The 142,785-nt window shown below is 35.4% G+C and overlaps 11 protein-coding genes across 21 annotated transcripts; 8 read left to right on the top strand and 3 right to left on the bottom strand.

Annotated features, from left to right (window-relative positions):
• Positions 1–6,396: 6,396 nt before the first annotated feature.
• On the top strand, positions 6,397–34,737 carry LOC114368363 (chaperone protein dnaJ 10). Of its 2 annotated transcripts, none has more exons than XM_028325671.1 (11): positions 6,397–6,579; positions 6,676–6,783; positions 7,286–7,345; positions 7,489–7,571; positions 7,725–7,884; positions 14,641–14,770; positions 15,095–15,253; positions 33,477–33,655; positions 33,752–33,832; positions 33,922–34,059; positions 34,246–34,737. In XM_028325671.1, the coding sequence occupies exons 2-11, from the start codon at positions 6,697–6,699 to the stop codon at positions 34,354–34,356; spliced, it is 1,188 nt and encodes a 395-aa protein (XP_028181472.1). In that variant the 5' UTR covers positions 6,397–6,579; positions 6,676–6,696; the 3' UTR covers positions 34,357–34,737. The 2 variants fall into 2 exon arrangements, with proteins under 2 accessions (XP_028181472.1, XP_028181476.1); XM_028325675.1 differs by having other exon boundaries at positions 6,658–6,783.
• An 8,427-nt stretch (positions 34,738–43,164) lies between these two features.
• LOC114368355 (UDP-rhamnose/UDP-galactose transporter 2-like) lies at positions 43,165–46,902 on the top strand. The gene is made up of 5 exons (XM_028325662.1): positions 43,165–43,621; positions 43,875–44,059; positions 45,339–45,539; positions 45,878–46,039; positions 46,152–46,902. Exons 1-5 carry the CDS (start codon positions 43,492–43,494, stop codon positions 46,509–46,511), a joined length of 1,038 nt encoding a protein of 345 aa, XP_028181463.1. The 5' UTR covers positions 43,165–43,491; the 3' UTR covers positions 46,512–46,902.
• Positions 46,903–49,897: 2,995 nt separating this feature from the next.
• Positions 49,898–54,148, top strand: LOC114368352. Its single transcript, XM_028325659.1, has 3 exons — positions 49,898–50,909; positions 52,184–52,870; positions 53,166–54,148. The coding sequence occupies exons 1-3, from the start codon at positions 49,989–49,991 to the stop codon at positions 53,748–53,750; spliced, it is 2,193 nt and encodes a 730-aa protein (XP_028181460.1). The 5' UTR covers positions 49,898–49,988; the 3' UTR covers positions 53,751–54,148.
• Positions 54,149–58,206: 4,058 nt separating this feature from the next.
• LOC114399525 (pentatricopeptide repeat-containing protein At2g13600-like) lies at positions 58,207–59,748 on the top strand. Its single transcript, XM_028361755.1, has one exon. It carries the CDS (start codon positions 58,207–58,209, stop codon positions 59,746–59,748), a length of 1,542 nt encoding a protein of 513 aa, XP_028217556.1.
• Positions 59,749–61,691: 1,943 nt separating this feature from the next.
• LOC114368305 (tetratricopeptide repeat protein SKI3) lies at positions 61,692–76,457 on the bottom strand. Of its 6 annotated transcripts, none has more exons than XM_028325619.1 (22): positions 76,345–76,457; positions 76,184–76,258; positions 75,897–76,100; positions 75,650–75,772; positions 75,287–75,370; positions 75,157–75,207; positions 74,974–75,066; positions 73,443–73,583; positions 73,254–73,334; positions 72,837–73,084; positions 72,588–72,762; positions 68,648–68,763; positions 68,473–68,533; positions 68,185–68,250; positions 67,871–68,083; positions 67,741–67,792; positions 67,015–67,388; positions 66,814–66,908; positions 64,149–64,391; positions 63,259–63,902; positions 62,585–62,788; positions 61,692–62,226 (listed from the first exon to the last, which is right to left on the bottom strand). In XM_028325619.1, exons 1-22 carry the CDS (start codon positions 76,363–76,365, stop codon positions 62,045–62,047), a joined length of 3,546 nt encoding a protein of 1,181 aa, XP_028181420.1. In that variant the 5' UTR covers positions 76,366–76,457; the 3' UTR covers positions 61,692–62,044. The 6 variants fall into 6 exon arrangements, with proteins under 6 accessions (XP_028181420.1, XP_028181428.1, XP_028181424.1 ...); XM_028325627.1 differs by having other exon boundaries at positions 61,851–62,226; positions 68,473–68,530; XM_028325623.1 differs by having other exon boundaries at positions 61,851–62,226; positions 72,588–72,759.
• Positions 76,458–83,876: 7,419 nt separating this feature from the next.
• On the top strand, positions 83,877–91,490 carry LOC114368341 (histone deacetylase 19-like). Of its 2 annotated transcripts, XM_028325653.1 has the most exons (8): positions 83,877–84,026; positions 84,798–85,333; positions 88,278–88,718; positions 89,233–89,463; positions 90,118–90,188; positions 90,259–90,316; positions 90,907–90,978; positions 91,058–91,490. In XM_028325653.1, exons 2-8 carry the CDS (start codon positions 84,806–84,808, stop codon positions 91,148–91,150), a joined length of 1,494 nt encoding a protein of 497 aa, XP_028181454.1. In that variant the 5' UTR covers positions 83,877–84,026; positions 84,798–84,805; the 3' UTR covers positions 91,151–91,490. The 2 variants fall into 2 exon arrangements, with proteins under 2 accessions (XP_028181454.1, XP_028181458.1); XM_028325657.1 differs by lacking the exon at positions 90,907–90,978.
• Positions 91,491–94,637: 3,147 nt separating this feature from the next.
• LOC114368333 (presequence protease 2, chloroplastic/mitochondrial-like) lies at positions 94,638–104,210 on the top strand. Its single transcript, XM_028325645.1, has 19 exons — positions 94,638–95,030; positions 95,118–95,301; positions 95,393–95,567; positions 95,656–95,788; positions 95,900–95,970; positions 96,407–96,490; positions 96,762–96,852; positions 97,623–98,143; positions 98,230–98,394; positions 98,497–98,715; positions 98,801–98,928; positions 100,186–100,375; positions 100,477–100,560; positions 100,662–100,759; positions 102,085–102,349; positions 102,501–102,663; positions 102,913–103,093; positions 103,292–103,363; positions 103,874–104,210. Exons 1-19 carry the CDS (start codon positions 94,760–94,762, stop codon positions 104,013–104,015), a joined length of 3,237 nt encoding a protein of 1,078 aa, XP_028181446.1. The 5' UTR covers positions 94,638–94,759; the 3' UTR covers positions 104,016–104,210.
• Positions 104,211–106,205: 1,995 nt separating this feature from the next.
• LOC114406000 (B3 domain-containing protein Os01g0234100-like) lies at positions 106,206–108,172 on the top strand. 3 transcript variants are annotated; one of them, XM_028368542.1, is made up of 5 exons: positions 106,206–106,416; positions 106,481–106,643; positions 106,729–106,935; positions 107,103–107,190; positions 107,348–108,172. In XM_028368542.1, exons 1-5 carry the CDS (start codon positions 106,247–106,249, stop codon positions 107,938–107,940), a joined length of 1,221 nt encoding a protein of 406 aa, XP_028224343.1. In that variant the 5' UTR covers positions 106,206–106,246; the 3' UTR covers positions 107,941–108,172. The 3 variants fall into 3 exon arrangements, with proteins under 3 accessions (XP_028224343.1, XP_028224334.1, XP_028224351.1); XM_028368533.1 differs by having other exon boundaries at positions 107,291–108,172; XM_028368550.1 differs by having other exon boundaries at positions 106,243–106,334; positions 107,291–108,172.
• Positions 108,173–110,588: 2,416 nt separating this feature from the next.
• LOC114368297 (protein CHROMATIN REMODELING 25) lies at positions 110,589–130,674 on the bottom strand. Its single transcript, XM_028325613.1, has 21 exons — positions 130,537–130,674; positions 130,055–130,462; positions 129,888–129,974; positions 129,553–129,793; positions 129,343–129,468; positions 129,213–129,269; positions 129,022–129,108; positions 128,632–128,727; positions 128,362–128,412; positions 127,550–127,624; positions 127,344–127,430; positions 126,970–127,061; positions 126,757–126,889; positions 114,450–114,569; positions 114,242–114,355; positions 114,053–114,136; positions 113,437–113,514; positions 113,290–113,348; positions 112,536–112,710; positions 111,500–111,598; positions 110,589–110,910 (listed from the first exon to the last, which is right to left on the bottom strand). The coding sequence occupies exons 1-21, from the start codon at positions 130,644–130,646 to the stop codon at positions 110,617–110,619; spliced, it is 2,673 nt and encodes an 890-aa protein (XP_028181414.1). The 5' UTR covers positions 130,647–130,674; the 3' UTR covers positions 110,589–110,616.
• Positions 130,675–136,927: 6,253 nt separating this feature from the next.
• Positions 136,928–138,736, bottom strand: LOC114368288 (uncharacterized protein At4g06744-like). The gene has a single exon (XM_028325608.1). The coding sequence runs from the start codon at positions 138,605–138,607 to the stop codon at positions 137,216–137,218; it is 1,392 nt and encodes a 463-aa protein (XP_028181409.1). The 5' UTR covers positions 138,608–138,736; the 3' UTR covers positions 136,928–137,215.
• A 1,744-nt stretch (positions 138,737–140,480) lies between these two features.
• On the top strand, positions 140,481–142,230 carry LOC114368282 (protein SRC2 homolog). Of its 2 annotated transcripts, XR_003657328.1 has the most exons (8): positions 140,481–140,639; positions 140,719–140,823; positions 140,901–141,027; positions 141,100–141,171; positions 141,238–141,292; positions 141,369–141,720; positions 141,797–141,876; positions 142,014–142,230. XR_003657328.1 is itself a non-coding variant. In XM_028325599.1 (7 exons), exons 1-7 carry the CDS (start codon positions 140,594–140,596, stop codon positions 141,820–141,822), a joined length of 783 nt encoding a protein of 260 aa, XP_028181400.1. In that variant the 5' UTR covers positions 140,481–140,593; the 3' UTR covers positions 141,823–142,230. The 2 variants fall into 2 exon arrangements, 1 of the variants encoding a protein (XP_028181400.1); XM_028325599.1 differs by having other exon boundaries at positions 141,797–142,230.
• The last annotated feature ends 555 nt before the right edge of the window (positions 142,231–142,785 follow it).

Raw genomic sequence — 142,785 nt, 5'->3', positions numbered from 1 at the left:
CTTAGGGATACTTCACTAATTAGGGTTTAGGGTGTATTTGACAAATTAGTGTTTAGTGTTACTTGACCAATTAGGGTTTAGGGTTATTTGACAGTATTGTTTTTAGTTATTTGACTAGTTAGGGTTTAGTTTTAGTTTATCAATTAGGGTTTAGGATTATTTGACAAATTAGTGTTTAGGGTTACTTGACTAGTTAGGGTTTAGGGGTATTTAACAAATTAGGTTTTATGTGTATTTGACAAATTAGGGATTATGAGTAATTGACTAATTATGGTTTAGTGTAACTTGACCTATTAGGGTTGATGGTTATTTGGAAAATTAGGGTTTATTGTTACTTGACTTATTAGGGTTTATGGGTACTTGACAAATTAGGGTTTATGATTACTTGACCAATTTGGGTTTAGTGTTATTGGACAAATTAGGGTTTTGTGTACATGTCTAATTAGGGTTTATTTGTATTTGACAAATTAGTGTTTAGTGTTACTTAACATATTAGAGTTTACATGCATTTGACTAATTAGGATTTATGTATACTTGAGTAATTAGAGTTTAATGTTACTTGACCAATTAGGGTTTATGATTATTTGACAAATTAGGGTTTATGATTACTTGACTAATTAGGATGTAGTGGTGTTTGACAAATTAGGTTTTATGGTTACTTGACAAATTAAGGTTTATCAGTACTCGACTATTAGGTTTTAGTGTTATTTGACGAATTAGACTTTAGGGTTATTTGACAAATTAGGGATGACTTGGACTAAGTCAACACTGACGAAGTCCTGACATGGTCGGCCTAGTCATTTTCCTAAGTGGCAAAAGTGTGTATATATAGTAGGGGTATAAGCATTGGTTTTATTTTATTTTGGACTTCAAAAAATTAGGTTAGGCCCAACAATTTTGCAACATAAAATAGAAACAACTATTTGCAACATTTAATTCACACATGCATCTTCTTTCGTGTTGGGCCTTGTTCATTTTTGCGATTTCTAAAAATAATAGAAACCACTATTTACACTCATTTTTAAGGGATGCACCCTTTTCTAGTTTTCGACCTTGATTTTTGTGAAGTCTAAAATGCTATGAAAACAACTATTTGAATCTCTTTTTTTAAGACATGCACCATCCATCATTGTGAGCCTAGCCTGTTTGTGAAGTTGAAATAGGATGCAAACCACTATTTGAACCTGTTTTTTAAACAAATGCACCTTCATTCATTTTGGACTTAGCCCGTTTTTGTGATGTCTAAAATATAAAGAAAATCACTATTTGCACCAGTCTTTTAGTACATGCACCCTCTTTCATGATGGACCTAGCTCGTTTTTTGAGAAATATGAAATAAAATGACAACCCCTATTTACAACCCTTGCTTTAACACTTGCACCTTCTTTCATTTTGGGCCTTTTTCATTCTAGGTCATATCTAAAAGAAATAAAAACACTTCTTACACTTAGTAATTAATTAGTAATTAATTACGCGGGATTGAAACGTGGGGAAAATTAAATGAATAACGAGATATTCACAATACATTATTAATTAAACTATCTAACTACACAATAATAAAAGAAAATCATATTGAAGAATAAAATAAGCAATAAAGACAATAAAGAAATAAAATAAAATAAAGAACTATCTACTAATATTTATGAATATTTTTATTTTCTTTTTTTTGTTTTTTCTTTTTTGTGGTCAAATTCAAAGAGCTAACTTTGACTTAGTCAACACTAACAAAATGCTAACATGGTCAACCTAGTCATCATCCTAAGTAGCAGGGGTGCATATATAAATAAGGGATGTAACCATCAGTTTTATTTTATTTCACACATCACAAAAAAACGGGTTAGGCCCAAAACAAAAAAGTACATGTGTTGAAAAAGATGTCTAAATTGTAATTTTTATTTTATTTCAGACTTCATAAAAATGGACTAGGCCCAAAATGGAAAAAAGATGCATGTGCAAAAAAATGGGAGTGTAAATAGTTGTGTTGATTTTATTTCAGACTTTGCTAAACGGGCTAGGCCCAAAATTGAAAAAAAGAGGTACATGTGTTTAAAAAATGGTGCAAATAGCAAAATGGTGTAAATAGCATGGCTTTTTTTAAATAAACAAATGGGCTAGACCTACGCATTTCTTGTAGTGGTTGGATTAGATTTTTTTTTTTGCTTGTAATAAGAATAAAATTGAGAACTGATAAATAAAATTTTTTATGCATTAATTAATTTGGTTGAAGTAATTGAGATGTGTGTAGAGGAACATACATTGTAACAATCTGTCCAGATTTTACTAATTATCATTCATATAAACAACTATACATATACAATTAACAATAATAATTAATAATTAAAATGTTATGCTTTATAGTTCATGATTAAAATAAATAGAATTCCACCCAAAAATAAAACATAATTTAATGATAAATTCTTCTTAACATAAATTTTTTAAAAATAATTATTTATTTAAAATACTTTATAAAAATATTCACCAACAATATTTGACCACACGGGTTAGACACTCTAGTTATTTATATGCAAAGATAATAGCTTCGAAAAAGGGAAAAATAGAATGAATTGATCGCAAATTATTATAAGATTTTACGATTTCAAATTTTCTTACAGTCTGTTTGGATGGAGAAATTTAATAGGATAATTCAATTTTTTAAAGGATTTTAATTATTTTTCAGTTAAATAAGGGGTTTGGATAAAAAATTTGAAAAGAAATTGAAATTTTAGTATTTTGTTCAGGTATTTAATTAACTTAAATATTAGGATTTCAAATTCTTTCAAAAATGAAAGAATTTGAAATTCTTTTGTGAATACGATAGGTTCTCTCTCGCTCCTTCATTCTCTCACTCTTCTCTCTCTTGTAATAGTTTCTCCCTCCGCACTATTCCGAGAACCTCCGTACTTGTTCAGCTGCCAGCGACGATTTGTGGTGACTACGTCGGAAACAAAGAAGAAAAAGAAGGTGATTGTGTTAGGATACGACAGGTTCTCTCTCGCTCCTTCATTCTTGCAACAGTTTCTCACTCTTCTCTCTCTCTCTCTCTCTTGCAACAGTTTCTCCATCCGCACTATTCTGAGAATCTTCGCACTTGTTCAGCTGTCGCTGGCGATTTCTGGTGACTGTGTTGGAAACGAAAAAGAAAAAGAAGGTGATTGTGATTTCTGGACCTATTGGTTTCAGCAAGAGCCGCCTCACATTGGAACTCGCAAAGCGCTTCAACGGCGAAATCGCCTGTGCCAACTCCATCCAGGTAATATGCACATTCAAACAAACATTTTATTCAACTTATTCTTGTGCTATTGCATTACGTATGAGGTGGCAGTGGTACTCGTAGGGTTTTAGGATTTTAATTTTAGGTTCCATTGTCCTAACTTTCGACTAAAATTATTGTTGAACTAAATTGTAAATAATTAAATTTGTTTAGCTGTTGATAAATTATTATAGTTGATAAATTATTATTGTTGTTGTTGCTGATAATTTTTTATGCAACTTTTATTAATTAATGATGTGAGCAAAGGTAAATTCACACAATAATAATAATGTTTATTGAAAAGTATATTAAAATAAAACAATGTATTGATAAAAAATTTTGTCCAACCAAATCAACAAATATGCACAGACAGGCCGAAAAGAAAAATAGAAAAAGAAAAGGAAATGGGGTTGATGGCATAGGACCCGGTAGAGCTAAAACCTACCTTTTATCGTTGAAATACCATATGTCCTATATATGACTTAGAAATTTTATTGGCTTTTACAGAAACAACTAATGATGACACAACATTTACACAATTCTTGTATTCATAAATCTTCCCAAATGGTATAGGTAGCTGTAGTGGCTTAGGTGTGTTGTAGACAAGAACAACCTTTCACTTGGACATGAATGCAAGACTACTTCCTCGGCATAATTAAGTTTTATCTATAGAAAATAAGTTTTATCTATAGACTTCTAAATAACATTCTAAGGTGAAATGGTACTAAATATTTTTTATGTTGTGAGTTTTGTAGTGAGCCGTAAATGGAATAATGATTTAAATAGTTAAATTAATATATTTTTAATTGAAATAGATTAAAATATTACATATTTATTGGAATACCACACTCGACAAATAGTATATAGAATTTATAAATGAAAAAAATAATTATTTTATTAAAAAATTGTTTTATTCAAATATAAAATTTAAAAAAAGAATGCATTTGATTATTTTATCAAAATAAGAAATTTTGAAAATGAAGAAATTCAATTGCTTTATCCAAACACAAAATTTTGAAAATGAAGAAATCAATTTATTTATCCAAACACAAAATTTTGAAAATGAATAAATTTAATTTTTTATCCAAACACGAAATTTTAAAAATTAAGGAATTTAAATTGAAGCATTTAAAATTCTCAAAATTTAACATTCTTTAAAATTTTAAATTGTCTCATCCAAACACACTCTTAAGAAAGATATACAAAATTGTAGGGAAAATAGAATCTCCATGACGACAACAAAACCTTCTAATATTATTTGAGAATAAAAATGATTGTTATAACCCCTAGAAGAATTTTTGTTACGGGTTAGACACTCTAGTTATTTATATGAAAAGATAATTCTATTAGCAATGAAATTGAATTACACGATGCTCAAAGAATTTATTTAAAGTTATTATATAAATAATTGTGTTTAATTTTATATTCAAAGAATGTGAGAAATTTATTAAGGGAATAACAAGTTTTTAATTAAATTGTATAGTAATCGCACGAATATTCAAATAAAATTTAAATACACAAAAAAGATAAATTCTCACATTCACATTTTATTTATATTTTTTTTAACTTTGATCATTTATATTTCATTTTAATAGATTATTATCTCATTCATATTTTTGAGCCATTGTGATATTAATGCAAAAATATCTTAATTTTATAAAAAATCTATCTGTCACTTGTAGTAAAATCTTATTTCCCTAAACCCCGAACCCCGAATTCTAAATCCTAAATCCTAAACCTCAAACCCTAAACCCTAAATTACAAACCTCAAATCTCAAACCCTGCACCATAAACCCTAGACCCTAGACCCTAACCCCAAACCCTCAACCCTCAACCATAAACCAAAAACACTTAGCCCCAAAAACTACCAAAAATCCATAGAAAAATCATAAAAAATAGTTTATTGATATTTCCACTCCTCTTTATAGTTTTGTGCTATCTACTTTGATTGAGATCTAGGGAATGATTTTAATTTTAATTTTATTTCCCCTCCCTCTTCTTGATAGAAAAAGCAATCAAATGATTTGCACTTATTTATTATAATGTTTTTGCTTACATTGCATTGTTTATGTTGATTAAAATAAGGTTTACATGATTATTCCTAGTGCCAAGCCCGACAAATTTTGTAAGAGTTATGCCTGACCCAATGAGCAAATGTCTTTCTCGTCCTCTTTGTTCTTCTTAAAAGAATACAAAGTCAATTAGCCAACAGATATGCATCAGTTAAGGGAGTTTAGGAATGTAATGGAAATTATAATTGATCATATTTTCTCATGCTTGAATGTAACTTTATTCTTTTGTTAGTTTGTATAAAAAGTGCATAATGTACAATATGAAGCATGTATAATGATGGAGTTTGAATTTCTAGAATGCAACTTAGAGATGCAGACAGGGAATAATTTATGAAATGCAAGACTTATGTGTCCGCAAAGGGGAGTGTATTTTTTGGGTATTTTAGGAAGAAAATAAAAATCAAAAGGAGATTGTATTAGTAATAAGGAAAAGTGCAAATAGAAAAAGCCGAAAAATTTATGGATTATTTAAAACTCCTAAAACCCACCATAGATTCACTAAAAAAGCCTAAAACTACCAGAAAAACTCATTAAAAATCATAAAACTCTACTAAAAATATTTAAAACCCTTAAAAATCACCAAAATTCTACTAAAAATGCCTATGAATTGTCCAAAACTATAAAAAAACATTGAAAATCATAACAACTACAAAAAAACCCATTAAAATTTATTAAAAACCAACAAAAAAAATATTGATACACCTAAAAAACACAAAAAAAATTCACTAAAAAGGCCTAGATAGACCTAAAACTACTAAAATACAATAGATCATAAAAAAACCACCACAAATTAATTGATATATCTAAAAGTCACCAAAAAGGCCAAAAATTACCAAAACCATTAAAATTCATTAAAAAAATAATATGTATTATTTAAAACTTCTAAAACCCACCAAAATTTCACTAAAAAGATTAAAACATAAAAAATTCTAATAATCTCACGTCCTAAGAATGGTCTGGTCCGATTTTGAAAAGCATGGTTTATCCACGAATCCAGTTTTAATTTCGTTTTTTTTTTATATTATTTTTAATATAATGAAGTTTTTATTTTTCAAGAATTCCTATTTTGATTAGAAGCGTGAGGGCAAAAAGTCGGAACCACCGGAGAGGAGGGCTTCACACAGAGAATTACGCGGTTGCAGCAGTCAACGCCCGGGATTCCCACGTCCATACCAACCACAACAGGCGGAGAGAGAGTTTAGGCCTTAGTGAGAAGGATAACGCCATTTGGTTTTGGCTTGGAATACGTCATCCACTGTGAGTACTTATATTTTATCGCCTTACTGTTTCCCCCTCTTCCTGTCGTCGCAGTTTAGCGAAATCTAATAATTCTAGGGTTTTTCTCCTTCGAAGATCAATCAACTGGGCTTTGAAATGGTGAAGGAGACCGAATACTATGACGTGCTGGGTGTCAGCCCTACGGCATCCGAAGCCGAGATTAAGAAAGCTTATTACATTAAGGTAATAATCTAATTATCAATCCTTTTTTCTTGTTTGCGTTATTTGTTCTCTCTTCATATCTAACGATGGAATTATTAAATTGATTATTTGAGCCGATGATACGGTATTACGCAGAACTACGTAACTATTTTGCTTTGCAAGCTATCCTAAACCTCAATAGATCCGTCTAATCTCATTTACCCGTTTAAATGGACAGAAAATAGCAGATACGTATGTCCTATGGCTGGATCTGTCCTTTTTGTTGATTTCAAATGAGATGTCTACTCGCCTTGATTGCTTGCTCTATCTAATACTAGCTAGCTTACAATTACATACGATGAAATTGAAATGCTTCTACAGCCAATGGCAGTCTAACTTTGGAAATCTAAAATATATCTTCATAGTGTCTTCTTTTGTACTTTATTTACTGTTTCGGTGGTTATCATCTTTTACCAAATTTTAAAATATGATCAAGTAGTTTGATCATGTTATTTATTAATTTTCTTCTATACCATATGTGCAGGCACGGCAAGTGCATCCAGATAAAAACCCAAATGACCCTCTTGCTGCACAAAATTTTCAGGCAAGAATGTTATGTTTCAGTTTAGGACTAATTAAAGGCACAGAATGCCATCTGACCTGGATTGTCTAGTTATTTGATGAAAAGAATTTTCCTCTCTGGTTCACCACTAGTTATTCCCGATATGTTTGATACTCTGGTTTTAGGTTTTAGGTGAGGCTTACCAAGTTCTGAGTGACCCAGCTCAAAGACAAGCTTATGATGCTCATGGAAAATCAGGAATTTCAACGTTAGTTTCCGTTCTTTTCAATAATATATTACGTAATAGTCAAATATTAAGTGTGATAGGATTTGGAAATTTGTAATCTTGTTAAGGGATCTTGTAGCATTTTAGTGTAGAAACATTTCTCTTGTGCTTATGTCTTCTTTTCGTTCTTTTCAGTGAAGCAATTATTGATCCTGCAGCAATCTTTGCCATGCTTTTTGGTAGTGAGCTTTTTGAGGAATATATAGGTCAGTTAGCCATGGCATCAATGGCTTCAATGGACATCTTTACTGAAGGAGAACAATTTGATAGTAAAAAGTTGCAAGAGAAAATGAGGGTATAACTATAATCTTTCTAACAACTGCATTCTCTTCTGGCTACTTTTATATATTTTATGTATGTATCTAATAACTGCATTCGTTTGTGACTTTTGTACATGTACATATCACCTCTTGCTAATTATTATAGAATTCTGATGTGACTATGCATGTTGCAACTAGTTATCACACCCATTAATAATCCAGTACTTTCCTAATTGGCTTTTGTTTGGTCAATGGTTCTTATAAGGATTATTACTAATCAGTTGCTACTGATATGCAAGCCTCATAAAGCAATTTCTCCCAATTTTTCCATGTTTAACACTTTTTGTTTCAACAGCAGTGCTTGGTGGAATTTACACTATTGTACATAATTAAGAATGGGAATGACTAAGTCTATACTGTTAGTCTTCGTTCATCTATATTTATAATGAGAGATAAGGACTTATATAAGAAAGACAGGCACAATCTAATAACATATAATAATCTAATAAATATTTTCTAACATGTCCCTTCAAGCTAGAAAATTGATGTTAATGATGCTCGTGTTGCAAGTATAATATAATTTATTCAATTTTTTTTTAATTCTTTGGTGAAGATGTGTGCAAGTTGTTCTCTGTTTTGCATATATCCAGTAACCAGAGGACAGTGTTGAATCTTCTTGTGTCCAAAATGACAATCAGTCTCCATATGCTTCTTTGGTGAAAATTAGGATCAAAGGCAATAAGAATAGCAGCTTGGTTGTTGCTTTGTACTACAACCAAGCTGCTATTCTTGACTTTAGACTTGTTCAATTGAATCGCTTTTATACTTTCGAGTTTTTTTTTTTTTTTGGTACATACTCAAGAGTTTGTGACTTTGCAAGAGTTTACCATGTTTATTGAATTTATTAAAAAAAAAAGGGTTTGACAAGTGATTTTTCTACCTAGAAGCATAAACTCTTACGAGTTGACTTGAGAGTTTGACAATAATGTTTTAATTTGAATATTGCACAAGATAAATGTTTCTTTTTATATAATTAAAAATTATACTACATATTGTTGAATATTATATTATAATTAAAATTCATAATAAATAAATATCTCTGAACATATACATTATATTTTAGATTTACAATGAACAATTTAAATTGTTATATGAGGCTCTATTTTTAATTATTGATCTAATTCTTTAAACAATTTGTTGAAATTAAATTTAGAGATAGAGATAAAAGATGGTAGATTGAAATGTATAAGCAATTAAGAAGAACAAGTATACAAATAAGGATGAAAGGCTGATAGTCTGAGATGGTTAAGAGAAATTTTGGTTAGTTGACTAGTTGTGAGGGTAGTGTGTGAAATGCACATCTAAATGAGAGAAAAGAGTATATTGTTATATTGAAAATTAAAATAACAATTAAATTGTTTAATATATTAATTAAAAATAAAATAATAATATTTAACTATTACCAATTCAGTTACAGTTCAACCATAGTTAAACCATTGAATCATGACCTAGTGCCATTACCAGTTCAATGCTCGGTCTGCTTTTAAAAACCTTGATATAAACAAGATCTTGGGACTTGTTTAATGCCATACTAGTTTTTCTCCATTCTGTTCACATTACCACTCTCCTTTTGAGCAACAAACTAAGGCGGGCACTCTATACACTTCTTGCAAGTCACCATTGAGAAAGGCTAATAATGCCATACATAGCAGCCAAACAGGCTTGAGTGGACCATTAAGTGTGTGTTTGGAAATCCGTTAGAATGGTGTTGAATGGAAGTTTAACACCTTCCAATGCACAAATGGAAAAATAATGTGAGTGATGGATTGAGATTAGCATGGGTTCAGTCGGATGTAACTGTAATTCAAACACATTTTAAATTATCAAGGTTGAACTTCATAGTTTAAAACTATTTACTGTTTACCTTGAAGAAGAGAAACCAAATCCTAAGTCTGATTGTGTTCAAGGGCATGGACATTAGACAAGGCCTCAAAGACTATGGTAGGAATAGTGAAAGTATCAAAGAAGCTACAAAGGAATTAGTAGAACTAGATAAACCATCCTAAGAGACAAAACACAGAAATAGCATACGTATGAGTAAACTTACTTTTCCAAAGGGAAATTGAGAGATCAAGATAGAAACTGGATCAGATTGTAGATAGCAATTTATTGATGGAAAAAGTGTTATACTCCAGGTATTCGAGAGTCCTGGTTCTCTCCCAAAGACAATTCCTCTCCCTCTCAACCCCTATTAATAGGCTATTCCTAGCTAACTAATGGGTAAACTAATCTATCACAACTAACCACTACTTAACAGTACCCCCCCCCCCAGCAAACATTCACCTTGTCCTCAAGGTGAATAGCGGTGACAGGTGCAAACAATGTTCCACAAACAGTTGAATACCTCTATTCTTCTCCTATACCCTATTTTCTGTAATAAAAAGTGTTGACAAAGGGAATGGGTGCTTTAGAACTTGTTTTTGCCACTCAACTAGTTGAACTAGGCTTATTTACTAGCCAGAGGGTCAAATGAAGCATTTTCTTTAAGGCCCATTCTTAAGTCCCACTCTTATTACTAGTTGCCTTGTTGGCAGACCTTCCTGTGTCAAGTTCTATTTTTTCTCTTCGAAGAACCTGAAGCCATTCCATGTTCACAAACGTGAGTTGCACCTTTGCCAATGGTTTCGTCTGCTGCTGGTCAAAGAATTGCTCTGCCCAAGCAATCCACTCTAATGGGTAACTGCAATTGAAGCTTATCAATTCATGCTTTCTTGCCCATGTCCAGCTTTCCTCCACAATGGCCTCCAAATCACCATCCAGCTGCATTTTTGTACTCTTAGATATCAGACATTAAGTCCTCTTTTCTTGAACTGGTTGTTCATCATCCAATTTAGTAGCTGAATACCCTCAATTTCATCCATTTTATTTTGTATATCTGCTACATTTCTGGAAAATGTAACCTCAGTCCTGAGGCCATTATCACAAGTTGTCTTCTTTAGAAGCTCCACCAAGCTTTCTAGCTCCTCTACTATTGTTTCCATTTCACAAGATCCAGCATGTTGCACAACCAAGAAATCTGATAAATACAGAGAGAGATAAAGAGAACAAATCTATAAAGGTTTGTTGAATCTCAACAGAAAAAAGGTTTCTTTTTCAACAAAGGGTTTCCCTTTTACAACTGAGCCACTGCTTTGTTTCTCAAACTAACGAATCTGGATTCCCCTCTTTTACCTACAGCCTACTCTATTTAAACTAAGGACCTACTCGTAACAATTTTAATCACCCATTATTGGCTAATCCTATGCTTTGAGTTGATAAACAAATTCTGGAGAATTTTTTTTTTTTGCTCAGCAAAAATAGATAATTATATTATATGCAGAGTACCAGGGGTACTGAAAATACATATGTTGAAGGTATACACAGCTGGTCCCTAATACTTTCCTAAGGTTCTTATTAAGGACCAGCTAAGCCCAATCCTAGGATTACACCAGACATGCGTCTACTACAGAGAATCCTAGCAACTACCCTCCTTTCCTATTTACCCAAAGGTTTCTCTCAGCTGAGAGGACCGCTGATTGTAGTGCAGTGTAAAATCTTTCTCCATGGCCCTCAGCCATGACCATAGTAGGAGAAGTGCATCATCCAACACTTTACTTGTGATGAAGGTCTGGTTGTCAAATACTGTCTTATTTCTGTGATGCCATATGGTCCATGTGAGGGCTACCCACCAGCGCTTCCATCTTGCAGCCTTGGTACCACCAGCGTTCCCAATGGTGTGCTGCAGAAAGTGTTCCTTCGGGTTCTATGGGAAAGCAACCTTTGTTTTCACCAAGGATAATGATTCCCACCAGAGGGGGATTGTTTTGCTGCAGTTGAAGAAAAGGTGTGCTGCATTCTCCTCCATATTATTGCACAGTGGGCACCTCGAGTCTGTTAATTCCACTTGTCTCCTTCTCAGGTTAGCCTTTGTTGGTAACCTGTCTCTAATGAGCCTCCATGCAAACAACAAATTCTGGAGAATAATGCTTGAGTGTCTCAACCCACACTCAGCTAAAGCTGAGTTTATATATATATATATATATATGGGGTTTAATACAAGCTGTCTATCTATGACAGATGGTTACAGTAGAGAGAGAATAATATAACTATATAAATCTAACACTTTGTATGGGATGGAGTCAACACATGATCTATGATATTGTGTCTCGATTTGCTCAAAGCATTACTTTCTTTGGGAGTACCCTTGCGTGATGTGTTATTTTCTTTTTCTATCTTATTTATTAGAAAAGAAATTATTAGGGATAATATTTGGGCATTTACATCAATCTTGTCCTTTCGAAAAGAGGAATTCATGGCTTCAGATTTACCATACACAATTTTGGAAATTATCATAGGAAGGGAGAGAGAGAACAGAAAGAAAATTTTGATTGACTTGTGTTGTAAGTTTTTTTTAATAATGCTTAACTAGTGGAGTAATTTTCCGACACCAAACAATAGGAGATTGACTTGTATCTACTAAAGGAGTGAATATGGCAATATTTTTATTTCATCTCATTCTTTATTTTACGGATACAAAACAAATGTGTCCCTAGACTTTCAGAGGAAGAGTGAATTTTTGTTGTAAATTTGATGAGAAATAGCAGTAAATGTTACATTTATTTATTTGGTTTTGGAGCATCAGTTTTATGTAAGCAGTAGCTAGTCCATCTCTGTTTATTTGGCACGGTCATCTTGAAGAAATTATATATTTATCTGTCTTAGGTGCATGTGTTTGTTTTTTATTATTTTTTTAGCAAAAAAGGGAAGGCAAGATCAATAGAAGTAGACATCCCAACGAGGTTGGCACCCCTACTTCTACCAATTGAAACAGCCAGCCCAAATATCATATATATAAAAAAGAAAGAAGATAACAAGAGGCATGAGAGGACATAAAACCAATCTCATGCAAAACAAGAGTCATCTGAACCTATAGTTAGGAAGACCTGATCTATTCCAAAAGAGGCAATTTTATCTGCATAAACATTACCTTCTCTGAGAATGTGAGAAACTCCAAACTTAATATTTGTAACCAGTTGAAGACATTTGTTCCATCTGTTAACTAAAGTCCAAGGAATACGAATACGAGAGGAGAAAGCCTGGACTACTATGGCTGAATCACATTCTAACCACAAATGATTCCAACCTTTATCAACAACAATCTCAACAGCCAATACAACGCCCAACAGCTCAGCAATAAAGCTTTAGAAATTCCCAGATTCTTGGCAAAGCAACCCATGGAAGCATTAGAGGACTCCCGGAAAATGCCACCGTAAGCAGCAAACACTGGACAACTTCTAGCAGCCATATCAGTATTGACTTTGAGGGAGACACCATAACGTAGGCTTCAAAGAACCTCCGGAGTTAACCACAAAAGGTTTAAGATGGAGCCTAGACCAAAAGGACTGAGGGAAACCCTCAAGATCCATCCAAGGCTCTGATAAAAAACAAATTCCGGCTTGTAAAGATCACTAAGCTTACTCCATCAATCTAGTTTCAGAATTTTCCAAGCCTCTAGCATTCCAGTAAAATAACTTCATTAGGCAATATTAGCGAGACCAACCCCGAAAAGGGGTTTGTGCTAAACAACATTCTTGCATTGCTTAGCACTCTTCTTTGACTTTTTCCTTTGAGCCTTGGAGATGACAGTAGTGAAACCCATATTGTCAAATGAAAGACGATGTTGGTCGGACTCCTCCAATCTTTATCAACTTAATCTGCACATAGGTTGGATAAAACTCGCATATCACTATTAACAATATCATCAAGTGACTTTTAGTTGATGAACTGGAGACATGGGTAGGAGTCTCTAGATGCAACAAACTATTAAACACCTTGTCTATAGTCAAGTGACTTTGGTTGTTTGGAGAGACTAGAAGGTCTTCTTGAGGCTCTGACAAATGGACTAGATCTTTTGAAGCGTGGTCTTCGTTCTGTATCTTTGGGACCTTCTCCATTCCTCCTTCTTTCCTCCATCTTTCTCGTAGAAGCTATCAGAGACATGACTAGAGGTTGAAGAAGCTGAGTCCTTAACTTACTTTTCATTTTGATTGATTGGCTCCTTGTTTTTGCCTTCATTTTTGTTTCTCTTCTATTGCAACTGTCAACTGAATGACCAATTACCTGGCAAAAACAGCTAAAAAGGGTAATTTTTCACAAACCCCTCCAACAAAAAAAAGAAGCAAAGTTTTCCCTTTCTACAAGAATCTCATTGTGCAGCTTTCCTGTTAGGTCAATGTCCACCAAAATGCGAGCATAGTGTCCATATACACGTTTCTTGGTAGCTTCATTGACGACAATCGGCATACCAATGCTAGCAAGTGTTTGGGGTCTCCAATACTCTTGTGGAAGATCATGGAGCCTAATCCAACACTGAGTGTGAATTTGTTTGATGCTGTTGGGATTAAAATCCGGCATCCACTGCGAGGGTCCCTAGATGTAGGCTCCAAGCCCCTATTGACCAAACACTTCTTAGATCTTCCTGGGATGAGAAACAGAACTCATAGTACCCTTTTCCCAGTGGAATCAATCTCCAGTTGCCTATAGGGTTCCATAGTTTGTCAAAATTCTCCTTCAGATCCTTCAAAGTCAGCAGCTTGTCTTCCTTAGCAAAGATCAATCTTCCATGAAGATTTTTTTTGCAACCACTTACCCTTTCTGATATTCTTCTTTCAAGATTTTTATTGAGACTGAATCTCCCTTTAAGCTAGGTGTTTATTGTCATTGTTGTCTTGACAGATTTATTCTTGATACAGGTTGTTCAGAAGGAGAGAGAAGAAAAGCTTGCAGAGATACTGAAAAATAGACTCAACCAATATGTTCAAGGAAACAAAGAGGGTTTTGTTAATGATGCAGAAGCTGAAGTAGCCCGGCTATCTAATGCAGGTACTGTTCCCTAAGAATAATTCCAGACATGTGAGGAACATGTAGGACAAATGTGTTATGTAGCTGCAAAATTACATTATCAGAATACATAGTTACATCTCATTTTGATGCTTTTTTGGTTACAAATCAATCTGTGGTTGTAAAAAGTCCTTCAAATTAATATTTCTTGTTTATAAAATCATGATATGTTTAAAAAGATTGACTTTACATGACATGGAAAAAACATTTGCCTAATATTTGAATATCAACCTAACTCTCCTTAGCAGGATTGTAACTGAGGTACTTTTGCTGAATTAAGTTGTTGTCATACTTGTCATTATACAGCTTATGGGGTTGATATGTTGAATACCATTGGCTACATATACGCAAGGCAGGCAGCAAAAGAGCTAGGGAAGAAAGCAATTTATTTGGGTGTGCCTTTTATTGCTGAGTGGTTTAGAAACAAAGGGCACTCTATTAAATCTCAAGTTACAGCAGCAACAGGTGAGCAAACTTTGTACTTTTTAGCCTTTCCTGGCTGTCATATGATTTCTTGATGCCAATCATGTGATTAACTTCATATCATGTCTTAATATACTATTTTACTTTCATTTTCCACCTTGGGTGTTTCTTGAGGCTTGGTTGGATTGAATTGACCTTGCCCATAAAGGCTTTGGTAAAACAGTGAACCAGACTTTTGTGGCAAAGTACAGTTCATGTGAAAAAAAAGAAAAACAGTTTTTCTGAATGTGCTTGAGTGAGTTTTACCACTCAGCTGAATGATCTATTTATATTTATGAGGATTACAATTTACAAAGATAATCAATGCCAACTACAATTTAAAAGGAGCAATTAAGTTATCACAACTTCCTAAGATACGTTGAGCCTAGCTATACAAAGTACCTAGGCTACTTGGAAAGTAGAAGAACCATTGTAGTTGAAATCAAGATCTTACTCTGGAACAGGATGGGGAATTAGGATCGTAAATCGAAAGATCTAACACGGATTCTCTAGGTTTAGAGAAAATATTTTATTTCTCAATGGATCCAGAATAATGGTACAATCAATATTTATGCGGAGTGAATCTGCTATAAATAAGGAAAATAAATCTCCTGTAAACAGGAAACAAATCTCCCATAAATATATAGAGAGAGAGAGAGAGAAGGAAATACAATAACCAAGATTAAAACTTCCGAAAATATATTTGATCTAATTTTATTCAGATTTATTTCCTATAGGAGTATACTTACCTTGTGTAACTCTTTCTTTTCTTTTAGTCATGTTGTGAATCTAACTATAGTTGGTAGTTAGACAGTTAGTTAGGACAGCTGTTTGACAGCTGTCACTAACTCAAGTTAGTTGACACCTACATAACTGTAACTGTTATATAAACTGTATTGTTCTCAGTTTCTGTTTGGGTTGAATACAATATTCTTTCACCTCAATTTAGTTCTCTCTCAATTTTACTTTTAAGATTCGTATATGGTATCACAAAGCTAGTTTTTCAATTCTAGGCTTTTTTCATTGCTTCCGCAAATCCTCCTCCTCCTCCGCCACCGGAGCACATTGCGACACCTCTTTCCAATGTGATTCCGGTGAACACTGCGAGTCAAACTCTATGATGGTATCAGAGCTTGAGGTCTATCCATGGCGACTAATCAGAATTTCGCTTCTGCTACTTCTTTTCATCCGATTTCTCAGAAGTTGGATGATTCTAACTTCCTGCTATGGAGGCAACAGGTAGAACCTGTCATCAAGGCTCATAAACTTCAGCATTTCGTGGCAAGTCCTCAGATCCCAATGCACTTTCTCACAGATGCAGATTGTGAAGCTAGAAATGAAAATCCAGCATACACCGATCGGGAACAACAAGATCAGATTCTCGTATCGTGGCTCCAATCGACTCATTCAGTTTTCATCCTATCTCGAATTATCGGATGTGTTCATTCATATCAGCTTTGGGAGCATATCCATGAGTATTTTCAAAAGCAAACACGTGTGAAAGCTAGGATTCTTCGAACAGAACTCAGAACTACAATGCTTGAGCAAAAACCAATGTGTGAGTTTCTTTTGCGCATCAAATGCATAGTTGATGCGCTTGGATCGTGTGGAGATCATGTTCTTCCGTGTGTGAACACCTTGACGCGATTCTTGAAGGCTTACCAGGGGAGTACGGTCCAGTGATCGAAAGTAAGTTTGAACCACTTCCGATTGGAGAAGTAGAGGCACTGCTGCTCGCACATGAGGCACGCATGAAAAAGTTTCAGAAGCGCTTCGCTGATTCACCATTGATTAATGTTGCTCAAGGTTACAATTCATCCTCAAATAATTTCAGTTCACAAATCAATCCAATTATTCTGGAAATCGTGGTGACTTCAATCGTGGCAATGGCTACAGTTGTGGAGGCAGTGATTCTGACTATGGCGGTGGCTACAGTGGCGGAGGCAATGGCTTTGGCCGTGTTGGAGGTCGTCGTGGGGGCGGTAGAGGTCGTAGTCGTTATGCAAATTTCCAGTGCCAAGTTTGCTTCAAATTTGGTCACACAGCAGCGGTGTGTCATTTTCGTTATGATTCTGATTTTCAGCCAAACGCATCTCTCACGCTGATGGAACCAGAACTCTTCAAACACCTTCGGTTCAGAACAAAACCAGGGAACTAATTCTCACAAAGACTCCCAACCTAGTGCAATGCTGGTTAATTCTGAAAATCAAGATCCTAACTCTACTACTTGGATAGGTTCGGATGCATCATAACTGGAGAGTCTCAAAACATCCAGCAGCTTGGTCCATTTGAGGGACCAGATCAAATATACATAGGTAATGGCCAAGGCCTTTCTATTAAGTCTTCTGGTTACACAAAGTTTGTTTCCCCTATTAATCCTAGAGTCAGTCTGCCCTTAAAACAATTATTACATGTACCTGCCATCACTGAAAACTTAATCAGTGTCAGCAAATTTTCTAAGGATAACAATGTTTTCTTTGAATTTTATCCTAATCATTGTGCTGTGAAATCACAGGGAACCAATGAATCCTACTTCAAGGTTCTGATGGCCTCTACATATTTCCGCATCTTGCAGTCAAAGATTTTGTCTCAGCCACCTGCTTACTTTCAAATTCCAATGTTGATTCTGTTGTTACTTCTGTTTCTAGTGGTTCTAATACACAAATTTCTGATTCCTTTGTAAATATTGTTTCTGATGTTAAAACAACACCTAGCACTAGCTCTCAAACTATATGGCACCTTAGATTGGGCCATCCTAATGCTAATGTACTAAGGCTTGTGCTTAATCATTGTAATATACTCATAGTTTTTTTTTTATCAGCAAATTTATAAATTGTATTAATAACTGTGAGTACCAGAGGTACTAAATATACAAGGTAGAAACCAGCAGACTAGCAAAACCATAGGTCCTACGAATCATGTGCCAATCTAAAGAGAATACAATAACCCTGCACTGCTACCCTAATCAAAAAATGTTGTTGATAAATTACTAGACCAATAGTTGTAGGGCTGGGCAAAGCCTTTCTCCAGCTGTCTAAACCAAGACCAAACTAGGAAAATAGCATCATCCATTAGCTTGGATCCATTAAAAGCCTCATTTAGGAAAACAATCCGGTTTCGATGCTGCCAGATTGACCAGGTCAATGCCACCCACCAACACTTCCACCTAACCTGCAGATTCTTTCCTTTTGAGATAAGCGTGTGCTGCATGTAATTCTGCCTAGGAATGGGGGAGAATACTCCCACACTTTTGGTCTAAGCTAGGGATTCCCACCATAAGGGGAGAATTCTTGGACAATTAAAAAACAGGTGGGAGGCTTCCTTCTCCTGTCTACTGCAGAAGGGGCACATCAAATCGTTCAGCTGAACCTGTCTTCTCCGCAAATTCCCTTTAGTTGGGATTCTATCTTTGATCAATCGCCAAGCAAATGTTGTTGCTTTTAAAGGGATTTTGAGCTGCCATAGGTCCTCTAAAGCCTCATCCACAGTCTAGGCTGCTGGTCCTTCTAGTAGCATACGGTATGCGCTCCTTGTAGAAAATTGGCCATTAGGTTCTGGTTTCCAAACCCAGCAGTCTGATGTCCAACGATCAATATGACCCCGCGAGATATCATCCAAGAAACTGGCTGCCGCTTGCACCTCATTGTCAAAAAGGTGTCTTCTCCATTCAAGCTTCCATTCCCAAACATTTGCAGAGTGACATCCCATATCCTGGATAAGCTTCTGCTGTTGACAGGATATATTATACAATCTGGGATATTTCGCCCTTAAAGGTTCCTGTTCCATGAGCCAGCAGTCCTCCCAAAACCTGATTTTGTCCCCACACCCCACTTTCCAATTTATTGCAGATTGAAACAGACCATGCACAGCTTGTTCATGGATGACTGACCTTAAATCCTGCCACCATATGGATTCATTGGTGACTGATGTTCACAACTATGTTTGAATTTTGTGCTGCTTGTTGTGTTGGAAAGTCACATAGACTATCATCTTTTCTATCTGAAACTGTATATTCTGCTCCTCTTGAACTTATATACAGTGATTTATGGGGACCATCTCATATTTCATCCTGAAATGGTTTCTCTTATTATATCATCTTTGTTGATGCCTATTCTAAGTTCACTTGGATCTGTTTTCTTAAAAATAAATCAGAAAAATTTTCTGTTTTTCAGCAATTTAAAACCATGAATGAACTCCAATTTGATACCAAAATTAAGAGTGTTCAAATAGATTGGGGAGGTGAATTTAGACCTCTTACCTCATTTCTTCAAAACCCATGGGATCATTCACAGGCTAATTTGCCCTCACACATCATCAAAATGGTGTTGTGGAAAGAAAACACAGGCATATTGTTGAGTTAGGCCTCGCTCTTCTCAAACAAGCTTTTCTCCCTTTAAAATTTTGGGATTTTGCCCTCCAAACTGATGTTTATTTGATAAACTGACTTCCCACTGCTTCTCTTTTTTTTTTGCTCAGCAAAGATAATATTATATATATATAACTTGGAGTACCAGAGGTACTAAATACAAAATAGAAGCCACCATACAAAAGGTTCCACGATCAGACCTATACATTCTGGGAGAGAACCTTTTTATGCGTGGAAAATGAAATGACATTTAATATCCCACAATGATCTATCCCCTACTGAAAATAAAACCCTTGTCTAATGCTATTGGACCATTGGTTAAAGTGAATAGAGAAATCCTTCTCAAAGTTTCTAAGCCAAGTCCAGAGAATGAATGTTGCATCTTCAAACAATTTATTAGCATTGAAAGCTGCATTAGAAAAGACTATGGAATTCCTTAGCTTCCAAATAGACCACATTAGTGCCATCCACCAGCATTGCCATCTCTTGAGCCGAGCACCATCCACTTGAATATCGATAAACTGCTGGAAGTGTTGTTTAGGGGTGAGGGGGATAGCACCTTTTAAATTCAGCCAAGACATAGTTTCCCACCAAAGAGGCTGGATTTTGCTACAGTGTAGGAATAGGTGAGTTGCATCCTCCTCTTTGATTCTGCAAAAAGGGCATGAGATGTCAGTGAGCTGCACTTGTCTCCGCTGTAAATTTAGCCTTGTAGGTAATCTATCCCTGAGTAGCCTCCACACAAAGACAGTTACTTTGCTTGGGACCTTTATGCTCCATAATTTTGAATAACACTCATCCAGTGTTCCAGCTTCTAATCCTTCCCCAAGCATACTATAGGCAGTATGAGCTGAATATTGACCAGTTGGATCTCCAAGCCACTCCCATCCATCAAAATCTTGTTGCTGAATAACCTTGTGTTGGACCTCAGTTAGGAAGCTGACTGCCCTATCAATTTCACTATCAAACAACGGTCTTCTCCATGTAAAGTTCCATTCCCAGCCACTATCCTTGTGGCTTCCCATCTGTTGTATGAGCTGTTGCTGCTGAAGGGAAATTGAGTATAGTCTGGGAAATTTTTCAGTCAATGATTCCTCTCCACAAATCCACCTATCCTCCCAGAATTTAAATTTATCACCGCTGCCAACCTTCCACTTCATGCCTTTCTGAAGAATCTGACCCTGTTGAGATTGAATTAGAGCCCTTTTTAGATCTCCCCACCAAACTGATTCAGCCCCCACTCTGTCTACTTCGAATAAACCCCTCCATCCTCCATATTTGGATTCAAGAACTCTAGCCCATAATTCTCCTTTATTCTGCATGAGATTCCACAACCATTTTCCAAGTAATGCGAAATTAAACTGATTAATATCCTTAATGCCCAAGCCGCCCTTCTCTTTTGGTAAACAAATTGACTTCCACGACACCCATGCAATCTTATTTTGATCTAAACCTCCTCCCCACAGGAACCTACGCTGCACCCGCACCAATTTCTCCGCCACTACTTTAGTTACCCTGAAAAAAGAAAAGAAATAAATCGGGATCGACGTTAGCACTGATTTTATTAATGTCACTCTCCCCCCAAGGATATATGTTTCTGCTTCCACTTTGTTAACTTCCCCTCACATTTATGAATGATAGGGTCCCACAGCTGTCGCCGCCTTGGATTTGCCCCTATTGGTATACCCAGATAAAGTAAAGGAAGTGCCAGCAATCTGCAGTTCAAGTAATTCGCTGCCTAATGTTCCCATTGTTGCGACTGACCAAAAACTCCGAAACAACTCTTTGCAAAGTTGATCTTTAAACCAGAAGCTAGCTCAAACACCCTTAGGATAGTCTTGATTGCAACAACATTCTCCATACTAGCCTCCCCAAAAAAAATTGTGTCGTCTGCATACTGAAGGATGCTAATGTTCACCTTGTGTCTGCCTACTTGGAAGCCCTTGTACAGATTTTCTTGCTTAGCTTTCTTTAATAAGCCATTCAGACCTTCCACCACCACATTAAACAAGAAAGGGGCCAAAGGATCCCCTTGTCTAATACCCCTACTAGGAATGAACTCAGCTGATGGACTGCCATTTACCAGGATTGAAATGGAGGCTGATTTCAAACACCCTTCTATCCATTTAACCCATTTAGGGCAGAAACCTGTTCTTTGCAGCATGTATAGTAAAAAATCCCAAGACACCGAGTCGTATGCCTTCTCGACATCGACTTTGAATACAAGGCACGATTTGCTGTCCCTTTTTGCCTCTTCGATGACTTCATTCGCAATGAGCATGCTGTGTAAAAGGTGTCTTCCCTCAATAAAAGCAGATTGAGACTCATCAATGATGAAGGGCATCACCTTCTTCATTCTATTTGCCAACAGCTTTGATACTATTTTGTACATACAGCCTACTCAGGAAATAGGTCTGTAATCACACAAAAATAGTGGATCAGCCACCTTGGGGATGAGAGTTATGAAGGATGCATTGCAGCCTCTAGGGAAGACACCATTAACATGGAATTCGTCTATGAAGCGAAGGATATCAGGTTTCAGAAGCTGCCAAAACTGTTTTATAAACTTGAAGTTCAATCCCTCGGGTCCTGGACTCTTGTCGCTTCCACAATCCCAAACAGCTTGTTTTACCTCCTCTTCTAGGAAGCGGGCAACCAACATGTCGTTGTGGTGCTGAGATAAAGACTGAAAACAGATTCCGTCAAGCCTGATTCGGTGGGCATATGGTTCCTGAAATTTCTATGCAAAAAAGGATCTCACTTCCTCCTTCACCTTAATTGGGTCAGCAATCCATGTTTCACCCTTCATGAGTCCCTTAAGTAAGTTATTTCTGCGAGTAGCGTTCATCGTCAAGTGAAAATACCGGGAGTTACAATCTCCTTGCTTGATCCACCTTATTCTTGCCTTTTGTCTCAATACCAATTCATGAGCTTGGGCAGCTACCCATAGAGCTTCCTGCAAATCTCTCCTTTGGGTCTCCTCTTGGGTAGTTAGCTGTCTATGAATTGTGTCCACCTCTAGTTTATTTAATTCCTCTTCTATCTTCTTAACCTTCTTCAAAGTGTTTTCGAACTTCTCCCTATTCCAAGTCTTCAGCCCTTGTTTGAGTCTCTTAATTTTTTGTTTGAGAGCAAAGCCACCCCAACCTATTTGCTGGATAGAAGACCAGCAATTATGAACTGTTTCTTTGAATGAAGCATCTGAGGACCAACAATCTAGAATTCTGAATGGTTTCGGGCCCCAATCTATAGATGAGGATCTAAGCATTACTGGACAGTGGTCCGAAAATTTTTTAGGAAGAGTGTTTTGGGTAGTTGCTCGCCATCTGTCAAGCCACTCCGGAGACATCAAGAATCTATCAAGCTTGCTCCGAGATGCCCCATTTGGTCTAAACCAAGTGAAACTGCGACCCACCCATGGTGCTTCCACAACCTCCAGTTCATCTATCCAATCATTGAATTCTTTGATGCTATTAATCCCTGACTCTCTTTGGCATGTACCAAATCTTTCCGCTGGATCCCTGATGTTATTAAAGTCACCTAAGATGCACCATATACCTCCACTCTATGTTATTTTCAGCTGCTTGATCTGCTCCCACAGTGCCCTTTTATTTTGGATATCGCAAGGTGAATATATTGTGACTATGTTGATTGGCAGTGCTTCTTTGATCCATTCCCCACTTAGCAAAATGAAACCATGGCCGATGATCTTATTCTGTAGCTTAAAGGTTCTTTCACTCCATAAACAAAGAATACCTCCAGCTGTATTAGTAGCTGGTTGCATCTCCCAACAGACCTCACCATCTCCCCACAATGATTGGCACATAGTTTTATCAATCAATTCCTTCTTTGTCTCCTGTAAACAGAACATATCGACATTCTCCGTCTTGATCATTCTTCGAATACTTGCCCATTTCACCCCCCTCCCTAGTCCCCTTACATTATACGATATAATATTCATGGGCAATTATCCCTGGCTCCCCTCCTTTCTGCTTCGTTTTTGTCTCTAACCTCCATTTCTTTTAATTTATTGATGATTGATTGCTGACCATCCCCACCTGTAATCCCTAGACAAGTAGCCATCTTCCATATATTGGTAGCCTCTTGAATTTGTTGTGTCTCCTGATTTCCTTCTGTAGCTTCTTCTTGTGTTGCTGGCCTATTTATGCCGTCGCAGGTTATTTTGTAATTGCCCTCCAGCTGCATCAGACCTTGAGATTGATGGGTATTCAAGCTATTAGATCCTCTTTCAACTTCTGTACTAGGTGGAATGGGGCCCGAGTTGTGTTTCTTTTTGAACCACCTCTGTCTAGAGTAAACCTTGCATGTACAGTCCGCTGCACCATTATTATTTTGTGAAGGAAAGCCCAACATATGTGTGTTCTTTGTTGGGGTAGTATTAGTAAAGCCCAAACTTCTATTGGGCCCAATTTCCTTCCCGTAGCTGCACTCACCCACTTCATACCTTGCATCTGAAAGTGTTAACACGTGATGGCTTTGTTGGTTTGAATTTTCGTTTCCAGCTGGCGCACCCAACACTGGCCAGGTTTTAGTTTCCGCCACGTCACCATATTCTTTTGTTTTTTCACATATCTCCACTGTATTTAAGTAAGGAGCTTTATCTTTGTCACAGTTACACCCCACCTCACACTTTCCTTTTTCATGTCTTATCTTCCTCCCTTCTTCAAGAGCGGCGCTCCCAATGCACTGAACATCACCTTCATCCGGTTGCAACTCCTGAGGGGAGGTGACCGTTGGTTGCCGCACTGCACACGCTATCTGTTCAAACATGGTATCCTGACCTGGTGTGGTCCTTACCCGCGGGTCGCAAGCTTTATCCAACGTGGAATGGCAATGTCGATGTCCGTCGGGTAAAAGGTTTGTTCCGTGTCCATCTTCTCCGTCAATGGATGGGTGCGCTGCTCTGTGGGGGTCTGTTGTCTCCGGCGTCGTTATGAGGTGATTGTCGTCTTCCTTCCCCAAAAAGTTAGCTGACCTCGGAGTGGAAATTCCAGAGTAGGTTTCGTCGGAGTCTCTCTCCTCCGACGAAACACATGCGCCACTGCGACATCTGCAACATTCGTTTTTTCCGCCACCGCATTCCTCCACTGCAGACACCCTAAAGCACTCTTTCCCTATGTGTACATCAACCGTGTGCCTTATCATCGGAGCCCAGGGGGTCTTTATAAGCACCCAAGCCCTGTCCAGTCTCCTTTTATCCTCCGCGTCATCATCTATATCCACCAAATCCCCCATAGCCGCTACTATCTGCTGCATGTACTTCATGGCCCATGCCTGAAGCGGGATGCCCCATAGCTGGACCCAAGTTATTCTGAAACCAGTACGCAGGTTTGGACTCCATTTCTCCATTGAATAAAACGGCGATGCACTTCCTTGTCGACCTCCGTTCATGAGCTTCTCAGCTCCATCGTCGTTGAGCCCTAATAACAAAACTAGGTCGCCCCCGATATGCTTAGGAGAAATATCCTATCCTATCTCCCATAGTAGTTCCTCCTCCAATCTGTCTACCATAGCTGGGTTTTTTAATCTTCCTACCCATGCATCCTTTACCCAGTTATAATCTGCAGGCCCTATATTAAGAATAACAGAGGATTTTGTAGAATCTTGCCGCTGGGTGTGGTTGATAAACGTCAACCTTTGTCTCGGGGGTCCTAGGTTTCTTTTTAGAGCTGCGACATATGAACCCGGGTCTGTGGGACGCTGTTTTGGTGCTCGATCACCCATGTATTGATTCCTAGCAACCTGGGTCTGTCCTTTGGTTTCTAACTCCTCTTTTCTAAGCTTCTCCCGGCCATAACGGGGTATATTGACGTAAAGCTTCATCCCTCCCAAGACAGTCCCGTCCAACTGTTTTACCAGAAGGGGGATGTCTTTGACACCTTTGAACCGGACAAAACCATATCTTCTTCCACTACGGCTTCTTCTAGCTGGTATGAATACTTCCCTCACGTCTCCCCACTTCTTGAAATGGAACCATAAATCCTTCTCTGTGACTTCGTTCGAGAATCGAGTGAAGTAAAAAGATGAAATTTCCTTGTGGTCGCGCTAGTTTGAAATGCCGGAGTGCTGGTATCTTCCTTCTTTCCCTGGATATACCCGTCGGGGGTCCTCCCCGGGGCTCGCTCTGTGGCTACCACCTAATGGACCTCTGTATCTCTCTCTCACCCACCCATAATGTCTCGCTCTACCTCTCTCTCTCATCTCTGTTCACTGCTTCTCTTAAATTTCAAGTTCCTTATACTGTTTTGTTCAACAAGTCACCTAATTACAATTTTTTGAGGAACTTTGGATGTTCTTGCTATCCTTTTCTTAGACCCTATAATAAACACAAACTTGATTTCAGGTCACATGATGTTTGTTCCTTGGTTATCCACCTCTCACAAAGGCTACAAGTGTCTCTCTCCTAATGGCAAATTATATGTTTCCAAAGATGTTATCTTCAATGAGCTTAAATATCCTTTCAATGATCTTTTTCCACCTTTATCCAACTCTGTCACTTCTTCTAAGAGTGATTTTTTACCCACTGCTCATATTCCTCTTGTTTCATCTTCCCTTAATGAACTCAGTCATTCTTCTCAACATGCTGAAACTAATTCTACTTCTGTAAGTGTCGATCCCTCGAGATCTCTTAATATTGAATTTCCTAATTCTCAAAATGTCACATCATCTTCTCTTTCAAATGCTGAACCAAATTCTGTTACTGATGAACACTCTAACACTGTTTCTGACTTACATAGAAATCCAAGTGAATTGTCCAGTACCTCTTCTTCTCAGTCTCACACTGTCAGTTCTCCTTATAATCTTGTTCTTCCCTCACAAAATGTCCATCCTATGCAAACCAGATCCAAGTCTGGAATTCATCAATCTAGGCTACATCCTTTACTGTTTTTGGCACATTGTGAACCTAAGACTGTTAAACAGGCTCTTGCTGACCCTCAATGGTTTGCTGCTATGAAACAAGAGTATGAGGCTCTTAACAATAAAACATGGGATCTTGTTCCTCTTCCCAAAGACAGACAAGCTGTGGGTTGTAAGTGGGTCTTCAGAAAATAGTAGCTATTCAAAGAAATTTCCTTTGGGGTGGTGGCAATGACATATATAAGATCCCTTGGGTTAAATGGGATACAGTCTGTTTACCTAAAGTTAGAGGTGGATTGGGTATTAAAGATTTGAACAAGTTCAATGAAGCCTTGTTAGGCAAATGGGGGTGGCAGTTGGCAAACAATCCTCAGCAGCTGTGGGCTAGAATTTTAGTGTCTTTATATGGGGGATGGCATGCCTTATTACATGGTAGAGGTAGTGGTGACAGTTCTCCTTGGTGGAAGGATTTAAAACTTATCTTCCAGCAGCAACACCAGTGTAGTTTGACTACTCACTTGAGGTGGAAGGTGGGTAATGGGGCTAGAATCCAGTTCTGGAAAGACAAATGGAGGGAAGAGGATATAACCCTTAAAGACAAATACCCTGCTTTATATCAGGTGAGTCAGCAACAGGACCTGACTATTAATTTGATGGGTCAGAATGCTGAAAATGGGTGGGATTGGAAGTTCCAATGGAGGAGAAACTTTTTCGATCATGAAATTGATATGGTGGCAGCTTTCATGGATGAGATTGACGGGGTTCAGATTCACTCCTCTAGAATGGATCACCTCATTTGGAGGGCTGACCCTAGTGGATCCTATTCCACAAAATCAGCATACAGTTTTCTCATGGAAGATGGCAGTTCAGAATATGAAGATAATGCTTCCAGGTTTATGTGGAATCTGAAAATTCCTCCAAGAGCAGCTGCATTCTCTTGGAGAATTTTTAAAGATAGGTTGCCTACTAAGGCTAATTTAAGAAGGAGGCAGGTGTGCCTTTCATCGTATTCATGTCCTTTATGTGAAGGAGAGGAGGAAACTATTGGTCATGTCATGTTCGATTGCACTAGAACTAGATGCCTTTGGTGGGAGGCTTTGAGATGGGCTGACAGAGTGGGTCCTTTCAACATTGATCCAAAAAATCACTTTATCCAATTTTCAAACTGGAGCAGCAAAAGATGTATAGACAATAGATGGGCAGTGCTTTGGATAGCTTTATCTATGACTATTTGGAAGCATAGAAATTCAATGGTTTTTAATAACCAGAATTTCAACTCCGAAAAAGTCATGGATGAAGCTTTATTTCTTTCCTGGGCCTGGTTAAAATGTATGGACAAAGATTTCCATATTCATTTTAACCAATGGTCCACTAGTTTGAGGGAGGAGTTGTCTTAGGGGTGGTTTCTTTTTGGATCCAGCTATTGTTATTTTGTAATTTTCAGATGGGTTAGGCATATGTGCCTTGTACTATCTATTCTGTATGCAGCACACCTAGTACTGCATTATATATAAAATTATATATCGATTTTTGCTGTGCAAAAAAAAAAAGTGGGTCTTCAGAATTAAGGAGAATGTAGATGGGACTGTTAACAAGTTCAAGACTAGGTTAGTGGCTAAAGGATTTCATCATATTGCTGGTTGTGACTTTAATGAAACCTTTTCTCCTATGATAAAACCTATTACAATCAGGCTGATTATTACTCTTGCTCTAACTAAGAAATGGGATTTGTTCCAGCTAGATGTCAACAATGCCTTTTTAAATGGCCATCTTGAAGAGACTATCTACATGCCACAATCACAAGGCTTCAAAAGTTTAGATAGAACCTTGGTTTGCAAGCTACAAAAGGCTTTGTATGGCCTTAAACAGGCCCCAAGACAGTGGTTTGATAGGCTCAAAGGAATTCTTTTACAGCTTGGGTTTGTGGCCAGCAAGTGCGATCCTTCGTTGTTTGTTTATTAAAACAAAGGACACATTATCTACATTCTTGTTTATGTAGATGATATTATTATCACTGGTACCTCCAATGTTGTAATTCAGCAACTCACCACTAAGCTGCATTCCAATTTTTCTCTTAAACTATTGGGTAAACTTGACTATTTTCTTGGTATTGAAATCAAATCAGTGGCTGATGGGACTATTCTACTGACTCAAAGCAAATATATCAGAGATTTGCTTCAGAAAACCAAAATGGCCGAAGCACAACCTATTTCTTCCCCGATGACTGCTAATTGCAAGTTAACCAAAGCTGGGTCAGATTTATTCCGTGATCCATCTCTCTATAGGTATGTTGTTGGTGCTCTTCAATACACAACCATTACAAGACCTGAGTTAAGCTATGCTGTGAACAAGGTCTGTCAGTTCATGGCTAACCCTATGGACTCTCACTGGACAGCTGTTAAACGCATTCTAAGGTACCTTAAAGGCTCTATTCATCGTGGTCTGGACTTCAAGGCTGCTCCTTCCTCTCAGCCTTTCACTATCAAAGCCCTTTGTGATGCTGATTGGGCCTCGGATCCAGATGATAGAAGGTCTACCTCTGGTGCAGTGATTTATTTTGGTCTCGTGGTGGTCCAAGAAACAACAAATTGTGGCTAGATCTTCCACTGAAACTGAATACAGGAGCTTGGCTCAAGCCACGACTGAAGTTACATAGATTCAAACTCTTTTAATAGAGTTATCTATTCCGTTTTAGACCCCAAAGATTTACTGTGACAACCAAAGTGCAGTAGCTATCAGTCATAATCTAGTTCTTCATTCCCAGACTAAGCACATGGTAGTTGACATCTTTTTTGTCACGGAGAAAGTCTTAGCTAAAGAGCTCAAATTGTATCACATTCCTGCTATAGATCAATGGGCTGATGCCCTCACTAAGCCTTTATCACCAACTCGATTTCTCTTTCTTAGGTCCAAACTCAATGTGGGGGTGGGGGGGGGGGGGGGGGGGGGGGGGGGGGAGTATTAGTGTATTAAGTAAGTTAGGACAGCTGTAACAGTTATGGTTTGTTATTTCTGTTAGTTTGTTAGAAGCTGTTATTTCTGCTGGAGCAGTAACTAACTTTGGTTAGTTAACTGCCTTAGTTAGGTTATATGTAATCATATTTGTTCTCTCTATAAATATAGAAACATAATCAGTTTGTAACTAACCTTTCAATTTTGAATCAACAATAATATCTTTCAGCTTTCTTCTTTTCTCTCTCAAACTTTATGAGTCAGCCTCTGTATATTCTCCCATTGTAATTTGTTTTTAGTTAAGAAATTCAAAGCTCCTTTTTTCTCTCTAATATTCTTTCTCTCAGTTTGTCTAAGTTGGTATCTAGAGCCATATAGATTTTTTTTAAAGGCCTTTGTTCCTCTTTTTCTCATGGCTTGTTCGAATCCCATCCCTTCCGCAACCTAAACTTTTCCTAATTCTATAGCTGAGAAACTCGATGATTTCAATTATCTTCACTGGAGGCAGCAAATCGAACCAGTGATCAAGTCGCACAAGCTTCAGTGATTTGTTGTTAATCCATCGATTTCTCATTGATGAAAATCGTGATGCTGAAAATATCAATCCTGATTATGAAGCTTGGGAAGTTCAGGATCAGATGTTGCTTGTTTGGCTTCAATCGATGATGTCGAAATTTTTTGTTTTGATTCACTCTTATCTGGTTTGGGATAAGATTCATGATCATTACCACATGCAAACAAAGGCTCGTGCTAGGCAGATGTTGCTTGTTTGGCTTCAATTGATGCTGTCGAAATTTGTTCTTTCGCGTGTTATTGTTTTGATTCACTCTTATCAGGTTTGGGATAAGATTCATGATCATTACCACATGCAAACAAAGGCTTGTGCTAGGTAGTTACGCAAAGATCTTCGTGCCACCTCTCTTGAAGGCAAAACAATGCGTGAGTTCTTGAGTCAGATCAAGAACATTGCTGATGAACTCGTCGATGTTGGAAGTCCAATGCAACATGAAGAGCATGTTGATGTGATACTTGAAGGTTTACCACAAGATTATACTCTGGTGGTTTCTATGATTGAGAGCAAATTTGTGACCCCTCCGGAGCAAATTTGATTACCACAAGATTATACGCTGAAGTTGAGGCTTTGTTACCACAAGATTATCAATCAGATTTGACACTAGTTATCAGCCACATGAGTCTTTGGTTCTATATGATCCAGCTACTCTGCAACCAGTGCAAGTTAATTTTGTTCAATCTAACACCAAGTTCAATAATTCTTGGGTGAATCTCAACTCCAAAGTTACCTCTCAAGGTGCTGCAGCTCATCAAGCTCCACCGAGTGCTATGTTGGCTAATGCTTCTTCTCAAGGCTCTGCAAATTCGACTTGGATTCCTGATTTTGGTGCATCATTCCATGTCACTGGTGAACCACAAAACATCAGCAGGTAGGTCATTTTGATGGTCCAAATCAAATCTACATAGGCAATGGCCAAGGTTTGACCATAACCAGTTCTGGTTCTTCCTCCTTTTTATCTCCTATTAACTCAAATTTTCATTTAAACTTAACAATTTACTGCATGTTCCCTCCATCACCAAAAACTTGTTAAGTGTAAGTCAGTTTGTGAAAGACAATTCTGTCTTCTCTGAATTTCATCCTCATCTTTGTCTTGTCAAATTCAGGGAACCAATGAAGTCCTTCTTCAAGGCATTGTTGGTGTTGATGGTCTCTACTCCTTTCCAAATTTAAAGCTTCAAGATCATTCTGTGTTGCTGTCCTCCTCAGCTGAATCAACTTCAGCTTCTGTTGCTTGTTCATCCACTTCAAGTTCTATTTTCAATTCTAGTTTTGTTTCTGATGTAAATAAATGTTTAGATGTGTCTTTGGCTCCTAGCTCCACCACCATGTGGCATGCTAGGCTTGCCCACCCTAATTCTCATGTTCTTGGGTTTGTTCTAAATCATTGTAAAATTGCTCCATTCAATAAAAATGTTCCTGATTTTTGTTCTTGTTGTGTGGGCAAATCACATAGATTACCTTCCTCCATATCTGAATCAGTTTACTCTAAACCTTTGGAACATATTTTTACTGATCTATGGGGTCTATCACATGTGACCTCTCATTCTGGTTATGTGTATTGTGTGTCCTTTATTGATGCATATTCCAAGTTTACTTGGTTTTATCCATTAAAATCTAAATCTGAAACATTTACTGTTTTTCAACATTTCAAGACCATGGTTGAAAATCAATTTAATTCCAAAATAAAGGGCATTCAATCTGATTGGGGTGGTGAGTACAGGTCATTTACCTCTTTCCTAGCCACTCATTGTATTTCTCATAGGCTTATTTGTCCCCACACACATCATCAAAATGGTGTGGTGGAGAGAAAACAGTGCCATATTGTTGAACTTGATCTCACCTTACTGCATTATGCTTCCTTACCTCTAACATTTTGGGACTATGCTTTCACCACTTCAGTTTACCTCATTAATCACATACCTACTGCTTCCTTAAATTTTGCAGTTCCTTACTCTGTTTTGTTTAACAAATCTCCTGATTACAGCTTCTCAAAAACTTTTGGCTGTGCATGTTTCACTTTTTTAAGACCCTATACCACTCAAACTTGATTTCAGATCCCAAGAGTGTCTTTTTCTGGGATATCCTACCTCCCACAAGGGCTACAAGTGTCTTTCTGCTTCAGGCAGAATTTACATCTCCAAAGATGTTATTTTCAATGAAAATAGGTTTCCCTATTCTGATCTGTTTCCCACAAATTCACCTACTGCTTCCCTCAACTCCAACTACTTTACTCTAAATCCAGATTTGTCTCCCCCAAGTACTACCCATCCTCCTTGGTCACCTCAAGTTTCTGCACCATTGAATAATTTTCCTGTTCATTCTACTACACCTGCTGTTGTTTCTGTACAACAACCTCTTCCCTCAAGTTTCTGCACCATTGAACAAGGACAGAAATAAAAATGTAAACCAGGGAATGAATTGTATTATTTGCAGACAAAAAGGAAAATACAGAAGGAATGAATCCAACTGCCACAAAGCTAGGCTCCTACAAAGAGGCTATTGCCCTCTGCTCATAACAGAATTTCTGATCCCAAAAAGATCCCCCTCTCTCTTCTAATCATTCCCTATATATCCCCATACCTTTCTCACGCACTTGGCAAAACAGTTACGCCACTTGCCACCTCACCTCCACTTTTCACACCCTGGTTCCTTCTAACATATACTCTCCAAATCTTGGGTCTTCCCTCTAAGTCTAAGCCCACACTCCCAGTCCTATCAGAATGTGAGTTTAAGCCTAACTTATAGCATGACGGTTGTCCCTCACTTATATACTCTATCTTAGCACTATCTCTAGCCAATGTGGGGCTTAGGTTTTTCCCAAAAATATGTTTTCCTTTTGTTGGTTAAAGGAAATTAGTTTCTGGAAAGAGAAAGTATGTCTCAATTGAATTTTAAGCAGCAAACCTTTTCGGTGGTCTGGTAATATTTGTCTCTTTCCAAAAAAGAAAACTCTCTAGTAGTAGGATTAAAAGATTATGAGGGACATTTTATGATAAAAAATTGAGACTTTTGAGAAAGATCATATGGTGTCTTGCAAGCCTAGGAACTAGGAAGTATTAGGCTTTGAAATGATGTCTAAACTCTAAACTATCGATCTGCATCCACTCTGGCATATTTCTCTTTTCCTTCTTAGCAAAGTGGGAAATGATTTACCTTTTTGTTTCTGGGAAGATAACTGATTTGAGAATGCTAACCCTAGATCTTTTATTCTGACTTTATCATCTCTGTACCTTGCTTGGTGTCCTTGTTTGTCAACCTTGTAATTTTGTTACTCAGGGCTCCATACCTCTTGGAATTTTCACTTGCAGAACATCAATGATCAGATAGCCTCTGATTTTGTATCCATGTTAGGAATTATTAATCTCATTCATAACTCTTTCTTCTAATCCTGGTAGATGATCTTCAGATTCTTCAACTTTTAACTAGAGTTTCTTTTACCTTTGTGGTGGTTCTAGGGGCAATTGCTTTAATCCAATTGCAGGAGGATATGAAAAAGCAACTCAGTTCAGAAGGGGACTATACTGAAGAAGAGCTTGAAGAATACATGCAAAATCACAAGAAATTAATGATTGACTCATTGTGGAAGCTTAATGTGGCAGACATTGAAGCCACTCTTTCCCGCGTTTGTCAAATGGTTATTATTTCTGTGCCAACGTCACTTTAATTATATAGCATAAAGTAAATTAAGGGCTAGCTATATTTAATTTAGGTTGTGTGTGCTTCACTTTAGGTTCTTCAAGACAACGGTGCCAAGAAAGAAGAACTCCGCGCTCGAGCTAAAGGGTTAAAAACTCTTGGTAAAATCTTCCAGGTGGTATTTCTTTCCCTACGCTTCATAGAATTTTTAGCAATATTGTATACTGATTATGAAATGATTTTGAATTCACGATTCCAATTTAGAGGGTTAAATCAGCCAATGGAAACGAGAATGAAAGTGTACCAAATAAGGCAGTACACAAGTTGAATGGAAGTGAAACTGGCAATGATACTTCTCCTAGTACATCACCCAAATCTTCAAGTCCTGATTTTTCGTCTCAGGTATACTTACATCCCAGGTGCAATTTTTCCCACTGATCCTTTAATTCTTTCTTTTCATTTGACTAGATTCAGGTCAGTTTATTTAAATTCTTATACAATTCAGGCTATTTTTTTTTCTATTTCATTTACATTAATGTAAATATTTATAGTGACATTTTATATTTGTTTTGATACAAATGGATGTAGAGCCCCTATGTGGAGGCCCCGCGCTTTGCTGGCATGCAATTTGATTATAATTTCCCTAGGCCAACCGCCCCCCCGGGTGCCCAGAGACCTACTTCAACCAGCAAGGATTGAGTTTGATATCCGGTTTGTAGTTTATTTGATTGTTTGTTGGTTTTTGAGGGGGTGTATTGTATGTATCGCTCGTGTGGAATGTGCCTGTATGTGCTGGAGATCGCATCTTGTCGGCGGGGACCGCATTGTGCAGTGTTGTTTTGCTTGTCTAATAATTCTACGCATAGATGAGGGAATGATAATTTAAGGTAGTGCTATCACTGCCAGCTGGTCGTGATTGGCTGCCATGTATTTTGAATTGTGTATTTTGTTGGGGTGCTTGCACTAAGGTTACTCTTTTTTCGTAAGAGGTAGTGCGATGTCCATTTTAGTAGGGATTCCTGTATAATAACTCAATTTAACAGATAACATGATATATATTTGGGTTGATACTTTATTCCATGCTCGGTCACGTACCCCTCCAATGCATGAGTCCGCAAGTTATGTTATTGGTTTAGATCAAATATTAACTGTATTAGAATTTAGATCTTGAATATTAAACTTGCCTAAATTTTTTTGAAATTGTAGTCACTGAATCTCAAAATCCTAGCTAAGATAAATCTAGGTTTTCTGTAACATCTCCAACAGGAGGAATATTAGTTAGGGAAGGTAAAATTAATAATTCAATTGAGAATTGAAATTGTAATTTTCTAAAATGTAGACACTAAAATGACGGGGAAAAATAAGGGATTAAAATTATAAATCAATAATTAAAGAGGAATTTAAATTATAACTTAGCTTCTTCTTTTTTCCCTTTGACTACAATACCAATTTTGTGGCTTCCTATGTTACCGTTGACTAAGGTATTGCTACCATGGCAACAAAGTTTGTGGCTTTGTGCATTCCGGAACTGGAAGGGAAGAACATAAGGAAATAGTGTGTAAAAGAGGATTTGAAGGAGAAACACAATCAGGGGATGTAGAGACAGGGTTAAAAGGGTATACTTGATAATGACAAATTTAATGAGAAGAAGGGGGTTAACTTAGCAAACATGGAGGAGTATTTACCAAGACCCCAAATAGCAATGGGCCAAGGGTAATAAAAGGGGGTGCAAGCTCAATTTCTTCTACACCCAGCAATTGAAGCAAAATTCTCAAATTGTTCTTCGGTTAAAACTCAAATACACTTGTTCCTTGTCACACACCATTGTGACTGTCACTGTTGATCTTCCTCCCTGCTGCGCCACGAGTTTCTCCCCTTCGTTCATCTTCACCGTTATGTGGTTGCTTAATCTGTGGTTCATTGCATCAAATCATCTTTTTGGTGGTCTCGCCTTTCGTTGTAGACGTGAGTACCCCTATCTCCCCAACTGCGAGGTTTTTTTTATTTACTAGTTAGCTCGGGAGGCTAGAAAGAAGATTCCCTTAGTCCCAGTGAAGAAAGTTCCATATCTCTTGGTGTCATCCAAGAAAGACAAGGAGTGATACTTTGCTTGTTTTCTTGACATCTTCAATAAACTAGAGATCACCATTCCCTTTAGAGAGGCTTTACAGCATATGCCTTTATATACCAAATTCCTAAAGGATTTCCTCACAAAGAAAGGAAAATATATCAACAATGGGAGCATATTAGTAAAGGGAAATTGCAGTGCAGTATCCAAAGGAAGCTACCACATAAGCTCAAAGATCCAAGTAATGTGACTATCCCATGCTCCATTGGGAATGTGTCCGTAGGGAAGGCTCTCCTTGACTTAGGAGCAAGCATTAACTTGATGCTCTTGTCCATGTGCCAAAGAATCAGAAATCTGAAGATAGCTCCTACAAGGATGACACTTCAGCTAGCAGATCGGTCCATCATAAAACTTTTTGAGGTTGTTGAAGACGTCTTGGTCAAAGTTCACCAACTCACTTTTTTGGTGGACTTTGTAATCATGGACATTGAAGAATATACTGAGATCCCCTTGATTCTGGATCGGCCATTCATGTTGACTGCAAAGTGTGTAGTGGACATGAGGAATGACAACTTGGAGATAAGGGTGGAGGACCAAAAAGCCACCTTCAACTTGTTTGAGACGATTGAGCATCCCAATGATAGCAAGACCTGTTTTAAGGTGAAGGAAATTAAGCAAAAAGCTAACCTTGTTGGGGGGCACCTGAATTTTGTATTTCTAGAAGAAGATGAAGTTAAGCCAGTTGTGAATCCTACAAACTCTTCTAGTGTCTTCCTGGGGCCAAAACATGTCAGGGCCCGAGCCACTCTAAAAATTCCACCAACTCCTCCCCCATTGGTCCCTCCTCCAAATGTCTCTCCTCCACCTACCGGCCAAACTTCTCTGCCTTTTTCTCAGCCAGAGCAGCTCCTCCTTATCCTGCATAGCCTCTATCATGGTCAGTACCTACTGATGCAGAGCCTCCACCATCTCTCTCTCCAGTAGCCGGTGGTGACACTAGATATTCCTAGCCTAGGTCGCTTGGCCAAAAGTCCAACCTTCTTCTGTTAGAAGGGGGTGACACCTTTGGCGTTGCAGATGATGATGTCGTAGACTTTGGTGAAGTTGATGATGATTATGTTGCGGACATCAGTGATGCTCATAGAGCTTAGGATCCAGGGCCCACAAAGGATTGAGGCCAATTTTGACCAGGATTTATTTTTCTTTTCTTTCATTTTTCTTTTTCTTTGTTTTTTCTTTATTTTAATTTCAGCAGTTTTATTCCAGTAGTTTAATTTCAGTCATTGAATAAAAAATTGCATGATAGAGACGTAGGAAATTAGTAATTGGTTGTGACTTGTTTTGGATAAATTGATGCATGATATATTATGTACTAATTGAGAAAATTATGATTCTTGTGTGAGCAAGAGTTATTGTGAGTGATGAAGTATGAATCGGAAGAGTGAAGAGGTTTGCACGTCTAAACAAAAATCATGGTATGGTGAGTCGAGCATTTCATAAATGTTCGGTAAGATGTGCGAACTTATAACTGTGAGAGAACGATTGTTCTTAATTTCCTGATTTTGCATGATTTTTAGACTGTTGAGTACATACATATGGAGGAAATGATCAAGGCCTTGTTTCTTATTTCTTAGCCACTGAGCCAAATAGCCAACCTGTTACTAGAATGAATCCCTTGCACCATGTTGAGCCTAATGCAATAAATTGTTTTTGAAACCTGAGCCGAATGAAATTAGTGATCACCTTATCTTAGGTTGTACGAGAGCACGGGTCAAGATAAATTTACCCCTAATTTGGGGGAGAAGGATTGTTGGTTTTTGGGTTAATTTTTTTTTTCAAGAACATCAATAACAGCACACACTTAAATGTAAATAAGTTGCTACAATACCAGTTTAAGCTAGATATTGCTTAAAAAAAAATTATGCTTCAAATAAAAAGCTGATAGCAATTATGTACCAAAGAAATTTTGTGTGCTCTTAAGAATGGAAGACATGAAAGTTGGGGTTGTGAATTATAAAGCCATGGGTTATCAGAAAAATATGAGGTAGGTGCTCTTTTAGAATCTAACTTTGAATCCAAAGAAAAACCATGAGTTCCTTGCTAGCCCGGCCACGTTACAAGCCTAAAAAGTCATTAGTGATCCACAATATGTATGTATGATTACCTTAATTGAGAAGAGGTACAAAGTTGGAAACATTAGTTCAATTGTTGAATTTACTTGTGCGCTGAGAAAAACACTAGCCTTGTGAGGAATGAATTGTGAATGTATGAATATAGAGTTTTGATGATGTCAAAGTAGAATCAAACAAGGTTGCTTCAACAAACATTTAAAGGTTAATCATTGCTTCAAGATTAATTCAAGGTCAAGCAAACAAGATCAAGAAAAAGATAATGCCTCAAACAATCTCACTGGTTGATTGGTTTTTGCCTCAAAACAAATTGTTTCCAAGATATCAAAGGCACTGGTAATTGATTACCAGGCAATGTAATCGATTACTAGAGAAAAATTTGGAAATAAGCTTTTTAAAAGGGTTTTGAAATTTGAATTTTGAATCTTGTAATCGATCATCAGACGTTTGTAATCGATTACCAGTAAAGACACTTCAGAAAACACTTTGAAAAGTCATGACCCTTCAAAAATATAACTGTGTAATCGATTACCAGAAACCTGTAATCGATTACCAGTGAGAAAATTTCAGAAAAGCTTTTTGAAAAGAAACACCTCTTCAAACCATTTTAAAAAGGCACAATGGGCCTATATATATGAGTGTTTGACTTCGAAAAGCGAAATAGAGAGTTTTAAAGAGAACTTAACTGTCAAATCCTCTCTAAACAACTCTTGGCCAAACACTTGCAAATCTATTAAGAATTATTCTAGGAACATCAATTTGTATCATTTATTCTAGAGGAGAGAAATCTTTATATTCATCTCATAAACTCAGTTGTAATCAAGAGACTGGATTGTGAGAATCTTGGACACAAGGGTGAGGGATCTCAAGGTGTGTTCAAAGTCTGTAAAGAATTTACATATCAAAGTCTTAAAATTTAGTATTAAAATTGAAAGATAAAAATCACAAAAAATCAAAACCAGAACAAATTTTATTGTCATTATGATCATTGTTAGATAACCACAATTTCCACAAGTGTTGTGATTGTTATCTTACAACTATTATTACCATTGACTATATTGCTAGTAGTTAAGTATCATTAATAATCACTTATGACTATTAGTATAGTTAGGCTAAATATTAATTTTGGTTTATTAAATTTTAGTATTTTTTTAAATTATGATCCATTCAATTTTAAAAATTTAACTTGATCTTTTCTTTTCTTTTTTGTTAAAAATGTTAGTATTTTGTTAATATTTTAAATTTTGAAATGATTAATTTAAAATAAAAACAACTAAAAATTGTCGTTATCTTTATTTTATTTTAATAAAGAAATATATATAAACCACTAAAACAAACCCCGTTTTTTCATTCCTTATGGATCCGAGTGACAAAAGAATTTAAAATCCTTAGTTATTCCATAATCTGGTAGCTTTTAGAATGGAAGATCTATCTAAAGTAATTTGACATAAGAGAGATAAATAAAAACATAATAACAACTAAAAATGCTAGTTGATCTTTTCTTTCATTTTTCCTTAAAAATGTTAGTATTTCGTTAATATATTAAATTTTGAAATAATTAATTTAAAATAAAAACAACTAAAAAGTGTCGTTATCTTTATTTTATTTTAATAGAGAAATATATACAAACCACTAAAACAAATCCCATTTTTTCATTCCTTATGGATCCAAGCGACAAAAGAATTTAAAATCCTTCGTTATTCCATAATCTGGTAGCTTTTTAGCATGGAAGATCTATCTAAAGTAATTTGACATAAGAGAGATAAATAAAAACATAATAACATTAAACATCAACCCATCTTGAAAGTTTAGAATTTAGGATTTATGATAGGTTCCTTGAGAACCCAACTACATTACACCAAAATCAACAACATAGATAAAGAACTAACAAGATAGAAGAACCACTAAAAAAAATTAGTGCTAGCCTTCCATTGACAGCCACACCTTACTAAAAAGAAACCCTGATTAGACATTACATATATTTTTTTGTTTTCTTTTTTTATCACCACAGTCACCTCCTATATTTTTTGTTTTTAATTTGTTTTAATACTATTAACTAATTTTCTCATTTTTTAATTAATGTACATAACAAAATAAAACTGTCAACGACACATAAATTTAGCTAAAAAATGCCTACATCATAACTAAAAAATTATATTATAATCTTTTCTAATTTATTAATTTTCTTTATTTATATATATTTCTAAAAAAATTTTAAAAAAATAATTTTTTTAAAAAAAGGAAAAAGCACGTTGAGAATTTAGGTTTGGGGGTCTAGAATTCTCAATGTTGAAACTCATTTATTTTTAAACATCACAGTGTAAATTCAAGTCCCCTAATCCGAATTTACATTTTGAATAGTAAACATGTATATTGGTATAAATAATGGGGGAAGTTGTATGTTTTGGTAATTTTTTTGTATATGTGGGGAAAAAAATTTTGCGACAAGCTGCGCGCGACTCCGATGGGGTGGAGGCAGAGACGGTGCGTGGTTGAGGTTTGATGGTCGATGACGGGCCTAATCTAGGTGGGTATGGTGATGTTGGCGGTGCAGTGATGGTGAACAAGATCTAAAGAAAGATGGAGATGTTGGTTGCGATAGTGCTTAGGGAACCATGTCTGAAGCTTTTTTGAAAAAAAAAATATAGTAATAGCTAAAAACAATCACTACTAGTAAAAGAAAATCGTGGGAATCCATAATTCTGATAGCATAAGTAAAATTTGGATGGAGAGTACTAAATTGATGTTTTTTTAAAGAATTTGAAGACTAAATTGAACCTTTTAAAAATTTAAGGATCAAATAAAATTTTTAAAATAATTTGAGAATCAAATTAATAATTAAGCTTTTGTTATAATTTCTTTCAAGATACTAAAGTAATTTAGGATTTATTCTTAAAATATTTTATAAGTATGTTAGGGCGTGCATGCACACACGAATATTCAAATAAAAATAAATGTGAGTTGTTTATATATGTATAAGGAATTACTTGCTTGAATTAGTTTTTTTTTATAATTTAATTTTAAATTGTTAAAAAAATATTTTTAATCACTTTGTTTGTATTTTTTAAAGAATTTGTTTGAATTACTCATTTTTTGTTTGTATTTTTTAAAACAACATGTTTAAAAAGTTTATAAATTATATTAAAAACAAAAAAAAAATAGATGTTTGGAGTGATTGTAAGCTTTTAAGTTTTATTTCAAATATAAATTTTAAAATAAATCATGTTCGATCACATATGACTTGTCATTGTCATTATTCCTAATTAATCACAACTCCCACAAATGTCGTTGTTGTTATCTTGCAACTATATTACTACTATTAATTATCATTAATCACCACTTTTATAACCATCTTTGTCATCTTTATCCTCTCTCAATTATAGTCACAATCAAACAAGTCCTTTAAGTAAGTGACGAATGATTTTCTACTGTTTGGACTTAAAATTTAGTATTAAAATTGAAAATTAAAAATCACAAAAAAAATCAAAACTAGAACAAAGTTTATTGTCATTATGATCATTGTTAGATAACCACAATTTACCAGTAAAAAAATAAAAAAAGTTAACCACAATTTCCACAAGTGTTGTGATTGTTATCTTACAACTATTATTACCATTGACTATATTGCTAGTAGTTAAGTATCATTAATTATCACTTATGACTATTTGTATAGTTAGGTTAAATATTACTTTTGGTTTATTAAATTTTAGTTATTTTTTTAATTATGATCCATTAAATTTAAAAAATTTAACTTGATCTTTTCTTTCATTTTTTCGTTAAAAATGTTAGTATTTCATTAATATTTTGAATTTTAAAATAATTAATTTAAAATAAAAACAACTAAAAATTGTCGTTATATTTATTTTATTTTAATAAAGAAATATATACAAACCACTAAAACAAACCCGTTTCTCCATTCCTTATAGATCCAAGCGACAAAAGAATTTAAAATCCTTCGTTATTCCATAATCGGGTAGTTTTTCAAAATGGAAGATCTATAAAGTATTTTGACATAAGAGAGATAAATAAAAATATAATAACATTAAACATCAACCCACCTCAAAGGTTTAGGGTTTAGGGTACATTCCTTGAGAACCCAAGTACGCTACGCCAAAATCAATAACAGATAAAAAAACTAACAAGATAGAAGAACTACTAAAAAAATTAGTGTTAGCCTTCCACTGACAGTCACACCTCACTAAAAAAAACCTTGACTAGACATTACATATATATTTTTTGTTTTCTTTTTTTTTTATCACCTCTGTCACCTCCTATCTACAGTCATGGTCACCACACCCAACAAATCCGTAACTACCAACAAATAGTAACCATGTCGACATCACCTCTGAAAATACCCAACAAATTTGTGGCCTTTAGAGAAATGCCTCAAAATATGGTGGACAACGATGATCAAAGAGTGTTGGATCTAGAAATAGTTTCAAGAGATTTTAGATCTCATATCTCATTTTTCACTTCTTTGATTTGGAAACAGATTTAGAATTCTTAGATCCCATTTTGTACTTCTAAAAAATCATAGCAATGCCAGAAAATGAAGACTAGAGCAAAAGGTTGCAGGAGGTGGAACAATGGTGGTGATGGTTGGAAGAGAGGCTTTAGGGGTAGGGTGAGAGTTTTCATGCTACTTGTGGTATTTTTCACATCTCCCAAAACATTTTTAGGTGTGGCTATTATAAATTAATTATTTTAAAATTTAAAGTATTGATGGAGCATTAAATTTTTAATAGGACTAAAATGAAAATTTTAAAAATATAGAAAATCAAAATAAAAATTTTAAAATATAATAGGAATTTTTATTTTCTAAAAATAATTTTTATTTTTAAATTTTTAAGATTTAGAAAACATACAGAAAAAAATAAATGTTATGAGGCTTTTACTTTTTTAAAAATGACTAAAAATGTAATTTAAACAAATTATGTTTTCTCTTATTTTTTGTTTTCTTTAAAAATATGAAAACCAAAATCACTTGAACTAAACAACACCTTATTTTCTCTCCATCAAAATATAGTTACCACCAAACAAGTTCTTTAAGAAAGTAATAAATGTTTTTCTATAGTTTGAACCTAAAATTTAGTATAAAAATTTGAAAATTAAAAGATCACAAAAAAAATAAAACTAGAACCAGGTATTAATTTCAAAATTTTAAATTTTTTGGTACATAAAAAATTATCTAAATATTGAAAAAAAATAATTAAAATGACATGATTTGAGAGTGATTCCCATGCATGTGCTTACATGTTTTAAAAAAATGAAAATTGGAGTTTAAAAAGGAAAATATTTACTTAATTTTCAAACTTAGTTAGAATGTATTAGGAGAGAAGCATGTGAAGGAGGAGGCAAGAAGCAAGAAGGAAGTGTTGTGGGAGGAGAGAGGCAGAGGTGCAATCACCAGAGTGGAAGCGCCAAACGGTCCTCCCCGGCTTTCCATTTTTTCTCTTCTGATAAAATTTTAGTTCATCCCAGTTGCGCATAATCACTCAGATTGAGATTGAATTTAAAGTTAAATTCGGAAAAACGAACTTGTGCCACTGTACATTTACAGATCTGCGGCTTCGGGCTAGCCTGTGTAGATCTAGTGTCCGTAAAGCGGTTACCATTTCACCACTCACCACTACGAAGATGGAAAGCGAAAAGAAATCGTCGGCAATATCTGATGTGGGAGCATGGGCCATGAACGTTGTCAGCTCCGTCGGAATTATTATGGCCAACAAACAGCTTATGTCCAACAATGGCTATGCTTTCAGCTTTGGTCAGCCTCTCTCTTCTCAACTCTATGTTATGTTTGGATCTGAGACTGAGAGTAATAGATCTCTAATTTCTTCGACATTCTCTTGCATTTTTATGGTTCTGTATTGTCGGTCACGATCCAAATATCCATAACCGTTGTTTATTTTATTAATAAGGAAGAAGATTTCTGTCTCGGACATGACAATTTATGTGCAAACTTTTAATATTAGATTATCCTGCCCTCTCTCAACTTTTCTTTTCTTAATTTTTTCCAGCCAGTTCCTTAACTGGGTTCCACTTTGCCGTAACTGCTCTCGTTGGTCTGGTGTCAAATGCTACCGGTTACTCAGCGTCAAAGCATGTTCCTATGTGGGAGCTTATTTGGTTCTCACTGGTTGCCAATATGTCTATCACGGGGATGAACTTTAGCCTCATGCTCAACTCCGTTGGATTCTACCAAGTATGGTTTTACTTTTATATCACATATCATGTTCATCGCTTGGACTGTTTAACTTTAATTTTCTTTTCTTGTTTAGAATTTCATCCAATAGTCTTTTTAAAATCCCCTTGCTTCAATGTTAATTACAACTCAGACGCACCAGGGCAATTATTTGGACTGTTTCATTCTACAAGTTGTAATAATCTACGGTTCGTTCAGATGCTCACAATGCTGAATTAGTACGTATATGTACAGTTTATAAGTTAATTGTGTTGTGAAATTAAGGAGCTTTAGATAAGAACCATGGAACACTAAATACAACTAGAAACTTTGGGTTAATTGAAAAGGTATAATGAGGAATTTCACCTTTAGTTTACCTGATGCTCGTTGGTTTTCCATTTAACTAACTGCAGCTGTGAGTAGTAATGTCAACCGTAGAGATATTAGTACTTATTGTTAAGTGTCAGGAACAATAATGCAAGTTTTGTAAGACAGAAGTTATGGTAGACTAAAAATTAAATCTAAGTCTTTAAGTGCTCGTTTAGATGTAGACCTGTTGTGTTTAGGTATTCTTGGCATCTGCAAGGAAGAGATGCGCAATTAACTCCCAGGTCCCACTCCAATGCCTAAGTTAACATCAAGAATAAAGATAATGCTCAGAAGAGGAGTGAACGAATGAGGCTTTCTCCTTAAGGACCTTCACACTGGGCTGCCAGCATGTAATACACAACCTATGATATAAAGCTGTTATATACGGCATTTGATACTGTATGGTGTCAGGTTGCTTAATTATATGGGTTTTTGCAAAGATTGCAATCCTTGTGATTGGTTTCTTTGACCCACATCGATTAGTTTAGGATGAGAGGGAAAGGGAGGCTAAGGTGTGCAACTCATTTTTGTAAGCTATTTCAGTTAGTTTTTTTTTTGAAAATCTACTTCCCCCCTGTTCTTTTAAAAAAAATTAAATAAGCTCCTTAACTTTTTAAGAACTTTTCTCTAAATGTGTATGGTCCTACTTCTCTTTTTAAGAAGAAAACTAGAAAAAAAAGTTGGGCCAAAAATTACCTTAGATTGTGCTCAACTTTCCATTTTAGAGAAGCTAGCAGAGTTACTATAATTATATCTCAATTCTTGTATATTAGGAGGTGCTGCCTGTGCCACATTGTTGTCAGACTCATCTTTCCATATTCCCATGACTCGCTTTTAATGTATCATAAATGATAGCCACCTTCTCATTTTCATAACTGAATTTTCACTGCTGCTTTTCAGTTGTTAATTTTCTCGTTATGTATGGTCACAGATATCAAAACTGAGCATGATTCCAGTGGTTTGTGTGATGGAATGGATACTTCACAACAAGCACTACTCAAGGGAAGTGAAAATGTCAGTGGTGGTTGTGGTTATTGGTGTCGGTGTTTGCACTGTAACTGATGTAAAAGTTAACCTCAAAGGTTTCATGTGTGCCTGTATAGCAGTTTTGTCAACATCTTTACAGCAAATTGTAAGTATTATTTAATGTTTCTTCTCCAATTTGCTGGTGATATAAAATTGATTGCTATTTCTGTTGTGGTTTCCTTTTCACCTGTCATTTTATATATTATGAATTGGTGTAATTTAGGTGAGTTCTAGACAGAACTTCATTAGATTTGACTAAGCATCATTTTTCCCTTCTAAGGTCAAGTATTTAGTATTATATCAGATTGGTTTTATAGTTAAATGATGAGAAGGAGATAACGTACTTTCTACTACTAAAGTCAATTGTGGTATATGCTATTATTTTGTGATGTTTGTGGGATTTATTCTTTTTTATAACTGATTTTTATTTTCAACTTGTAACAGTCAATAGGTTCTCTTCAAAAGAAATATTCAATTGGATCTTTTGAATTGCTGAGTAAAACTGCTCCCATTCAAGCGCTTTTTCTTCTTATTCTTGGTCCATTTGTCGATTACTACCTCAGTGGCAAATTGATAACCAGCTATAAGATGTCTTCTGGTGCCATTGTAAGTTGCTTTTTCCCCTATTGACACTAGTCTTTTATATTCTGTATGTATTATCTTTTATTATACAAATACTGTTGGATTATTCTTTTAATTTTTTTTTTAATATCCGCAGTTATGCATTCTTCTTTCATGCTCACTAGCTGTATTTTGCAATGTGAGCCAATACCTTTGCATCGGGCGCTTTTCAGCTGTTTCCTTCCAGGTTTTAGGCCACATGAAAACAGTATGTGTTTTGACGTTGGGATGGCTGCTATTTGATTCAGAGCTAACTTTCAAGAATATCATGGGAATGATTATCGCAGTTGTTGGCATGGTAATTTACAGTTGGGCTGTAGAGCTTGAAAAGCAGTCAAATGCAAAGACCTTACCTCACGTGAAAAACAGCATGACGGAAGAAGAAATTAGATTATTGAAGGTTGGAGTAGAAAACAGTCCTCTGAAGGATGTTGAACTTGGTGAGGCCCAAGGATAGATTGACTCAGATTTGGTGGTGAAATTGATGAGAAATGAATGCAGGCAATTATATTGTGTATTGCTTTATAATTTGGTTTGTGCCTTTTATCTAGTTTACATAGTTGTAAAACTTGGTTTCTATTTGCTCACACTGGCACGGATCCAGTTTTAGAAGTTGTTCCCGTTCATCAGCAATGTTTCTTTATTAGTTTTATTTCTTAGTTTTGTTGTTATGTTGAGGTTATTTATTTGGCCTGTCAGGAAATTGCTAGATGAACAATATGATGGCGCCATTAAGATGTATAATGTGTACGCTAATGAAAAGCGATAGCAAATCCCTCTTGCAATTTTTTTTTTTTATATGAATTGAATTCTGTCTTCATCTTTTAATGTGAAAACATATTTTATTATGCTCTTTCTTCTTATGATATATATTTATCATCATTTGACACTTGTTTGACACAATTTTAAATTTTAGTTTCTATACAAAAAAAATTGTAAGTTTTATTCTCTTTTGTTAACTTTGTTAGTAACATTATTGGCAGTGCTGACGGGGAAAAACATGACACATACATTATTGACATGGATAAAGTTTATGTTTGATCTCTGAAGTTGATACTTGAAACTACTTTACGAATTAGTCTTTATAGATAATATTGTTTTATGAATTAGTTCTGCAAGAAGAAAAAAAACTTATTCCTTATTTACATTTATTAATATGAAATGGTCTTTGTTTATATATATATATATATATATATATATATATCCATGAATCTAAGACTCTAATATTCATTATCATTGTTAGAAGTAGAGTCATTTGTTGAAGGGGAAAAGACACGAATGGAGAAAGCCTTCTAACGTTGCAAATAATCGCTATCTATTTTTAAATTCTTGTGGTACTGCCACAATGCTTTTGCAACCATATTTATTCCTTATAAAATTTTGAAATTTGATTTCTGGTCCTTATAAATTTTACACCTTTCAATTTTAGTTCCTTTAAAATTTTCATTCTTTTGATTTTAGTCTCCCAAAAAGTTTAAATTTTAGTTTTCTGCCCTTAATTAACTTGTTGTGTAAAATTTAGTCATTATTAAAATATTTAATTTCTTTTTTATCCACGTTTATATCACCAATATTGCTGCATAATATAGTTCAGATTATTATTAGAGAATAATGACAAATGTAGAAGTGACACTACGGGGGCTCAAATATTAATCCAAGTCACTTGAACACACCCAAAATATCTTGAAGATACTTAACTAGTAATTCACTTAAAGAAAGTCTACTTTGAAAAAAAAATTGAAAAATTAACATTATTTTAAAAATAAATTACACTCATTTCTTCTGAATTTAAGATTTATTATACTCACACTGGATCCCTATCCAGACACCCTTAATTTTTAAATTTCATTGCATAGGCATTTCTTTACTGTCAGTTTCATTAATTTCAGAACATCATATGTCCTGCATTTGTGATCTAATGAAATTTTTGTTTCAAAATACCCTTATCTTCTTCGTGTAGACATTAACTTTCAACAACAGTTACAAGAACACACGGAACACTTCAAAAAGTTCAAAAAATTAAAAAACAATAAAGAAAGCTCTTTCAAGAACACTTTAATCTACTAAACAAGCATAAAAAACATATCTTTCAACACTAACAATCCTTAGCAGTTTCTCTCTAGGGTAGGAACATAAAACAAGATTCAATTGAACCTCATCAAAACAAAACAAAATCACAATCAAACAAAATCACTATCTTATAAACAATTAGAATCAAAACCATTACAAAGTCAATAAAAAGAGGAGAGTTTGTGATCAAATTTAACAAAATATAAATAAAATTTTAGATCTGTCTCAGAAAATGCACTTGCTGCTGCTCGGTGGCGAGGGTGTGCATTTGCACCCCTTATTTTTTAAAATTCATTAAATTTATAAATAAAATTTTATATTTTTATATTTTATTTTATTTATATTTATATAATTGAACTCATTAATTTTATTTTTTATAATTTAAATCCACTGATTTAGGGTCTTGAATCCGCCACTGTTGCTGCTGTCACCACTTTCGCACCGCCACGCTGAAACCACACAAGGCACCTCCTCTCCTCTTCAAAGGGAAATTTTTGGTTCAAATCTTCGCTAATCGCAAGTCTCCTTCATTTTATTGGGTTATGTGTTAGCGTTGAAGGCTGCACTTGAAGCAGTGGGCGACGACACAAATTTGTCTGTGTCGATAGAGATGATCGTGCGGCGTGCCGATGGTGCGTTGGTGATTTGGTTGGTGACGGTGGTGTTTGATGGTGGTTTGGTTGGTGATGAAGGTGATATGGTTGCGAGGTTGGCAGCGTTGATTGGGTGGCGCGCCCGATGTTGATGGTGGTGCTGGCATTTGGGTTGGGATGGGATGGTTTTGTGGCAGAAAAAAGAAGGCCCTTTTCTACATGCAGGTGTAGATTTATTTACATCCAACACTTTTTTTTTTAATTTTCTAAGATTACTCCAGCTAATAAACATACGAACAAAATCGGTAAGCTTTTTATGGATTCTAATCCATAAGTCTTTTAGGGGACGTTACAATATGAATCTATAAGCCTCTTATTTTCTAAACTTATATTTAAAATTTATTTATATATGTAAAAAATATTATTAGATTAAAATTTATTATTATAAAATTTATTATGTAAACTTATACGTATATTAAATATACATTAAAAATTTTAGTAGTATATATATTAACGTTAATTATTTTTTAATATAATTGATCTATTGATTCAGTTTGGTTAGAATATTTTTACTAATAATGCAAAGTAAACTTGGAAGAGGATAATTTAAATTTTGAAGAGAAATTAAAAATGACTAAATTAATACAACAAATTAATTGAGGACTAAAAATTAAAATTTAAAATTTTGAAGAACTAAAATTGAAGAATGAAAATTGTATAGGGACTAAAAACTAAATTTTTAAATTTTGTAAGGACAAAAATGATTGAAAAATTAATAACAAGTAAAATTAAAATTATTTATTTAATAATTAAATAAATATTTTTTTTATTTTAAAAAAATTGAAAACAAAACAAAGTAAAATAAAAAAATTACATGAAAAAGAATAATAATTACAACTTCAAAGTTGTAATTATTAAAAAAAGGATACTACGACTTTAAAGTCATAATACTTAAAAAAATAAAAATATACTTTTTACTACTTCAAAATTATAAAAAAAAACAAACAAAAATTACGACTTCAAAATCGTAAAATAAATTACATGAAAGTCATAAACTTATTTACGAATTCAGCTAAAAAAATAAATTTAGAGTCATAATAAATTTTATTACTTAAGTGTAACACCTATTACATCTTATTCTCTTTCTATAAATAATTCAAAAACTACCCATATGAAAAATACCTTCTTGGTAAAAAAGCCCAGAATGCGAGTAAGGCTAAGATGTAAACTATAAAGGGAAAATAATTTACGAGGGTTTCCGAAATCGGACGATGGATTTGGAGGGGAAGAAAGGCGAAGATATGGATTCGCTATTTGAAGGGATGGTGCTGTTTAACCCTGCCGAAGAGAAAGACAATGGTAGTGATGATTCTCTCACAATCTCAAGTTGTTCGCAATCACAACCCCTTGATGAGAATCTCTTCTCTGACCTCACGCTTGTGGTAGATCCCCTCCAAAACCTAGAAGTAGCTGAGGCCGAGCGCGATCTCCAATCGAGACAGGGTCATGCCCCCGCCAGAAGGAGAAAACGATCTGGCTTGAGGATAGGATATGGTAGAGACGCCTTTTCTTCCAACGATCCGCCTCACACTCCTTCTCCGCTCCCCCAACCTATTTCTGATAGTGACAGCGTAGGCGATGCTGATGCTGTTCGTGTCCGGGACACGGACACGGACACGGAAACCCTTCCCTCCATCACCACTGCCACTGCCACTGCCACTGATGATCCTGTTACTGTCACTCTTACTCAACCATCTAATGAATCAGAGAATCAGAATCGGAAACACCAACAATCATCTACTGAATCTTCCTCGGCAGAGTTTCGGCAACTTAAGTCCAGCATACATGACAAGCTTAACCATGCCACTCAACTGGTCAAATCTGCTTCTTCTGCCCGAAAGGATTCCATCAGGAACAGAAGAAAAACCGTTGAGAACGCTAATCTTGCTTCCCTCAAACACATGGAACTCGAAAAGCAATTGGAAGAAGCCTGTGAAGCTGAAGATTTCGAAAGGGCTGAAAAGGTTAGCGACGACCTTTCTGCTGCCGAGAAGGAGAAACAAGCTTTCGCCAATTCATTGAGAGAAGCCGATGCCTTTGTCGATGCTTTAGATCTAAAATTGCAGCATGCCCTCGACTCGCAGTTAGCTATTGAGGAACAATGCGCAATCTTACTCGACCATTATGCAACGGTTAGTCAAGTAAAACATACCTGCAGTTGCACTACTTTTATATTTCTTCCATTACATAGTTTATAAGTTCAGGCGCCATGTTGACCAAGCGTTAGTGAAATGTGGTCGTCTAGTTTCCAGCTTTTGCATTTCCTTGTAACTTCACATAAATTCATTAATGAAATGAAATGTTACATATTCTACACGTTCATTTTCAGGTAATACAAAAAAAAATGACTACTCACTGAAATCCCCTTACAATCATATAATATAAGTGACAATGATGTGATTAATGAATTTTAATTTGAGTCCCATTTTACATAAAAGTCCAATCCTTCCCTCTCTTTTACCCTCACTGTCTCACCCAATGGCTAAGACGGATGAACACTGACACAGGATATAAGATGTAGAGTAGACACTGCAGCACTGCTATTTTTTTCTTTTTTTTTAGTGTCATGTTGTATCTTTTTTTTTTTTTAATAAAAGATTGGTATGCAAACATCAAATTAATGCCCCTGATCCCAACTAGATTGGCACCAGAGACATTAAAAATCATATGCAGCACACCTTATTATTAAAAAGAAAGAAGGAAAAAAAAAGGGCAAGGGGGGCCGAACCAAAACCCAAGCCAAATACATCAACCAAATCTGTAATTTGATAATCCTACTTTATTTCTAAAGAAATCATTCCTAATGCAAGGAGGAACAGAATCCCAACTTGTAATACCCACAGAGGATAGCCAAAATTAGCAAGACCATCCACACAGCATTTCCCCTCTCTATAAATATGAGAAATTACAAAATGAATACTCCTACAAAAATAAATAGAACTTGTCCAGCAATTCCAAAGCTGCCAAGGAACCAATTCAGGATTTTGGAATGCCTTAACAACTAGTGAAAAATCACATTCCAACCAATATGCTGCCAGCCTTGGCGAGAGGCCTTCATGTTGAATATGTGTGTCCACAGCTTCCTTTTTGATGTGTACTTGCTTCCTAGTCCAATTATCATTGGAATGTAAGCTGTCAGAAACTTAAATAAATATAAATGGTTCCTTTATGTATTTTAGTTTTACTACTTGTAATATCATTACCTGATGACCTGTTAAAACAATTATGTACATAATAGATAGTCTTCATTCATTGCTCTATGAAGGATTGTGCTCCTCCTGTTAAGTTTCATCCATATTGTGCTTTTTATTTGTACAATTTTGCATTTCCTTGTTGGATTATTTCTTTAGGCTCCTCAATCAAGTTATGGCTAGAATTTCTGATGTGTTGATATTCCTTTTTCTAGAATGCTTTAAATAATGCAGATTTTTCCATGAAGAAAGCATCGTCAGTGTATTCAAAAGAAATGGACCAATGGCTTTCATCATCTGAAGCCTTGGAGGTTAAAAAGATGGAGTTGGAGATTGAATCACAATTTATGAATGAAGCTCGTTTAGAATTGAATAATACCATTGAGCATTCAATCCAAAATGACAAAAGAGAAAAAGAGATTCTTTGTAAAAGAAAGGATGTGTTAATGGGTGAATTGGAACAACTTCTTGCTTTAGTTAAACAGAAAGAAATGGAGATAGCAGACAATGACTCTAATTTAGAAGCGGTAGAGAATAAGATAAATAAAGTTGTCTCTGGATTTAAAGAGATGCAGTCAAGCATTGATGTCAAGTATGACAAATTGCAATCTGTCCTTGCTCAAGTTAAATTAGAGACTGAAACTTTGGTTCTAAAGAAGGAAGAAATTGATAATTTTCTCATCCGGGAAGAAGAAATGGGAGCAAGACTTAGAGAATTTGTTCGGATTTCTACAGAGGAAGCTGAAGGATACCGCAAAATTGTTAAACTAAGAAGAAGTTTGATGTCATCTATATTGAAGTCCAGGGAGGACAAACTGACACTTTCAAAGAAAGAGGAAAAGCTTTCTGGAGATGTGAAATTGTTTCAACAGGAGGTTTCTGCCGCAAGAGCTTCCTTGCAGGTTAATTCTTATACTGATTTTTGTGTTTTTGAATTATGTATATGGTTGACATGTGATGAATAATCACAGACTCCCAATGTATGCCTGGCCACTGTGCACTACCTAATAACCTTAAATTTGAAGTTATACACAAGCTAAGTTGCTTCAATATATATTAGGTTGAGAGAATATTATAAATGGTCCCATGTGTAATCAAATCCACAAGTTAAACAATCAAGGCTATTGCCGTTTCTTTTCCTGCAAAAGAAAATTGTTTTGGTAGTTAGTTGTTCACAAATGTCGTTACTGTTTTTAGGAACTATCTTCAAGAAAGTCAAGCATCCAACAAGATATAGCATCCTTTAAGCAGAGGATTGTTTTCATAGATAAAAGAGTCCCAGAATTAGAAGCGGAAAAGAAAGTTGCTACTACTGCAAGAAATTTCAAGGAGGCTGCACGAATAGCTACTGAGGCAAAGTCACTGTGTGTTGAAAAAGAGAGCATCCAAATAAACATGGATATGGCTACATTAAATCTTGAGAAGCTTGAAGAAGAAATCAATGACACCCTTAATAAATTACAGGAGACTGAGGGGATGATTTTATTGAAGGAGAAAGAGTTGGCAATGGTCAGATACCAAAAGCTACTTTTGGCAGCTGCTACTGCTAGAGCTGAAAAAGCTGCTGCTGTAGAAATGGGTGATGTGGAAGAAGCTAATCTCCTACTTGCTGAAGCCGAGGCAGCAGACTGTGATGCTGAGAAACTTAAATCAACTTACAAATTTGAGGCAGAAGACTTCACTGATCTACAAAGACATTTAATTTCAATGGATCTTGTTTCGCATCTTGATCAGAAGCAACTGGAAGAATTAGCTGTGTCACTTCGTCTATTTACTGGCTGATTGTTGAAAACAGGATTTTAATGGAATTGGTGATTGATAATCAAAGATATGAAAGCTTAGTTACTGGAAGTACTGAAGTACGACATGAGTGGCCAACCCTTGGGATACAATGTTTGTACTCTTCATGCATCTCTACATTTTAACGACTACTGAGTATGTCATTTGTTCAATTTTCCTTTTTTTCCTTCACTTTTTCTGTTTTTGAGGGGTTTGGGTCGATACTGAGTATGAGATTTGTGTTTTCTTTTTTCAATTCTTAAGGGTTCTGCCCGAACCCTGACCAAAAATATAATGGAAGGACTCAGAACAACAAAAAGTGTTATAAGCAACTATGCTTATGAGGATATTGATCTGCTGTGAGGATTGTGTTTATTTTCAACCAGAAATATATTCTAGAATTGGTATTCCGAAATAGCAGGTGTTTGGTTCAACAACATCTTCAGACCTCAATATTAGATTTTGCACGAGATTTTGAAGGTGGCTCGATGGTGAGTGCTCTTCAAGAGGTCTGAAGATGTTGAATCAAACACCATTTTGCGTGACATTTTGAAGGTGGCTTGATGGTGAGCGCTCTTGAAGAGGTATTCTCTTCCTCATTGGCCCACAGCCATCGTGAGTTGTCCAACGACAACTTTTCTCCCTTATTTGCTCTACGCACGGTCACTTCAGATCTGACCAATGTGACAAAGTGCATGGTGAGGCTATGGTGTTGGGCGATGGAGGGGGAGTCATAGGTGGGTCTGGTTGTAAGAGAAGATGTTGGTGACGTTTGTGATGTTAATGGCGATGCAGAGGGAGGGTCAGAGTAGTTACAACTGGATCTCTTAGTGGTGAGGACGAGGGAGGGAGTTAGGAGTGAGTAACAAATGTAAGAGGGTAATTTCATCTATTTGAGTTTTTTGGAGGTACATAAAGAAAAAAAGGGGTCTATGAAGTAAAAGCCTGGTTGGGCATATTAAAATTGAATATCTGCTAAATTATCTAAATGGGATTACTTTTTGCATCGCCATTTCTATTGACACCCCTCGTAATTTTTGTCAAAGTTTATTCCAACAATGCTCTTGTACAAGGGTTGATTTCATTGTGCTAGAAATTAGATTATGTAAATTTGCAAAAAATTTATACTTCCTAAAAAATTTATATTTCTAAAATGAATGTTTTTGGTCTTTGAAATTTTTTTTTGGAATTTGTATGTAGTTCCTAATATTATTTTTTTCTCATCTTTTGTTCCTTGAAAAAAAAAATTATCTTTGTCATTACGTTGACTTTGTTAAGTGGTCCTTAAGATATGTTTGAATTTTTCCTTTAGTCCCTGAAAATTTTATCACAAATGCCGATATGTTTACCATTAGATAGTGATATTTCAAGTTAATAGGGTCAATATAATAGCATGGACAAAATACAAAAAGAAAAAATTAAGAACCAAGAGTCAATAATTTTTGTATTACAAACCATATGCAAAATCCAAAAAATTTTAAGGATCGAAGATATATTTAAATTTTCTAAAATCTAACATCTGGAAGTTGTTTCCCAAACATCAAAAGACTTTCCAGAAATTAGACATCGAAAGACCCGTCTCTTTCATGAGTCCAAAAATTACCTTTTTTATGGTCTTTGTACATGTGTCCTTATTTTGTTAATGTGAGTATACCTCATAGGTCGTGTTTGGCAATCAAGTGAAAATATTGGTTGTTTGATTTAAGAAAAATAGAATGGAAATTAAATATTGAGATTGATTGATTTGAACGAAAGGAAAAAAATATTGATAAAAGAAATACTTTTACGCTTCATTTATTTACATGTTAAAAATAATCGGTTAAACAATTTATATAATCATTTATTGTTGTATATGACTATATTTAATTTATGTTATGGTTGTATAATGGGCATAATCGATCTCCCTACAGGCACAATCAATTCCCACAAAAAATCCCATTCATTTTCCTCTATACCAATCACTTCACTTTCACCTTCAAATTCATACCTTCGTCAATCACACCACAACAAAAACATGTCCATCACAGGTGTTTTTTGGTACGAAGAGAGAACACACATTCACACCAAAATTGATGTGAAAATCTCATTTTTTAAAAACAAATATTGAATAAAAGTATTATAAAATATGCTTTGACAGAAATCAACACCTTGTATGAAAATAACAAAATGATTTTCATAAAAAATAATAATTTATAAATATTGTTAATAAAAAAATATTTGATATAAATAATAGTTTATAAATATTTCATATATTAAAAAAATAAACAATTGTTTGTTCAATAAAAAATGTTCAATGGCAAGAGAGGAGAGAGGAGAGTTTGAAAAATTAAATGCCTGTGTAAGAGAGAGGAGAAAGGAGAGTTTGAAATATTAATGCAAATATGAGATGAGAGAAGAGGGAGCAATTATTTTTTCAATTGAATAGTAAATTACTATAATATACCTAAACTAAACTTACAAAAATAAAAAATAAAAAAATAATTATTTTTTTGTTCAAATATTATAGTGTAGGTTGCTAATGTATTCATTAAAAAAAAGTTGAGTGCATTATATATATATATATATATATATATATATATATATATATATATATATATATATATATATATATATATATATATTATTAATAATAACCAGAATAATAAGTTTGATAGATTTTTCTATTTGTCTAGGCATGGTGACTACTTAGACCTATAGGTTTATTTGGGAGACTTCTATAAAATAAGTATGTAAATAGGCTTTGAGACCTAATAAAATTTTTAAGTAAGACAGGTCAAGGCCTAAAAAATAATATGTAGGTTAGACTCAAGCTCTGCCAAGGTCTCATCTAGCTTGTTTTCATCCTTAACTTCTAGTGTTAAGAAATCAACATTTAGTGACGATCCACAAACTACAATTAGGTTAGCATGTCCCTAGCACTATCAGTCTAAATTTAGATGACAAGATTAAATTGAACTAATTTTAAAAATTAAAAGACCTAGTTGAATCCAAAAATTATGAAAAAAAATAATTTAACCAAAATTAAATAACCTTCATGCTTCAAACTAATAAATTATATATTTTTTTCATAAAAATAGAATGCTCAAACTATATTAGAAAATAAATATAATATCTAAATTATGAAAACGATATTTATTTTTTATAAATATTAAATAACATTCTTAATTTTTTTTAAAAAAAACATCTCTCTTTTAAACGCTATCCTCAAACATATATTAAAAACTGAATTTCATATTAAAATGCTATAAACAGATACATATTTGTTTTTTTTTTTTTTGTCTTTTCTTTTTCCTAAAACGAGTTTGAACGAAAAGTTTTCTCAATAATATCTCTTCCAAAGCTGCCCATAAATTCTACATGCGGAGGGAATATTGACCCCAAATAAAAATAGGTTAAATTAGTTTATTTTCCTTTATTTTATTTTTTATATTTGATTTAGTCCTTTATTTTATTTGATTCAATTTGATCCTTTAATTTTTAAAATTGATTTGATTCAATTCTCTAATTTTTAAAATTAATTCAATTTGATCTCAATGTCTAAATTAATTTTAATAATATTATCGTCAAAATTTAGTCTTAGCATCTAAATGAGCATTTGGTTTAAACTTATCACTAAGTGAAGTGATTTTAAAAAATCACAAAGTATGATTTTTTAATCGTAAAAAGTAACAAGATACGATTTCTTAATTGTATTAGCTTAATTTAGACGTTAGGATCAATTAAATCAATTTAAAAATTTGAATGACAAAATTGAATCCAAAAATAAATTAAAAGATGATATTAAACATAAAAAATAAATTAAATGAACAATAAACTAATTTAACCTTAAAAATATCATAAATATATTTATTTTATAATTTTACATTTTTTTTATATAATGATAACAATGGAGATTGAACTAAAGTATCTGTGCATCTATGATGTATCTCAACCTCACCAATTAACTGAGTTTTTTATCATTTTACTTTTAACAAAGAATTATATTGAGTATATATAATTAAAGAAGTCAGATTTACAGTTTTCAACTATCATCCAATCAATATTTGGACTATCTTTACACTTAGTTTTACCAAACACATTAAATTAGATTAAAATTGTTTTGAAATGATTCACTTAAAGCACTTGGCTATTAAGATTGGGGTATTTTTAAAAACTATGAACTAATTATCGCTGATAAAGACACTCAAGTGTTCCTCAATCCATTCCTGGGTGAAATGAAATGAAATCAAAATCAAAATATATGCTTCGCTCCACCGTTTCCTTAATAGCGAAAAGAGGCTTCCAGACATGTTTTGTATCAAAGAATGTGCATAGCGTGGCCACACGAGAAGAAATGTACTCGAATCTGTTGAGAGGATATGCGCAAGACTCAAACTTGCTCTGCGGAAGAGCAATTCACGCTAAATTAATCATAGGGTCGATTCCTTTGACTCTTTTTGTTCAAAACCATTTGCTGAACATGTACGTCAAAATTGGAGATCTTCATTCGGGCCTCAAAGTGTTTGAGGAAATGCCCCAGAGGAATGTGGTGTCCTGGTCTGCTGTGATGGCCGGTTGCGTCCAAAATGGCTGTGCTTCGGAGGCTCTTTGGTTATTCAGCCGTATGCAACAGGAGGGGGTTACAAAACCAAATGAGTTCACATTTGTTAGTGCTCTCCAGGCCTGCTCTTTAACTGAGACCGAGAATGTGACTCTAGCTTACCAAATTTATTCATTAGTTGTGCGGTCAGGACATATGTCTAATATCTTCTTACTCAATGCCTTTTTGACAGCCCTAGTCAGGAATGGCAGATTGGCGGAAGCCTTTCAAGTTTTTCAGACAAGTCCAGGCAAGGACATTGTGTCATGGAATACCATGATAGGGGGTTACTTGCAGTTTTCTTGTGGCCAGATTCCTGAATTTTGGTGTTGCATGAACCGTGAGGGTATGAAACCTGATAACTTCACATTTGCTACCTCCCTCACTGGGTTGGCTGCTCTGTCTCATCTTCAAATGGGAACTCAAGTTCATGCACACCTTGTCAAAAGTGGTTATGGGGATGACCTTTGTGTGGGGAACTCACTGGCTGATATGTATATAAAAAATCATAGGTTGGACGAGGCTTTCAGAGCTTTTGATGAGATGACTAACAAAGATGTGTGCTCTTGGTCCCAGATGGCTGCCGGATGTTTACACTGCGGGGAACCAAGAAAGGCACTTGCAGTCATTGCACAGATGAAGAAGATGGGTGTAAAGCCAAACAAATTTACCTTGGCAACTGCTCTAAATGCTTGTGCGAGTTTGGCTTCACTAGAGGAAGGGAAACAGTTTCATGGCTTGAGGATCAAACTTGAAGGGGACATAGACATAGATGTCTGTGTAGATAATGCACTTCTGGATATGTATGCAAAATGTGGATGTATGGATAGTGCATGGGGTCTTTTTCGATCAATGAACTGCTGCCGTTCTGTCATCTCATGGACAACAATGATAATGGCATGTGCACAGAATGGTCAATCCAGAGAAGCTCTTCAAATTTTTGATGAAATGAGGGAGACGAGTGTAGTGCCAAATCACATCACCTACGTGTGTGTTCTTTATGCATGTAGTCAAGGTGGGTTTGTTGATGAAGGGTGGAAGTACTTTTCCTCTATGACTAAAGACTGTGGAATCTTCCCTGGAGAAGATCACTATGCTTGTATGGTGAATATTCTTGGCAGGGCTGGACTTATTAAAGAAGCTAAGGAGTTAATCCTAAGAATGCCGTTTCAGCCGGGTGCGCTAGTTTGGCAAACATTGCTCAGTGCTTGTCAGCTTCACGGGGATGTGGAAACTGGGAAACTTGCAGCAGAACGTGCCATACGACGAGACCAAAAAGACCCGTCAACCTATTTGTTATTGTCTAACATGTTTGCTGAATTTAGCAATTGGGATGGCGTGGTGATTCTGAGGGAACTAATGGAGACAAGGGATGTACAGAAATTACCAGGATCCAGTTGGATTGAAATCGAAAAGATTTAACACAAATTATTCAAACATCTGCAATTCACGTTAAAGAAAAAATATTTTTAACTCTTTAAGAATATTTATATTTATTCTCTCCTCTTTCTCTATAAATTATAATAATTATTTTTAATCAAAATATTTTTTTTATCAAGAAGATCTACCTCATTTGATTAAGCTGGTGAGTTATTATAAACTTTTGATACCTACATCTCTTCAATTCGGTTAACAAAAACGGATTTTTTTCTATTGTTTTATTGGGAGGAGGGAGGAGGATTTTTTTTAGCCTTTCTCGTTTGCTTTAATTTTAGGAGGGGAGAGAAATGGAAGGGAATAAAATTCCTCATCCAATTTTTGTTCCCCTCTAATATTGGGAGGATTTGAAAGGAATTTTAAAATATTTTAAATATATTGACTAAAATATCCTAATATTAATAGGCTATCCAAGTAAATTAAATTTAAAAAATTCTCCCTTATCCTTGTAAACCAAATTTCTCCGCCAATTTTAAAATACTTGAAAAACAAGATCAACGACAAAAATGATTAAAGATTGTTAACTTGTTGGTAAATATATCAATTTGTCTCAAGGACTTTATTTATACTTAGACCGATACAAATCAAATTTACAAGTAGATAAAAAATTTAAAATAAAAGATAAAGAAAGATAAAAATTTAAAATGAAAGATGATAAAGATAAAAAAAGTAAAAGATAAAATAAATAAGAAATTTTAATGTAAAAGATAAGAAAAATAAAAGATAAATGTGATGATAAAAAGATAATTCAGAATGTAAATATATTGGGATCTGACATGCCAAAATTATCTAAGATGCAATGTTAATGATTTTCTCTATCCAATCATATCTATATTTTCACCCACATCTACTAAGGTACTCTATCTTTGGTTTTGTTTTTTCTTATGAAGAGTCTAATTTATCTATTCTTTTCTCCCAACTTTCTTTGTAAAGATAAAAATAATAAGTTGCATTAAGATTAGAGATGCATGAAATAGGCTAAACGAATATCAATGATTTCATTTAGATACACTTTCCCAGTTCTTTAAAAAAATAATAATTTTTCAATGCATTATCTTCTAAACACTATATGGATGGCCATACCATAATAAACAATTAAGCATAAAAAAAACAATAGAAACAGGATTGCATTAAATAGATAATGAGAAAGAGTTACATTACAAGAATTGACCTGCGAAGGCTCCCAACAATGAGATTTAACCTCTCATTGTCATAAGAGACTTTACACTTTAGGGACTGATGTGAATAGAAAAAGAGGGATGAATAGAGGAGGAAAGATGAGATAATGGACAAAGAAGGAAGGTTTCCCCTATCATTAGACAAGCATGAACTGACCGCAAGACCTGTCTTACACGTTAGTTGTCCCAATCTTCAACTTTTTCTTCTAGTTTTTGTATCAATTTTCCTTTAAAACATTTGAAATCTTCTTTTAAACTCTATTAATAAAAAACTACAATGATATTAATTTCTTTATTATTTTTATTAAAAACAACAGTAAAGTAAAAAAATTACAATCATTCTTAACTAAAATTGACTATGAAATTAATTTAAATTTCAATGCTATTAAAGACTAAAATCAAATTTCACGGATTTTCTAAAGAATCAAAAACCCAATACTAAAATAGTATGAAATTCGTTTGACGAAAACTGCACAATTAGTTGGGGTGATTCCCATCAAACTTTTCTTTTTCTTAATTTTCAATTTATTTATTAATTGCATGCAACCATAGTTTTTTTTTAATGAATTTGTGTAGCAATATTCCGTACTATTTAATAATCCTCATAAGTAAAAATGTAAAATGAGGGTGAAGTAAAATATTAGAAAATTATTTTTTTTTTAAAAAAGTCTTTGAAAGCCTATATAAGTTTGAGAGTCATTAACATTTAACACGTAGGGAAGATATAAGTTGAAAGTCATTAACATGTAGTTATCGAAAAAAAAAGTCATTAACATTTAAGGGAGGATGGAAGGAATTAACATCTTTCCGTGCCCGTTAAAAGCAGTTTTGATTATTTGCACCTTTTTTCCCTCCGAAATATATAACACGCTTTTTACTTGTGCTCATTCTTTCTGGTAGTAGTTACACTAGAGTATCGAAGTATCGAAAGGTGTCATTTAACTGCTTTGATCTGTCTATGAAATCAGCATTCCATATTTCCACTTACAACTTTATTTGAAAAAACGACTTGTTTATCTATTTCCCATCCCAAGTTCAATAGAAATGTAACAACCAAATACGATTGCTCGTGACAACCCGCTCCTTAAATGTGTTTCTTCATTTCAAGTCTCTTCCATAAGCTTCTGTAAAATCCTCCAATATCGCATGCAAGAAGGGTTCATGTGAATTGCTCGAATAACCCATCTATGAGGACTCTGAGTGGACTCTATGCTAGCGTTTGGTCCAACTTTCAACTGTCGTGCAAGCATATGCATTTGAAAGTAGAGCTCTGCAGGCCTCATTTCTACGAAAAAGTAGCAGACATTAGACAGTACATCCACAAAAAGTATAGCAATATGGACATACACCAATTTCAAATACTGCATGATTTTCTACTGATCGGCTGGGGGTCAACTAATAAATCTCAAAGTAATCCAACTCAACCTTGCAATATTAGATAAAAGTTTGATTAATTTGGACAAGCTGAGATAATAATGCTGCAAAATTTGCTTAACACACACACAAACATGCAAAGTATAATGACAATCTTTTATATGGAATACAGTATAGAAACTTAATAACATTTAGCTCTCCAGTTACTCCTTCAATCCTTCCCTGCCACTTATACACAGAGAGGGAGAGAGAGAGAGTAGAAAACAAACCTGGTGGCCAATTATACCATTCAAGCCGAAGGTTTCTGTTCCACCTCTCCTTAGAACCATGGCTTCCTTCTGCTTGAGCTACCAATACCGAGACAAAAGGTAAGGGAATAAGTGAATGCTCATGAACTTTGGTAAGACTATTAATGGCCCGTGATAGGAACTGAGAACCATGGCACTGCCGAACAAGTTCCATACAGATGGCACCTACATAAAAAAATAAAAAAACAATATGATCGGATGGGAAGAGATGAGGGGGGAAACGATTCTAAATACAACTAACTGCAAAACAAAAGTATCAATAGAATCAGTACACCTAGTACTGAATCATTATTAATACTATCAGATTTTTGCTGTGCAAAAAAAAAAAGTATCAATAGAAGTTGTCGAGATATTGTGTGAAATATTATTGAGATATTTGGTATAATTAGGAAAGTATTATCCATTTATGTAATTAGGGAAATTCTGCTCCCTTTCCATAATTTCTATAAGTAGATTGACTCTAATGGGATTGAAGATTCCTTGTATATTTATGGTACTGTTATCACGGATGAACACATCACTCTTTAGTTTCAACAGAAGTAATTTCCTGAAGTATTTCAAGTGGTAACATGATACAATGTAGAAAGCATGCAACAGTTAGTTAAATGAAGGTCTCACCCATAACAAATACATACCATGACATAGAAAGAGGCAGCTCTCAAAACCTGCTAATGAACAAGCCTGTGCCATGAAATCTTCTGCTGAGACTAAATCCCTCTTCTGCAAGGAAATCATACCTCTCACCAGGTTATATACAGCCATCCACATATTGCACAACTTTCCACTTCTTTTAACACATTCTTCAAAGTTCAAGTCTATGGTATTTGAATCAATTTGCAGTTCATATTGACATTCCATAAGTTTGAGACAGATCCAACCAATGTGATAATCTGTCTTGAGCTCCAAACACCTTATATATTCTTTTTGAAAACTTAGATGATCACCTTTCATGGCATACACACGGCATAATAGTAGATGCGCAAAGAATAAATAATCATCAGGAAGCACAAGTTCAGAAGCCTTTTTGGCATGGGTGATACAAGTCATATGATTCCCACATTGTAAACTGATCTCAGAAGCACAAAGTAGAAGTTGGAAGTATCTATATCGATACAACATTTCTGTCCTACTATACAAATCATTTGAAAGAGCAGCATGAGTTAGACGATTTAGTATGCGACAAAGATGATGAGGAAATCTTTGCTCACGTGCCCTCTGAAGATAGTTAAGAACAAGCAAGTAGCGGGAATCATGATTCCATGGTTTCTGATGAAAGCACCTGCAATTTTGAGAAAATGTAACATGACTGGTAACAAATTCTCAGCTATATTCCCAAGAACAGAAAACTACAATTCTTGTACTCATATTTGACCCCAAGAAATACTTATTTTCCCCATATAACATGAAACAAATTCATAAAGCAGCAATATATATGCATATTCTGACTAGGAAGAATTAAAAAGAAATATTATAACATCAAATTTTTGGGGCAAATACAGGGCATAAAGGAAGATAACAATAGTACTTCTGCAGGTGTCTGATAGCTCCGGGATGATTAGAACACTGCTTTGTACATGTTGGAAAGGTGAACTTTGGAATGCTGTTGCCAGTGGTATAGCAAGCAACTGCTCCTGCACCATGAATATCAGAAGCTGATTTGAAACCTTTTTGATCGGAAAGATCAAGATGGTCAAGTTTACAACACCTTGTTGCCACATGACAATTGTTTAACTCCTTACTGGATACCATGAGGTAGCCAAGAAGGTTCCTGCTCCCAGAGAAATGTGCAATAGAAAGGATGTCAGCAAAAGCAAAGCTAGCAAGATTGGATTAACAGTATTAAAAAATTGGGGCAATGAAAAAAACACCAACAAAGACTCATTTCCAAACAGTTGGGAGGCAGGGTATGTTTATTAGAATTAAATAGTATGGAAGAGTTATTAGTTGATTGTTATTTATCCTCCTATTGCCAACTTAAAAGTCTTAAGTGAGGGAGGAGAGAAACAGGGGTAAAGGGGTGATAGAGTGCATATTGGGAAAAACACAAGTCTCACATCGACTAGAAATAAGGCCAAGATAGATTATATAAGCGGAGGACAACCCTCACCCTTTGAGCTAGCTTTTGGGGTTGAGTTAGGCTTAAACTTATATTCTAAGATGGTATTAGAGTCTATCCTAGATCTAGGGATAGAAATGAGCCGAGCAGCTTGCCAAGGGCCTTTGGCTCGGCCTATTTAAGGCTCGGCTCGACTTGTTTACTCTAAATGCTAAGCTCAAGCTTTTTAAAAAGTTTTTTTATCAGTCAAACCCAAACTATAAAAAAAACTTGTTAAACTTGACAAGTCGACCTGTTTAAGTAATAGTAATAATAATAATATATTATTATTATTAAATAAAAAACTTTTAAAACTCTTAGTGAAATCAGAATTAGAGGATTATCTCAAGGAGAATGTTTATATTCCTGAAACTAGTAACTCTTCTTTTAGTGTGTTAGAGTGGTGGAGGAACAATAGCCTAAAATACAAGGTTTTATTAAAGATGGCGGGTGACATACTAGCTATTCCAATATCAACAGTAGCTTCAGAGTCTACATTTAGTGCTGGGGGTAGGGTAATTGATGAGTATCGTTCTAAACTAAATGGAGTGCGGGAAGGTGACGCTCGCCAGAAATGGAGCATTCGGAGCAACGTCATTTGCAGGAGCATTGTTTTTTGGAATAGTACCAGTACCAGCAGTGGAAACGTTGATCAGAGGAACATTCATGTCAGTGGAGATAGGCGGGGTTGGAGGGAAGAAGTAGCAAATCAAAGAGAAAGTGAGATCGCAAGTGAGGAACGATCACAGATCAAAGAAGAGATCACACACCAAAGAGAGAGATCGCAATCGAAGAGCAATTGTAAAAACCCTAGCCAATCGAAGAGAGAGAAATCACAGATCTGTGTGGATTGAACCGAAGCTTTGATACCATGACAGATTTTGAGAGAGAATGAAAAATGAGTTTCTCATTATTCTGAAATGAATTTTACAGAGTTACAAAGTAAGTATTATCTATATATAGAGATCATACTATCCTAAGTCACTAGAGTGAACAACAGCTGTCACTTAACTAACCAGAGAGGTTAGTGACTGACTCGATAAAAGAAAAAGATTACAATTGAGTCATGGAGTAAGACTACTCTAATATTCAGGTTGGACGAAATTTGGTATCTTGGAAAATTAAAAAGCAAAATGAGGTAACAAGATCAAGTGCGGAAGCAAAATGCAGGGCTATGGCAATAGTGACTTGTGAACTCATATGGCTGAAACAGCTTCTAAGGGAGCTCAGGTTTGAAGAGACTACACGGATGACTCTTATATGTGACAATACCTCTAATCCTGTCTTCCATGAGAGGACCAAGCATATTGAGGTCAATTGCCATTTCATCCAAGAGAAGATCAAGTCAGGAGATACTTCCACAAGTTTTGTCAACTCTTTTTTTTTGCTCAGCAAAAATAGATAATTATATTATATGCAGAGTACCAGGGGTACTGAAAATACATAAAGTTTTGTCAACTCTAGTGACCAACTGGCTGATATCTTTACTTAAATCTCCAAGGGGGGCCAAGAATTGCTTTTATTTGTAACAAGCAGGACACATATGACTTATATGCTCTAGCTTGAGGGGGAGTGTTGAGTTATGGTAATAAATATAGTTTTTATAGGCACATAATCTCTATTTTAGAGGAAACAGAATATCCTCTATTTATGTGTAATAAATTCAATAAGGCTATATAAACACTCACCCGTTGTGTATTCAGACACAATTGCAACACAATATGCCTCTGTTTTCTTTCTCTTTTAACAATACTCAACAGGGTAATATGTCTGTCACTGAGTATTTTAATATGATGGTTGAATTGTGGGAAGTAATGATCTATTCTATACTTTCATGGAAACGCTCTGAAGATAAATTGTTCTAGGGCTTGTACTAGTACTTGATCAAATTTGGCTATTAGATAAGAAATTGTATGTTACATCCTATTAATATATTTTCAGTTCATTATTCTTAACCTTTTTTCTCTCTTCTTTCTTCCCTAACCCTAAACCTATTAACACGGGTCATATTAAAATCGAGTGAAACTATAAGGATAAAATGATTAATTGAAACTTAAAATCTATTAAGATACTGATCTTGTTATAAAAAATCTACCTTATCAAACTACAGTTAGGGAACATGTGCAGAGCTTTTTTGAGGTGAGCAACTCCACTCTGAATGTCAAGGCAGCAATCAGACTCATTTTTCACCTAACCAAACCATACAATGACATTTTTCCAAGTTGCCTTCATTTAGATCATTTGTTGGGGTAGCAAACGAAACAGGAAGAATCAAAATTAAGAGGCAAAAAAATACCAGTTTACTTAGTGCTATTAAAAGGTGCATCCCAGCAATTTCTTCATGATACTTGAGAAAATATCGGCTACTTGAGACAACAAATCCAAGACGATTTTGTCTATCAAGAGCATTGATAGCTGTCATAACAAAACTAACTTTTGAACTTTGAAATAGTTCCTTTGGCATTTTCACAATGCTTGTGATGGCTGCATCCAGTCCACGTATGTAGTATACTAATCTACAAATGAAACATATAGATGTTGCCACAGATGTCTTTTGCATAGAAGAAAGAGTTGCAGCGAGACTTCTAGCTACAGAGAGAGCCAAATCATTTTCACCAAGTTGCCACAATGAGAAACCATATACTTGTAAGCCTTCATCATCAAGTGCCCCTTAAAAATACATCAAACATTGGTGTTAACAAAAAATGAAAAATTCAAATAAATTTTCACCATTCTCATTCAAAATATCCTTCACAAAAAAATCACAGGCTATAAAACATAAGCAAAAAATCCCCGAATCACATGCTTTACATTTGGCAGTTCACACTAACACAGCTTCAATTAACTTTATAACTCATTCTTATGAATTCTGAACAAAAATCAGAAAATGTATCATGAAAAGGAATAATTTTAGTAATAGTGATTTAATATTCAATCCCAACAGGGCAGCTTAAAATTTTGAAATATAAAACAATTAAATTGAAGATCTCAAACAGGTGAATTGCAAAATCTGGATCTGAACCTTCTTTCTTCAAATGTTCACATTCCTGCAAAGCATCAGCAGCATTCCCTGCCTGTATCAAATAGAATGAGTTAGGAATATCATTAAGGGGTTTAGAAAATACAAGACTGACATCTCTAGTATAGTTTACCTTAGAAAGGGATCTGGCCAAATTGATTGATATTTCCCTGATATGTGAGTTGTGAATACTCCGTGAGCCAATGTTAATTGCATGACGTGCTAACCTATAAAAAGTAGAAGCAGACTTATAATCATTTCGAGCCTCACAAACCAGCCCATGTAAATTATGGGATTCAGGATAGTGAGGAGAAAGCTGCACAGCCTGCTGAATAGCTCCAAAAACCTGCGATGAGTAAATGCACCATTGACATGAATTTCAAGGTAGGCAGCAGCTTCAGAAGAGGCATCACCACAGCAAATCACTAATCTACAATATAATCTAACCTGAGAAGATGAGAGATGTCCACTCAACAAAGCAAGCTTAGTGAGCCCAAGTTGGAATTCAGCTAACTGCACAGTAATCAATAAATATTTTAAAGAAAGTAACAATTCAACACATACAAGAGAAAAATATTTGCTAAAATAATGTATCCGATAATTTCTTCTTTTCCATCCTGGATTTGTAACACTGACATCCTAATATTCAACTAAACAATGATAAATAAACACAATATCCCAACAATAGAACTATATGTGTCTGTGTATGTTAACTGATAGGAATCGGTAAATTACAGGCATTATCTGCACAGCCCGTGAACAGCTCTCAAATGCCTCATCTGATTCAAGCTCCCTACTATATAAAGACAACATATAGTTAGAAAAACAGTGAACATTGACATAGACTAAACTACCTTCTACATGCTACTGCTATATGATAATGCAAAAATAAATGAAAGTAAAATTATACCCCACACAAGACTCAAATGACATGCTTGCCCATGGCAATGCAAGGCCAGGATCAATACTTCTAGCACGATCAAACATTTGCCTTGCCAATTGCTTTTCATCCACTTTACGATACAGCTGAAAACATTCGACAAACACATAGGCTGAAAAAATTGCACAAAGAATTTCCAATGTCTTTCATACAATGTTGTGCATCACAATATGTACCAAAGGCATAGAGGTTGCGATGCTAACAAACCATGCATAACTTGGGATAGACACCCACTTTCATCTAAGGTGTGTTTTAGGAGAAATAGGTGATTACTTACACCTTGTACGTGGCAGGTAGTAAGGCAAACAAGAAGGCAGGATATTAAAAGGGCAGGAAGAGAGGAGGGGGAGCATGAGTTGAGTGACAAAGGAATGGGTATAGGCTTTCCTCTGCATTGACAAAACTCTAGATTTATCTTTTATTTTCTGTATTTTTCTCTTGTATGGAGCTTTTTTTTTTTTTTGATCAGCAAAAATAATATATTTATAAAAGTACCAGAGGTACTGAAAAAAATAACATAGATAGTTCCATGCTCATGGTTCCAGTAAAAACTACACCAGTTTGAAGAGGAACCATTGAAAGGCTACAAAATAAAACTAAAGATCTGCAGCAGCTCCTACTGGGAGCCACTGAGGCCTAGCCCAAAAAACCTTCTCTAATGTGAGATGACCAAAGATTAAAAGGGAGCTTAAAATCCTTATCCAAATTTGAGAGCCAAGACCACACTAAAAAAACTGCATCATCAACAAGTTTGCTGCCATTAAAGGAATCATTGGAGAAAAGAATTCTGTTTCTCATCTTCCATATAGACCAAACAACAGCCATCCACCAAGTTTGCCACCTTCCTCTTCTAAGCCCTTCCACTTGCACAAAAGAGTGCTGAAGAAAATGTTGGATTGGATTAGAGGGGAACACCAAAGAGATATTCAGCCAAGACAAAGTCTCCCACCAAAATCTTCACTTTTTTCTTATTAGTTAAAATCAGTTTCTAGCAAATAGGTATCAAGCTCCAGACTGTGGATACTGAATTCAAACACATTTGCACAGCATGATAGGAGGAAGCAACAGGCACCTGTTTGGGCTCTAAGAGGTTGCACTCTCAGCTGATGGCAATGGTGAAATGTCCACATTCCCAATGGGACTTGGGAAGCCTTCTGGAAGGTGGGATCAAATGATTTCTCTGATGTGGATCAACTAGTATTTGACTAGGACGGCGTAATGGAACTTTTTTAAGCAAGAAATTACCCAGAGTTAAATGATAATTAATGACCATCAGATACCAAAAGCAACAGAGTCTTCGACATTTTTATTTAAGACACCAAAAATCACCATTAGTGTGTTTGAAATGAGGAAAAAAAAGGGATTTGATTTATTTGATTTGTAAATCTAATCATGTGATGGAAAACATGTAAATAGTGTTTAGGTTCTTTATATATAAGCTAATCATAATCATGTAATTACAGCAAATATCCTGTGAACCTATTTGCCTGCCACTGCGCCACCTATTCACCGGTGTGCCATGCGACCAGAATCACTGCCCTCTGGCAACCACCGTGCCACCAACTGCAGCCTTCCTAGCATTTCTCTTGTTAAAATGTCTCACATCAGCAAGGAAAATGGTCAAATAAATCTATATGAGACTTGGGTAACCCACTCTCCTTGAGCTAGTTTTTGAGGTTGCGGTAGGCTCAATCCATTTCTAACATGGTATTGAAGCCTCTTTGACCAAGAGTCTAGAGTTAAATCCCCATTGCCCCCATTGTTCTAATAAAAATGTTCAATTTTAGCACAAGGTAGGTAGGCCTGTGAATTCTCCATGCCTCAAGCCCAAAGGGCTATTGCGTGAAGAAGCGTATTAGATATAAAACCATTCATGTGTCTTCATATAACAGCTTAATTCAAAAATAAACATACAACTGTCAACATTTTGGAATTGTTGGTTCATGATCTGGTATTAGAGCATCTAATCTTTGATGATGGCTACATATATCCAATCCTACAAACTTCACACTCCAAATGTCCAAACTTGGGCAAGAGGGAGTATGTTAAGGAGTCCCAAACTTGTTTTTCTTGAGTTAAGTTTTGAAATCGAGTTAAACTCGATCCATTTCTAATACAATTGGTAAGATTTGATTTGACTTATTTTTTATTACATAGATAATGTTGACCTTACTAACATTTTTAATTTACGATTTATCAGGGTAAAAATGTAAAAAAGAATAGCCAACATTGCACCTGTTAACACAAACATTATTTTAAAAAAAATAACTAACATACCCTGGTGTCAGAAGGCTCCTCGCTATGCAAAGGTATGGGGGAGGGTCATTGTACGCAGTCATACCTTTGCATATGCAAAGAAGTTGTTTCTGGATTCGAACCAATCACCAATCGGTCACCAAGGCACAACTTTACCACTACGCCAAGGCTTATCCTCTAACACAAACTTATTATTGGTTAAAATTCATGTGGAACCCACCAAATAAGGTAGGTAATACTCCACATTTAGTAGGTCCCATTCCTCATTAAATTTGTCCCGCTTAAATTTACACTGATAAGTGTGTTGGAAAGAATGTGTCTAAGAGAAAGAGTGTTTTGCTAGCCTAACATCCATCAAATGTAAAATAATAAAATAAAATCAATTCTTTTTTAAGTAAGTTCCATACATAAGCATGTTTTCCAAATCAATTTGAATCCCATTTTGTTTGCATTAGTTCAAAACATACAATTCTTTTTTGTGATGACATAGTCATGGGATTGGGTGAGACGATGGACAAAAAGTAGGTTAAAAGGACAACCGGGTACATATAAGACTAACTCAACGGTGAGTGAAGGAAGAGGATATGTGGTGCCAATACCTTTTGATGGTGTTTGAGAACCATCGGCAGAAGTTATAGTGGGTAAATGACCTGATGTAGAAAGAGAAGAAAAAAGGGAACGATTACCAGAAATGTGGTCGAACGCACCAGAGTCAAGCACCCAAGGAACCAAAGGAGTTTGAGATATGCAAGCAAATGAGTTACCGGTGTGAGCAACCAAAGCAGTAGAGTCGGGGGTTCTGGCAACCTGCAAACCAATGGCCAAAATCCACTAGGTACCAGTATACGCCATGATTGGTGAAAAAAAAGGAAATTTGAACACATCAAACAAGGCCTGAAACATGTTGTCTGCACTATGGGGTCCACCAAACAATGTTTGATTATGACAAAACTCAAGGGGTAGGCTCGCCTAGGGTAGATGAAGTTGTTGCCAGAATGAAGATGCCACAAGCCGGGAGAACTTCCAATGCTGATGTTGTTTGGCACGCCTAGGAAACGTGCGTGAAGGCCCGTTTGGTGTCAAATGGTGAAGCCATCAATGGCATTGGGTATATCGACGGCTGGTGCTCCTGATAGTGGGTTCTTCGGCCAGAGATGTTGCCGGAGAGACGACAGTCGCCAAAAAACAAGGCGGTGATAGGATAGCAAACCAGAGAATGACACGGTTCGCGAAAAATTTATCTTCTGGGGACAGGGGGTCCTGCCGGGTAATCACGGTTCCAAAAGATGCCTCAGCCGAGCTCTGGATACCATGTTACAAAAGAAGAACCAGCGGCATAATTAGGCTGAAACAATGTCTAAATGACACTACGGAGATGGTTTATATAGACTGGTAGTATTGAATACACATAATTAGAGGATATTCAGTTTCCTCTAAATCGGAAATCAAATCATTATATGTTAAATTCTTGATTCTCAAGGGTCTCCATTGTTTCTTATCAGTAGAAATCAGTTTCTAACAACTTACTATTAAGTTCCTTCTTTTCTCTGCCATATCAACTTCTCAAAAAAGCAATTTGATGGGAACAACCACTAATGACGATGAAAATAATCAAGTCAGGTTTTTACTTGTTTCTAATGACACATGACAATACCTTCCCAAGATATCCCCAAGCAACAGCTAGAGATACATTCAATTGCAATGCTCTGATCAAAGCATGTTGATTTAGTGCATTATGATCAGACAAACACCCCAATGCCAGCCAGAACTCATAACTATCACCTTCAAGTAGCAAGGCTCCCATAGACATCTTCTCTGCCAATTGCCTGCTAAAACAACTAAGTTGAGGGGAGCACAATAGTCAAGAACGTCATTAAAAATAACTAGATTGCATACAACATACCATGCATTTATGTCTTGCTTGTAATTTTTGTCCAATGACGTGATAAGATCTGAAATCACAGCAATATCAGCATAGATGTTTGCTTGCCAGGGAGACAAGTGCGACGCTCGTTGATATGAAAACCTTGCATGTTTTGCAGCCAAAAAGCAGGTCCTCCTCCAAGAAATGATAGAAGCACTGAAAGCTTCCTTATTAGCTTCCAATTCTTGGACATCCTCAATCCAAGGATAGCATCTAGCATATGCAAGCTACCACAGACCAAAATAAAATAGCATTGAATAATACATGAGCAGTGAAGAAAAATCCATGTCATCATACATATGGACAAGTATTTAATGCACTGCTGCAACAAATAATACCTAACAATAGAAGAAAAAAACAATGAAAACTTTTGAAGACTAAAAAGGTAAATCATACCTGAATATCAGCATGTAGTTTCCAAATACATGAGATATTTCTTAAAAAATAAGCACTTGCCCTTGCAACCTCAGATGCTTCCTGCAGTCAGTTCAATGATGTTTCCTAAATGTTGCCAAATGGAAGTGTGTCTAACATAATAAGAAACAACATAAAAATCATCAAAAACAAAAATTTGAAGAGAAAAACCTCTAACAGTGAAGCCCCCCATTGATATGCTCCTAGGTTAATGCAATCTTTTGCCAAACCAAGCAGCCCCAAAGCAAGTCCATATTGTGCAGGCACACACCGTGGTGAAATCTCCAAAGCTTGTCGAAATTGTTCAACTCCCTTCATGTAGAAAGGCTCACAATTTAGACATATCTTTAATAAATTGAAACAGCTGAACACTAATCAAACAACTTCATCGTATATTTGTTAGATACAGTACACTTTCAGATTTTTCAAGTATGGATTTAGAGACAGTAATTTATATCGTCTTATGCACTTCCTAGGTGCTCTAATTTGATAAAACTATAAAAGAACTAAACATAAGTCCTGCCATAACCAGTAGAAAACACTTCCTGTAACGAGGCAATAAGACTATACTAAATTCAAATTTCAAAGACCAGATAATGCTAACTAAAGACCCACAATCCATCCATTAGTTTGTATTGAAGGATAAAATTGTACAACTGAAGAACTTCTGCTTACAATACCTATATATACTGCAAAAGCTCAACCAAGTGAGAAGTCAGTTATAACTGTCTGACAATGACAGTTATAACTGACTATAACAGAAAGCAGAAAATTGGCAAGGCAAAAACAACAGCTATCAAGAAGAGTTATTCTCTCACAAGTTTAGCTATTTTTCAATCCAGAAAATCAGATTGTATTAAACTATTTATATGAGAATTCTGCAGCAGGAGAACACAGTTTTGATCTACATTTTTCAGAGTCTATCACCGCTTTGATACGATATTGAAATTATGGGGTTTAGATAAGGAAGGAATGAAAAAGAGGAATAAACTATAATGAACTATATGAGATTTGAATGATATGAAGTGTGTAAAGTACATAGTAATACCCATTTAGTATTTATACTAATAATTGGGGAATGGGGAGTGTTCAGTAAACTTTAAAAGCTAGCTAGTTAGGTAAGATTAAGAATGCACGATTGTTGTCAAGCTTTTCAGCTACTAGATAAGAGAATTGCACCGGTGCTGCCAGAGGAAGCAGGGATGATGAAGGAGAAGAAGGATTCACCGCTATGCGGGCGCAAATGTTGATTGCCTTGGCATAAAATGCAGCGGCGGAGGTTGTGATGCGAGCGATTCAGATCACAGAGGTGGTAAGGTGCATGTTGTGACAGAGATGTTGAATTAGGTGGTGTTGGTGGTGGTGTAGGATCAGACACCATTGTTGAGGCTTCTTAAGCTCCAGATACCATATAAGTGTTTGAGTATTGAGAGAAAAGGAGAGAAAGAGAAATAGATTTCTGAAGTTGTAACATAATTCTATTCCATTTAACATTCTGTGATCGGTTCCATCTTGTACCCTTTTAAACTAGTTTGAAAGTTGTCAAACACCCCATCAGGCCAATTACTAGTATAGTACCACAATTTACCATCATTGCATCAAACTGATGGAAAACAAATGGAAGAAAGAATTCAACCACTGAGAACAACAATTCTGGATGAGAAAGGCATCAGGATAACGACTAATGATTAGCAAAGTGTACCTTGCTAAATGAACCAAGAGTCACAGAGATATTTCCACTTTCCACCAAAGCAAAGACCATTGTATCATCCAACTCAATTGCACGGCCATAAGACTGATGAAGAACCCATAACCCATAAGTAAAACAGCAATTGAGAGATCCATCGTCCAGAAGATATAAAAGGGATCCAAGCAAAGGAGCTACCTTTATAGCTGCAGTAAACCTGCCCAGTCGCTGATAAGCAAGGCCCAAAGCCTAACAAAATTTTAAATATTTATAAAGAAAAATATATGGAAAGGAAAATTCAATGGAAGGAAAGAGAGTAGAAAATTACTTCCCACAAATCAGCACATGTAGGATAGCCTCTAAGAGCATGTTGAAGACTCAGAACAGCTTCAGACCATTTCTTTTGATGAACCTGTTAAGTAACGAATAAAAAACAATAAATGGCAGGTGTCAACCCTGTTTAAATAAAGAGAGGTTTGTTGAGGTCCTGAGGATATAGACAGATGTCAAAAGAATTTCAAATTGAAAGTTAAATTGGTTGATCTTTTTTGACATGAAAATTCTGTATAATGCAGCTGTAATGCAAGTCTACAAAGTGCACTAGAAACGGGTGTGATCTACAGAAAAGGTGAAAGTGTGATTCTGCCTTAATAAATTCTAAAAAAAGAAGAAGAAAATCGAAAGAAAAAACCTGCAGGAAACCCAATCTTCGGAAAGCCCAGAAAGCCCTCGGTGACATTTCAGAAGCTTCCCGGCATACCACCACCTCCAAACTCTCCTTTCCGCCTTGGTCAAGTAAATTGCACAGCGCTTCCTGGTATGAAGGGGGGAAAATCAGAGTTAAGTGAAACAGAGCAAAATTACTGTTTCATGTTTCCATGATGTGAAGGTAATTATTGAACTTTAAAATGGAACAGAGGAGAAAACACAATGCTTACCCCAGACTCGGAATCATCGGGATTGAGAACAACAGCTCGTTGGTAACACTTAATAGCTCTCTGAGTATCAAGGGAAACGCCGCCATAATAATGGCCCAGATATTTGAAGCAGTCTCCATTCTTAGGGTTTAATTTGGCCGATAGAATAAAATGTTGAGCAGCTTTTTCCTTCGCTTCTCCTCCTTTTTCCCACAAGAACACGCCCTAAATGAAATCATAGTGTCGTTTATTAAGAATGAATAACTCGAAAGTGCAGCAGCGGGAATAAATTAAGAACGAATGCATACAATATCAAAATGTATCGAGGCGTCATCTGAGGAATCCTGCAAGCGTCGGAAGAGATGTTCCGCCCCTTCTTCCTCCTGAGGGAATAAAATAAATTTATATGATGATTGATGGAAGAAGCCCTGAAAATAGGTTTAAGGAAATACAAAAGCTAAGAACCTACTATGTCTGTACGTGAGTCCATGGGGTCGTTGGCACACTGATGCTCGATAAGCAGGACTGCAATAAGCAACAGCACCGTTTACATGAAGGCTTGACTTGTAAAATTTAAAAAGTAACCAAAGCATTTCGAAAACATAAATTAAAGGAGGATAATAAAATTTTTAAAATTTAACTTAGCAAAATCAAATAATTGAAAACACAATTGACTACAAGTAAGATTAAACTTTTTAAAATAATTAATGTCACGATCCACCCTTAGATCATCATTGGCACATAGACTATGATTTCTTTAGTCTAGTCAATCTACCCTATACAAAATAACCTGTAAAAGAACATATAATATATATGGACAAATCTATATAAATATATCTTATTCCATACATTTAATGACCCTTAACATATTGTACAAAATATCCACAAATAACAATATTGATTATAAGTATTAATCATCAAGTGTCTCAAAACATCATAAGTACATCCTCATCTCATATTTATAAGAGAGGATCATTTAAATTTCAAAATAAGGAAATTCTCTCTAACTCTATTACTACCCTGGTCCCTATAGATGCATTATACTGCCAAAATATTCATCAAACGCAATAGAAACTTACCAAAAGATAATCAAATTCTTGGGTACGTCAGCAAATTCCAAGAAGTCAGTTACTTCACTACAGTGTATCTAAGAAAAATGAAATAAAATAGGGGGTAAGTCACAAGAACTTAGTGAGAGCATAACGTACAAAGCGGACAGGAAGGAGAACACCATTTAGCATGAGTTTTTTCATCCCAAGAAATGTTATAATGACATTAGATAAATAATAAACAAAAATACACTTGCTTTTAGAAATCAATGTACTCAAGGAATGTAATTTCAAAATTTCTGATAACCTGGTATCCAAAATAATTACTTTAAAATCAAACATTCATTCTACTATGTGCACATAGACCACATTATCTCTTTGTTGTGATGAACAATAATTATATAACTACGGCATTTAACTCGTAGACTGCATTATCTCTTCGTTGTCGTGAACGAAACATATAAATATGAGTAATTGACTCATAGGCTGCATTATCTCTTCGTTGTAGCAAACGATACATATCATTATACTATGAGAAATCAACTCATAGGTTACATTATCTCTTTGTTATAGCAAACGACAATATAATTATACTATGAGAATTCAACTCATAGGCTACATTATCTCTTCGTTGTAGCAAACGACACATATCATTATACTATGAGAAATTAACTCATAGGTTATATTATCTCTTCGTTGTAGCAAATGGCAATATAATTATACTATGAAAATTCAACTAATAGGCTACATTATCTCTCTTCATTGTAGCAAACGACAATATCATTCATGAACTCACCATAAATAAAATTAAACAAATAGTTCAACATTCATCCTTATATATATTATCAAAATCTCAAAGTAAAATTCAAAGCTCACCAAGGATATATATATATTCTGAAGTACACTTGCTTCTCCAAAATGAACTTTAAAAATATTGCTAAGTAAATTAGCTACTCACCTAAATAATGCAATAAATGTCTTTCACTCCTGTTAGGAAGATCAACCACCGTATTTTTCACAGGATCTAAACATTTAAAATAATAGAACAAGGAATTAGACAAAATCCCCAATTTTAGCAAACCTAGGGTTTTGAGGAAATCACAATTAATTTCTAATACTTAGTTCTTAACCCTTTTCACACAACCCATAGTTATTCAGTGTTATAAAATATTCATTTAACACAATGGGTTATACATTTTTACCTTAAAGAGATCGAATAGAAAAAATCTAAGGAAATGAGTAGTGTTTCCCTATTTCTCCCGTCACCTTCGCGTGTTGGGAAATGCCCAAGGAAGCAAAAAGCTTTAAAATTTCGGAACCATGGAAGGAGATGAGTGAAAGATTGAGAGATTAAATTTTTCAGGAAAGAAGAGTTAGTGAAATGGTGCGTTTCAATTAACTTTATAAATTAGTGGCTAAAAATTATCACTATCTTTTTTTAAAAAAAAATAAACAACAAAAAAATATCATCTCTTTCAACTTCTTTCTCAAAAAGGGTAAAAAATACATAATCACACAAATTGAACAATATCAACACATAATCTCGATGAAACAACCAAAAATATTGGTCGCATACAACAACGATATTTTTTGATCGACAACAAGAGGAGAAGCAGCGGAAAGAGAAGAGGTCATTATCCATTATGATTAAGAATAATTGATGAATGAAACTATTATTGTTACTAAATGATTAAATTGAATGAATATAATAACACTAATAATAATATGAGCATAAAGATTGTTGTTTTTGGTCTGTGATTTCATATCTACTTTTTCATTTATTTGGTGATTTTTAATTTTTTAAATAAAAAAGATAGTGGTGGGTTTTAGCCACCACAATGTTAACTCAACTATTCTCAAATTTAAAACATTGACGAATACTAAATTTCTAACAAAAAATTGATTAAAACAATACATTTTAAAAATATAAATGACCAGAATGAAACTTTTAAAACATAATATACCAAACGAAACGACTGTAAAACATAATAGACAAAAAATGACATTAAACCATATTAAAATTGAAAAGTTAACAAATTACTAACATTTCTAACGGAAAATTGAAAAAATAACCAAAATGATTCATTTTGAAAACATAAAAAATTAGAATAAAACTTTTAAAACTTAACGTATCAAAACGAAATAATTGTGAAACATAATGAACCAAAAATTACATTAAGTCTTACATGAATGAAAACATATTCGTTCGCATTTCACCTCACCTCTTTGTTATTGGATTTTAAATAGGCTTAAATATATTTTTTGTTCATGCAATTTAGTATTTTTATTTTTATTTTTATCCATACAAAAAAATATTGCCTTAGTCTATGTAAATTATATTTGTTTTGCTTTTCTTCATTCTTGTTAGTCTTCATTACAAAAGTGATGACATTACAAATAGATTGATGATGTTATAATACCACGTCAGCATGAGGTGTCATGTCATCATTAATTTTAAGGATAAAAATAAAATAAAAAATATAATTTACAGGAACTAAAATAAAAAATAGACATTTACATAACGAAAAAATATTTAAGGTTTTAATATATATTAAAATAAAATAAACATTTTAAGATTAATTTATTTACATCTCAATCTCTACATCTCATCTACCTTCAAAACTTTTTTCCTTATCCTTTTTTCTCTCATATCTAAATTGATATTACAATTGTCAAGATTTGACCACATGTTACTAAATTGATAGTTTCACTTAAAAAAATCCATATTCGGAAAAGATTTCCTTTGTACTCAAACGAAGTATAACTCCAAAAAAGATTTGTTCCACGTATTTATGGATTTGTCAATGTTGTCATATCCTCATCAAGTTGTACCTATAATTAGAAAGACACAAGTTATATATATATATATATATATATATATATATATATATATATATATATATATATATATATATATATATAACACATGTTAATGTTTTATTGAAACTTACCATCAATAAGCTAGTTTAAAGTGTCATTGGTTTCCTTAAAAAAAGACAAAAGCATTTAATTACTACAACTTCTTTAGTTCATTCATATATTGAAATTCATATTAGCTTACCAATGATGATTGATTGAATGCATCATTGAACCATGTAGGTGCATCTTTAATGGACACCTCATATTACATTTGATTTTGTAAAATACTAAAATCGTTACTTTGTCTTCCTTTGGTAGGTTGGTGTTTTACCCTCCTTTTATTACCTTCATTTCTCCACATGAAAAAAAAAGGAAAAGTAAAATTATGTAATTGACTAAAGTTAATCATAAAAAATCATTATTTAATATTACCATTAAAGCACTTGAGCCACCACTTTTTTTTTTTTTTTTGTAAATTGCTGCTCCACCCAACTTTTCATATGCTTTGAACCCTTCTTGCCTTCTCTCTTTCTTGAACCCCTTTACTTGTGTTGAATCATCATAATTGTTTGCAATCTCTTTAATTTTGCTAATAAACTCATTTTTTTAATCGTTCGATTATTTTTAAACACTAGCATTTGCCTATCCAATTCATCTACAATTTTTTCAAGAAACATGAATGATTGTTAACTTCTACATGCTTCATTGGTCATCCTAATAATGCGAGGACAAATCTCTTTGTAGTATTGTGTTGAGAAAAAATCAACACTTTGTACCACATCAACATCAATAGTATGTAAAACCCCATTTCTTGCTAATTTTGCTACCTCTTTAAGATATAATGCTCGAGCATCGATTTGACATCAATATGGATAAAGACTCTCAAACGATGACAACAAAGTATGCCAAAGTTCTCAAACTCACGACAAGAGCAAGAAATGGATTTGTTCTCCAAATCAAAAGACACTCGCCACTCTCCCAAATCCATTGTCATGGAAATCACATAATCAACTAAAGATGATTGTTTATTCATGCTTTTCACACTACATGTTTCAAACAACTCATACTCATGTTGGAACTTATAAAAAATAAATGGAGTGTAAAGTTTAAACATTTGTTGCAAGATATCAGAATATGTGTTCTTTAGTCTTTAATTTTGTTGGTGTTTCATATTCACATTTTCATTCTTCATATCGCTTTGCTTCTACAAAATCTTCAAAATTCTTAAAAAACTTGATAATATCCAAGTTCACATTCATATAACTTTTTATGTGTGCATTGATACTTTCACTTGGTTGAGTGCTTTGCATTCCTAAAGTCAAAGCCTTCATCATGTAACAGTGTGCCCATTTTTCCTTCAAAGTGTACACTTTTTGCAAGCGAGTGTTTTTCTTCACACAATACTTTATAATAGTTCTTAAACCTTCTTCAAATTGTTCTTCATCTTTATAGTCATACATGCACTTATTAAAGTCACGTAGAAAATGAGAATCACCCTTCATTAAATTACCTAAGTGCTCCATGCCATTTTGATTCAAGTACCATGTACATAGGCCATGGTAAGCTCCAAGCATAACCTCAAATAGTGCTTTTGCCATTGCTTGGTCTTGATCAGTAAAAATTGTTTTAGGCATTTTTTGCTTATGTGCCTCCAAAAAAGTCTAAAAAAAACCACTTGTACAGCTCATTGTTTCACCATATAATCATGTAGCGCCAAATATCACTACTTTACGATGATGGTTAAATCCCGAGAATATTGCTAGTAGTTTATGTGAACTATTTGTGCAATATGTTGAATCAAGTGAAACCACATAACAAAATATCCATAACCAATAAGCATCATTGCATCCGCCCACAACACGTTAGTGATTTGATCTTTAACATCTGTTTGATAAGCATGGGAAAAAGTTGGATTTTCAACCAACTTGCTTTGAAAGTATTGCAATAAATACCCAACTCCTCCATGTACCAAGCTCCTCTGTCTTTTATTTCAGAGATAATTTTTTTGATCAAGGCGAGCATATCCTAAGTTAATTCTATCTCCCATTTCTTTACTCATCAAATCAAATGACTTCCTATGTTGTAGGTCAGCATCATCTGCTTGATCAATTTGTTGGCATTGAATTTTTGAAACATGTTGGGATGACAACATATGAGTTGTTTCTTTTAAATATAAAACGTGATTATGTTCTTCCACCAAAACATGTACCATCAATTTCCCATTTGTGTTCTTCAATCCCAATCTAACTTGACAATTTGTTCTAGTCTCCTTTCTTGGATTAACTGTTTTATATTATAATCTTGTTTGTTTGGCTTTCACAAACCTTCTCTGCAACAAACAAACCTACAAGAAATAATTGAGCCATCACTTTTATTCTTGTGTGCATACTTTTTTCTCACTCCAAATCCAACTTTTTTCACCATAGTCAACCCAAAACTTCTAAACATTCTCAATGCCATCAAAAACCATACCCAACTTTGGTTTCCAATCTTGCATTTTGTATTAATAGTCTTATTTTTTTAAAAAGAATAATTTATATATTATTAAAACAATAAACAAATTTATAGAAACAAAACGTATTTCAGTAAACAAGACCTAAATCAACAAACCTCATTTATACTTGTAATAATAGTACCAAGCAAATTATTAAAAAAAGTTAACTTACAGAATTTTTGCCGCTGCCACTTGTAATTTGTTGAAGGATACTTAAGGTGCTAAACAAAATTAGTGTGAGTTTGTTGCTGCCATGTGTTTCATGAAGTGATCAAAGTGTTGAGAATAGGTGAAATGAAGTGTATCTAAAAAAAGGTGAAATGAAGTGGTGAATGTGTTTTCCAAGTTTGTTGTGCAAGTGAAAGACACTAAAAAATAGGTTTTCACAATCTTTTTAATCTTAATTTCTATCAATTTTTCTACATTATCCAATGAATAAAAGCACTACACAATTTTTTAATGTGCTGATAGCACTTTATTGGTTGAATACAACTTTTTATTAACACCATTAGATATAACCAAATCCAAGGGTTGATAGTGTTGCAAGAGAGAGCTGGAGAGAAGGAATGCTGGAGAGGGTCCGCTTCTTTTTTGAAGCTAATCAGGTTAACGAATTATATACAACATGTCTTGCACAAGATAATTAATTATATACAACCAGACCCATTTTAACCTTCTATATAAATATAAATATAAATACCAATAAAAAGAGTAAAATATATTTTTGATTCCTCTAAAATTTTCAGTTAAGTTTAAGTTTCTATTTTTTTTTTGTTCATTTCGTGCTCCTTCAACTTTGAAATGTCCATTTTAATTTTAAAGGACTGAAAGTGGTACATTTCATTTTTAAAGAGACGGAAAAATGCGATATTTCAAAATTAGATGGACAATGGTAATTTTTTTTTTAGAAAGATTACAATTGAACTTTGTAATTTTAGATTAAAATACAAATTTGATTCCCCTACTTTTTCCAAATTATAATTTTGGTCGCATTTTAAAATAAATTAATTTAATTCTCTAATTTTTAAAAATTTGCAAATTTGATAAAAATCTTTAATTTTCACTTATTTTTTTTATAGTTTAATTAATTAAATGATTTTTTATGGTGTCTTAATATTATAACTTAGAACTAGGTCCAATTAGACCAAAATAAAAAAGTAGAAAAAAATAAAAAAAATTATTGATTTTTAAAAATTGGAGATTAAATGTCTATAATTTAATTTAATTAGAAGATTAAAATTACAAATTAAATCAAATAAGAGGATCAAAATTATATTTAATTTAAATTTTATAGAGATAAAACATATTTTATTCAAACAAGCATAAACAATAAAATATAAATATGTCTTAAATACGTTTATGTCTGATTTTTTTTGTCCCTAATATTTTTTTTTTCATTTTTGATAAATTATAAATATTTTTTTGTTCCTAAATTTCTTTAAATAATAAAATAAAGTGATTTAGATAAAATTTTAGACAAAAATAAAATTTTAAATTTATCATATGTGAATAACAATTTTTTTATATCAAAAACCAAAAACAAAATTGGATCATTTTACAAAAAAACTGTAAATAAATATAGGAGACTCCGAATTTACTCCGCTTCAAATCCTCTCCTCTATAGTCTACTGCACTCTGACACTATCAGATATCAATTTCAGAGGCGGAGCCTGGAGGCTGGAGCTGCTTCAAGTCTTCAACTATCTGAATTTCTGAACTCATCCATTCGTTAGCGCAGCTAGAACGAAAGTGAGATTTCTCCCTGCCAACTCACTCTCTGTCTTGGTTTTTTCTCCGATCTACATTTCTCTTGGTTTTTCTCTGAGACTATGGAGACCAGTGATTACTTTTTCTCTGGTTACCAAGTCATTATATTTGAAACCGGCTAGTCTTTTGAAACATTCAGTGTTTTCTCTTCTGTCTTTGTTTTCATTTTGCAGTTTAGTTTCGGGTTGAATGGCATTTAGCCCTTTTCAGATCTTATTTCCTTTCTTCTTCCTAGATATCCGGATGCTAAAAAGTGAAAACTTCATTCTCTGTTTTTTTTTTTTTAATATTTTCTCCGTGTTTAGCTCACAATAGGGGTCTGAACTCTTGAGCATCCTTTTGGAATTTCGTAGTTGAGTATATATTGTGGTAGTTCAATTTGCAGTAAGATACAACGATGATGTACATATTTGGGAATTGCTCCAATTTAAATCATCATTTAACCTTGGCAACCAAACATGTTTGTCTAATTTGTCTGCCCAGTTTTGAGCTGAGGTTTGAGGGTTGTAGATGAAGGCTCAATTTGTAATTATAAAGGCTAGTTAATTTGTATTTATTCCTTCTGGTGTTCGGCAATCAAGAAAACAATTTGTTGGCCACTTTGTTTATTATGGATCAGTGCATGATCTCTGCATTTCCTTATGATCTTAGATTGTTAAATACTCAATGCTTGTGCTTGATAATTACTGAATTTTTTCCTTGTCTACACTATTATTATGCTTCTTGATTAACATTATTTGTGGTAATTTATAGACTGAGTAATGGAAAGTGGAGGGAACTCCCTTCCATCAGGGTCAGATGGTGTGAAGAGAAAGGTTTCATATTTCTATGATCCAGAGGTTGGAAACTATTATTATGGGCAGGGACACCCAATGAAACCACACAGGATTCGAATGACACATGCTCTTTTAGCCCACTATGGATTGCTTCAACACATGCAGGTTCTGAAGCCTATGGCTGCTAAAGATAGGGACCTTTGCAAGTTCCATGCTGATGATTATGTGGCCTTTCTGAGAGGCATCACCCCTGAAACGCAGCAAGATCAATTGAGACAGCTGAAGAGGTTTAATGTTGGCGAAGACTGCCCTGTATTTGATGGTCTTTACTCTTTCTGCCAGACATATGCAGGAGGTTCTGTTGGTGGTGCTCTAAAGTTGAACCATGGAGTATGTGATATTGCAATAAATTGGGCTGGTGGTCTACATCATGCAAAGAAGTGTGAGGCTTCTGGGTTTTGCTATGTTAATGACATTGTGCTGGCTATTTTGGAACTTCTCAAAATACATGAGGTTTCCCAAATTTAATTCCCCTAACTATCTTATTGATGCATGGCTGTTCTCATTTTAATTTAGATTGAATTTCTTTACATGATCAACATCTGCAAAATTCCTTAACATCCGTTTGGAACCAAGAGGTTCCAAAATTGTAAGTGTATTTTAGAGGAAAGAGGGATAAGTAAGTATGTGCTAGAGAACAATGGTAATGCGGACGGGTTATAATAGCTAGTGGTTAGTGGTAGTTAGTAAGGGAAGTATACAAATACTGTTACATTCTTGAGTAGGGATTCTTTTTGGCGTCTTGGCTCACTTGGCTGTTTTTGTTGTGACTCATTCATGTACTGCATTGTGGTTTACTATTTTGCTTTATTATGGTGTTGAAATGTTGAATTATTGTATTATTTATTGGGTATTTTATTGTTATTTTATATGAAGTAGACTCTTACGAGTTTATGAGTCAAGTTTATGGAGTTTCCACGAGTTTATATAGACTTTCGAGTTTGACAACCCATCATCACTAATAGGGCCACAACATTTGGGCTTTGCCATGAAGAGGGATGGGTCATTACCAGGGGCTGGATTAATGTCTTGGCTAAGCTTCCCATGTCAGAACCGCCAGACCTGGGTGCTCAGACAATGGCTGATGTTAGTCTGGAATTAGAAATGGGAATGAAGATTGGTATTTCACCTCAATTCCAGAACCACAACAAGCATCAGACCAGGCAGGAGGTAGAACTGAGGTGGAACTATTGGGCACAACCCTATTAGAGTAGTCTTACTCCTTAAGTGACTGTAGCTCTTTTGTTTATGTTTAGTCTTTGTCTAACTCTAGTTAGTTAGTAACCACTGTAGTTAGTGTATTATAGACTCTCTATACATAGAGTGCTCTATTCTTGTAATAGTTGAGAAAATTCATTTTCTGATTAATGAGAAATAAAGTTTCCTTTCTCTCTCAAAATTCTCTCAAGCCCAAAAGTAGATCAGACTGGTTATGTAAGGGGAGGCCAAGTCCTGCAACTCTGAATGATTTTGACCCAATTGTAGGAAGTGGAGGACAATGCTAATGATAAGTGGCTACTACTTGCAACAGGCCCATTTGTGTTTGACCCAGGAGGAACTGAAGCTATTTAGAGACTACACAGATTGGTCTGGCTTGATCATCATGCTTCAACCAATGGGACCCTGGTAGGAGTTTTATGGCTGCACTAGTTCTGCACATTAGTGGGGAAACCTATTGACAGCAGTGCAGTGTTAAAAAAAACGCAGCAGATAGTGCAAGAACTCTTGTTTTCAGCAACTACAAATGGTTCATCTTGAGGACAAGGTGAAAATTTAGGGGGGAGTATTGTTAGGTGGCCCCATTAGTAGTGCTTACAACAGCTTGTCAGTTACCTATCTGTTAGTTATATTAGTGAGTTAGTTAGTTATGTGAGATGGTTTCGTTAAGGCATGTTACCTATAAATAAGAAGGTGTTGAGAGGGAGGGATATCTTGTCATTTTGCTAGAGGATTGGGGCCTTTGGGCATTGGGGAGGTGCAGACCCTCAAAATCCTGCAAGTTCAAACAGTTTTCTTTCTGAAATTATGTAGTCCTTTTATTTTTTACTGATTCCTTGCACCGTCCTTCAGAGGAAGCTACATGGGAGGATGTTCAGGTGATCCATGAGCAGTTTCCTAACTTCAACCTCGAGGACAAGGTTCAGCAAACAAGGGGAGATATTGTTATGACTTAGGAAACAAGTGGTTCCTGAATTAAAACTGCATTTTGTTAGAAAGAGGAACAAGTGAGTACATGCTAGAAAAACAATGGTTATGCGAGATGGATTATAATTGCTAGTAGATAGTGGTAGTTACTAAGGGAAACATATAAATACTGTTACTCTCGTAAATAGATATTTTGTAATAAACTGTAATAAACTCTTCCCTTGGTAGAGAAATACCATCAATTATTTCTTTGATTTCTTTCTCTTTCTTTCTCCTTTATCTCTTAATATTTCCTTTAAATCTTTGGGGACCTATCAGCATTCATGTAATTAATACTTGTTCCATGTAGTATGCTTTTTGGTTATCATTGATTAATAATTCATTTTTGAGAAATGTTATTTGTACAACAATTTGTACATTTTTTGTGTCTATCTCTCTCCTCCACAACATTTATTACATGTAATAATGATGGAGAGAGATAGACACAAAAACTAATGCTGTAGAAATTGATGTATGAATTGTTGTACATGCATCATATCTCTTAAATTAGGGGTTCCCTTTTCTGATATTCCCTTTTACATTAATATGCACTTAACCTTATATTTCTGTATTTAGAATCTTGTTTTTAACATTGACCTATTAATAGTTGATTAGTACCTCTGTTAAAAGATCTAAAATGAAACCATTTTTTGGGTTTCTCCTAATGGTTAAAGGTTTTTGGTGAATTGGTTCCTTCACTATGCTTAATAAATATTATTAGATAATTAACTAGTAGCTCTTTTTCTTTTAATGAATTGTAATTGCTAGCTATTTTCAACTCTTAAAGTAGTGTGTGTTGCAGGCTTGTGCTGTGGTGTTCTCAGAAACCTAGAGATGATTTCAAACTAACTAGGCAATTGTTTATGATGTTTTCTTTCCATATTGCTTATTTCGACAAACTGATTAATATTTTACTATTCTACTTCTTTGTCCACATTTGATGTGAATTTTTTTTTGCTGTCTTTGAGGGTGACACTTGAAGGAGCTTCCCTTCTGTTTTTGAAGGGGATTTAATGTGCATTTTTCTTTTACTTTAATGAGGCAGACGTTGGTTATTGCCTTAATATGGCTGGTTACATTATAACTTGTTTTAAGATGTGGGTTTTGAGAGACATTGCCTTCTACAATTCTATTAACGTTAAATGTTTTATATTAAATATTTTGTCTGAAGTGCTCTGTCATTGTAATCTACTTTCTCTTTATCATTGTGCAGCGTGTTCTGTATGTGGACATTGATATCCACCATGGTGATGGTGTAGAGGAGGCCTTTTACACCACCGATAGGGTCATGACTGTTTCGTTTCATAAGTTTGGGGATTACTTTCCTGGAACAGGTGATATTCGTGATATTGGATATGCTAAAGGGAAATATTATTCACTAAATGTTCCCTTGGATGATGGAATTGATGATGAGAGCTATCAGTCCTTGTTTAAGCCAATAATGGGAAAGGTTATGGAGATTTTTAGGCCCGGTGCTGTTGTATTACAATGTGGTGCTGACTCTTTATCTGGGGACAGGTTAGGTTGTTTCAATCTTTCCATAAAAGGTCATGCAGAGTGTGTCAGATATATGAGATCTTTTAATGTTCCCCTTCTATTGCTCGGGGGAGGTGGCTATACAATAAGAAATGTGGCACGTTGTTGGTGTTTCGAGGTAATGTGTTGTGTGATCATTCATGTACTTTTCCTAGTTGGATTATCTTATCATTTATTGTCTCTGTCTCCCTTCAAAGGGTGAAGAATATTGATGCCTGATAATTAAGTGCTCAGTAATAATTTGAGTGATCTCTGCAACGGACATAAATACAGGCACTAAGCCACTATAATATCAATGAAGATATAACAATAGTTCTATGCATACACTTTTTCAATAGTGTGAATAATGCCCTACGGTGCACAAACTCAAAGCAAACATATAGTTGTATAGCATTATTAAAAAAAAGCTACTGAAAACATCTAACGGAGGAAAGAATTAAAAATGGAGGCATGCCTTCTAATTTTTTTTTGGCTTTTAGCTGTCCTATTGAAATGCAATATATGGGAATCAGTATCTTCGCTATGGAGTGTTGATTTAATCTGTATACCTGATATTTGTGCCAAGTGAAAATATTCTATTTTTAAGCAGAAAGTGTTCTCTGATTATCAAATTTCTATTGATTGTTGATCAGACTAGCGTTGCTCTTGGGATTGAACTAGATGATAAGATGCCTCAACATGAATATTATGAATATTTTGGTCCTGACTATACTCTTCATGTTGCTCCAAGTAACATGGAAAACAAGAACTCCCGACAATTATTGGATGAAATAAGAGCAAAACTTCTTGATAATTTATCTAGGCTTCAACATGCACCAAGTGTCCCATTCCAGGAACGGCCACCTGATGCAGAGCTTCTAGAGGTTGGTTTTGCATCTACTGACCAATACAACTTTCCAACTCTTGTTATATCATCTCTTAATCATTTATCGAAGTAGTTGCCACCTTCCCTCATAGATATTTGTTGAAAAGTATTTGAATATCCTTGGGCATAAAAATATTATTGAGTAGCATATCATGGTGCAAACTCTGCTACCATGTTCAGGAAATAGATATATTTCTCTCAATGATGATCTTGAAGGAGAAAAAATAAAAATCATTCCACTATTTAGATTTATTTCATCCTAGTGGAGTTACTACATTTAACTTTGTCTAATATCCAAACTGTCAATGTTGCATTTGAAATGGAAAAATCTGCTGGGTTTTTTTTTTTGAGATTTTGTTAGGCAGCTTATTGGCAAAAATCCATCTTGGCAAACTGCAGTTAGAAACTTGGCCACACTATAAACATGTTTTAGAAATGCAATTATGAGGACTCACATTGAAATCTTGCTAGAGCATTGTATATTATATAACTGAAGTTAAAAAAATCCTTGTGTTCATTAACATATGTAAGATCATTCTCAAATGATTCGTTTTATTTTAATTTCATAGTTAGATTTGATTTTCTCATTTACCATCATTGAATGAGCTCAGTTCTCGATTAAAACTGAGAATTACTTGCCTCTTTTCATTAGAGAGATGAAGATCAAGATGATAGAGATGAAAGATGGGATCCCGATTCTGACAGGGAGGTTGGCGATGACAGGTATGTTTTTGTGCTTTTGCAGTGCATCTTGCATTGTCTTTTGAGGCTCTTAACAGATCTGTTTTTACAGCAATCCTGTTCGCAGAAGGGTGAAAAGTGAATGCGTTGATGCTGAGGATAAAGATACAGTATGTCCCGTGACCTGTTTTCTTTGCCCCTGTAACAGTAGAAAATATGTTTCCAATAATCATCCAAATATTATTGAAACTAAATGTACTAAGCATCAGAATAAGTAATGAGTACAATATAGTAATTCGACTGTTCAAGATTGTATTAGGAAACCATATGTCTGCTGAACTTCAAAAATTTGTATTCTTAGTACCCCTGGTACTTACATATATATACACTAATTTATCTTTGCTGATAAAAAAAAAAAGTTTAGAATTTACAGCCACGAGAAGGAGTTGTCCAACATCTGGGATTCTTAATAAAGATGCAACTTTCTAAAAGTATAGCTTTATTATTTTTGTGACACGTTTCGTTTCTAACAAATCAAAAGATATATTTGATAAAATACTCAATGTTATCAAAACGAGCTGTATCTATCCTTTTGTTTATTTATTTATTTTCCTAGTGATTGGGCTCAGGTTTACTTGTCTTGTCTCCTTATTCAAATTGCTAAAGGATGTGCTTGTACAGTGATTTGTCTAGTTTCACAATTTTAAGATGAATTAATTCTTTTTAGGTTGACAAATTAAGAACATATTTTAAATTTCAGGAAAGTTATCATAAACATCTAGATTGTGGAAGAGATTATCTTACGCCTTTCAAGGAGATTTCATGCTCCAAGGTTGAATGTTTTTGCCTTCATAAACTAAAATTTATCGTTTATAAGATCACTCTGGTGGTGTTAAAATTGTATGTTTCAGGTGTCGGGGGTGGACTCAATGGCAGTGGATGAACCATGCATCAAAGAGGAGCAGGATAATTTAAAAGAGCTTTCTGATCACAGGCCAAGATGAAGCAATAATAAGCATTACTGATCAACCTTCTCCTTGACTAGTGTCTGTCGACCTGTAAATTATAGTTTCCTCCTAAAGCAGTCTGGCATGCATTCATCTGACGTCTGTAGTGTTTCAAATTTTTGCTTTATCTGGAAACTGAAGAGATATGGTGCAAGCTTGCCTTGGCTTTTGATGTTTCATATTACTGCAAGATGAATGTAGTAGTTATTTTTTCTGTATGTTTCACTATGGTAGCAGACTTTGTCAAGGGAGCAGCTTATTGTTGGATCCGTTGAGATGAAGTATAACATTCATCTTGTGTTTCTTGCAAAAATGATTAAACAAGCTCATTCTTTCACCATAAATCTATGTCATTTGTCGATAGCAGTGCATAGTGGCACTGGGCCACTACAAGGAGACCGTTGCATCTCAGTTCAGTGGTGCGACGAGCTCCAAGGAGGGAGGAAAGAGGAAGGCAAGAACCATGCTTTCAGAGAAGTGGCGGTCCGAATCTTATCTGAACTGCGAGAATAACTGACTAAGCCATGCCATAAGGGTCATTCTCCAAACGGGACGGGGTCAAGCCTTTCGATTTTTGAGTAGGTTGGGTGACAGATCGGCCATAGGAGTACTCCGGGATATAAACCAGGGCAACCAATGTCGAGCATACGACGATGCCGCCCGTTTTCATTTCGTGGAAGTCCCCGGCAGAGGAAAGGGCTGTAGGTGATGGCGCGTTCTGCTTCTTATCTAGAGAGGGGCGCTGAAATCGTTCCTATTGGGTCGTGCGTGGCAGCTGGTATAGATGGGGCCGCTTGAACGGGGGAACGTGGGATTGTTTCAAAATTTACCGGGAGATCCGTCTGAAATTGTTTAAAACCCCAAAAATAACCTTACTGAGGGTAATTAGTGGGGGTGTTTTGGGAGTTTTAAGATTGTATCAAGTATCAACATCAAAGAACAAAAAACCCCTCGACCCTTCATTCTCCTTATTGTGCATGACAGCCTCTCCAAGCTTTTTTTCTTCCGGGATCCTCCGTATTCGATGACCCCCTTCCACTCCTGCAGGATTTTTTTTTTTTGCTCTGTTTTTCTTTTTCCGTCCTATTTCACATCTTTCACTTCTATTTTCCTTCCCCTGCCTCTGTTTTCCTCTTTCTCTTTCACCCTCTTTCAATTTTTGTATTAATAGTTCAGAATTGAGTGTATATATATATATATATATATATATATATATATATATATATATATATATATATATATATATATATATATATAAAGTGAGAGGAATGTTTTATTATGAGAGGTGACAGGATTAAATAGTAACCCTTAGATCAAAATAGAAGATCTAAATTTAATTGTTAATTAAAACTACACGTGCACCTCCTCACACGTCACCACCAACAACCATTCCATGTTTTTTGCATACTGAACATCAAGGATGAGGCCCGCCGCCACCACGCGGCGGAGAACGACTCCACGGCGAAGTATGTCCCCTTCAACACCGACTTCGACTCATTAGAAACCTACTGGATGAAATCGTGTACCGCAGCCGTTTTGGCGGACTCCCCGACGTGCAGCATGACATACGTAAGATACCCACCCACCTGTAATTTCAAACTTTTAGTGTGGTGTTTTATTTTTGCTGGGGTTTCAAAATTTAATTTGCTCATACTAAAGATAAAAAATATGATTTGAAAGGGTCGGATTCTCATCTTTTGCAACTTACTAACTTGGCCAATTAGGATACAGAAAGTTCTCATGAGTTTTCATCCCGAACACGCAGCATTAGGAGAGAGAAGGAATTTTAAATCACATGCAAAAATCTATGAGCAGAAGAGTAGTTGGCTCATGTCCTCCCGTCAGCCATATAAATGAATCAAGTTTTTCATCTGCTAAAAGTAACACACTGCCTATGGGTGATTTATGCAAGTAAATGGTACAAAAATCATCGAATAAGCTCATATTTAGCTTATTCTACCGGTTTGAAGACAACCTTTGCATTGCATCCTTTTCTTGCAAGACTCCTTCCTCTAGACTTAATAGTTGATCCACTTTGCTCTATCACTTTTGTCTTATTGGGTTTGTAACCTTCGTTCGAGCAAACACAATACTTCACTTCAAACCTTTTTTATTGTTAGTTTTTGAGCGCACATTAAATCCAACATTATGTGCATATTTTTTTTTGTAAAATTGTTCCCCTTGCTCTTACTTATCAAACAGTTGTCCAACCTTAGCCTTTAATTCTTCATCACACTTTGGTTCATAATGTAAATAAAATCATACAAAAAAGTAATATGATGTTGATAACAAAATGACAGCTCATTGATGGTTTGGCAGAGGTAATTAATTACCAAAGGTGTAGGTGACCTAGGGCTTGTCGAGTTGTACTCAGAAGTCACGTGGGTTACAGGGCTTTGCATCTCATCTCTTCCATTGTTGTCTCTTTCATTGTTGTTGTGCAATGGGTGAGGCAAGTCCTTGATGGGATAAGGTGCTACTCATCTCTAAATATAACAAATTCAGATACTATAACAATACACTTGAATTCAGATACTTTGATATTACTTATAAAAAGATTTTACGGTTACTTAATATTAACTATAATTGCTAAAAAACATAATCGATAAAAGGATCTCACAAAAAGATTGCATCTTAAACCCAGAAAGGTTACTAAATATTTCTACAGCAACGAGGAGGGGATGAGTTAGAAATTTTGCACCACATATTTGTTGTTCCACCATTTTTGAATAATAGTAAAGTAGTGCCATAGAGAAGATATTTAACTTGTCTGCTCATAGATTTTGCATGTGATTTAAAATTCCTTGTCTCTCCTAATGTTAGAGTGTACAGAATGAAAACTCATGAACTTTCATGTATTTCTATGATTAATTCTTTCTAAATTGGTCAAGTTAATAAGTTGCAGAAAATGAAAATCTGACTCTTTCAACTCATTTTTCTTATCTTTTGTATGAGCAAATTAAATTTTGAAACCCCATCTAGAATAAAAACACCACACTAGGAATTTGAAATTATAAGTCGGTGAGTATCTTATCTTACGGGTGAATCCATATCATGTTAGTAATTTAATCCTCTCACCTCTCGTAACAAAACACTCTGATCACCTGATATGCCTTCTATATATATTATAATATTATATATATATATATATATATATATATATATATAAATAGATCAACATATTAGATTTAATAATTTTTTTTAACTTAAAATCCAAACTTTTTAATTAAAAATACTTTTTAATAAATAAGCCAACAAAAATTAGACCTTTGACGGATTAGACCTTAGGACCTTAACATGCCGTCGGGCCTATTTCCATTCCCATTGTCTCTCCAATCTAGATGGCATGAACAATTGGATCAATTAAAAAAAATGAGAGGATTAGATTGAATACTAGAAAAAACTAAAGGAAGAAATTGAAATTAGAAAAAAAGTAATTCAACCTTTAATTATTGTGGGTGTATATTATGTTGAAAAATATTGTAGGTGAAATTAGACGACACGGAATTAAAAGAAAGGCTGGGGATTTGATACGTAAGTGGATTGTCCATCCATTATCATTTATCAATCTGCACTCTGCACTCTGCACTGAGAAGAGAAGCAGTGATGGAAAGGGCGGCACTGGTTCGTTGTCTGCCGTGCTCTTCTGTGTTGTGCAGAAGATATTTACACTCTCACTCACACTTGTGTCGTCCCTCTTCCTCTATTAGTATTATTCCCTCTCTCTCCCTTCCAACCATAAGGCCTCTCTGTCTGCCCCGCCGCCGCTCCTCCTCCTCCTCCAGATTGCTTCCCCTTTACTTCCGTACCACCATCAACAGGAAACACTTCTCTTCTCTCGCCCCGAGAGCTGTTCTCTCCCCTTCTCCTTCTTCAGGTATCTATCTATCTCTTTAAAGTCGTATTATCCATTTCATCATTTGGAAGACTTTCAATCTATCTTTTCCATTTGGATTCGATGCAGGTTTTGCTGAGGTTAATGATGAAGTTGCCCTTAAATTGGGGTTTGAGAAAGTTTCCGAGGAATTCATTCCAGAATGCAAATCAAAAGCTGTTCTTTTCAGGCACATCAAGACCGGGGCTCAAGTCATGTCTGTTTCCAACGACGACGACAATAAAGTCTTTGGAATTGTTTTCCGCACTCCTCCGTAACTCCACTTCCTTTCACACTATACTATACCATTATTCTTTCTTCTTTATTTATATAACAAACTAACATGCTTCTATTCTATTCTACAGGAAAGACTCCACTGGTATCCCTCACATTCTGGAGCATAGCGTATTATGCGGCTCACGAAAATACCCTCTCAAAGAGCCTTTTGTTGAATTGTTGAAAGGAAGCTTGCACACTTTCCTTAATGCGTTCACCTATCCCGATAGGACATGTTACCCAGTTGCTTCCACAAATGCCAAGGTCATTCTTCAATCTATTCTAATCCTAATCCTAATGCTTGGCTTGACACTACAACTAGAATGTTCACATCTTCCGTCTTCCTAAACAGGATTTCTATAATTTGGTTGATGTCTACCTGGATGCGGTTTTCTTTCCCAGATGTGTCGAGGACTTTCAGATTTTTCAACAGGAAGGCTGGCACTTTGAGCTCAACGATCCTTCCGAAGACATCACTTATAAAGGTTTCATGAAACATTATTCATATCTCTTTATCCTTCTTCGCCTCCATATTTTTGAACTCCAACTCTTATGCATTTCAATATTTTCTAATGATGTCTTATTTGTTGTTCCAGGTGTCGTGTTCAATGAGATGAAGGGTGTCTACTCTCAACCGGATAATATACTTGGGCGAGCTGCTCAACAGGCTAGTTTTTTAATGGCTTGCCCTTTCCTTATCTTCATGTATTTTGCCTTTCGCTATACTTTTTTGGATTGCATTTCTTGCATGTAGAAACATTTGAACACTTTTAATGTGGTCCTTAAAGTTCGTGGATGGTGGGTGATACTTTCAGCTTTCTCTTCATTTCATGATCTCTTACAGCTGGTCCTTATAAAAGTGTCTGATGATATAGTCTTGGATGAATTTACTCTTTGCTGTCAGCATTGAGTTTTAACTTATGTTGATATTCATTATTGCAATTTGTAAGCTCCTGTCTCTAGAACCTGAAAGCATATCACATTTCCTAAATTCATTGAACTTTTCAGTTTCAATTTTATATTACAAGTACTAGCTATGAGGAATTTTTTTGTTATGACATTTTTTTTATAACTTTAGTTTGTTGCTTTCATTATTTATACAGGCTCTTTTCCCAGACACCACCTATGGTGTTGACAGTGGAGGTGATCCTCGAGTTATTCCCAAGTTGACTTTTGAGGAATTTAAGGTTTGTCTTGAGAATCCTGTTAAATAATTATTGTTGTATGTTGAGATATCACTAATTTTCACAAGATTTTTTTTTGGGTTTTAGTTGTTTGTGGTCACCATCATTGTTTGATTTATGCAGCATGATGGGAAAAATTATACATTGTCATTTGCATTTGTACCTTGGTGACCTGTTTATTTCCATATAGTTTACTGCTGATCTCAGTATTAGCTTTTGCAAATATTTGGTTTTCTTAATTTAAGATAGTTTTCATTTTAAACTTAATTGACAGGAATTTCACCGCAAGTATTACCATCCTAGCAATTCCCGCATATGGTTTTATGGAGATGATGATCCAAATGAGCGCCTCCGCATCCTAAGTGGTAATAAGATTGAGTTTAACTTGCTCCTTAAATATAAAGGCTGACAACTGAGAAGAGTGGCCTTGTTGTGATGATCTTGTAGAATGTAGATCCAAGTACTGACTCCTGATTAGAATGAATGACTAACGCATGTAGCCTGACTATTGGTCCAAACTCCAAACACATTTTCTTCTTGCTATGACAATGCAAATATATTTTTGGATGACCTTGAGGGAACTCTTTCAGTGCTCACAAAAGGCCCTTCTGTGTAATGCCAAGCAAGTGAGCATTCAGCAACCTGTTACATTTCCCTTTATCCATAATTTTAAAGCAACAGCAAGAAGGGTCTTTATACTTTGTAGTCATGCCAAGGGTAGTTGCTCCCTCTTGCAGTCTTTCTCAAATATGAATAACAAAGAATTCCGTGGATAAATTTGACAATCCCAATAGGAATGTCCTTAGTCTTGCCTCCTGCATTTCTCACACTGGTACTTACCCCATTTTACATGAGGTTGTATTGAGTTCCCCTTTGAAGATCCCATTCCTAATTGTCTAAGAGTGTCCCTAATATTTCTGGATTTATCTTTCTTTGGACTAATAAGTTTTACCTCTTATATTTCCGTATTTTTATCACTTGTTTTATACACTGTTATTTTTGCTGCTAACTAAAAGAATATTAATGACATGATTGCATGTTTTTCTGTTTATGGTCTATATATCTCAGACTAGTTATTAAGGGTTCGGATTTGTAGCAATTAACCACTTACTTCTTCCTCTCCTCTGTTGTCCAGAATATTTAGACTTGTTTGATTCTAGTTTGGCCTCTCATGAATCAAGGGTTGAACCACAGACACTATTTTCAAAGCCAGTCCGGATTGTTGAGACATATCCTGCTGGTGAAGGGGGTGATTTGAAGAAGAAGCACATGGTCTGTCTTAACTGGTTGCTCTCTGATAAGCCCTTAGACCTGGAAACTGAGCTAACACTAGGATTTTTGAATCACCTTCTGTTGGGCACCCCTGCTTCACCACTGAGGAAAATATTGCTAGAAAGTAGACTGGGCGATGCCATTGTTGGTGGTGGGGTTGAAGATGAACTACTCCAGCCTCAATTTAGCATTGGAATGAAGGGTGTTTCTGAAGATGATATTCATAAGGTAGAAGAGCTGGTCACAAGTACACTTAAAAAGTTGGCAGAGGAAGGTTTTGATACAGATGCCATTGAGGCTTCTATGAATACAATTGAATTTTCTCTGAGAGAGAACAACACTGGGTCATTTCCTCGTGGGTTGTCTCTCATGCTCCAGTCCATTGTAAGATATGCTAAAAATTTTATGGCGTCGAAAATGGGCATCCTTCTCTGATTGAGATTTATAATTGTTTTGATTTGTATTTGTAGGGTAAATGGATTTATGATATGAATCCCTTTGAGCCACTGAAGTATGAGAAGCCTCTTCAAGACCTAAAATCTAGAATAGCAAAGGAGGGCTCTAAATCTGTGTTTTCTCCTCTAATAGAGAAATTCATCTTGAACAACCCTCATCAAGTTACCGTGGAAATGCAGGTTCTTTATTACTTATCTTAAGCTTGAAAACCTGTGTAAGAGTGAAAACCATTTTGCATTCAATATATGTTGGTTGTTATTGATGACAATCATTCTTTTCAGCCTGATCCTGAAAAAGCTGCTCGTGATGAAGTCGCAGAGAAACAGATATTGCAGAAAGTTAAAGCTAGTATGACAACAGAAGATCTAGCAGAGTTGGCCCGTGCTACTCATGAGCTTCGGCTTAAGCAGGAGACTCCTGACCCACCTGAAGCTTTGAAAACTGTTCCTAGCCTTTCTCTACAAGATATTCCTAAAGAACCTATTCGTGTTCCCACTGAGGTTATCACTACTTCCCCTCGAGTGAGGTAGACCTGTTTGTCTTATGATCTGTAGAAATTCACAAGGATTTACTTGCTAAATGTAGGTTGGGGATATCAATGGAGTAAAAGTTTTGCAGCATGATCTCTTCACCAATGATGTCCTTTACACTGAAATAGTATTCAACATGAAATCATTGAAGCAAGAGCTTCTTCCATTGGTGCCACTGTTTTGGTAACTATACAGCTTCTGGAAGATGTTTTACACTTTGTTTCCATTCATCTCTAGTTCCTAATATTTACTTGCGAAGTTAATTTATTTCTTGGAAACCAAATTCAATTAGTAGACTAGTTATATTGTCAATAACCTTCCTCAATCTAGAGCTTAGTTATCAAAATCTATATATACAAACTGGTTACTGCATGAATAGTATTCCTGCCAAATTCTGTTATATTTTCATTGCATTTTTTTTACTCTTATTTAATCTATTTCATGCTTCTGCCTTGTATTATTATTTATATAAATATTGGACTATCATAATAGTAAATTGACCAATATCATATTATTATATTACATGAATAGTTAAAAATAAAAAATAGTAACAAAGTGTTATAAAATTATGTATTATCATAAAATAATATTTTCTGCTACAGTATAATAAATTTATTTAAATATAATTTTTTAATAAACTAGCGTATCCCATTGCCCAGAGGCTCTTCGCTATGCGAAGGTATGGGGGAGGGATGTTGTACGCAGCCTTTCCCTTGTATATGCAAAGAGGCTGTTTCCGGATTCGAACCCATGACCAACAAGTCACCAAGGCACAACTTTACCGCTGCACCAGGGCTCGCCCTCTAAATATAATTTTTTAATATTTAATTAAAAAATAAAAAATATTAAGATAGTTTTAAAATTATCTAGTTAAATTTTTAATAACTATTTTATTGTAGCAATTAACAAATTGTTTATTATCATCAACATAAAACAATAATATTACTATTTTATTGTTAATGGTAAATCTTCCTAGATTACTCAGTGAGATTGTGAGAATTGGTCACTTTAGTCTATGACTTTTCTTGATTATCATTTAGTGTGTGTTTGGAAAAAAAGTTGCCCTAACATGAACAGACGTTTCCTTAATGGCAGGCCAGTTTTACTTCTATGTTTACTGTGTGGGAATGCAGGAATGTCCGTTTGAACCTCGGTCCCTAACTTTGCAGAATGTCATTTAGTCCTTAAAGCTAGTAAAAAATGAGGTGGAAAAGGACTAGAATGACTTTTTACAAAGTCTTGGAATTGAAAGTTTAGATAGGTCAAAGGCTAAAGTGATTGACACGTACAATCTAAGGATTTACTCAAATCTTTTTTTTTCCCCCTTTTGATGTTTAATTCTTCTATTCTTATTCTTAATCACGTGTATATCAAAAGCATCTTCTTGATAGAAAAATAGCAAGCTTTTGTAGTTTGTAACTGTCATGTTATTTTTGACAGCCAATCATTGTTGGAGATGGGAACAAAGGACCTGACTTTTGTCCAATTAAACCAATTAATTGGAAGAAAAACTGGAGGAATATCAGTTTATCCATTCACATCATCAGTGCGGGGCAAGGAAGATCCATGTAGTCACATGGTTATTCGAGGCAAAGCCATGGCTGGACATATTGAAGACCTTTATGACTTGGTACTTTTATTTGTTTAAAAGTTTCCAGTTTCAACACGCTGAATTAGCCTAGAATTTCCAATTGTAATAACGTAAAGCCTAATTTTATGCTGCTGCTTTAGGTTAATTCTGTTCTTCAAGATGTCCAATTTACAGATCAACAGCGTTTCAAACAATTTGTTTCCCAGAGTAGAGCAAGAATGGAGGTAATTATCAAACTGTTTAATGTAAAGAGAGGACAAAAATGATTAAAGGAATGACAAGCCTATGCTAATTAACTATATTGTGCATTTCTGTCTATTGCCAGAACCGGTTAAGAGGAAGTGGTCACGGAATTGCAGCTGCAAGGATGGATGCAAAACTAAATGCAGCAGGTTGGATGTCAGAAAAGATGGGAGGTCTCAGGTTGGAAAATCTAGATACTCTTATGGTCTATTGAGAGGGTGCATTTATATATAATTCTTTGTCATTGTATCCATTCTTGTCATATTACATGCTTCTAGTAATATGCATTTTATATATATTACTTTAATTGAAGTTACAAAGGATGATAGAATAAGCAGATTTGGTTAGAGATTCTCTTACCAATTTGATTACAATTCAAACTAGCAAATAAGGGAAAAATAAAAGAAAGATAAGGTTGAGATCAGATGAATCTGATCTTATTCTATCCTATGTTTCTAGAAGAATTATTTAAATTTTGAAAAGAAAAAAATCCTAACAACTGAAATTGACAAACGATGAGTCAAAAGCAGCAAGACATTTTGAAAACAGACTGCATGACAAGTTGGTTACATGAAGAAAATTATGAAGAGTTAGAGAATTTGATGTAGGAGATAAACCAACACTGGCTATTGCAGAGAAGGAACCATCTGCAATTTTAACCTCTCTTACCTGCACAAGGACTACAGTAAGAAAACAAATTTGAACAGTCTGTCATATGGTCAGTGGCTCCTGAATCTATGATCCTTGGAGACTTAGAATTGTATTTATTAGTAATAAGGAGAGCAGTAGAAAGATGAGTCCCCTTTTGGGTTAAGGAATAAGATGGGTTAACTGACATTTTTGTATAGCAATTTATAAGTGCTCCAACTACCTTTGTGAACGGTATTTTCTGATCCTGATTGTCAGTATTAGATGTCTAAAATGCCCGTCCTTCTCCTGATTTCCTCTTCCCTTTTGGTGGTTTACGAAGGTTTCCTTTGTGTGCCAAGGCTTCCTGCAATTTTCACACCAAGGGGGCTTCTTCTTCAATCAAGGACTTCAAGTTCCAGCTTGAAGCTCATTCGCTGCCTCCTGATGTTGTGGGATTTGGAACTCCTTCGGTTCCCCCAGACCTGTTTAGTCTGGTCATTGTTTATTTTCACCATGTAGTTTAGGAGAAGAAATTATAATTCTTATTTCATTGATTAATTGAATTTACAAAGGGTAGGCAGAGTTCTCTAACCAATCTGATTCTGATTACAACTCAAACTAGTAGATAAAGGGAAAAACAAATCAAAAAGATAAGGCTGATATCAGATGAATCTGGTCTTGTTCTGTCCCAAGTTGCTAGAAGAATTATTTAAATTTTGAAAAGAATAAAAATCCTAACAACTTTGACACTACTGTTAAAAGGTTTGAAGTTTCATGATTGTCCTTTTTATTCTACTTTTTATGTTTATTAATGAAATGGTACAGAATTATAATTCCTGGTGTTTACTTCTGTATTTCTCGATTATTCGTTCTAGTTACCTTGAATTCCTCCGAACACTTGAAGAGAGAGTTGATCAAGATTGGGCCGATATCTCATCATCTCTTGAGGAGATCCGCAAATCTATATTTTCCAAGCAAGGCTGCTTGATAAATGTCACTGCTGATAGGAAAAACCTTGCAAAGACAGAAAAAGTTCTGAGCAAATTTGTTGATCTGCTTCCTACTAGCTCTCCCATTGCAACAACTACTTGGAATGTTAGACTTCCATTGACAAATGAAGCTATCGTGATTCCTACTCAGGTAAGATAATTTCATTTTGTCATCCTTTGTATACATATTTTCATTTCTGTCGTGCAAGGGCAGAGTGTAGTTGCCTTTGATCCTGAAGTTTTTTTTCTCTGTTGCATTTAATTGTGTTTCTATCAACATATCATGATGTCTCCTTCTATAGGTTAATTACATTGGAAAAGCAGCCAACATTTATGATACTGGTTATCGGCTTAATGGGAGTGCATATGTTATTTCCAAATACATTAGCAATACATGGTTGTGGGATCGTGTACGTGTTAGTGGTGGAGCTTATGGAGGTTTCTGTGATTTTGATACTCACTCGGGTAAGTTGTATTATATTTAACCTTGGGCATAATTATTCAAAGAGCTTAATTTTTACATATTGTGAGTGTAGTTTTAACATTGACAATATAAAAGTCAACAAATTTATTGTACATGTCAATTAGTGGTTGGATGACAATGTAAGGATCAGCCGTTGGATGACATTGTAAAAAAATTTTACATTGTCAATTTATTCTAATTAAATTCTTATTAAAAGATCCCTGCAAGCTTACCTTTTTTTTTGTTTCTAGGAGTGTTCTCCTTCTTATCTTATCGTGATCCCAATTTGCTGAAGACACTTGATGTATATGATGGAACTGGTGACTTCTTAAGAGAACTACAAATAGATGACGACACTTTAACAAAAGCCATAATTGGAACCATTGGGGATGTAGATGCGTATCAACTTCCTGATGCCAAAGGTTATAGTAGGTATGTCTTTGAGATAATTGATGCTTTCGGAGCCTGTTTTCTATGGATATTTGGTTCTTATGCATCTTAATGACTAGACACAAACACACTCTTAGCAAGATTAATCGCTAATTATTAGTAGTTGCTTCTAAATGTGCAATTATTGTTGTTTTTCTTATTGTAGTTACAAACCGTGCTTGCTTTTCATTTCATTTGCAGTATGTTGCGGTACTTACTGGGTATCACAGAGGAAGAAAGGCAAAGGAGACGTGAAGAGATATTATCTACTAGGTAGAGATTCTGATAGTTGATTAATGCATGATCTTCACTGTTTATGAATATATAATCATTTGGTCTGCGGCTATTGATGAAGCAAAATAATGCTGTCTGCTCTCAATACTTCTCTTTCTTTCTTTCTTTCTATGGTGGTGGGCTATTAACATTCCCAAAATGACTGTCTGAAACTGGAATCAATTGAAATTTTATGACGGCTGATTTTCTCTGTCATTGGATGATATTGTTTTATATAGTTTTGCTGCTCTAGGGACTAGTCTTCCTGAATGTGTTGTGTTGAGACAATTTGAAATATTTTGCAAGGTTACGCCTCCTTATTGTCCTTGCATTCTGTTATTCACTTATGGTAAAAGGACTAATGAATCAAAAGAATATGGATATTTTTGCGTATAAATTCTGCATACTACCTGGGAAACTTGGTGCTGTGACATATACTTACTTCCCACTGAATTTGATCCTGACCTTCAAACCATTTATTGTTCTTATACTGTTTTATATTTCTGCCAGTTTGAAGGACTTCAAAATTTTTATGGATGCTATGGAAGCAGTTAAGGATAAAGGGGTTGTGGTTGCAGTGGCATCTCCAGAGGATGTAGATACGGCCAACAAGGACCGTCCCGACTTCTTTCAAGTGAAGAAAGCCCTTTAGTTTCAGTATCTATTCCCCGCATGGATTTGAAATTGTATCTTTTCTTAAAATTTCATACATCGAAACAAATGTTTCCTTGATTATTTGTTTAAATAGGTTAACTGGCTGGAGCTAGATACGAGAATTTATTATTACTTTCGTCCCTGGAATATTTTTTTAACTAATTCAAATCGTTTGAGAAAGTTGGTTATTTTAGTTAATAACATTAAATGTTAACAATTTGTATTATTTTTTCAAAATTATTTTTAAATTATTGGGACTCATCTTTCTTCTTTCCATTTAATTACTCTCTATTTAATTAATTAATGAATGTTACTTATCTTCATTTCTCATAAGAGGGAGAATGAACTTATTAATTATACTATCTTTGTCCTTAAATATTATCTTTAATTATTTTTTATAAGAAACCAGCGATAGTGTATTTTACACTATCTTATAAAAAGGATTAGAAATAGTGTAAAACTCTTTTAACTAATGTTGTGTTTGGTTGAAAGGATAAAAATATAAAAAATATATTAAAATTAAAATAGAGTGTAAAAAATATGAAACCTACCTGAGATTCATCTTATTTCTCTCCCTCTCTCCTCAACTTAACATTGCATAAGATAAATGCTAGTAAAGTTCAATTTAACATTCCAATATTCTTTGTGATTGATTATAATTTATTGAAAACCACCAATTTTGATTATCTCACATTTTATTTAATGATTCTCTCTTTAGATTTTGATGTGAAATCTATCAAAATGGATGATTTAACAAATTTCAATAAAACATAGAAAGATTATCATAAGAAGTGTTAAAAAGAGTGTTGTTAGAGATTTTTTTAATTAATTCATCTTTTTAAAAAGTTAGTAAATTTAGTTAATGGATAAATTTATAAGCATTTTGTATTATTTTTTTAAAAATTATCCTTAAAACTATTAAGATTTTTCATCTCTTTTCACTTAATTACTTACTATCTAATTAATTAATGTGTGTTATCTTCTCCAATCATTATAAGAAAGAGAATATATTTGTTTAAGAGTATTTTGATAAATAATAATAATAATAATAATAATAATCTTGTTAAAAGGGACAAACAAATTTGAAAAAAAAGTCTATATTTAAACGCGAAGATAATAAAGTAATTAAGATTATTTTAATAAAAAAATAATTCATACAAAAATTACCTTAAAAAAAGGTCTTATAAAAGAAAATATTTTTTTATAAAAAAAGTCTTATATTTAATAACGAAGATAATAATATTTAGTATCATAAATATAAACTAACGATGTGAATTATCTTTGTGGGGATAAAAAAAATAGCATACAAAGCTTGGATATAGAGGAGAATGAGGATGAAGTTTTTATATATAAACATGTTTTGTACTGTATTTATGAAGCTTTAATTATTTATAGTAGTGTTAACATATTTAGATTAGTCTGGAATTGGTTAGAATATTGAGTTATTGGATCAATGGTTAAATTAGTTAATTATTATTTGAACTACATGAATTAGTATATAATAAGATTTTTTTTAAAAAAATAAGAACTTTATAAATATAATAAGGGGAATAAATTACAAATTATAGTGCGAGAAGCTTAATAACATTTTTTTATATACAAGTGTTATTATATTTGGATTCGTGTTTGACTCAATTAGAATATTGAATTATCATGTCAGAGGTTAAATTAATAAATTAATGATTAAATTACATGAATTAGTATATAATAAAAATTCAAAAAATAAATAAGAACTTTATAAATAAAACTGGAGGGAGTATATGAAATTACAAACTATAATCCAAGAAGCTTATTCATAGTTTTTTTTTTAGGTAAGAAACTTATTGGTATTTAATATTTTGGGGTCAACAAATAAAAATATGAACGTTTTTAATGAAAATAATTTTGTCTTGAGTGTTACTTTCTGTTCCTTTTTAATTGTCAAATTTTTTAATTTTTATTATTTTTTATCTGTTGTTTTCTTTTTAAGATATTATTAATTAGTCTTTTGTTAAATATATTCTTACTTTCCATCTGATTTTTCAATTAATTTGCATATATGTATTTATTGTGAAGTAAAAATGAATAAAAAATAGAAAATATAATAATAATAATCAATAAAAGACAAGAGTGGAGTTGATTGTTGATTGACAAGAGTGGAAGGGAAAGGACAACAAATAGAAACAGGTGTTGCGTTGCGTGGGAAGAAGCACAGCATTTGAATTTTGGCTCTTTAGTTACTCACTCTGAATGGCAGAGAAAGAGAGATGGCCTGTGTGCTCATTCATGGGTGACGGTGAAGCAGTAGCAGTACCGCACTCAAAACTGAAGAAGAAAGGTAGGCCACCAATACCAAAGAAGGAAAATGTGTTTAAAGAATTGAACGGAGTTGATGATGATCCTCGTAATCCTCAAAAAAGGTGTGTCGCTTGATAGTATTTGGTCTCATAAAGTAGAAGAATATTGACTTTTTTTTTTTTGTAGACGAAAGGGAGAGGGAACAGGCATGGGCATTGTCATTGATGCTCCTCCATGTAATACTCAAGCTTACCAACGTGCAAAAGAGGTTCAAGCTAACCTATCTCCTCAATTCCCAACCTTTCTTAAGTCCATGCTTCCATCTCACGTAGCCGGAGGATTTTGGCTTGTAAATTCTCACTTTTTCCATGCTTCTGCGTTTACTATAATCAGTCATTCATTTTATTATTATTCACCATGTTGTTTAATGCCAGGGTCTTCCCAAAAAATTCTGTAACTTGTATATGCCCAAGCTTGATACTACCATCGCTTTGGAAGATGAAACTGGCCAACTTTATGAAACCAAATATCTTGCTCAAAAGGCCGGTTTAAGTGCAGGATGGAGGGGCTTTTCCATAGCTCATAACTTACTTGAGATGGATGTTCTAATATTCCACCTGGTCCAACCTTCCAAGTTTAGGGTAATTTATTCTTTCAATACAATGTGTGTCAAGAGGACAAAAATAAATCCCTTTTTTCGATACATTTATGCTTTGTTATGTATTTTAATTTTAATTTGAAGAAAAATGTGCCTTCTCGCTCCTACTATTTTTCCAAGTTGTAATCTTCAATATCTTGATGTTCCCAGGTGTACATTATAAGATCTCAGGAATCTGATGAACTGGATGGTGCTCTTGTCCTTCTTAAGTCAGATGGGTGCAGAAAACAAAGTGATGGTAAGTGTGGTATGGTTTTCATTGCGTTTGTATATAGTAGTATTAATATATTATGGCTTGTAAGAGAGCAGAAAATTAAATTTAGTGTCTTGTTTCTCAGATGCTAATGATCATAAGAATAGCGGGATGATTTTTTGTGCTAATGTGTCTCATCCAGACCAGGTTGAAAATACTAGTGAAGATTTTGACTCTGGAATTAGATTTTCAGAATCAGTTGTCAGTTTCAAGCAAGTGACTGGTGTGGAGAATTTCAGGATTGTGGTGAATGGTTTGGTTATTGATTCGGAGCTCTCCAAATACATTCGGAACAAGTATTATGAGCTGTGTTGCAGCCAGAGGTCGTTTCTTCATGACCATCTTCTTGAGGGTCTTAACACTAAACTGGCGGCTGGAATAATTTCTGAGACCATTAATATTGCCGATGCCATTAAAGCCAGCAATCTTACAACCTCTCCAGATAGTCTTGTCATATGGGACAAAACTTTGAAAGCCTTTGAGACAATGGGTATGAATGTCAGCTTCTTGCTTATTCGGCTAGACCAGCTCATGAAACTAGCTTTGAAATTGAAGAGGTACAAGGAGGTAACACTCGAAAGAGACCACGCTGCAGAGGAGTTGAAAGCTCTAGAAGCAAAACTATTGGAAGTAAAACAAACTATAAATAGACTTGATCAAGAGAATGATATACAACATATGCACCCTGAGAGGCTGGAGACTATGTTCCAAGAACTGGCTGATGCTCCTTGGTGATGTCATTGCTTGTTGCTTCTGTGTTTGGACTAAACAAGTTCTAGATGCCGGATAAAAGATAAAATGAAATAGGGTAAGATTTTTTGTGTTATTATGAATTATGAAAGACACCTAAAACTAATCCTCTTTTTGTTATTAGTTAGTGACAACTTTAGAATTGACCGGTTGCTTTTTTCAAACTCTCCTTACAGGTTCTAACCTTATAAAATATTACCTACTTTTCTATTTATAATACTCGATTTTTTAAATTTGTTTGTTCAGACACAATATATATTAACATACAGAAGAGAGAAAAATATTATTGATAATAGTATTTTTTAAAAAGTATATAAATTTAGGATAAATTTATTGCTATTAATTAAATTACTTTTTTTTCATTTTAATAAATTAAGTAATTGAGTGTTATAAATAAGAATGGAAGTGGTAGTATTTTGTTAAGAATATGATATGATACAGTTCTATAGATAACAATTAAGACGTGGCACATGATAATTTGAAGGAATGGGATATTCTGCCTTTAGTATGAAGGTTTCTGTAGTATAGATAATGGGATTCAATTTCCGGAAAGAAATTGATTCAGAGAAATTTGATTATAACTGTTTTATATTTATGTGGTGATAGATATATTTTAATGAAAATGTTAGTGGTTGCAATTAAGGTATTAGGAAAGGAAACAATAAAAAAAATACTTAAAAGAGTACATTAAGTATTTTAAAACTAGTATTTCTTTTTTATGAGAACTAGTATCTTTGATACAGTGGTTAATAAGATCTTATATTAATTTTCACAGACTGGTATAATAAGCCACGTATATGGATGGACTTTTTGAATGTCACGACTCAGTGGATTTAGGAGTGTTTTTTATTTTTCTTAATGAACTTTTAGGAGTGATTTAGTGCGTGTTTCTGTGTTGCACGAAATTGAGTTTAGACTAGTGGATAAATTCTAATATTCGAGGCATCTGTAATGGAAGTTTATCAAAGTAATAATAATAATAATAATCTTCATTTAACGAAGGTTATAAACAGAGCTCTAATCTAATTACTTCAGGTAACTTGTAACAAATGTTTGGTTTAAACATTTAATAAATTTGATCACTTACGAATGATTTGAACATTTAACAAATGTTTGACATTGTCTCTCGGAGTCTCGGTCACAACATTGCATAGATCTTTTGAACCAATTAAAATTTCAATTTAAAACTATTTGTTCCATCCTGTTGTATTATTCTTTTTTTTTTTCTCCTTTGAAAGTCAACATATTAGTTAAGAAATATTATTAATATTTTGTTTGTTAAAATTATTAATTTCTCATTTAGGATGTGTAAAATGTTTGTGAATTATGTGGAAATAGAGACATAATCCAAAAGATAATAACTAATAACTAATATATTATCTTGAATATTAAAAATGACATGTAAATAAAAAATTCTCAAATAGATATATAGAAAATGAGGGCGAGCCCTGGTGCAGCGGTAAAGTTGTGCCTTGGTGACTTGTTGGTCATGGGTTCGAATCCAGAAACAGCCTCTTTGCATATGCAAGGGTAAGGCTGCGTACAACATCCCTCCCCCATACCTCTGGGCAATGGGGTACGAAGTTTTTTGAGGGCGAGCCCTGGTGAAGCGGTAAAGTTGTGCCTTGGTGACTTGTTGGTCATGGGTGTAAGACTGCGTACAACATCCCTCCCCCATACCTTCGCATAGCGGAGAGCCTCTGGGCAATGGGGTACGTACGTAGTTTTTAGATATATAGAAAATAATGTATGAAAAACTATTTTTTTTATAAGATACATATATCTTCATATCTTTTAAAGACAATTTTCTTTAGTTAAGACACAAAAAATTCTCATTTTGAATTTGAATAAAAACAAGTTTGATTATTAATAGTAATAATTATTAGTCAATTTATTTTTGAAATTAAATTACTTTAGTTTCTAGCACTTAAAAATCATTTAATTTCGAGCGTTTACAATTGTTAATCAATTCGATCCTTAGTGCACATAACATCAGGGATCAAATTGGCTAACGTGTTTGGTAATGCCTAATTAATAAAGTGAGGACGCAGGAGAGTGAGAAACCTAATTTATAATACTCTTCTAAAAATAGAAATAGAAAACATTTTATAATCATCAACAAGAAGAAAAACATTTACATTTAAAGACATGATATTAGTTTTTGACTACCGGCAAAAGGATAATCTCGATGCACACCAAGAAAATGATATTTCATTTGAATGCTTAGATTTCCCAAAGACGTGTTTTTATATGTTAGTGCTGGGATCCGTTATTATTATTATTTCCTTTTATATGGTTATAATAGAATCAGCCCAATAATCGTAAATTATTAGAATTCCTCTTTTAGCTTGTACAAATTAGGAATTAGATTAAATTATCATTAAGAGCTATAACTGAGAATGTATTTATTTATTGAAGAGAAGACAATGAAAAGAAGGCAAGAAGTCAGAAATCCTTGACATTATATATATCTAATTAGTTCTCAAAATGACTAAATTATTGGACCAAAACAAGTGTTAGCTCATATTTTTTTGTTGTGGGTAAGGGTAATTGTGGCGTTTTAAGAAGATAAAAAAAACACCGTTAAATTTTGCCAGCTTCTGTTGACAATAAGATGTCGTTGATTTCCAAGATAGACGAGGTGAAAACATAAAATATTACTCAATTATCATCATTGATATTAGCAGGACATGATCTTTTCTGTGGCAATACTTTACTTACAAGAGAGTACTGGGGCTTAAATGCCACATTCATGGAGATGTTTTTAGTAATCCCGACAGAAGCAGACTGCAATGGTAGTCTGTTATGTAAAGAAAAAGGAGTGGGCTTTTGTTTACCGTTCTGCTTTGACTTGAGTAATTCCTTTTTTGGATCCTTTTGCTGTAGCTTGGGACTCATAATAGATTCAACGGGTACCAGTCGTCCGTTAACTTGGTTTGTGAAGACAAAAGTCACCTGAAAATATAGAGCAGTGAATGCAACCAATTTGGCTCCTTTTTAAATGTTGTGAATAATCCGGCAAATCAAGTATTATCATGGGCAGACTTCCTATTTAGGTTTTTACATGTTTAACTTCAAGGTGAAACAGCTACTTCGGTTTGCAACAATCTTGTCATGAAGGAATCATGTTCCTTGGGAATAGAAGAGGCAGTAAAACTGTGAAGAAAACTCCCAAAATTTTCATGCTAAGCATATATGGAGATGGCTTCTTTATCTCTATGTTCCTACCTTCTCATTTAAATATTTAATGCGAAAACCAGAAAACAATGTATACATGAAGTTAAAAGGCATGCAAAAGTTTAACGCCTCTAAATATACGACTACGGCTGTGTTTAATCTAATCATATATTCCAAACTCACTGAGCTTTATGTAATTTCTAGTATTACTGAAATGAAATGCAAGAATGACAGCACTATGAACCCATGGAGCATAATTTCAATTTGCAAATTATGCATAAAATAGGATTTTATTGTTGAACTTGATTAATTTCCTCGCAAAACAAAAAAAGAGGGAATGAAAATGCTTTAAAATGCTATGGCACACCTCATCACCGGCTGAAGCCTGAAGTATAGCATCTGGTACAGAAGTTGGGAAAAAATGATGGCCCCAACTTCCTAAATCCTCTTCCAATGGGCTCCCTACCTGCAATAAGGAAATGTAAGAGTCAAGACTACAACTATTTTTTCTTTGAATTCTCTTCAATCAGGAGGTAAGACAGACGCAGGTAAAAGCTTGTTAGTGGTAGATGAAGCAGGTGATGCAAGCAAGTCTACTACTCTTGACCCATTGGGCCTTCCAATTGGTCCAATTACAAGAGAAAGGGTAAAGAAAGTCAAAGAAGCATTAAATAATGATAGTTAGAGGCAAAGTAACAATCAGGAGCATTAATTAATTCAATTCAGATTCAAGGAATGCATCACAATAAGGATTAATTGATTCCATTCAAATTTAAAGAGTGGAATATAATGGGTAATAAAGAAATCTCATAGTTCAGAAGTTGCAATTAATGTCACGAAGAATTGCAACCATTTACTTCCATTATTAAGTGCAGGTGGACGCATGAATAGTTTGGGAGGGTTCAGCACCAACACATGAGGAATTCACTGAACCAATCATAAAATTTTAAATATATATTGTATTTTTGTTTATTTTATAGTAGTATAATTTAGAAACCATTTGAAATTGTAGTTCTTTACTTTTCATGTTATTTTCATTAATTTGAAATCAAAGAAAACCCAATGAGGTTATTTTTCTCTCTCAGTTCTCCATTGAACTTTACTAGAACTTATCAAGGAGACCTTTTGTTGTGGTGTTCACCCTGGACTTATCAAGGCCTCTCCTTGTGGTGTCCATCCTAACTTTATTATTGGGGCTCTTGTCTCCCTTATAGGCCACAGGTCCAGGTGCCTTTTCAAATCTTTTTAGTTTTTTGGTTCAATATCAAAATTGGAGTTTTGGGACTTTGTTTTCCAAGGATTCTCATCAGCGGGAATAAAAGTTGAACCAAAGATATTCACCCAAAAGACGAGACCCTGCACATTTTAAACTATAGCGTACATAAACTTTATATCGAGGTAACCTGCTTTTCTGATCTTTTTAAATTCTGTAAGCAGCCAGCAATTTCTGCAAATCCACCAATATCAGAGGTTTCTTCATCAGATTCACTATCTGTTATTGTTGACTGGGCTTCAGTGCTTCGAGGGCCATCAAATGTTTGACACCGACTGCATTGCATGTTTTCATGAATCTCTGACCTAAAGAAACATTATAAAGCAAATGTTAGACAGAACTAAGTAAGATCCCTGGTGCATGTTGTGATAGACAGTACATAAGATTTGGGGTGCGTTTCTTTTCACCCTATCACACCATTAGTATCAACCATGACTACAATTGCACCATGGCCAACTTCTTTTATGATTACTTTATGTGTTATCAAGATGATTGCATGACCAACCACATTTATTAACTAATTGGTAGGACCGTAATGTTTCAGTGGCTGTGCCGACTTTTTCTAGTCACTAGTCATTGTTGTTCCTCCCTTGCATCTATCTCTAGTTCATCAAATTCAAAGATTTCAAAAACATTGAGGATCCTATCACTATTAGAATTTGAACCATTCGATCTAGCATCCTTCAATATCAAAAGAATCTAGATAGTTTCACCACAAAATTCAGGGAATTATTATCAATTATCTAGTTTTCTCTTTCCTCCATTCCATTAAATTCCAGGTACCAAATGCATATGAATCTTTTGCACATTTGTATGTTACCTCTTTTTTTTTTTTTTTTGAAAGGCATTGTATGTTTTTTTGAAAGGGAAAAAGAATGCATTACTTGATGTTCTCATGAAAAGTAAACAAATCACGAAGATTCTCTGTTGAAAGCAAGTTACCCTGAAAATAAATGAAAGAATGAATAAGATTGTAAGACATGGAATAAGCAACATCGACTAGAACACATGGGAGAAGCAGCAATTTTGACCTGTGCCACAAGGCTATCGGTTTGCTCCTGCTGAATGACCTTTTGCAGCCCTTCTTTTGACATCTGACGCTGGTAGACCTACACATAACTTAGTAGTTTACTAAAGGGACAATAATACCTTAATGAAGGAACTGAAGCTAAATGAGTAAAAAAAATGTAACATGCATTTGTGTAAATAAGGTTAAAAAATAAAAGAATTCTATAAATAGAAAATAAATCAAATAGGAAGAATTAAAAAACAAATTCAACTCAAAATAAATAAAAAAACTTCGTACCCCATTGTCCAGAGGCTCTTCACTATGCGAAGGTATGGGAGAGGGATATTGACTCATCAAATAGGAAGAATTAAAAAACAAATTCAACTCAAAATAAATAACTATAACTAAATTAAGAAATTAAAATGCATAATTGACAAATTCATTAATCAGTCCAGATTCATTCTATAGTAAAAAAAGATAAATTCAAATAGAATATATAGAGAATATAAGCGGGTAGCAAGAATGGAACCCGCATCGTTAGCTTGGAGTTGGAAGGCTAGCGGCTGTAGTTGGCATTGACTCATCATTTTGATTTAATGTCTCTAATTCAAAACCAAATGTGAAACAACAATATATACCTTTTCTTCTATTGTTCCGGCACTCAAAAATCTATAAATATAAACTCTTTTCTTCTGTCCATCCCTCCATACTCTTGCTGCAGCCTGTTTATTGGCGAGGAAGAATAGCAAACAAAAGAACATGTGTAAGAGAGAGACAGAGCACGAATATAAAAATTTTAGCTGTCACAACTAAACTGAGGGCATTACTTGTTTATCATTTGCTGGATTCCAATCAGGATCGAACAAGACAAGTCGATTTCCACCAATCAAATTGAGTCCACAACCACCAGCCTTGCTGCTTAAGAGAAAAACAAATTCGTCCTGCAATTTATCAATTATTTTTATCAAAAGATAATCACATATGATGCTTAATGAATTACAAGTAAGGAAAATTATGAAATGGTATGCAATTTACCTTGGATGGATCATTAAAGCAGTTGACCAACTTCTGCCTTTTACTGATTGATGTAGAGCCGTCAAGCCTCAAGTGAGGGTACCTTCGTTCCCGACACAATTGAGCAAAAAGATCAAGAGTCTGTTACATGGGAGATAGTTTAGCATAACAAGAGTAGGTAACAAAAGAAAGCATGAAAGATTCAGTTACCATGGAGAAGCAATTTATTTTGTTTAATATTTTTATTTTTATAACAGTAAAATCTTGTTCATAGCAGAGGCAGAGTTTCGAGCTATGGCTCATGGAATTTGCGACATGTTACCGATGAAGATCATTCTTGATATTAGAGTAAACCTACACTGATGGGTTCATTTTTCTTTTCTTTGTACTATTGTCGACAGCTGTAGACAGCTGTAGTAACTAACTAACTTCAGTTAGTTACACAGTTAGTTCTGTTCTGTTAGTTAGCTCTAATATAAACAGAGCATGTAATGATTCTAAACTTGGGTTGAATAATAATATCTTCCTCACTCTCAATCTCTATCTTTTTCTCAAAACTCTATTATGGTCTACAGAGCACAATTCTGATCCTCTTTCTCGTTCATGGCTTCCGCAATGAATTCTCCTCCTTCCTCCCCGCTGCTGCACTCTTCACTGGTGGCTCCTTCGTCGTCTCCATCACCGAAGACAATCTCGCATTCAATCTCTCTAAAGTTAACAAGAAAGAACTATATTCTTTGGAGTCAACAAGTTGAGCCAATCATCAAATGTCACAAACTCTTTCAATCTCCCGTAAGTCCAGTGATTCCGCCAAAATTTCTTACGATTGCAGATCGTGACAACGGAGTTGTCTTTGCTGAGTATCAAGCATGGGAAGAACAAGATCAGTTCCTCCTTGCGTGGCTTCAATCAATGATTTCTGGTGAAATGCTTTCAAGAGTTGTTGGATGCAAATTTGCGTGGTAGATTTGGGACAAAATCCACTCACTTCAACTCTATCACCAGCGCCAAAGCTCACCAAATCTGTAATGAGCTTCGTGATCTTTCTTTTGAAAATCGCTCTATTTTTGAATATCTTCTTCAGATCCAAGCACTGGTTAATTTACTCACTGCCGTTGGAGAGTCCATAACAGCCCCGAGCATCTCGATCTTGTGCTTGATGGACTTCCTACTGAGTATGAGGCCATGCTCTTGATGAGGTTGCCAATTTTAAGATTGGTGAAGTTGAGACCATGCTCTTGCAGCATGAATCTCGCATTGACAGGGCCAAAAAGCATTCCCTGGTTTCGTTTAATCTAACTGAAGGAAACTTTAGGGCTAATGATTCATCTTGACCCTCGAATTCCAATTTGCAAGGTCAAGTTCATCTAAGACCTATGTTGCTACTATTCCTATGGCTTCCAATCATACGGCTTCCATTGCTTCTTCCTTTGTTGTTTCGACTGTGGCTTCTCATGTTGCTTCTACAACTACTCAAGCACTAGCTCAGCAGTGCCCTCTGTTCTGGACTCCTTACTTAACCTCAATACATGTTGCCACCACAGTTTGCCTATCCTCAACTGTATCCAACTCAGCTGCCCTACACATTACCCAATCATGTGCCTTCAAGTTCCACATCTCAGGCTGCTCCTCAGGCTTATCTTACCAGCACTGCTCAGTCTCCTTCACAGAGCTGGCATCCTGACTCTGGTGCATCTCACCATGTCACCAATATGTCCCAAAACATTCAGCAGTTAACTCCATTTGAGTGTCCTGACCAGATTACTAATGGTAATGGTCAAGGACTTAACATCAATTCCTCAGGTGTCTCTACATTTCTTTCTCCTTTAAAACCTAATTTGTCTCTTGTCCTAAATAATCTGCTGTTGTTCCCTCAATTACTAAAAACCTAATCAGTGTGAGTCAATTTTGCAAAGATAATGATGTTTTCTTTGAATTTCATTCTTCTTTTTGTCTTGTTAAATCACAAGATACTAAGGTAATTCTTCTTCAAGGGTTGGTGGGACATGATGGTCTCTACCAATTTCCTGCCTTACAGTCTTTGGTGCCTCAGACTTCTCAGTCTCTTGGCACTGCTGATTCTGCTTCTGTTAATTCTGTTTTTGTTAATAAAAATGCTTCTGTTTCTGTTGATAGAAGTGATTCTGTTGTTTCTATTGTAGATACAGATTCTTGTAAATCTGTTGTTCCCATTGTAAAATACAGCTGCTTGTACTTCAAGTTCATTTTGACTAGGTCATCCTAGTGTGGATGCTATGAAAATTGTCTTCAAACTGTGTAATATTCCACCAATTAATAAAAATGATTGAGTTTGTAATCATTGTTGTGTTGGTAAGTCTAACAAACTTCCATCTTCTTCCTCTAAATCAGTCTATTCAAAATCTTTTCAACTTATATTTACTGATTTGCAGGGCCCTGACCATATTCCTTCTCCCTCAGGTTTTAAGTATTATATTACTTTTGTTGATGCTCATAGTTGGTTGACCTGGGTATACATACTTAAAACTAAATCAGAAACATTGGAAGCTTTTAAACAGTTCAAAGCTATGGTTCAAACTCAGTTTAATCTTCCTATTAAAGCTGTCCAATCAGATTGGGGTGGGGAGTTCCGACCCTTCACCAAATTCCTCAATGACCTGGGAATTTTGCATAGATTAATATGTCCCCACACCCATCACCAAAATGGGGTTGTTGAAAGGAAGCATCGACATATATTGGAACTTGGTCTAACCTTACTCTCTCAAGCTAACATGCCTCTTCATCATTGGAAGCAATTCCAGTCTCATTCAGTCCCTTGTCTCCAAACTGAATGTTTTTTTCCCCTAAAGGATCAAGGTGATTTGGATTATTTTTTGGGAATAGAGGTCTCAACTCAACCAAATGGGTCTCTTATTCTAACCCAATCAAAATACATAAGGGATCTACTTTGCAAAACCAACATGGAAGAAGCAAATCCTATTTCTTATCCTATGGTTGGAGGCTGCAAACTGACTACGACAGGTTCTGAAGATGTCTCTGATCCTACCTTATATAGGTCTGTTGTAGGGGCACATCAGTATGTCACCATCACAAGACCAGAAATTTATTTTTCTGTTAAATAAAGTTTGTCAGTTTATGTCTAAACCCTCTGAACAGCACTGGTCAGCTGTCAAGAGGAATCTAAGATATCTTAAAGGTACCATATCAATGGGATTAACGTTTCAGCCTGCTTCCACCAAGCATCTTTTTTCTATCCATGCCTACTGTGATGCAGATTGGGCCTCTGATCCTGATGACAGGAGGTTCACATCTGGTGCAGCTATCTTTCTTGGTCCAAACTTGATCTCCTGCTGGTCCAAGAAACAAACTGTTGTTGCACGGTCCAGCACTAAGGCTGATTGGGTTTTATCTCTACTTTCTGAACTCAAGGTCTCTCATGCTTCTCCAGTCATTCTTTGTGACAATACAAGTACAGTGGCTTTGGCTCATAATTCTGTCCTTCACTCTCGAACCAAACACATGGAGTTGGATCTGCTTTTTGTTCAAGAGAAGGTGCTCACTAATCTGATTCAAGTAGTCCACATTCCTGCTGTTGATCAGTGTGCAGACATCCTCACCAAGGCTCTTACACCTTTTCTGTCTACAGGAACAAGCTCAAAGTGCTTGAGAATCTTTCAGCCAACCCCCCTCATGAGCTTGTGGGGGGGTATTAGAGTATACCGACTCTGATGGTTTTATTTTTCTTTTCTTTGTACTATTGCGAAGTGGAAACAGCGACACGTCTCGTTTGGGGGGAGAGTTACGCTTATAAAGTCAGTCCTAACCTCTATTCCAATCTTTTTCTTTTCTTTTTTCAGGGTACCCAAAATCGTGGTGGATAAACTGGTTCGTATACAACGTAGGTTCCTTTCGGGCGGGGGAAGTGACCTCAACAAGATTGCTTGGGTCAATTGGGAGATTGTTTGCCTTCCAAAAGAGAGGGGTGGTCTGGGAATCAAGGACATCACCAGCTTCAACTTGGCACTTCTAGGCAAATGGAAGTGGGAGTTATTTCATCGTCAGGATGAGCTATGGGCAAAGGTTCTGGTTTCAAGGTACGGGGGCTGGAGGGGACTTGCTGAAGCACCATATGATAAAAATAAGTCCTTATGGTGGAGAGACTTGAAGTTAGCTTTACATCAACCATCAATACAAAATGTGTTTCGGGATGGCATAGCATGGAAAGTGGGGAGAGGTGATAAAATATTGTTCTGGGAGGATAACTGGCTTCAGGGGGATGCAGCTTTGGTAGCACGATATCCTAGACTATATCTCAACTCCTGTCAGCAGAACCACAAAATTATGGATATGGGAGCGCAGAAGGATATGGGCTGGGAATGGAATTTCAAATGGAGGAGGCATTTGTTTGATAGCGAACTAGACATGGCTGCTAGATTCCTATGTGACGTGGATGGCTGTCATATACAGAGGAATAGAATGGATGAGTGGATTTGGAAAGCTGATCCGAGTGGTTCATATTCGACTAAAAGTGCATATGCTGAGATGTGGGGGGAGGCTGCAGCAGATAATCAAGTGCAGGATTTTGAAGAATTATGGAAATTAAAAATCCCACCCAAGGTTGTTGTTTTCGCATGGAGACTCTTTAGAGATAGATTGCCGACTAAGTCAAATCTGACAAGGAGAAATGTGGCACTCAATGACACATCTTGTCCATTTTGCAGGAGGACTGAGGAGGATGCAGCTCATTTGTTTCTCCATTGCCACAAAATCCTGCCTTTGTGGTGGGAATCTATGGCGTGGGTGAACATTCTGGGGGTTAGTCCGCAGTACCCAAGGCAACATTTCTCCCAACATGCTGCAGTTATGGTTAAAGGAATCCGACAAAATAGATGGAAGTGTTGGTGGATGGCTCTCACTTGGGCTGTGTGGCAGCAGAGAAATAAGATACTTTTCTCACAGCAAACTTTTGATGTTAGAACTGTCACTGAGAGTGAAGAGACATGAGTGAACGTGGGAGAGAGTGCGTGGGAGGGAGGGGAAGAGTGAACGTGAGTGAGAGGGAGAGGAAGAATGTGAGAGAGAGGGACAAAGTGAGAGAGAGGTTCAGTTCCTTTGAGCGAAACACAGAAAGGGAACGTCAGAAGGAAGCAGTGCTGCCGGAAGTCGGTGAGTCTGAGTGGAAAACGGTGAAGTCAAGGAGGAGTAGATATCTGCGCACACAGATACATGGCAGGAACGGACGTCGGCAGCAAACAACCCGACGGAACTGGAGGGATGATGCAGACATCACCTCTTTCTACTTCACTAGATTCTCAGAGGAGGTAACAAAGGCAGAGCTCTGGCAACACTTTAGCCAGTGGGGGGAACTGAAAGAGATTTTCATCCCCAACCGGAGGAACAGAGAAGGGAAGAGATACGGTTTTGCTCGTTTCAGAGGAGTAGGCGACAGGAGGGGCATCGAAAAGGAGCTCGATAATAGCTTCATACGGGGACTCAAGTTACACGTTAACATCCCCAAGTACGGACGCTGTGAATTGACGAAGGAACCACTCCGACAAAGGCTTGCGGGCGTAAAGGTGGACATGACTGAAAACACGCGACTGGGGAAGGCTCCTTGCGGAGCTACAGTGTATAAATCAGTCAACAGATCATACGCAGAGGTAGCAGCATTGCCAACACAGAGGACGAACCAGTTGACTAGAGCGAACAACCAATCTGCCGGAGGTGATTCATCATCGTCTACGCTGTCGCTAGACATCTCGGAGGAAGACAAGGCTAGATATGAAAATGTTTGGGTAGGCAGATTGAAGAAGCTGGAGGTTTTTGAAAGGCTTGAGGAGGAAGTAGCGTGGCATATAGGCCCAACCATATCGGCCAAATATATGGGCGACGACATGACCCTTCTTCTTGGCCTATCAGATAAGCGAGCAGCAGAGATCATTCGTGAAGAGACAGAACAATCTTCGTCACTGTTCTACTCTCTAACGAAATGGAGTCATCAACTGCGGATGGGTACCAGATTGATATGGTGTCGTTGCTGGGGTATTCCGATACTCGGGTGGAAGGCGGAATATATTCGGCAAATGGTGGCGGCAGTGGGTGATATGGTTGACATCGACGAAGACGTTGAGAATATGCAGAGATTAGATCGGGCTAGGGTCTTGGTGAGGACACCGCGGCCACCGCTAGTCCACCACACCACGCGCGTCCTTATTGATGGCGTTAGCTACTGCATTTACATTGTTGAAGAAAATGGCGGTACGGAGACAAAAGGGTACCGCCATGCTAGGAGCTCATGGACGTCCTCGGAAGAGATTATCTCTGACATAGACGGAGACGACTTGGCCACTGTGCGGTCGTGGTCGACGGATGTACCTCCGACAGCGGCAGTCGGCGAACTGGGCAGCGAAAAGGCGCATCACCGTTGCGACACTCAGCCAGCTCCTTTAACCACTGGTCTCGACAACGAACCAGTGGGTAATGACCCGTCCGACAGGTTGGTGGTCTCAAAGTCCGCCTCGGATATCGTGGAAAGCTTAATGAGGAAACAATTTGAATGGGGAACAGAAAAGCAGATACCAGCAAGTGTAACGTTTTATGAAAAGTCAATGGAACCAAAGGATTTGGGTGAAAAACTTCCTCAAATAACCAGTGCAGGCCCCTGTTTTTCTGTTCGTGATTCTGAGATTTCTCTTTATGAGGAAGAAGCAGCAACTCCCAAGTCTGGTCAACATGTGGAGTCTAGTTCACACGAGCCACACACCCCTTCCCCTGGTGTTTTAACAGCCCATAATCATATTGGGCCTTCCACCTTTAACTATACAGAAGCCCAGTTGCATGGATCCCATCAGCAACACCAGGACTTATCCAAGGATCTACAGGTGTACTCAAGAAAGAAGTGGTTCAAAAAGAAACAAGCCCATCATGACTCTTCAACAGAGTTAAAACCTGCTCACTTAGAAAAAGAAAAGGAAGATACTACGGAGAGACAGCGTGAATTAATATATCAAATGGGGCTGACCCATGGGGGAGATTCACAACAGCTCATGAGGCTTATGGCAGATTTGGAGCAGAGAGATGGTGACATGGCTGCAGAGAAGGGAGTAGACAGAAGCACTAATGATTATTCTCTCTTATAACTGTAGAGGCTTGGGGAGGGGGGTTAAGTGGGCTGCTATTCGCAAGCTCAACTTAAAGTATAAGGTGGACTTAGTTTGCTTACAGGAAACAAAAAAAGACTGTATTACTAAGCTTATCTGTCAGAACCTTTGGGGAGATCCTACTGTGGCTTGGGATAGTGTCCCAGCAATTCACACTGCTGGAGGACTACTCTGCATGTGGAATAATTCAGCCTTTGAGGTAGAAAGGAAGGTAAAAGGCACGAATTTCTTAATGTTGGCAGGGAAATGGATTAAGGAAGATATGAAGATGTCCATAGTAAATGTTTATGCACCTTGCGATAATGCTGGGAAGAGAGAATTGTGGAATCAACTGAAGCAGCTAAAAGACTCTAATCCTGAGGATGTTTGGTGCTTCCTTGGAGATTTCAACAGTATTAGAAGCATGGATGATAGGATAGGCTCCTCTCAAAGGACTGTGGGTGATTATGATACTGCTGGCTTCAATGACTGGATCTCAGATATGGAGTTGCAGGAAATTAAAAGCCATGGCAGTAGATTTACTTGGTGTAGGCCAAATGGATCTGTGAGGAGTAGACTTGACAGATGTCTGGTATCTGAGCAGTGGATAACTAAATGGCCTGATACTTCTCAACAAGTGTTGCATAGGGATTATTCTGATCACTGCCCAATTCTTCTAAAAACAGACATGGTGGATTGGGGTCCCAAGCCATTTAAGGTGATGGACTGCTGGCTTAAAAATAAACATTTCCAAGCTCTGGTCAAGGATGTGTGGTGTGGGGATCAGCAACCTGGATGGGGGAGTATTGTGTTGAAAAATAAATTGAAGGTCTTAAAATCCAGCATAAAAAAATGGAGTCTCGAGTTTGGGGATATTACTAGACATAAGATGCAACAATTGAAGCAGCAGTTACACCAAATTGATATTTCAGCCCAAGACAGACCCTTGGGGGATGATGAAATGCAGACCATGAAGTCTATACAGCAGGAATTGTGGGAGATTTCTTTTGCTCATGAATCAATCTTGAGACAAAAATCTAGAATCAAATGGCTCAGGGAAGGTGATAATAACACGGCCTTTTTCCATAAATCTATCAACTTCAGAAGGCACTATAATGCAATTCAAGGTATGCTCATTGAAGGTTCATGGGTTCAGAACCCAAAACTGATTAAGGATCAAGCTGTAAGCTTCTTCTCTGCCAGATTTACAGAAGAAAACCATGACAGACCTACCTTGGATGGGGTTATGTTTAATTCCATTACTCACACTCAGAGGGAGGAGCTGATTGCCCCGTTTTCAGATCGTGATCTTAGGGAGGCTGTGTGGAGTTGTAGTGGAGATAAATGCCCTGGGCCGGATGGCTTCAATTTTAATTTCATCAAAGAGTTTTGGGAGATTTTCAAACCAGATTTCAGGAGATTTGCTGATGAGTTTCATGTCAATGGATGTTTTCCTAAGGGTAGTAATGCATCTTTCTTGGCTTTAATTCCTAAATTCAATCACCCACAGTCTTTTGATGATTATAGGCCCATCTCCCTCATTGGCTGTATGTATAAGATCATTGCTAAATTATTGGCTAATAGATTAAGAAAAGTATTACCTGGCCTCATTGATGAGAGACAAACAGCTTTCATAAAGGATAGACACATCCTTCATGGAACTTTGATTCTCAATGAAGTTATAGAGGAAGCTAAAAGAAGTAAGAAACCAGCTCTGGTGTTTAAGGTGGATTTTGCAAAGGCTTATGACTCTGTTTCATGGAACTTTCTGGATTATATGATGGTCAGAATGGGGTTTTGCCCAACTTGGAGGAAATGGATCAAGGCTTGCAATCAATCAGCTTCTATATCCATTCTTATAAATGGCAGTCCCTCAAATGAGTTTGTCCCCACTAGAGGTTTGAGGCAAGGGGACCCCTTAGCCCCTTTTCTTTTCAATATTGTGGCAGAAGGATTGACTGGCATGATGAGGACAGCTCTATACAAAGGTCTGTACAGCAGCTATTTAGTAGGGAAGCAGAAGGTGCCAGTAAACATTCTGCAATATGCAGATGATACTGTCTTTGTGGGAGAAGCTTCATGGGATAATGTGTTGGTCATGAAGGCAATGCTTAGAGGCTTTGAGATGGCATCTGGGTTAAAGATTAATTTTTCCAAGAGCAGTGTGGGGATTTTTGGTGCTGATTCTAATTGGGTTCTTGATGTAGCTCACTTTCTCAAGTGTAGGCAGATGGAGATTCCCTTTCAGTTCTTGGGGATTCCTCTAGGGGCTAAGTCATCTAGCTGCTTGGTGTGGGAACCTTTGATTAAAAAATTTGAATCAAAGTTGTCTAAGTGGAAGCAGAGAGCTCTTTCAATGGCAGCGAAGGTCACACTGATAAATTCAGTGCTAACTGCTCTACCAATTTTTCTGCTGTCTTTTTTTAGAATTCCTCAAAAGGTGGCTCATAAAGTGAGATCCTTACAAAGGAATTTTTTGTGGGGGGGCTCCCAAGATCTCACCAAAATCGCCTGGGTGAATTGGAAAGATATTTGCCTTCCAAAGGAGTTGGGGGGTCTCGGGATTAAGGATATCTCTAGTTTTAATGTTGCCTTGTTGGGAAGATGGTTATGGGCTTTAGCCTCTAATCAAGATCAGTTGTGGGCTAGAATTCTTATCTCAAAATATGGTGGCTGGGCAGATCTTAATAATGGCAGGGATAGACCTTGGCACTCTTATTGGTGGAGGGATATTCGAAAAGTAAGTAAGCAACCTGACTTTAGTCCTATCCATCAACATCTGGTTTGGAAGGTAGGGGATGGAAGTATAGTCAACTTCTGGAAGGATAAATGGCTTGGGGCTGCTTCAAATCTTGAACAGCAGTTTAATCAGCTGTTTCTCATCAGTAAACAGCAGACCAGTTCTATTTCTAATATGGGTTTCATGTCCCATGGTCATTGGTGCTGGGATTTAAAGTGGAGAAGAAACTTATTTGATCATGAACAGGATGCAGCTGTGGCTTTTATGGAAACCATTAGTAATGTTCATATTCAGCCTCATTTGAAGGACACCTTGAGCTGGACAGCTGAATCTTCGGGTTTATACTCAACTAGGTCAGCTTATAGATTGCTAATCACTGCTAACAGCAATCATCCTCAGTCCAATATTTACAAGACAATTTGGAGGCTTAACATTCCTCCAAGAGCTGCGATTTTCGCTTGGAGACTTATCAAAGATAGATTACCCACTAGACAGAATCTCCTAAGAAGAAACATTCTCATTTCGGAGCAGCACTGCCCCTTATGTGGATCTCATCAAGAGGAAGCTGGGCATATATTTTTTCACTGTAAATTGACTAATGGACTTTGGTGGGAATCAATGAGGTGGAAGCGAGTGGTCGGACCTCTAGCAACAATTCCAATAGCTCATTACACTCAATTCTGTGATGGCTATGGTGTTGGGAAGAATCAAAACAGATGGCACAGATGGTGGATTGCTTTAACAAGCTCGATATGGAAGAATAGAAATCTCCTCATATTCCAAGGCAAAAGTTTTGAAACATCAAAAGTCATGGAGGATGCTTTATTCCTTTTGTGGTCATGGCTGAAATCTAGGGACAGAGACTTCTGCACTTCCTTTAACTTTTGGTCGTCTAATCTTGGAGACTTCTTTGGTTAATTTAGGTCTCTTGTATTTGTGGGGGGTTTGCTGTTTTAATTCTGTATTGGTGGGAGGTTTAGATGCTCTGCATCTATGTATTCACCAGCAGCACTTCTGGTGCTGCTGTGTCCCTTATGTTTAATATATATATATATTATCTTTTGCCTTTCAAAAAAAAAAAAAAAAAAAACTTTTGATGGTAACAAAATACTGGAGGACGCTGTTCTACTCCTATGGACATGGCTGAGGACTTTTGAGGAGAACTTTATGATTTCTTTTAATCACTGGTCGTCAAACTTACCAGCAGCTTTTATTCAGTAGTGGGGTAGCTTAGACAGATAGAGTTATTAGTAGCAACTACAATATGTATTCTTACCCAGTCTCTGGTTCCTATAGAGACTGCATATAGTCTGATTGGGGAACCAGGAGACTGATGGTTTTTGCTTCTTTGTAAATTAGTACCTCTGGTACTTTTATTAATATATTTATCTTTGCTGATCAAAAAAAAAATTGTTGACTGCTGTAGACAGCTGTAGTAACTAACTAACTTCAGTTAGTTACTCACACGGTTAGTTCTGTTATGTTAGTTAGCTCTTATATAAACAGAGCATGTAATGATTCTAAACTTGGGTTGAATAATAATATCTTCTTCACTCTCAATCTCTCTCTCTCAAAACTCTATTACTTGATGACCTCAAGATAGAATATGAGAAACCTATGAGGCTATATTGTGATAATAATTCTACCATCAACATTGCACACAATCCAGTACAGCATGACAGAATCAAACATACATAGATAGACTGACACGCCATCAAAGAAAATATAGAAAGTGGTCTAATAACTAGCACACATTCCTGAGGCTTCAATTGGCAGATGTGTTTACCAAAGGGCTCTCCACAAGTCCACAGAATGATTTTGCAATCTTACTTGCAAGCTAGGAATGATAGATATCCATTCACTAGCTTGAGGGGGAGTGTTGGCGTGACTGGCTGTATGTGATACGATTAGATATGGTATGTAATTAAGTAGGATTGTGATTGTAATTACTATAATTAGGGGATTGATTGTGTATGGTTTTAATTTGTGATTTGTTTCCTTATTTCCTTAATTAGGGCAGTCTCTTTAGGATATTTATATTTGTATCAATTTTCTACATTTCAATCAATAGGAACAATTCAATCTTTACTCCTCTATTTTCATGTAAGGGTGTGATACAGTTGTTTTGTTATATTTTAAAATTGTCAGAGGATAACTAGAGAAGGGACTAAAGTGCCACCCCACAAGGAGGTGACTTCTACACGATAGTATAAAATCAGTTCATCTAAGCAAGATTGTTAGTAGTAATAACTGAAAACATAAGCCTTGTGAGATTCATTATTTGGAAAAATATTTTATACTGGATGCTTCCTGAGCTGACCTCAAAAACTACATAAAATTGGTTATTCACAAAAATAAATCATCGCTTACAAGTATGGATCTTAATTCATTCTAAACAGTCACAAAGGTCAGGTACAACTTCTATTAAAAGAGAGCACCTCAATGTAACTTCTCATTTGTTACCATATACCTGAGTGTAGTTTGAGACAAGGACAATGCGGTCATTTGTTCTCTGACGTAAATGAGCAAGTAATCTTGCTAAGACATGCATTTTCCCTGATAGCTCAACCCATGCTCCATGCCCTCCCGTCCATGAGCCAGACCTACAATGTATACTACCCTTATAGGATGACTAAATTAAGATGTCAAATGAAAGGCTGAAACTTAAACTAAAAATATCTACCTTCCAGATAACATTTCAGGAGGGAAGAATCGGATACAGTCCTCAAAACCTGAAGTTCCTGGACTCCCACTTCGTATGGTATCATAGATAAGCTACAAGACACTAAATTCTTTGAGAATGAAAGTATGTGTGGAACTTACCTTATCAGACAGGAAAGTAGAAGAAAGATTTCCTTCACAATTTTTAATAGAGGATTTAGGGTTAAGAGGAGGAAATGGATGAAAAAAAAGAGTCTACTTGCCAATTTAAATGGCACTGAGAAGAGCTTTCACAATTTATTATTATGTACGAGGAAAGAAGTTATACAGACTGAACCAGTAAAACAACTTCCCCCAACTCTCCTCCGGAAAGAAGAAAAAAGATCCAGATCATACCTTTGGATGATTGCACAACTTTTTGAGAGCTGTTATGTAGGCCAAAATCTTTGATTGCTTCAGTTCTTCAGTAATTGCCCGCTTAACCTGTGATTGAGGACATGGATTTATCAATTCGGTTTTGATAATCTTGTTTCTATCAATTCCCAACAGTGTAAAACACCTTATGAAAAATAAATTTTGGCTCAACAAAAAATGGACTTTACATTTTTGGATTGTATAAAATGTTTATATAGTTCTGACTGCAGTGGAGTCAACTTGCAGCAAACAACTTCAACTATCTGTGCCACAAAAGAAATAGGTCATGGATATAAGATTAAGAGCATAGGTAATCACCAATTACCTACAGTTACTTTTCATGTGCTTTAAGGGAAATAGCTTCAGTCAATATAATAAATCAAAATATGTTCAAATACTTCAACAATCAAGGGCTGAAATCTACCTTCTCATGGAATCAGATGCCATTACCAAATCCGAAGGATTTCTTGGTGTGTAAAAGTTACTTTACTTAATCTAGCTAGTGGCTGTGGAAATCAACAAACATCTACAATTTGTGTAATGTTCACATCTGTGATGGTTTCTTTGAATGAGCAGCTTCATTGGGATAAAATTTGGCGTTTGGCTTCTACTTGGTGTAAACAGTCTTTTAGAAGGTTTTCTCTTGCAGAAAGTCAGAAACATTGAGGGATTGGGTAGCTTTGATCCATTGATGTTTAATTTAGTCTCTAGAGTTTGTTTTCATTTTATGTTCTAAACAGGATCTCTTATCCTCCTATCTCTTTGTACTCATCTCTTTGTTTGAATGAATTTCTTCTTTTATTATATAAAAAGCAAGCTCATACATTTCTAATTATTCAATGCAAGGAAAGAGAATTAATCTTTCAAGAACACTACAATGAAAATGCAGGGGAAAATAAAAAGGTTGCACACATTGTTTTTCTTTAAAGCAAAAGAACATGTGATTGAATAGTGCAACAATTCAGTAAGTTTGGCAGAAAGATAAAGAAAAGTGCAATACCTTAGGTGGTAAGTGATTTGATAACAATGCATTAGTCCTTCTTAATATGAACTGCAAAAACATGTTGTCCAGTCAATCTTCAGGAAAACAGAAGTATATTTTCTTATCAGAACACAAAAGAAATTAATTGCACTTCATAACCATTCAGCTATCAGTTCTATATAATAAATTCTTATAGTTATCAAGCAGGATTACAACTTCAATTACTAGTGATGGGTAATAATACAGCTTTCTAAAAGTACAGAACGAAATCTCAATCATGGGCATTACCCGGTTAACATTGACACTTAATTCAGCAGACTGTTCAGCACCTAGCTTCTTCTCTTCCGCAGTGGCAGCAGGTTCTCTTCCACAAATAATTGGTGCCTTCAAGGTACAAGTAAGCCATAGTAAAAATTAAGAATCAGAAGCAAAGAGAAGGGGGGATAACCCATTGTCCCATTCCAGCATCACATCTCCCGGAAACATTCTGAAGTTGGTTTTCCTGTTATCTTATCAGTGTCTAACGGAATATTCCATACATACTATACAATTAACAACTGGATAACTCCTCTTTCCTAATTACTTGTATATTCTGACATAGGACGAGCTAAAGCTTTTGAAACAATGTACATCCAAAATCTAAAAAGGCAATCAAAATATATAAAGCAATCAATATACCTCATAGTAACGTCGAAAATGTGCAATATCACCCAATATTCCAGGATTAGTAAAGTTAACCATTGCAAAGAATTCTTCTAAGTCATTCTGCAAGTGACATATGTCCGTAAAAATTTACAAGAGTGAAAAACATATGAGGATTTTGGATTGTAATTGACAAGACAGACGGACAATCATGCATAGATCCTCACTTGCAAGGGAGTTCCTGACAACAAAATTCTACGTTTGCAGGGGAGAGCTGCCAATGCCTAATCCAGGAAGTTTAGTGAGAAACATGCTAGTAAAGGAGGGAGAGGAAAAAACTCCAACAAAATACAATACCCGGTTTGTTATCGTCTGATCATTTTTCAGTCTGTGAGCCTCATCACATATGAGAAGGTCACATGAGTCAGTAGAGCTAAACTTTGACGAATGCATTCGAAATGTCTCATATGAAACAATGAGCACCTGCAAATCAGGGAATATTAACGGAGTACATATGTAGTTCACGCTATTTAATCAATAGAAGAATGGTTAGAAAATTCATTTCACCTGTAAATTGCTTTTGGGACTTGTAAAATTGTCAATCCCGGAGATGACATCTTCCCTTGTGCTTTCACATAAAGCAACAAGAGGAACTCTTTCTCCAACCCACTTTTTGATTTCAGCTTCCCAATTGCTGACAAGGCTGGTAGGAGTCACAATGATGGCCTTTCGAACCATTGGTTTGCCATCAAACCCTTGAGAAAGTAGAGTATATAGTAATGTGATGGACTGCAATGTCTTCCCCAAACTGTGCAAGAAAGAAAACAAAGGGACCCCTGTCCTCCTGTAATGAAAGAAAAGTGTAGTGTGATAATGAAAAGATTTGAAAAGAAACAAGTTACCCCATATCATCTGCCAAAATGCATCCGTGTATATTTGGTGTGGTAGACAGGCCTGAGACACAATCAAACATGAACTGAACCCCTTCTCTGCAACGAAAGAGTTAAAAGAAATGGTTATTTGGTTAAATTGAGTAAAAGTATGGTATGGAATGGACAATGATGTTGACCTCTGATGTGGACGAAGGTAACGAACAAGCAACGGATCAACTGTTATGGTGGTAAAATTAGCATTAGCATCCTCGGAGTCTTGAGGGTGCCACAATACGAGAGGATCAATCCCGGGAGGCAAAGAGGGCTTGAGCTCCTCGGCAACATCAGCAACAGCAACAGCAACATTGAATTTGGAGTCGTCTAAGGCAGATCTAGGAATAGGAATAGGAATAGGAGAGGAAGAACCCCAGGGAACAAACCTTTTGCGAGCGGAAAGCTTACGAGTAAGGTCTTGATTGTAAGCGGAAGCGGAAGCATGAGATTTAGAGCATGGAGGTTTGAAGGGCTTTCTACAAACAGCCGCTCCTTGCGATACTGATAGAAGTCGCGGTAGCAACGATTGTCTCTTCACCACGAGGTTGCCCCTACAAACACAAATACAATTCTCAATTTCATAAATTGCGCTGACGCTGTAATAATACCTTACTATACTACTTACCTGAGCAAGGCATCCACATTCTGAGATTTCCGTTCTTCGATATCGTCGTCGCCGTCGCCGTCGCCCGAATCAGAAGAACACCAACCCACTTCATCTTCCTCTTCCTCCATTCTCACGCTCACGCCGCCCCCGCCAAACATTTTCATTTAAATCTTATAAATTCAATTCCTTCACTAAATTTAATAACACTCGTTAATTTTTATTTTAGACCATAAAATCCAATTTGATTTTTTAATTTATTTCCCAATTGATTTCATATTTATTTTTTTATTATAAATTAAAATATTAATCTCTACATTTTAATTTTGAAACGTTAAATGCACAAAAAACTATTAGTTTACTTATCTTATTTATTACAAAACAGAGTTAAAAAATTAATTTTATTTAAGTATACCTTCTTCTACTACAGTGATACTCATTTCACTTTTATCACAATGATTCACTCATTTCTCTCTCTTCTTTCATTTTAAATTTGTTATTACTGTTACTAAAAGCAAGAAACTAAAATAAAAATCTGTTTATCAAATCTCATTTTATCCTAAGTTTTCAAACTTAATTAAACAGGTAATCAACTCAATCAATCAAGATATCGAATTAGAGTCATTGTTTGAACAACATGAATTAATATATTATTAAATATATAATTTTTCAATTAAAAATACAGTGTAAAGATATATTTTTATTATTTAAAATCGAATAATAATTATTGGTATAGTCTTTCTAATTTTTTTAACCATCCCGAGGTTTTGGGTTCTATTACTTCCAACCACAATTTTTCACAATATTTCCCCTTTGTTTGGATGCCAGTAAGAAAAAAGAGAAAATGGAAAAGAATAAATGAGAAGATAAAAAAGGAGAAAATAGGTGAAAGATAGGATGGAAAGAGAGATTGTTTGATTGAAGATAGATAAAATAAATAATAGAACAAAAATATTTGAATTAAAGTTGTTAAATTGATTCTTGGAAAAAATTAACATTTTAATCTTATCATGAGTGTTTATTTATAATTTATTTTTTTCAACTACATTTTTTTGTTCTCAAATGAATGGAGTTCACGAAAAAATCACAAACTCACCCACCAAAGAAATTATCAATTTTGAGTCTGATTGAAACTCAAATAAGTGACACACCTCCACAAGTCTCCTATTGTAAACATTTTTAAGACTTGCGTTGCATCATAAGACAAATTAGGATTTTTAATTATTTTGATACAAATAAATATCAAATTAAAAATGTTGTTGCGTTTGAAAATTAATAAATGAAAGTGTTGTGTCTATGTTTGTTGAAACAAACAATAATAGACACATGCTAGTTACTAAGCCTATAAGATACAAATAATGCTTTGTTGGTGTAATCCTTTGTGCAAGTTTGTTGAAGTGAAAAAAATAAGAAAAAAGTTAAGTTTAAACTCTTTTTAGATAAAAAGATATATCATTGTTGTGCATAATATGTCTTGGCAAAAAATTAATGTAATTAGTGAAGTCAACTAAAAAAAGTGTTGTTTAAGAAAGATAAATAATATGCTTTATATCTCAAAGTGGATGTATTTTTTTAACCTTTTAGTTTATAATTAGGAGGAAGAAATCCTCATTAATTTAGGATTCAACCGGAAAATAAGTAAAGTCTAACTAATAATTATTTTACAATAGTTTATTAATGGATGTTTTTAATTCTCCCAATAAACACTTACTTCTAATGATTTAGCAAACTCAAGCGCGTTTACACAAAATGATTACTTGTTGAAGAAGCCTATAATTTCAAGCCTTCATTCTTTTTGTATTCGATATTTTCTTAAGTTTGTAAAGTTCCAAAAACATCTTGTAAAACTGAAGAGAGAAAGATAACAAGTTTATCTTATATATTCATGTGTAAGATGCTTGTTTTGCTGTGTGCACCTTAGCCCGACCAAATCTTAGAATTTGTTTTATAGCCATAAAGGACTTGGTAAGAAAAAAAAAATACTTGGCTGATAAAAGTTTGGGAAAGTCTTTTTGTAAGAGACAAAAGTATCAGTGATAAAGTGGTTAAGAAATATATAAATAATTGTCATATCTAAAATGTTATCTTTTATAATAATCGTTTGATTCAAAAGTATTAAAATTAGTCAATGGATAAAATAATCTAAAAGATGTGTACACGAAATATAGGTATTTCTTTTTTTTATTAGTATAGATTAATATAGATTATTAGTATAGATTACATTTTGGGTTGTTAAATAAAATAATTTGTGAAAATAAAAAATATTCTACAGAACATCCCCAAAAGAATAAGTTATTTGGAGTTTTGTGTAGATTTTGAAATAGAAAACATTTGTGTAAGAAGCACAAAATGAAGGGGGAAATTATAGCAGTTTAATCAAATAAAAAAAATGTTCAAAGCATAATTGCGTTATTGAGATTTTGTAAAAGTTTTATTTAAAAACGAAGTTACCCGTAGGAAACATAAAATATAGGAGAAATTGAAGCAAATTACGCTATATTTTATATTATTAAAATGCATTTTCATAATTGTTTGATATTAATATATAGTTATCCAACCTTGAATGTGTAAATGAATGCGTAAATACAGAAAGACTAGAAGTTATGGGCTGGTTATCAGACAAACAGTAAGACTCAAAGTCTTGGACCGGTCGATGGACGAACGATATGATACAGTGACTAAAAAATCAATTTATAATTGAGTGCGGCTAGGTTTTGATAGTTGTGAAAAGGTCATAATGTCCCTTAGTAATTTTTTTAAAAAATAACCCTTGATTCTCTCTCTCCCGCGCGTTTCCGCTTCTGCTTCTACTTCATTCTTTGCGCCTCTTCTTCTTCATGTCGTCATCAGCTGCTTCTTCTTTGCGCTTCATTTTTTTCACCTCAGAGCACTTCTTCTTCTTCTTCGTTGAGGAGGTTGCCATCATTGTTGAGGAGGTTACCGTCCACCGTCGAGGTAAGCACCGTGAACCTTTTCTTTTTTTCCCAGTGTTGCCGACGATGACGGAAACCGCTATCGAAAAGTCGTTGTGAGCTTTATGGATCACCTGATCCATAAGCATGTTGATCCGGAAGATGCTTATGGATCAGGTGATTCGTAAAACTCACAGCTTCATTTTAATTGAAAATTTGTTAAATATTTAATACATTGTGAGCTTTTTTTGAAATTAGGAATTTTGGTTATTAGGATCACCTCTGAATATATGTTAAATATTTGATAAATAGTGTCATTTTGGAGAATATCTACTGTATCAATTTGATTTAATGCAAATATGTAATTGCCTTTTATGTAATTTTGGAGAGTATCTTAATCTAATTCTGCATTAAAGTCTGTACCATAGTATCAAACCAACCCATCAACACCACTAATAACAGAATCTGTTATAACAGAATTTTATACCACTCAGTTTGTTATTCTGTTTTGCAATGTGTAGTAGCTCTATATGTTCAAGCTTTCACTGTAAATATTGTACTAAAGTATGAATGAGGATATGAGAAAATTCCTTACGTATTTTCCTTGCCCTTTACTATTTCTGCACTTCCTTTAATTCTGCAATTCAGTAGTGTAACAACTCTTGAAATTCTTTAAGAAAATCCTCCCTTCAAAAACGAAAAATAACTTCCTGTAAATAATAAATTTGAAGATAAGACTTTCCATATAAGAAAGAAGCTGTTGGTTGTTAAATATAGCCACTATGCAAGGTTCAGTGGCAGTACTACATATAAAGTAAATAGGCCGTATATTGAAGTTGAACATAGAACAATAAAACAAGCTATAAGCAAGGAAAGGAAACTATCACAAGAAAATCATGTTCAAATGTCACAATAATCATCCTGTTTAAAGATGAATGATCTTTTTTAGTCTTAAACATGATGCGGTGATGCATTCAAAATTGACTTGTATATATGCTAACATCAAATAATGACCTCCTCAACATTATTGCTCTAAAGCTAAAAATATTCTACTATCGAATCCTGCATACATTGAAAAGTATAAAAATGAATGAAATAGAATGAATCCCATCTACTTTAGAGATGACGTTACTTCCAAGGGTAAATTATTACAAAAAATCATGTCTTGTATTTTGCTACCTTTCAAGTTAGAAACTCAAAATATACAAAGCTAGCTATGGATATGGCAGATATCTTATAAAACGAATACATGAAACTAGCTAAATTCTGATAAAATTAACATTTTCCCCAAACAAGTCTAACAAAAAGAATAATTAACACCTCATACAAGATCACATGTAACCAGAATAAATAAAGAAAAAGGGGGAACAAATGTAGCTGCTGTACAAGAACAAGAAGAAGGCCGCAAGAGGTTTCTTTGGTTTCATAGCATCAAACTTTTGCTTGCTCTTCTTTTGCTTTGCTTTGAATTTCTTTCTCGAATTAGTCTGCTGCACTGATCTTTTGATTCTTCGTTTGATTTAATCCACAACACTAGTTTGCTGAAAAATCCATTGTAACATAGCAATTAGTTATGTAAACTATTTCAGAATAACATTTATCTGGAACTATCAATCCGACACCCCCTCCTTCCCAAAAAAACAACACCTGAAGCCCGATGAATAAACCTATACACTCTCATTGGAACTTCGAAATGCCATCATTGTATTCAGTCCCTGGTCTAAAGTCTGAAGCCATCACATAAATATCAAGATTAATTGACCATATTACCTATATCTTAACCTAAATCGGCATTGGCCCATTAAGTTAAAATAAAAAGTCAATTCATTAAGTTAAACACAGTTAATTGTAAAGTTATGGATTATTGAAAATAAAAAAAAAAGATTGAATGCTGTCAAATAAGTAATGAAGGTGCAAAAACTCACATGAAAAAGCAATGCTTGTAAAAGAAAAAGTGAGAAGATGCTTAAAGATGAAGAGGTAGGTGAAGGGTTCCCGGAGAGTGAGGGGAGGAGGAAGAGGGGAAAGGGGAGGGGTAGAATAGAGAATACATAAAAAACAAAAAAAGTCAAAATCTGCCTAGAACCTATTTTTTTTGGCAATATTATTTTTGTCAGTTTCTCTAGGAGTTGTGGCTTTGTGATTTGCATATATCATCTGAAATAACTAATTAGAGAAATGATTCGAGCATCACATCAAATCAAAAAACCTAATTTACGGGCAAATATCACTGAATTTACACACATATAGCAAGTGACTTCAACTAGTTTGTTTTTTTTTTTGGGAATTGAAGGGGGCCAGAGGCCCCCCAAAAGGAAAATTACAATGAAACTAAATGGCATCTCCTCTCATATTTGATAAGAGCAAAGGCTGCATAGCAGCGGGAGAATGCTGAAACATCATAAAATCACACTCCAAATCATAAGTCATATTGACTAAAAAATGGCACATATATTGCCTTCACCATCGATATGCACCACATGAACTTGTCATCCTAGCTGAAGCATCCCATGAATTTCCTGAATGAGCTGCAAACTGAAGGCATTACCAGAATGTTGACCCAAAATAGTCTAGACCACTGCCTCCGAATCCATTTGCAGCTCCACCGCTTGAAACCCTTTCTCATACGCCATCTTGAGACCATGAAGGGCACCCCCTAATTCAGCAATATAAGAATTAAACATCCCAAGGAATTTTGCAAATCCACCTAGCCATCTCCCGAGACCATACCTTCCTGATTTTTAACAGAACCATCAGTAGTATTTATCACCACCCATCCGTCAAAAGGAGCTTTCCATTTGACAAATAGTTCCTTCACTAGATCACCCTGTCTTGTGCTCAGATCTACCCTTCCCACATTGCCATAATCAGTACAATGCTGTAAAATATGAATATATGGCTTGAAAGGTTGCACAGAATCACTCTCATACTCCTGTTTATTCCTCCAATACCACATAAAATAACAAGATGCGGCCCAAATTTCTGCCCACCTTTCACCCCATGCGGACCAATGTCATTATTCAGATTATAATGCAACCATTCATCAAAGTGGAGCCCAAAAAAATTACTTCTAGCATCCTCCTTCACCAAATGAACCCAAACAATGGAGGCTAGTGGACAATATCGAATAAATAGACTCCTCAACATTCCCATAATGGTGACAAATCGGGGATCCTAAACTCCACCGAGCAATCCTCTTATGAGTTAACAAACGACCATGTTTTTGAATGTATACATATATATAACTTATCTTAATTTGCTTGTTCTTCCACATTCCTCCATGCATGCCCTTGGTTGTGTAGAGAAAGGATTAATTTTCATTTGTCCAGAGTAAAATTAAAACCTTATCTTATCTATTTTTCATTTTAATTTTCAAATTCAAGGTAATGGAAAAAAAGGTAAATAAATAACTTGAAAAAAGAGAAGTTGAGAAAAGAACCAAATTAATCTACGCAAGTACTATGAAAATTAGTTACATCGGCACGACACCAAGCTGCATCTAGTCCGAACAAACTGCTTATTCATTAATCAGCGTACAAACTATGACAAGATACATGACAAACACGTGTAGGTAAATACACGTACTTAGTAATAACATATGATATATAGTACAGTTGATCCATAAATTAATCCACATGATGTTGTACGGTAATTAATATTAATATTAATTATATAGTACAGTTGATCTGATCCATATATATAAACGAATCCACGTGATGCAGCTATATATATATAGTATAGTAAGTATGAGGGAGATGAAATGGATGAACGAGAAGCTAGCTGGCTGGCTAGCGATGAAGATGATGGGGGTTGAGAGAGTTGTAAGTGAGCGGAGGAGTGGCAGTGGCGGCGGGGTGGGTGTGCGGGTAGTATCCTTTACAAGGGACGTAATGGAGATACTTTGGATTTGGGCAGGGCTTGATCTTGGAGAAGAATTCTGTGCATTGTCCGTGCGGCCTTTGATTTGGAAGCCCCAGAATGCAATTGTAGCTGACGTCCAGCACATTGGTTTTGATAAGGTTCCTGCATGCAGGGCCAACCTGAGTGAAATAGTTGTCGGATAAGGAGAGGTTCCCATTGTTGCGGAGGCCAGGGAGAAGACACAGCATCTCAGGAACCTCTCCGTAAAACTGGTTGCGGTCCAAGTTGAGGTACTGGATGCTTTGCAGGCAGGCAAAGGAGTGTGGGATGGGACCCGTTAAGGAGTTTTTGCTGACATCAAAGACGGTAGCCTTATCGAGGTAGCCAATTTGGTAGGGCAAGCAACCCTGGAAGTGATTGCCCAAGAAGAGGACTTCGGTGAGGGTTTTGGAGGCTTTGCCAATGCTTGCCGGGATTGGGCCCGTGAGCTGGTTGTTGGCAAAAGTGAGGTACCTGGCCGGTGTGGACCCAAAGTTATCGGGGAGATGGCCACTGAACTTATTGTTGTTGATGAAAATCACATCCAGATCCAAGTCAAAGAGCTGCGGTGGAATTGGGCCGCAGAGACTGTTGAACCTGAGGTCAAGGAACACCAGCTGCTGGTCCTTGGGCTTGGGCTGGAGCACTTCCTTCGGGAACTCACCCTCCAGTTTGTTGTTACTGAGATCTAGCTCGAAGAAAAATTTGTACTTGGTGATGTCGGTTGGGATGGCACCGCTGAAGTTGTTGGAGTTGACGTGGAAGAAAGTGAGCTCGGGTATGCTGTCCAAGATGCCGGTGAGCATGAGCGCTGTACATTTTTTTCCAGAGAGGCCAGCTCCATTCAGGTCTAATCCCGCAACTGCTTGCTGTCCGTCTGGATATTTTGCACATCGCACCCCCCTGAACTCACAAGTGTCTCTACCCTCCTTCCAGTTACTCGTATATCCATTTGGGTCATCCACCAAACGAGTGAATTTGATAAGCGCTTTGCGAGCTCTCTCCAGCCGTACGGGTGGCGGAGGTGGAGGTGGAGGACACATTGGAGGGGGTGGGTGACACTCGGGGGGAGGTGGTGGAGGAGAGCCATAAAAATTACCCCCGTGCACGTGGCCACTTGCTATGATAGTTTCCAATCCGGCCACCCGTTGATCTGCCGCAATGAACATAAATGAATGAAGCAATAATGACAATAATATTAAAGCGCACATGTACGTGATGCCCATCTTTAACTTCTCTCTGGCTACACGGTGTTGAAGTCCTGTGCTATATATATACATCAACCACCTTGCATCGATGAGAAAAGTCAAGTTTCACAGGCTTCCAAACTTTGGAGCACCTTTGGAGCGAAAAGCTCTTCTGCTTTCTTTTAATTCAGTGGGGAGCATTTTCTTCTTCTCCACACTCCATTCCTCTACTTTAATTTTTGGTAGGTCCTCGAGTTCTTTATTACCTGCACTCAACTCCCGAATACCGATGGAAAATTAATGACAACTATACACAATTAGATTGACGTACAGATATTTGCTCTTACCCCGTGAATTAAATTAGTTAGGGCTGTTCTAGGACAATTTCCGATCTTGCATGGTCGGCAGATAATTAAGGTACGTAAATGGTGATTTTTCTTTAGGTCTCCAACTAAAGAGAACACGTCTATTAATTTACGATTAAGAGAGGCGCTACCCTGCTGCATTCTGCAAGTCAAATTCACATGCCTATCGGCTATCATCTTATGCACCAATTTTGCAATAGGTAACGGAACAAACAATAACAAGGTTCATAAACTAATGGTAACATTTTCCTAAACTGTGGAGGAGAAGATGCACATATAATTAATTAAGGATTCTGAGGAGTTTGTTAATTATAGTATTGTGTTGCCTGGGCCTGGGGAGTTTGTTTGTGAGGAGAAGATGCAACTGATGTGATGTGATTCTGAGGGAATACCACTGCAGCCTTGCTGGCGATTCATTGCCCTTGCTGCTTTTAGGATCTTATGTTATGTAGGTCTCGTCACTTCCTATACTTAGGACTTTACTTAATTTGTCCCTTTGGGTCTTGGCCTGTCCCCTCAATGTAACAAAATATAAGTATCTTATTTGCTTTTACTTTTAATTTTCAGTACATGGAGAAGGGACAGTTTTTTTCTCACAATAACTAACATTATTTACTTTTAAAAGAAATTCAAATCCAATTTTTTGGTGATAAAGGTTGGGAGTTTCAAGGTAAAAGCATGTGACTATGGTCTGAGTGTATTAGCGACTATTGTTTCTTTTAGATTTTTTTAAATTAATTTTAACTCAAATTACTTTTTTAGTCTCTTTATATTAGATATTATATGAATTTGGTTCCTAAATCTATTTTGAGCCAAATATTTTTTTTTTATTTTGAAAAGTAAGTAAATTTTGCCTTGTCAATTTTCTTTCGTTCACCTAAAACTCCTAAACTAGTTTTATTCAAATATTTGAAAGTTTATGATAATTTTGGGACAAAGTTTATAAGTTATTATAAATTATTTGATACCTATTTTTATTCTTATTAATAAGAGAAAAAAATACACAATTCGAATGCAAAATATTACAAATTTGCAACCAACATCAAGTTATAAACTTATTTGATCAACTATTTATCTTATATTTTTTTAATTATAAAAATAGAGTACTTTATAGCACAAAAAATACTAAAAGATGAAGATAAGTGACTTAATTTTCATTTAAAATTATAAAAATAGATAATCATGGAATTAAGAATTCCATTTTTATTTTGAGACAAAATCTTTTATAGGTAATTATAGTTTTATGTTTTACTAAATTTAAATTTTGATTATTATAAAGGTTAAATATTTTATTAAAAATTAAAAGAGTAAAAAATGTTACAGAATAATTAAAGAGAGTAACATAAAGACAATTAAAAATAAGATAAAAAGTTAATTAAAATGATAAAGATAACAAATGAAGAAAAAATTATAAATAAACATATAAGTTATTAACTAATAAGATTATAAATTTAGTTAAATAAATTAGTGCAATAAGATAAAGACTAATATTTTAAAATCAATTGTGAAATGTAAATAGTCCCATTAGTGAGCGTCTGATCTGATGGCCCAGGAATCAAGTGATAGTGTGATACAGGTCTTGTACGGTATATAAATATAAATACGAAAAGGAAAAAGGAAGGACAGGGTTTGCGCGTTGGGTAGGTGAATTCCAATTTCAACGTTTCAAATTGCATACTGTTCTTCTCTTCCTCTCGGTGTCTCCACTGACTCCATGTCGTCGATAACGGGCATCCAGGGCCAACCTCTTGAGGTTACGGGTAAGCGAATGAAATTGAAATGAATGGATTTATGATTGTGAACTTAAAGACTAAGAGTGGATTATGGATGGCATGGCAGTGGTTTCGTGCTCCAAGTTGAAGGACACAGAATGGATTTCAAGGCAAGATCCGTACGTTTGTGTTGAGTATGGCAGCACAAAGTTCCGAACCAGAACCTGCACAGGTCGGTCATCCCTTTGCTTTTCATTTTCATTCTCATTGACTGGCTGGCTTCGAGTTGACCTCTCCTTTCCATTCCAGACGGCGGAAAAAATCCGGTATTCCAAGAGAAGTTCATCTTCCCCCTCATTGAAGGCCTTCGGGAGCTCAATGTCCTTGTTTGGAACAGCAATACTCTCACCTTGGACGATTTTATAGGAAGCGGAAAGTATGTGCCTCTTCTTCCTCCATCTATTCATCTATTCTTTTATTCTCATTTCTCCTCTCCTTCGATCTTCAGGATTCAATTGCACAAGGTTCTCTCTCAAGGCTTCGATGACTCTGCTTGGCCACTTCAGACCAAAACTGGCAGGTACGGTACCCTAATACTTCCCTTTCAATTTGGTCACCACTCATAGTAACTCATTTCCTTTGCCAGATACGCTGGTGAAGTCAAAGTCATATTGCATTACGCAATTGCAAATCATCAAAGGGTAAGTAACCTAGCTACCTACTTTTTCTCATCATTGGACTGTAGTCATATTATAATATGATTGGAATTGGTTGCAGCATAAATCAGTGTCAAGCCATGCTCCATCAGCACCTCCGTATGTGGCAACAACAACTCCTCCCGTCCCTTCTTCATATTCTACCTCATACCCGCCACCTCCTTCTGCTACTTCCTACCCACCACCTCCTTCTTACCATACAACTGGATCTTATTCTTACCCACCGCCACCGCCACCAGTAGCATCCACAGTTTCATATCCACTACCTCCAACAGCTTATCCTCCCTATTCCTCACATCCCCCATCATCATACCCTCCACAGCCCTCTTCATATCCTCCTCCCCCATCATACCCACCGCCTGCTTCAGCTTATCCTCCACCTCCATACCCACCACCTGCAGGCTATCCTCCTGGTAATTATTATTTTCTAATTCATGTCTACTACTTACTGCTGCTTGCCTTTCTCTAACTAACTAGATCCTTATTCAGGAATATACCCTCCACCGCCATACTGACTGGGATCTTCTACATTCTCCACCAAGGAAAAGGAAGCAACATCAACATGCCTTGTACATCACAATTCACTATCCCTGCTTTTCTATGTTTCTTACTATATTTTTACTTCACCACTTTTCTGGGTTTTCATGCTCCATATCCAACGCTGCTGTTTTGTCTTTAATTGCAACCTATCCAAATATATATGCAGGGCTATTAGATGGATTTGTGGAACACAATTTTGATGCAACACTACACTTAACACCCTTCTTTGTTTTCATTTACTCTTCAACGCACTCTCAGCCTTTCAATGCTTGTTCAAACACCCTGTAACTCGCTTTGTTTTTACTTTTGAGATGTCTAGCTTGTAAAGTGTGTTTATACACATTCAGATCCAATTAAAGGGCACAACTTTTTTATTTTCTCAATTGGATGTTCACTAACCATTTTCCAATTTTCTTTTGTCTCAGCTAAACTTTCTCTCTTTTACATGTAAACTTTTTCAACTTTCGATTTGTACCCATTGAACCTTAACTGATAGGTATTGTTTCCATATGTTTTAAGTTAAATCTTAGTCATTTATGTCTTTTTTTTTTTTTTTTACTTTTTAAACATTTTTTCTTATTTTTTCAACCATCGCCCCATGTTACTACTCGTGATTTCAAAAAGATGAATGAAGGATTTAAAAGTAAAAAAATGGTTAAGTTTTAACCTAAATCAATGATAAAAATCATTTTAACGTTAGTTATTTAACTCCCATGTTAACGGAAGATTAATATAAATTAGAATGGATCAAATTTGAGTATTTTTACTTAAAAGAGGTAAAATTTAAGAACTGTATATACTTTTTCTCTCTTAAAAATAGAAAATATATTGAGCATATTTCACTAATATACTAAGATAAAGATATAGAAGAACAAAAAAGGCCTATGGAGGTAGGCATGAAATTTGAAATAAAAAGTATTATAATAAGAAAATAGAAC

The sequence above is a fragment of the Glycine soja genome, chromosome 1 (assembly GCF_004193775.1).
Source record: "Glycine soja cultivar W05 chromosome 1, ASM419377v2, whole genome shotgun sequence".
Lineage (NCBI taxonomy): Eukaryota > Viridiplantae > Streptophyta > Magnoliopsida > Fabales > Fabaceae > Glycine > Glycine soja.
The sequence above is the reverse complement of the archived record's forward strand: the minus strand, read 5'-3'. Positions and strand labels throughout refer to the sequence as shown.

Excerpts from the sequence above, each read along its gene's own strand:
- LOC114368363 (XM_028325671.1), top strand. The coding sequence starts at position 6,697 with ATGGTGAAGGAGACCGAATACTATGACGTGCTGGGTGTCAGCCCTACG. Across the intron at positions 14,771-15,094 it reads AGCCCGGCTATCTAATGCAG|CTTATGGGGTTGATATGTTG; the intron begins GTACTGTTCCCT and ends GTCATTATACAG. Across the intron at positions 33,656-33,751 it reads TTTCCCGCGTTTGTCAAATG|GTTCTTCAAGACAACGGTGC; the intron begins GTTATTATTTCT and ends GCTTCACTTTAG.
- LOC114368355 (XM_028325662.1), top strand. The coding sequence starts at position 43,492 with ATGGAAAGCGAAAAGAAATCGTCGGCAATATCTGATGTGGGAGCATGG. Across the intron at positions 44,060-45,338 it reads ACTCCGTTGGATTCTACCAA|ATATCAAAACTGAGCATGAT; the intron begins GTATGGTTTTAC and ends GTATGGTCACAG. Across the intron at positions 45,540-45,877 it reads CAACATCTTTACAGCAAATT|TCAATAGGTTCTCTTCAAAA; the intron begins GTAAGTATTATT and ends AACTTGTAACAG.
- LOC114368352 (XM_028325659.1), top strand. The coding sequence starts at position 49,989 with ATGGATTTGGAGGGGAAGAAAGGCGAAGATATGGATTCGCTATTTGAA. Across the intron at positions 50,910-52,183 it reads TACTCGACCATTATGCAACG|AATGCTTTAAATAATGCAGA; the intron begins GTTAGTCAAGTA and ends TCCTTTTTCTAG. Across the intron at positions 52,871-53,165 it reads CCGCAAGAGCTTCCTTGCAG|GAACTATCTTCAAGAAAGTC; the intron begins GTTAATTCTTAT and ends TACTGTTTTTAG.
- LOC114399525 (XM_028361755.1), top strand. The coding sequence starts at position 58,207 with ATGTACGTCAAAATTGGAGATCTTCATTCGGGCCTCAAAGTGTTTGAG.
- LOC114368305 (XM_028325619.1), bottom strand. The coding sequence starts at position 76,365 with ATGGACTCACGTACAGACATA. Across the intron at positions 66,909-67,014 it reads TAATAGCACTAAGTAAACTG|GTGAAAAATGAGTCTGATTG; the intron begins GTATTTTTTTGC and ends TGGTTTGGTTAG. Across the intron at positions 64,392-66,813 it reads CCTAACTGTAGTTTGATAAG|GAACCTTCTTGGCTACCTCA; the intron begins GTAGATTTTTTA and ends CTCTGGGAGCAG.
- LOC114368341 (XM_028325653.1), top strand. The coding sequence starts at position 84,806 with ATGGAAAGTGGAGGGAACTCCCTTCCATCAGGGTCAGATGGTGTGAAG. Across the intron at positions 89,464-90,117 it reads CTGATGCAGAGCTTCTAGAG|AGAGATGAAGATCAAGATGA; the intron begins GTTGGTTTTGCA and ends TCTTTTCATTAG. Across the intron at positions 90,189-90,258 it reads AGGGAGGTTGGCGATGACAG|CAATCCTGTTCGCAGAAGGG; the intron begins GTATGTTTTTGT and ends CTGTTTTTACAG.
- LOC114368333 (XM_028325645.1), top strand. The coding sequence starts at position 94,760 with ATGGAAAGGGCGGCACTGGTTCGTTGTCTGCCGTGCTCTTCTGTGTTG. Across the intron at positions 95,971-96,406 it reads TTGGGCGAGCTGCTCAACAG|GCTCTTTTCCCAGACACCAC; the intron begins GCTAGTTTTTTA and ends TTATTTATACAG. Across the intron at positions 96,853-97,622 it reads GCGCCTCCGCATCCTAAGTG|AATATTTAGACTTGTTTGAT; the intron begins GTAATAAGATTG and ends TCTGTTGTCCAG.
- LOC114406000 (XM_028368533.1), top strand. The coding sequence starts at position 106,247 with ATGGCAGAGAAAGAGAGATGGCCTGTGTGCTCATTCATGGGTGACGGT. Across the intron at positions 106,644-106,728 it reads TAGCCGGAGGATTTTGGCTT|GGTCTTCCCAAAAAATTCTG; the intron begins GTAAATTCTCAC and ends GTTTAATGCCAG. Across the intron at positions 107,191-107,290 it reads GTGCAGAAAACAAAGTGATG|ATGCTAATGATCATAAGAAT; the intron begins GTAAGTGTGGTA and ends CTTGTTTCTCAG.
- LOC114368297 (XM_028325613.1), bottom strand. The coding sequence starts at position 130,646 with ATGGAGGAAGAGGAAGATGAAGTGGGTTGGTGTTCTTCTGATTCGGGC. Across the intron at positions 129,794-129,887 it reads ATTTTGGCAGATGATATGGG|TTTGGGGAAGACATTGCAGT; the intron begins GTAACTTGTTTC and ends TTTCTTGCACAG. Across the intron at positions 114,356-114,449 it reads GCTTTAATGATCCATCCAAG|GACGAATTTGTTTTTCTCTT; the intron begins GTAAATTGCATA and ends GATAAATTGCAG.
- LOC114368288 (XM_028325608.1), bottom strand. The coding sequence starts at position 138,607 with ATGTATATATATAGCACAGGACTTCAACACCGTGTAGCCAGAGAGAAG.
- LOC114368282 (XM_028325599.1), top strand. The coding sequence starts at position 140,594 with ATGTCGTCGATAACGGGCATCCAGGGCCAACCTCTTGAGGTTACGG. Across the intron at positions 141,028-141,099 it reads GATTTTATAGGAAGCGGAAA|GATTCAATTGCACAAGGTTC; the intron begins GTATGTGCCTCT and ends TTCGATCTTCAG. Across the intron at positions 141,721-141,796 it reads ACCTGCAGGCTATCCTCCTG|GAATATACCCTCCACCGCCA; the intron begins GTAATTATTATT and ends ATCCTTATTCAG.